This window comes from Bufo gargarizans, chromosome 8 (genome assembly GCF_014858855.1).
Source record: "Bufo gargarizans isolate SCDJY-AF-19 chromosome 8, ASM1485885v1, whole genome shotgun sequence".
In the NCBI taxonomy this organism is placed as follows: domain Eukaryota; kingdom Metazoa; phylum Chordata; class Amphibia; order Anura; family Bufonidae; genus Bufo; species Bufo gargarizans.
Window position 1 is genome coordinate 90,906,817 of NC_058087.1, and position 144,179 is coordinate 91,050,995.

Genomic DNA, 144,179 nt, shown 5'->3' on the forward strand with positions numbered 1-144,179 from the left:
ACCTTTGGGGACCTTCAGATGCGGTTCCTGCATAGCCTGCCCTTACATATACCAAACTAAAAATTTCACGAGTAATACTACCAACAAAACATACAATATTCGGGATTTTGCAAATTGCAAAACTACCGGGGTAGTATAGCTCTGTACCTGTTCATGTCAACTTCAGTATGTCAGTAAGACCAAGCGGGAATTCAGAAGAAGAATTGGAGACCATCTAGGGGACATTAAGCATAAAAGGGATACCACCCTCTCTAGACATGTGCATGATCTCCACGATGGAAACCCCAAATGTCTTAAATTCTGTATTGTTGAGGTGATTCGCCCATCCCCTAGAGGAGGCGACCTCAATAAGAGAATTTTGCAAAAAGAGTCCGAATGGACTTACCGATTAAAAACGGTGAGCCCATTTGGACTCAATGAAATTTTGTCTTTTGGTTGCTTTATCTAAAAATGTGTTCAAATTATCATGGTGCGTTTTCTCATTTGTTTAGTCCTACTTAGCATCGGAGAATGATATACTATCTAATTAAGTTTAACCACTATTCTCACCCCTTTGGATAAATAAATATATTTACCTTTTGAAAACTTATCGTATCTAATCGCGTTGATCATGATTATGGTATATTATTTTTCGGACTATACAAATGAAGATATCAGACCGGAATAGGTCTACATTTCAATATCTATATTTAAATGGTACTCTTATCAGGTGGTAGGACTAAATCATTAGTTCAAGTATTAACAATAGAATGTCCTCCCTTGTTTCCATTTACTGTCCCATACTATTCATTCCAACTCCTAAAATGATCTATATATACACTATTATGATATTTTTACCTCAATGAATTACAACCTCAACTCATGTTTACTGATTATGCCTTTACATGTAATATTCCTTCCATTTTGGGATGTATTATTTAAAATTCTAGCACATATCTATGATCGATTCACTTTGGAACGCATATACCATGCGTTCCAGTGTCCTTTTTACGTCATTTCCGGCGCACTATGCCGACTTCCGGTTTTCCATGCGTTCCATCTCCGGTTTGCGTTCCACCAGCGGCCAATGGTAGCGGTCGGCGCTCATATTATGATGCACTTCCGGTTTCGGCATGGCCGATGGTGGAACGCACGCCGCACATCAATTAAACCATGAGGTATTTATCTAATGTATATTGTTAATTTGAATCAGTATATATAGAGGGGCAGTTGCAGAGAGCACTCTGGACTGCATCATTCAGTTGGACATATCTACAGAGAGCTATTGGGCTGACGGCTATCGTGCCATTTATTCATCTGGTCATCTCTATCTTTATATATTTTTTTCCCCTGATGAATCCGGTAATATATGTATCGGAGGAAACGCGTTGGGAATATAGAACTACTTTATTTTGGCTGTACTGACACTGGGAGATATTTTTTAGGGACAGGACAACAGGGACAGCCGTCGATAAGTGGGGTCGCTCCCTCTGGGGGTGATTCTCCCGCATTTAGGCGGGAGACCTCTCCGCTTTTAGGCAGAGCCTTATCAGTCGGATAGGGATTTCATCTCCCCAGTTATTCATTTGTCCTGTATAAGAAGAGCCGGTGACTATAATACTTTTTTATCAGATTTTGTGGACCTTCCCACTACAAACACGTTTATCCTGCTGCGGTACGATTCATCTCCGTAAAAAGAACAATCATCAAACCGTGAGTGGGACTACTTGGTCCAAATTCGTGCTCTTTATTTTGTACATTTACCCTGTGCCTCATTGTACATAAGTCCACTGTATTTGATATATGCAGCTATCAAAAAAAAATTCTGTGGGCCCTATTTTAAATAATAATGACTAAAAGTTAAGTTTTAAGTAGGATAACTATTCAGTGATATACAGCTTATATTCCTACACTATATATATATAGTTTTTCTACTGTGAGATATCAGTGATGTTAATAGGGAGGCAGCCAGTGGAAAACACCTGTGCTGCCTCCGTACTGTTGAAAGCTGCTTGAGGTGCATTCAAAAGGAACCCTGCCATGTGGTTACATTCACTTACAGGTTTATGTTAATAGGGGGGTAAAGGAATGTTTGTAGTGGATGAAAAGGGTCACCACAAATAAGGCTGCTGAGCCTATCTAATCTAATCTATAACTACAGGACCAGACTTGGGCAAGGTTAATTATTAACTTTATTTACAAATGCCTAAGTAGGCAAAGAAACCTATCTTGGCCAAGGTCAAATTAATACTTCACTTTTATTCGGTATTCATTAAAACCTAACACTGGGTGTGTACATGGAACGCAAATTAATTGGTGTACAAACTATTGAAACAAAAAAGTTACTAGGGGAAGGGACTTTGGGAAGGCACTACAGAGAAATTTCACCGGTTTGTTGCAGCACTTAACACTAATGCCATTGGCATGGCATTCACGTCAGAGATACACGAGAGCACCATTAACTTCCTGGATATGAAATTGGTCCAGGACCTTGATGACCACATCCGGTCAGAAGTTCATCGCAAGCCCACAGCGACGAATAGTTTTTTAGAATGGAGCAGCTTTCACCCAAGGCCCCTCAGGAAGGGCATACCTGTTGGGCAGTATATCAGGGCCCGCAGGAACTGCTCGGATGAAACATCCTTTCAAAAAGAAAGCAAGATTCTATACGATCAGTTTTGAGCTAGGGGCTATCCAAAAAAGGTGTTACATCAAGCCTATGCCAGGGCAAGTAATATCAATAGGACTGAGCTCCTGACCACTCTACCTAAGTATTCTAGCAAACATACAGTCAGGTGCATTGGCACTTATGATGCTCAAAATAATAGGGTATATGGAATCCTTAGGAAGCATTGGCATATCCTGTGAGCAGACAATGACTTGAGGGCAGTGATCACACAGAATCCAAGTGTAACCTACCGCCGTGGTAGAAATTTTAAAGACGCACTAGTTCACAGCTTTTTTCGTCCGGTACCACCTAAAACTAACTGGCTGAAATCAAACCTAGTGGGTACTTACCCGTGCGGAGACTGTGTCTTCTGTCCTCTTGTGAAGAGGTGTCAGTCCTTTGTCAACCCTGTGGATAAAAGACAATATCAGATCAGACAATACATTAATTGTAAGACCACAGGCATTGTATACGCTATTCAATGCCCTTGCAGTAAGATTTACATTGGAAAAACATCCCAACAGTTCAGGAGAAGGATCTGTCAACATATTAGCAGTATAAACACCTCGGCTGACACTTCCATCTCCAGGCATGTGAGAACCTACCATGGGGGTGACTACAGGACACTTAAATTCTGGGGGATCTGCAAGAAAATGTTGGGTGCAAGGAAAGGTGACCTGGATGTGATCCTTCTACAAGAAGAAACCAGGTGGATTTATCGCCTGGACAGTCTTAGCCCAAAGGGGCTTAATGAAGGGTTTGCATTCACCGCCTTCTTATGATTAGGAGGGGTATGGGAATGTTGTATTTGTAGTTATATTCATAATTTCATCCACTCACTTTTCTGTAGTGGGTGGAAGACAAGGGGACATAGTTGTCAGAATACAGACATGGAGACAGATCAGTTTCTCTGTCCTCATTACCGGATTGAATATCTAATGCAATAAATACAATATTTATGTTAAAACAGTACTATAACATAAGTGACTGGTATGAGATATTTTTAGGGCAGATAATACAGCCATCATCATCCTAGAATTGATGCTTTGTAGTATGCACTTTAGGCACGGTTGAAGTAGGAGTAGTTTTATGAAAGATCAGAGGCTCTGACACTGTAATCATATTACTGTCCTGTCCTACTAAAATCACCACTGCTTAGTTAATAAACTGCCAGCAACTGTCTGTAGCTTTATTATATATATATATATATATATATATATATATATATCTATAGCATGTACTCTATTTAGTCAATAAACTGCCAGCAACTGTCTGTAGCTTTATTATATATACAGTATATATATATATCTATAGCATGTACTCTATTTAGTCAATAAACTGCCAGCAACTGTCTGTAGCTTTATTATATATATATATATATATATATATATATAGTATGTACTTTATTTATCAATAACAGATGAATCCATCCTTTTACCATCATTACGTATGTCTGTATCTAATAAGGTCTAGCCCGGGACTGATGTCAGCCAGTACTTATATGTTCCAGGCATGTAATGGATGGGCTTTCCTATATACTAAGCTAACAACCTACTCCCGGGTGCTGCTCTTCACGTCTCATGTATCCCTCGTTTCTAGTCCTGTGTCGCGCAGCTCATGCGCATTTAGATCTAGTCCGGAGGGTTCGGAGTCGGTGCGCAGCCCTGTGCCATGCAGCTCATGCGCAGTTAGGCATGCGCCGCTATGATAGCGCAGCAATGATGATGCACCTAGGAGGCGGAGGCGGTAGTTTCATAGGACATAATGATGTTTATCTCGTCCTCTGATGGTAATTGGCTGGCGCCATCTCCTGCCTTGTGACGGATAGGTTGCAAGTATCTGTCAATCAGCACTATTTCAGTCTCCGGTTTTTGAGGTCATCCATTGCTGCCCATTGCCCCTGAAGAAGCCAGTGTTACTGGCGAAACATGTCGGGGGGCAGTATTAGGTTTTAACATGAGGTCACTATCCCACTGTTTAATAGTTCACCAGTAGTCCGGCTGGATTACGGCTTATTCACTGACATTATAAACAGTTGGCATTTATTGGAGATATAGCTGTGTAGCCTACATCTGTACTGAAAGTCAGCAGACAGTTAGTATCTTTAGTTGTCTGGTGGTTTGACGATTCGAGTCTTACACCACTACACATGCACCAGTCTTGAACAACAAGGCAATTAGACGAAGCCATAGTTAATAACTGCAGACGTGGCAGGGCAATCATTTGCCCCTTCAGTTTTTGGAGTCAGGGATTGTGCACATCCCCTCCAAATTCACCAAGCCAACACTTATTACAGTGGTCTGGTGACTGTCTTTTTAATATCCTAGTAACTTTTCTGTTTCAATAGTTTGTACACCAATTAATTTGCATTCCATGTACACACCCAGTGTTAGGTTTTAATGAATACCGAATAAAAGTGAAGTATTAATTTGACTTTGGCCAAGATAGGTTTCTTTGCCTACTTAGGCATTTGTAAATAAACATCAATTTTTTGTTACCTTGCCTCGCAAAAAACCTAATATAGAGCAATAAAAAATCATATGTCCCCCAAAATAGTACCAATAAAACTGGCACCTTATCCTGTAGTTTCCAAAATCTGGTCACTTTTTTGAGTTTCTACTGTAGGGGTGCATCAGGGAAGCTTCAAATGGGACATGGCATCTAAAAACCAGTTCAGCCAAATTTGCCTTCCTAAAACCCGGTGGCGTTCCTTTCCTTCTGCACCCTGCCGTGTGCCCGTACAGCAGTTTACGATCGCATGTGGGGTGTTTCTGTAAACCGCAGCATCAGGGTAATAAATATTGAGTTTTATTTGGCTGTAAACCCTTGCTTTGCTACTGGAAAAAATTGTTTAACATGTAAAATCTGCCCAAAAAGTGAAATTCTGAAATTTCATCTCCATTTTCCATCAATTCTTGTGGAACACCTAAGATTTCAAGATTTGCTTCCATACTTCTAAGCCTTCTAACGTCCCCAAAAAATAAAATGGCATTTTCAAAATGATCCAAACATGAAGAAGACATATGGGGAATGTAAAGTAATTACTATTTTTGAAGGTATTACTATCTAGTATAAAAGTAGAGAAATTTAAATTTGGAAATTTGCTAATTTTTCAAAATTTTTGTTAAATTTGGGATTTTTTTATGAATAAAAATGTTTGTTTTTTTCTTATTTTTACCACTGTCATGAAGTACAATATGTGACGAGAAAACAATCTCCGAATGGCCTGTATAAGCAAAATCATTTTAAAGTTATCACCACATAAAGTGACATATGTCAGATTTGCAAAAAATGGCTTGGTCAGGAAGGTGAAAACAGGCCTGGGGTTGAAGGGGTTAAAGTCTTTATACACTGACAATTTAAATATCAATACGTTAATTAGTGATATTTATGATGATTATATAGTTTATTAGTGTGATATTTCTGTACAGTATAATTTTATTTTGTTAGTTAGTGATAGTTCTATAGAGTTTAATATTATTTATTTGCTAAGTTAATGGTTTTAATGTAGATGAAAGAGTTATTGTCCAGTGTTTTTTTTATTTTTTTTGTATTGCTATAGTGTATGTTGTCCCCTCATTGTTGGCCCTTTTAATGGTTATGTACATGTTATGGATACATAATCATATTGCTATGTGCACATACAGGTCCTTCTAAAAAAATTAGCATATTGTGATAAAGTTCATTATTTTCTGTAATGTACTGATAAACATTAGACTTTCATATATTTTAGATTCATTACACACAACTGAAGTAGTTCAAGCCTTTTATTGTTTTAATATTGATGATTTTGGCATACAGCTCATGAAAACCCCAAATTCCTATAATAAAAAATTAGCATATTTCATCCGACCAATAAAAGAAAAGTGTTTTTAATACAAAAAAAGTCAACCTTCAAATAATTATGTTCAGTTATGCACTCAATACTTGGTCAGGAATCCTTTTGCAGAAATGACTGCTTCAATGTGGCGTGGCATGGAGGCAATCAGCCTGTGGCACTGCTGAGGTGTTATGGAGGGCCAGGATGCTTCGATAGCGCCCTAAGCTCATCCAGAGTGTTGGGTCTTGCGTCTCTCAACTTTCTCTTCCCAATATCCCACAGATTCTCTATGGGGTTCAGGTCAGGAGAGTTGGCAGGCCAATTGAGCACAGTAATACCATGGTCAGTAAACCATTTACCAGTGGTTTTGGCACTGTGAGCAGGTGCCAGGTCGTGCTGAAAAATGAAATCTTCATCTCCATAAAGCTTTTCAGCAGATGGAAGCATGAAGTGCTCCAAAATCTCCTGATAGCTAGCTGCATTGACCCTGCCCTTGATAAAACACAGTGGACCAACACCAGCAGCTGACATGGCACCCCAGACCATCACTGACTGTGGGTACTTGACACTGGACTTCAGGCATTTTGGCATTTCCCTCTCCCCAGTCTTCCTCCAGACTCTGGCACCTTGATTTCCGAATGACATGCAAAATTTGCTTTCATCCGAAAAAAGTACTTTGGACCACTGAGCAACAATCCAGTGCTGCTTCTCTGTAGCCCAGGTCAGGCGCTTCTGCCCCTGTTTCTGGTTCAAAAGTGGCTTGACCTGGGGAATGCGGCACCTGTAGCCCATTTCCTGCACACGCCTGTACACGGTGGCTCTGGATGTTTCTACTCCAGACTCAGTCCACTGCTTCCGCAGGTCCCCCAAGGTCTGGAATCGGTCCTTCTCCACAATCTTCCTCAGGGTCTGGTCACCTCTTCTCGTTGTGCAGCGTTTTCTGCCACACTTTTTCCTTCCCACAGACTTCCCACTGAGGTGCCTTGATACAGCACTCTGGGAACAGCCTATTCGTTCAGAAATTTCTTTCTGTGTCTTACCCTCTTGCTTGAGGGTGTCAATGATGGCCTTCTGGACAGCAGTCAGGTCGGCAGTCTTACCCATGATTGCGGTTTTGAGTAATGAACCAGGCTGGGAGTTTTTAAAAGCCTCAGGAATCTTTTGCAGGTGTTTAGAGTTAATTAGTTGATTCAGATGATTAGGTTAATAGCTCGTTTAGAGAACCTTTTCATGATATGCTAATTTTTTTAGATAGGAATTTGGGGGTTTTATGAGCTGTATGCCAAAATCATCAATATTAAAACAATAAAAGGCTTGAACTACTTCAGTTGTGTGTAATGAATCTAAAATATATGAAAGTCTAATGTTTATCAGTACATTACAGAAAATAATGAGCTTTATCACAATATGCTAATTTTTTTAGAAGGACCTGTATTTACCCTCCTGGCGGGGGATATTGATCGCCTCCTCTTCCTCCAAGTCCTGAGATGGGGCGGTGCTGGAGGGTCCAGCACTTTCCACCTCCACCTCTTTCACTTCTCCCACATCTGGTGGGGGTGGCTCAATAGGCTGGGAGCGTCCAGCCTCTTCCTCCTCTTCCCCCTCTTCCTCCTCAACCTCCACCACCTTCACGGCCTCCGCCGATCACCTTCTCCAAATGGAGGGAATAGGAACTTCTGTAATCACAGAATGTTCAGATTTTAGATAAACAACTCCGAAATCTTAACAACATTAGATATATAGAAATTCCAATATGGAGGGATCTATATATAATTGCAGTGGCTGTCAGCTTTATGACGCATAACTCAATCAAAAATGAACAGCATGGAAACAGACATCCCCTCCACAGTGTCTTGATGAAACAATAGGGCAAGAGGAGACCCATGGGATGGGATTATCTCCTGAGTGTATCATAGGATGATCTACTTCTAACAATAGAACAAAGGGACAAATAAACTAACACATTATTTGGGAGTCTCAGAGCAGAGTTAACCCTTATTGCCTTAATGGATTCACACCATGCATTTTTAATGGGGAATAGGAAAGATTTGGCCTATAAACTCAACCAAAATATCATCCTTTATAGTTCCCTCTAACCCAAATAGGTCAGAGTGGGGGTCTCCATAGTCCTGGGCCCATAGCCCGTAGGAAGGAGTCTAGCCCTCATGCTTCTACTGCAGACCCAGTGATGGTTCAGTCCGTCATTTGTATGGCACAAAGCCAACACATCACATCACCCAAAGAACACCATCCCCACAATGAAACATGGTGGTGGCAGCATCATGCTGTGGGGATGTTTTTCAGCAGCCGGGAATGGGAAACTGGTCAGAGTTGAGGGAAACATGGACAGAGATATTCTTGAGCAAAACCTGTACCACTCTTTGCGTGATTTGAGGCTAGGACGGACGTTCACCTTCCAGCAGGACAATTCCCCCAAATACAACACTTGAGTGGTTTAAGGGTAAACATATAAATGTGTTGGAATGGCCTAGTAGCAGCCCAGATCTCAATCCAATAGAAAATCTGTGGTCAGACTTAAGGATTTCTGCTCACAAGCGCAAACCATCCAATTGGAAGAAGCTGGATCAGTTTTGCAAGGAGGAATGGGCAAAAATCCCATTGGTAAGATGTGGCAACTGCTCATAGAGACTTAATCAAAGCAACTTGGAGCTGTGATTGCTGCAAAAGGTAGCTCTACAAAGTACTTAATTAGGGGGTGAATAGTTATGCACATTGACCTTTTCAGTTATTTTGTCCTATTTGTTGTATGCTTTACAATTAACAGATTTTAAAAAAGGTCTAAGTTGTGGGCATGTTCTACAAATTTGATGATGCAAATCCTCAAACAATCCATGTTAATTCCAGGATGTGCGACAACAAAAAGAAATAATAAAGAAGTCAAGGGGGGTGAGTACTTTTGCTTAACACTGTATACACTACAGAGTGTTGGCAAAACATACAAAAGTTATTTACGCATCTACCTGGGCATTTTTCGTCACGGATTTATAAACTGAAGGTGTCTGCGCTTTATGTCTGACCATTTTTTAATTATGGCCAGAAGGTGGTGTTTGAGACCCGTTTTGTGCCAGATCTCAAATGCCAGCTCCTGCACAATCCGCTGCTTCTCGGTGTGGCACCAGGTGTGGTCGTATCCCTGCCTCAACATCCACTGCAAGATAAAAATGCAAGCATATAATCCCAATTTTTAACAATAATAGTATTGAAAATAATTTACTCAAGTAAACTGAAAAAAGTGTTTAAGTCTTTAAAGTGGAAATATTCAATTTAGGCCGCCTGCACATGGGCATGTTTTTCTAAACTACAGACCGTACAAACTCATCCTGCAGAGTGGTCGAGGCACGGCGTAATTGGTTGCTATGACGCCGTGCGCTTCCGGACACCACCGCTGTACTGTTATACACTTGTATGATCTATACAAGTATATTACTGTACAGTGGTGGCGGCAAGAAGCGCATGGCGTCATAGCAAGTTAGCAACCAATGACACTGTGCGCCCGTCCACTCTGCAGAACAGCAGCCTGGGTTTTTACGGTCCGTAGTTGTGAAAAAACACGCGTGTGTGCATGCGGCCTTACTATTACGGTTAGAAGATGGGATTGTATTATGACTGTATATGGGTGGGATCTGAGCTATCAGATATTGTCCAGCTAAGCAGAGATGTACCTGTCTAGTGAAGTGATGGTACGGTATGGGGTGTACAGCTGGTTCACCTCCCCGTGGTGCACCCTGGGTAACTCTAAATGAACCAGCAATACTGGCGGTCTGACAAAGAAAGCTTCTCCTGAGTCCTGACCAACAGGACACAAATTATAATCTAAAGACTGTGTGTGTGGTATATAGTGTGTGTGGTATATAGTGTGTGCAGGGTATATAGTGTGCGGCATGACAATGGATGTGCAATGTGCATGTGAAATATATTTCTCTGCTTTCCATACAAAAATGCTACTAACATAGTGGGTGTGATGTCACAGGAATACTTAGTGCAATAGTCACTAATATCTAGTGAGACCTTTAAAATGTGACGTTGAGTGCATATTTGAATCACTGAAGGTCGAACTGGCGATTTTTTAAAATTTATTTTTTTATAACACTCTTTATGCATATAAAGCGATTGTTCAGACATGCAGGTGAAATGTAATCAAATACACTACTTTAATGTAAGATTACTTACAGTCACCAGGAGTTCTTCCTCTTTGTCGCTGAACTTGGTTCCAACCATCGCATCCATTTAATTTCTAGTCGGTGCAAACCAGTTGCTGTAGGCCACGCCTTCCTAGAGCATGTGCTCTTGCGATTAATACTTTGCCGAAATGTTGCATTTAAAAAAAATTATTCTTCTAGATCGCAGATTCGCTTAATACTTCTGGTATGTCAGGGCCAGGGACAGATTTGGAGAAATATAAGTGAAAATTACTATATTTATTCCATAATTTTCAATAGTTTTTGTATAGAGGGTGTCTGCAGTGACTTGTGACATCTGCTCAATACCTTCTGTGTGTCAGGGCCAGAATTTGGAGAAATATAAATGAAAACTACTATATATTTTCCATCAGTTTCAATACTTTTTCTATAGAGGTTGTCTGCAGTGACTTGTAACATCTGTCCAATACCTTCTGTGTGTCAGGGCCAGAGATTGGAGACATATAAGTGAAAATTACTATATTTTATCCAGCATTTCCAAAACTTTTTCTATAGAGGGTGTCTGCAGTGACTTGTGACCTGCTCATTACCTTCTGTCTGTCAGGGCCAGAGATTGGAGTAATATAAGCGAAAATTCATTAATTAATATTTTTTTAATCATTTTCAATACTTTATCTATAGAGGTTGTCTGCAGTGAGTTGTGACATTTGTCCAATATCTACTGTGTGTCAGGGCCACAGATTGGAGAAATATAAGTGAAAATGTTTATATATTTTTTCCATCATTTTCAATACTTTTTCTATAGAGGGTGTCTACGGTGACTTGTGACATGTGCTCAATACCGTCTGTCTCTCAGGGCCACAGATTGGAGAAATATAAGTGAAAAGTAATATTTTTGCCATCATTTTCAATACTTTTTCTATAGAGGTTGTCTGCAGACGACGTGTGACATTTGTCCAATACCTACTGTCTGTTAGGGCCAGAGATTGGAGAAATATAAGTGAAAATTAATATATTTTTTCCATCATTTTCTATAGAGGTTTTCTGCAGTGACTTGTGACATCTGTCCAATACGTCTGTCTGTCAGGGCCAGAGATTGGGGAACTATAAATTAAAATTACAATATTTTTTTCTATTATTTTCAATACTTTTTCGATAGAGGGTGTCTACATTGATTTGTGACATCTGTCCAATACCTTCTGTGTGCCAGGGCTAGAGATTGGAGAAATATAAGTGAAAATGAATATATTTTTTCCATCATTTTCAATACTTTTTCTATAGAGGGTGTCTGCAGTGACTTGTGATGTGCTCAATTCCTCCTGTGTGTCAGAACCAGAGATTGGAGAAATATAAGTGAAAATGTATTATATTTTTTCCATCATTTTCAATACTTTTTTTTTATATACAGTAGGGTGTCTGCAGTGACTTGTGACATCTGTCCAATACCGTCTGTCTCTTAGGGCCAGAGATTGGAGAAATATAAGTAAAAATTATTATAATTTTTCCATCATTTTCAAATCTTTTTCTATAGAGGTTCACGATCATTTGATCGCGTTCGCGAACCATCCCAACAGATGTTCGTCCATCACTACTTGTGATGTCTGTCCAATACCTTCTGTGTGTCAGGGCCAGAGACTGGAGAAATATAAGTGAAAATTAATATATTTTTTCCATCATTTTACCAAAAAATTCTATAGATGTTGTCTGCAGTGACTTGTGACATATGTCCAATACCCTCTAGTGTGTTAGTGCCAGAGATTGGAGAAATATAAGTGAAATCTATTTTCCTTTTTCCATACTTTTCCATACTTTTTCAATATACTGTGCTTGCTGTGAACTGTGACATCCGTGCCACATATTGTGTGTCAAGTGTGCATATAACATTTAATAAGAAGATGGCAAGCAGTAAGGGACAGGGAAGTGGCAGTGATGTTGATGGTTCATGCAGAGGTCGTGGCCCTGGGCGCGTTGAAACTGTGCCTGCTGACAGAGCACAAGAAAAACAATCATCCACGATATGTAGCTTCATGTCCCAGCTTGCAGGGCATCGCAGAATAAACTCTTGAAGTCAGACCAGTGCGACCAAGTGGTTGGTTGGATTGCAGCAGATAATGCTTCCAGTCGGTTAAGCACCACCGTCTTCCACCAAGTCCAGTCTCAGTAGCCAAGAGTTTGGTAAACAGGATACTCGCTCTGATCCTCCTTCACCCACCATGGAGAGTCTGGCCAAACAAGTATTCCCACACTCGGATATTCCGAGGTACTTGATTTGGCCCTCTCGCCAAGCATGCTTGAAGAGGGACATGAGATCTTGTGTCCTGATTCCCAACCTCTTGAGCATCCACAGTCACAAGAACATGACATTGGGATCGGCAATTAGTGTTTAATGAGGTGGATGAAGATGAGACACAGCTGCCAATGAGTCAACTGCAATTACTGTCTCAAAAGGTTGATTAAGAGGATGAGATGCAGTTGTCAATCACTGAGGTTGTGGTTAGGTCAAGAAACCAAGAGGATGATCAGAGTGAGGAAGTGGAAGAGGAGGTGGTGGACAATGAGTTCACTGACCCAACTTGAGAAGGTGGAAAGCCGAGCGAGTACAGCAGTACAGAGGGGGAAGGATCTGCAGCACCGCAACAGGTTGAAAGAGGCAGTTGGGTGGCAAAAAGGAGAAGGCGGGCCACACCAAACAGGCCCACAACTGTTCCACGGAGCACCCCCTTACGTAAATCTCCCTTGCCAAGGGGTAGGTGTTCCGCAGTATGGCGCTTTTCTGATGAAAGTGCGGACAACAAAAGAATAGTAGTTTGTAACCTGTGCCACACCAAAATGAGTCGGGGCTTGAACACTAGCAACCACTCACCACCACCAGCATGATCCACCACATGGCATACAAGCACCGTAATAAGTGGGATGAAAGCCTGGGTCCACAATCTGTGTCTGCGGGTCACACCACAGCCTCGTCTTCCCCTATGGTATGTGCTGGCCAATCGCCTGTCAAAGGCGCAGGCAAGGATGCCTCCTGCCCTGCACCTGGAATTTCCACTTCCCTGTCCCAGAGCAGCATCCAAATGTCATTACCCCAGGCATTTGAACGCAAGCGTCAAGAGTCAACAAAGTGGCAGCAGTCCCTCACCTACAAGTCCAGTCTCAGTAGCCAAGAGTCTGGTCCACACAATCCTCACCATGATGGCACACTGGGTGAACGTTGTGGATGCCAGGAGCAAGTTGGCTGCTGGCACCAGACTTGCCCTCCAATAGATCCTCGTTAACGGAAAGTGTACTTATTCCAATAACAGGGCCTCTTAAGAGTGCTGTATTGTTATTTATCTTCACTACCTCCCCGAGTCAGGAGTGGGTAATTGACGTGCACCTGCTGTTTTCCTTGGATGCTTGTGCTTTAATAACTTTACCCACCCTCTCTGGGTGGTTCACAATTAGGAAAAATAAAAGGGGCAATGTAACAACAGCCAATCAGATTTCAGCCATTGACCTCCCTTAGATGTGGTAGCCGTTTCTGAGGCTTCCGCTCCGGCATCGAACCCTGATTCACCGCTACCCGTGATCACCATGTTTGGCGCAGAAAAGAACATTGAAAGTTGAAACGGCAGACATCCTAATGGATCGTCGCCATCACGGGGACGTGCAATTGCCCAGAGGTTATCTAGATTCACCAATGCGGCAGCAGGCCCTCACCCCTAATGTTTTAGATGGTCAGATCAGCAGGCCCTTGCTTCAAATGTTTTTGAGGGTCACCAGCAGGCCATCAATCATAATTTTTCAAGGGTGTGTATGATGCCCTCCTTTATGTGTAACAAAGGGTGTTTTGCAATGCTAATTCCTTGTAATTTTTGGCAGCCCTTTCACTTAGTGCATAGGCTTTGAGTGTAGGAGTCCCACTACCTGAACTATTGTATAGCAATTTGAATGAGGCACTCCATTAAGTGATATACAGGTTGTATTGGAGTACCTCTTCCTTGTAATTTTTGGCAGCACTTGCACTTTATATTCAAGTAAATATACAGGAAAGAATGTTTCTTAACAATTTTTCCTCTACAATTGATATTTTTTTCGGTTTTGTGCGTATTATTGTCAGTCTGTAAAAGTGGCATACTATTCGGACAACATCGTTCCTAGCAGCGACCTGCGAATACAAGATGCATCCACACATCCTCCCCATGCTGTTCCAGAACCATTTCGGTGGTGTTTCCATCAATTTCTGACATTTTCCTATGAACCAGGCACCCTCCCCTCTTCCGAGCAGGGGGTACCTAGTTTAATGCTCGGGTTCTCCCGTTGACTTCCATTATACTCAGGTGCTCAGTCAAGCACCTGAACATCCCGATGTGTTCTGCCCGAGCACTACAGTGCTCAATCAATACTAGTAATAATATATGTGAAAAGCCATTGGGACAAACAATTTTTCTCCTTACGAAGGTATGTAATGACTTTGTCCATGCTTATACAGGATGAACATTTACTATTGTGTTTAACTGAATAGAATGTTAGGGATAAAAAAGTCATGATTTGTTGTTGTTTGTCTGATTATGTATTTAACCACTTCCCGACCTTTGATGTACTGTTACGTCATGGGAACCACTGACTTCCCGCAATTTGATGTAATAGTACGTCATAGTGATTGCGCGGGCACCGCAGTGTGTGCGACCATTGCAGGGGCCCGGCAGTCCGTGGTAGCTGGGCCCCTGCTGTATCCGCCGGCATCGCTGTAAAAGCTGATGCAGGCGGATAAATCCCTTCTTCTGACCGCGACATAGAAGTGGTTTGTGTCGGGTGAAGGAGAGCATCGAGTCCCTGCGCTGCTGTGGTGGGGACCTGATGCGACACAAGGCAGCCCGATGCCGTGCAGAGGCTGCCCAATGCCTTGCACGGCATCGGGAACTGCCTGCCTTCTACGGGAGCTGAGGAGATCCAGCCTCAGGCTGGGTCTCCTAGGCAACCTGTTAGTGTATGACTCAGTGCCATACACTAGCAGGCAATGCATTACAATACAGATGTATTGTAATGCATTGCAGAGGGGATCAGACCCCAAAAGTGAATGTCATAAATAAACTAAAGTTAAAAAAGTAAAAGAAAAAAGTGTTTTTAATAAAATTAATAAAGTAAAAAAGAAAAAAATGCCCCTTTCCACTTGTTTTATAATAAAAAACTGAAAAAACAAAACAAAACCCACACATATAAGGTATTGCCGTGTCCTTAATGACCGGCTCTTTAAATATATCACATGATCCACCCTGTCTGATAAACACCATAAAAAAATAAAAATAAAAACAGTGTAAAAAAAATCCATTTTTGTCACCTTACATCACAAAAAGTGCAACACCAAGCGATCAAAAAGGCGTATGCCTCCCAAAATATTATCAATAAAACCATCACCTCATCCTGCAAAAAATGAGCCCCTACTGTGCTGTTTCTTTCAAATTTAATTAATGCACTGTATTATTATATCTCCTTTTACTATGTTGTTTCTACGTATTGTTTCTCTGCTGCCATCTGCTGGCCGGAATTTGTATGCTGCACGCCTTGTTCCTTGTCTATAAAGTTTTTCTTTCTGGGCGTGGTTTTAGCAGCCTTGGTCCTGGTCACTTCCTGTAGCCATTTTCAGTGCTGCACTCCTTGTGACTGGAGACACACATCTTGGCTTGGTAAGGCATCAGTTTTTGACCAGCAGTTGCCTCAGCAGTTAGTCTCAGGAAAGACATCCACATGACAGCATCTACACTGCTACTGCATCCCTGTATTGTATAACTGTATGTTGCTGCTCCGGATCAAATAAACCCACGTTTGATTGCATCCTCATGTCTACGTCTGGATCCATCTAACCTGAGCATCTGCCGGTCCGGTCTGCTCCACTGCTTGGATACGAAGGTAGGACAGTCACAAGGTCATTATCAGTTACACCTTCATTCGCCTTCATGTGGGGACAGAACAGTCAAAAACTGCCTTAAAGCCTTATACCCCAGTAAATACCCGTCTCAAAGTCTAATGCCCGGCTACAGGTTCCCTCAGAGCCCAGTGCCACACTCAGGAACCTCCCTTGCAACAGGCCCACTCGCAGCAAATCTGCCCGGCAACAGTGCACGTCTCATAAGCCTAAGGGGAAGCACGGGGTGTCCGCAGTAGATATACTCTTGCCTGGAAGTCCTCCACTACTTGCCAAGCCACTTTCTACATCCTATATTAACCCTTGCTCGCAGGATATAAGAACTGTTCACGCACGCGGGGCCTCCCTCAAACCAAAACCCCGCAATTTACTCAAAACACTTTAGGAACCTTATCGGGGTGCCTCAACTGAGCCGCACGGCAATTTTCAGCCCCCAATTCGAAAGTTCATTTTCTTAAAGAGACAGCGCACCTTAAATCAAAATGGCCGAAAAGGACCTCGTACAGTTCCCCAGTGATGAAACAAAGGAAATTCAACCTGATACTGATCATTATGAAGAGCTGGAGGTAGAATCCACACTTCCAGCAGACCAAGTCACGCGACCAAGGCGCTCTCTCAAACCAACTATAAAGATCACGAAAAATTATCACACCAGGAAAGATGAGCTATGTGACAACCTGGAAGAGCTATGGGAACGAGTTTCCTCCCTCATATCAGGACTTAAGTCCTCCTCAGGCGATGCCACCAGTTTACAAGTTGCCGTCGGGCGGCTGAACTCAGCCCATGAAAGATACAAGAGACTGTCCACAAGGTATATAACCTTTCTAAAAGACTCTAATATCGAAGAAGCCCCATCAGAATTGTGCAAGGCAGAATCAATAGACAGACAAAGAGACGCCATGGTGCTGGACGCTAAAGATAAAGTGGAACTCCGCATCTCTCATTTGCAAGAAACTAGATCACACAGATCGCATTCATCCAAACATTCCTCGCGGTCCTACAGATCATCATGCTCTAGAAGCTCCGCCCTGAGCGACAGATTACTAGAGGCCCGCATAAATGCAGAGCTATCCAAAGTGAGGCGTTCCTTCACCGAAAAAGAAGTCCTTGCGAGAACAGAAGCACAGACGGCGGCGGCCAAGAGGGCAGAAGCAGAGGCTCGAATAAAGATCCTTGAATCAGAGAGGGAAGAGGAAATTGCATTAGCAAAGGTAAGACTACTTGAGCAAGCATTGAGCCAAGGCTTTGATTCAGTCTGCTTACCACCAGAGGAGATAGACGATCCAGTTGATCGCACCAGTGACTATGTTCTGAAACAGTTATCTGCACCGCCCCCAGTGTGCAGTACTGTCCAAGCAAACACTGAAACCTCCAAGTCATCTCTACCTGCAGTGCCAGCGATACCCACAGCACCTGAGCAACCCAATAACAGTTGCCCAGGCGCGCCCTCTCAAGGGCATTTATTACAGCAAGATGGCTACCAGGTGTTTCCTGGCCTACCTCCACAGCTCAAGCGGCAGTCATCAGAATCTACAGAGGCTAGACCACAGCTCAACCCTGCAGCAACATCATTCTACCCGGAAGCATCTCACCCTTTCACGCCACACAGCCTATACGCCCCAGGGGCATCACAAGTTGTCATGGCAACAAGCAGTGAGAGATCAGATATGTCTGAGTTTGCCAGGTTTATGGTGAGCAGAGAGCTAATTAACACCAGTCTCTCAAAATTTGATGACCGTGCGGAGAGCTACAGAGCCTGGAAGGCGACCTTCAAAGCCGCCATTGCCAACCTCAACCTAACCGCAGAGCAGGAGCTCGACCTCTTGATCAACTGGCTGGGCCCAGGCTCCACAAATCGCATCAAGAGCCTTAGAACTGTCTATGTGGGACAAGCAGAAGCAGGTCTCGCTACAGCCTGGCAAAGACTCGAACGCACCTTTGGCAGTGCAGAAGCAATAGAGAAGGCACTATTCAGGAGACTGCAGAACGTTCCCAAGATCAGTCTTAAGGATGTCCACAAGCTTCAGGATTTAAGTGATTTGCTCATGGAACTGGAGCTCGCCAAAAGAGATCCTCGTCTGTCCGGGCTGTGCTACCTGGATACTGCCCATGGGGTGAACCCAATTGTCGTGAAGCTACCATACAGCCTGCAAGAGAAGTGGGCGGCATCAGTCTCAAGGTACAAAAGAGTGCATGACGTCACCTTTCCCCCATTTATTCATTTCTGTAGGTTCATCGATGAACAGTCCCAGATGAGGAATGACCCCAGCCTCGACTTCCTGGAGTTCAATACTACAGCTTCAGTGACACCATCATCAAGGTATGAAAGTATTGTGCATAAACACAGAGACTTTAAGAGCAGCGTGAATGTTAGAAAGACTAACCTACCATCATCTGCAGTACCCACTGGTAAACAGTACACTACCTCATCAGGAGACAAGGCCTTCAATCGTGAATGTCCCATTCATAAAAAACCACACTCACTGAACAAATGCAGAGGATTTAGATCCAAAACCATACAGGAGCGCAAGAAAGTCCTCACCGAGCTTGGGGTATGTTTCAGGTGCTGCGCTTCATTGGAGCACATGGCTAAGGACTGTAAATCCATTATCAAGTGTGAGGAGTGTCATAGTGAAAGACACGCCTCGGCTATGCACCCAACTCCACTCACAAGGGATTCACCGGCTGCTGTCACCACCAGTCCCGCTCCAAGTCATGGCGGGGAGCCCCAAAATAATGCCAACACAGCCACTGCTGTTTCCTGCTCATGCTTGGACGTATGTGGGGAGGGCCAGAGTGAGAAATGTTGTGCCCGCATATGCCTAATCAAGGTCTACCCAGAGGGGCTACCAGAAAAGGCAGTAAAAATGTATGCCATCATTGACGACCAAAGCAACCGCTCCCTAGCAGGACCTAAATTCTTTGAAGCCTTTGGAATAAAGGGGCCGTCAGAACCCTACATCTTAAACACCTGCTCGGGTCGCATAGAGACTAGCGGCAGGAGGGCACAAGGATTCATCGCTTGTTCCGTCAGTTGGAATACAGAAATACCTCTACCGACGCTGATCGAATGTGATCAAATACCCAACCATAAGGGATGAAATTCCTACCCCGGAAGCTGCATTGCACCAACCACACCTAAGGCACCTAGCCAACGTTATCCCACCTATGGACAACAACGCAGAGATTCTACTCCTGCTTGGCAGAGACAATCTAAGGGTACACAAGGTGCGTCAACAGTGTAATGGTCTTAACTATGCACCATACGCCCAGAGACTGGACTTGGGATGGGTAGTCATAGGAAATGTATGTTTGGATCAACCAAGAGTCCACTCTTTCAAAACGTACGTGCGTGGAGATGGACGCACAACTTGCATTAAGCCTTGCCCTCATCACTACGAGGTGAAAGAGAAGCCTCCAGACCTCATACAACCACCCGACGACATTCCTCCCTTCTTTGCCGACAACTTGGGAAGATTAGTCTTTCACACAAGCAAGGACGATGACAAAGTAGCTTTGTCAGTAGAAGACAGAGAATTTATCAAGATAATGGACAATGAGTTCCTTAAAGACGAAACCAATCACTGGGTTTCTCCGTTACCCTTCCGAGCTACCAGGGTGAGACTCCCGAACAATAGAGAACAAGCTCTGTCTAGATTTAACTCTCTTCAGCGTACCATGAACAGTAAGCCTGAGATGAGAGAACACATTGTTGCCTTTATCGACAAAATATTCCGCAACAACCATGCAGAACCAGCTCCACCCTTAGGGAAGAACGACGAGTGCTGGTACTTGCCTTCATTTGGAGTGTATCACCCACGGAAACCTAATCAAATTAGGGTTGTTTTCGACTCAAGCGCCAAACATCAAGGTGTATCTCTTAATGACGTCCTTCTCACAGGTCCTAATCTGACGAATAACCTAGTTGGAGTGCTGATGAGGTTCAGAAAGGAGCTTGTTGCCATCACCGCCGACATTGAACAGATGTTCCACTGTTTCGTAGTCAGAGAGGACCACCGGAATTTCCTCAGGTTTCTGTGGTACAAGAATAATGACACCAATGCAGAGCTGGCAGAGTATCGAATGAGGGTAAACGTATTTGGAAACAGCCCTTCACCTGCCGTGGCAACTTACGGCCTTCGTCGAACTGCATTAGAGGGAGAATCCGAGTACGGTAAAGACGCCAGAGACTTTGTAGAAAAGGACTTCTACGTAGACGATGGACTCAAATCACTACCGACTGAAGAAGCGGCTATTGATCTGCTCAAAAGGACTCAAAGTATGTTGTACCAAGCTAAACTTAGACTACACAAAATTGCTTCGAACAGCTTGGTCGTTATGAGGGCCTTCGAATCAGGTGATCATGCACCAGGATTCAAGGACATTAACTTGGGACTGGACAGTCCACCTGTGCAGAGGAGCTTGGGCCTCAGATGGGATCTCTCTGCTGACTCCTTCGGTTTTCAGATAAGTTGCGCAGACAAGCCATTTACAAAACGAGGCGTCCTATCAGTGGTAAACAGCCTATTTGATCCGCTGGGATTTGTAGCGCCCATCACCATACAAGGTAAATCTCTACTGAGACAGTTTTCTGAAACAGTCAAGGATTGGGATACCCCACTTCCCTCCGAGAAAGAGCAAAAATGGGAAGCCTGGAAGCGATCCTTGTGTGCCTTGGATGAGATCCATATCCCGAGATGCTATGTTAAAACCTCACTTTCCTCTAGCATAAAGAAAGAACTCCACGTGTTCTCGGACGCCTCCACGGAGGCCATCGCAGCGGTTGCCTATCTGAAGGTGACTGAACCCAACAACCAGAATCACGTTGGATTTGTCTTTGGTAAGGCTAAGTTAGCCCCTAAGCCCGATCATACTATTCCCAGACTGGAACTTTGTGGGACTGTGTTGGCAGTGGAGATTGCGGATTTCATACAACAAGAACTGGGTGTCGACATAGCTGAAGTCCAGTATTACACCGACAGTAAGGTCGTTTTGGGTTACATCCACAATCGGACCAAGCGATTTTATGTGTACGTTAGTAACCGCATAGAGAGAATCAGGAGATCCTCCAAACCTGAACAATGGCACTACGTACCATCCGAACTTAATCCAGCAGATATTATTTACAGAAGATCCACTGGACCCAGGAAATCAATATTTATTATCCAATGGTCAAAAAGACCAATAATACCTGTTTTAGGTCAAATTTTAAAATATAACTTTTATTATTATTTATTAGAATAATTTTCCCCACATATAATACAAAACAAAACAAGAAACAACTCTATTGAGAGTATTTTAAAAATATATATGTAAGGGATAGTATCCTTGGGGTGTTTGTGGTACTATATCAATACCTATTTCCGGATAAATATCCTTCCAGGAATGATAGTTATGTCAAGTAAGTGCACCTCAAAGGTTATCTTCACCCTTGATGGTGCCCTGGTGTTATATGCCACCAGGTTGCTCTATCATTCAGCGATGTAAGCGGTCTGCTGTTAGTAACATTCAGTATTTATTAAAGCCATGTGTCTGCTTGTTTCAGCTTGGTATCTATTTTCAAAGCGACTCGCTACATCTACACCCTCATGGTCATAATCCAGAGCATACTGCGTCTGCAGCCCGCAGTGCTGTGAATCTGCTTCCCTAACATATGTTTAAAAGTTATTACGACGAAGCTTCGGGGGAGCTTCGTCGTAATAACTTTTAAACATATGTTAGGGAAGCAGATTCACAGCACTGCGGGCTGCAGACGCAGTATGCTCTGGATTATGACCATGAGGGTGTAGATGTAGCGAGTCGCTTTGAAAATAGATACCAAGCTGAAACAAGCAGACACATGGCTTTAATAAATACTGAATGTTACTAACAGCAGACCGCTTACATCGCTGAATGATAGAGCAACCTGGTGGCATATAACACCAGGGCACCATCAAGGGTGAAGATAACCTTTGAGGTGCACTTACTTGACATAACTATCATTCCTGGAAGGATATTTATCCGGAAATAGGTATTGATATTGTACCACAAACACCCCAAGGATACTATCCCTTACATATATATTTTTAAAATACTCTCAATAGAGTTGTTTCTTGTTTTGTTTTGTATTATATGTGGGGAAAATTATTCTAATAAATAATAATAAAAGTTATATTTTAAAATTTGACCTAAAACAGGTATTATTGGTCTTTTTGACCATTGGATAATAATCCAGCAGATCACGCCACTAGGCCTATGTCTATAGGTTCCTTTACTAACTCTACTTGGCTTACAGGTCCAGAGTTTCTGCTTGGAGAGGCAGACGAATGTGTACAGGAAGCTTTCAGCATCCAGGATCCGGATAATGATCCAGAAATCCGCGCTGAAGTTAGTGCGTTAGTCACTGGAACAAAGCAAACCGCCAGCTTCGGTTGTCAGCGCTTCGAGCGTTTCTCCAGTTGGATGAGACTCGTCAGAACTATTGCAAGGTTAGTGCACATTGCAAGATGTTATCATAATACTCACCAAGATAAAGATTGTCATGGTTGGCATGCCTGCCATAAACTTTTCTCTGCTAAGGACATCTCTCATAGTGAGTACCTCATAATACGTCACGTCCAGCAGGAAAATTTTAACATAGAATGGAAGTGTTTGTACAACAAACAGCAGATTCCTTTAAAAAGTCCTCTCGCCAACTTAAATCCAGTTATCGACAGTTTTGGCTTGCTGAGGGTTGGTGGTCGTTTGAATCAAGCCCACCTGGGAATTGCAGAACAAAATCCTCTCATCATTCCCAGCAAACATCATATCACCATCTTGCTAATCCGACACTACCACGAAAGGGCCGAACACCAAGGCAGGCAAATTACTGAGGGCAAATTACGGTCTGCAGGCCTTTGGATTATAGGTATGAAAAAACGTGTGGCCCAAGTACTGCATCAGTGTGTGCACTGTCGTAAAGCAAGAGGAAAACAACTACACCAACAAATGGCCGACTTGCCTGCAGATAGACTATGTACAGAGCCACCTTTCACCTATGTTGGCCTAGATGTCTTTGGGCCATGGATGGTATCCGCACGCAGGACCCGCGGCGGTCACGCAAATAGTAAGCGTTGGGCCGTACTATTTACTTGCATGAGTGTGCGAGCAGTTCACATAGAGGTGATAGAATCTATGGACACATCCAGCCTTATTAATGCCTTAAGACGGTTCTTCGCAATCAGAGGACCAGTAAAACAATTGAGGTCTGACCAGGGAAGCAACTTCATCGGAGCCTGTAGAGAACTTAACATCGACACCAAGTCCATTCAAGATCAGTTGGCGGAAAAAGGTTGCACCTGGATTTTCAACCCTCCTCACAGTTCCCACATGGGGGGCTCCTGGGAGAGAATGATCGGCATCTCACGCAACATCTTAAATTCTATGTTGATGGATGTAAACTCGTCTAGACTCACACATGAGACTCTAGTTACTCTTCTCGCTGAAGTTTCAGCCATTATCAATTCAAGACCCCTTGTGCCAGTGTCTATGGATCCTGAGACACCAGCCATTCTGACTCCGGCTATTCTACTTACCCAAAAAACTGAGAGTACGCTTATTCCTAGTGGAGAATTCACTCATGCGAACATCTATCAAAAACACTGGAAACGTGTACAATATCTAGCAGATTACTTCTGGAACAGGTGGCGAAAGGAGTACCTCAGTGTTCTTCAAGGAAGAAGAAAATGGCAACACCACAAACCAAACTTGAAGGAAGGAAACCTTGTATTGATGAAAGAGCAACAAACCGAAAGGATTGACTGGCCTGTTGGGCTAATTTCAAAGGTTTTCCCTAGCAAGGATGGTAAGGTCCGGAAGGTGGAGTTGAAGATCTTCAGGAAAGGCGAGCTTAAAACGTTCTCAAGACCAATCAATGAACTCATCTTAATACTACCCATCGAGAACGTCCCTGACGGGTGAACAGGACTGTATTTAGCTTTGCAGATCTTCTCCATTCCAAGTTGAAAACAGGACTATCTATGTTTTGCATTCTAACATGTTCTTTTTACAGGTTGTTTATATTTTATGGACATTCGTCATAGTGAAATCCCCAAAGTGAATTTCAGACGGGGAGTGTGCTGTTTCTTTCAAATTTAATTAATGCACTGTATTATTATATCTCCTTTTACTATGTTGTTTCTACGTATTGTTTCTCTGCTGCCATCTGCTGGCCGGAATTTGTATGCTGCACGCCTTGTTCCTTGTCTATAAAGTTTTTCTTTCTGGGCGTGGTTTTAGCAGCCTTGGTCCTGGTCACTTCCTGTAGCCATTTTCAGTGCTGCACTCCTTGTGACTGGAGACACACATCTTGGCTTGGTAAGGCATCAGTTTTTGACCAGCAGTTGCCTCAGCAGTTAGTCTCAGGAAAGACATCCACATGACAGCATCTACACTGCTACTGCATCCCTGTATTGTATAACTGTATGTTGCTGCTCCGGATCAAATAAACCCACGTTTGATTGCATCCTCATGTCTACGTCTGGATCCATCTAACCTGAGCATCTGCCGGTCCGGTCTGCTCCACTGCTTGGATACGAAGGTAGGACAGTCACAAGGTCATTATCAGTTACACCTTCATTCGCCTTTATGTGGGGACAGAACACCTACCTAAGACAATTGCTTAAAAAATAAAAACACTATAGCTCTCAGAACATGGAGACACTAAAACATCATTTTTTTGTGTCAAAACAGCTATTATTGTGCTAAAGTGAAAAATAAAAAAAAGTATACATATTGGGTATCGCCACGTCCGTAACAAACAGCTCTATAAAAAATATCACATGACCTAACCACTTAGGTGAACACCGTAAAAAATAAAAACTGTGTAAAAAAAAAAGCTATTTTTGTCATATTAAAAAAAAATTGCAACAGCAAGTGATCCCACAAAAAATTAGACCCTACCTGAGAGAATCGATCAAAAAATAAAAAAGCTATGGCTCTCAGACTATGAGACACTAAAATATGTATTTTTTTTCAAAACTCACTAAAGTGAAAAAATATAAAAAAATAAAAAAAAAGTATACATATTAGATATTGCCACGTGGGTAACGATCTGCTCTATAAAAAAGTCACATGACCTAATCCCTCGGTTAAACGCTGTAAAAAAAAAGTTATAAAAAAGGTGCCAAATCATCCATTTGTTTTTTTACCTTGCCTCACAAAAAACTTAATATAGAGCAATAAAAAATCATATGTACCCCAAATAGTACCAACAAAACTGACACCTTATCCCTTAGTTTCCAAAATGTCACATTTTGAGTTTCTACTGTAGGGGTGCATCAGGGGAGCTTCAAATAGCACATGGCATCTAAAAACCAGTTCAGCTAAATTTGCCTTCCAAAAACCTGATGGCGTTCCTTTCCTTCTGCACCCTGCCGCGTGCCCGTACAGCAGTTTACGATCACATGTGGGGTGTTTCTGTAAACCTCAGAATCGGGGTAATAAATATTGAGTTTTATTTGGCTGTTAACCCTTTCTTTGCTACTGGAAAAAATTGATTAACATGTAAAATCTGCCCAAAAAGTGAAATTCTGAAATTCCATCTCCATTTTCCATCAATTCTTGTGGCACACCGAAAGGGTTAAGAAAGTTTGTAAAATCAGTTTTGCATACCTTGATGGGTGTAGTTTCTAATATCTGGTCATTTTTGGGTGGTTTCTATTATGTAAGCCTCACAAAGTGACTTCAGACCTGAACTGGTCCTTAAAAAGTGGGTTTTGGAAATTTTCCGAAAAAATTTAAGATTTGCTTCCATACTTCTAAGCCTTCTAATGTCCCCAAAAAATAAAATTTCATTTTCAAAATGATCCAAACATGAAGTCGACATATGGGAAATTTAAAGTAATTACTATCTTTGAAGGTATTACTATCTATTATAAAAGTAGAGAACTTGAAGCTTGGAAATTTGCAAATTTTTCAAATTTTTTTTATAAATTTGATATTTTATGAATAAAAGTGTGTTTTTTTTGTTTTTTTTGTTTTTTTTTCACTTATTTTTACCACTGTCATGAAGTACAATATGTAACGAGAAAACAATCTCAGAATGGCCTGTATAATTAAAAGTGTTTTAAAGTTATCACCACATAAAGTGACACATGTCAGATTTGAAAAAAATAGCCTAGGCAGAAAGGTGAAAACAGGCCTGGGGTTAAAGGGGTTCTGTTTTGGACAGGTGATAATAAGATGATTACATTAAACCCCAGCAAGTTTTTGTGATCTTTGAAAAAGGTCACTAAGGTTACAGCTACAGCAGAATACATTTTTTTGCGATTCAGTGGTCACAGTTGCATCACACATGTGACTTATGCTGTGTCCCCATTTTATTTCTAAGGGATCACCAGTACATTGACATGACCCTGCAATCCTGGCTGTGACAGCTGTCACACAACCAGTGTCGCCATGTAGCCATACCTTTAACTCCCTATTTAACCTTAAGGACCAGGCCATGTTTTGCAAATCTGACCAGTGTTACTTTAAGTGCTAATAAAAAAATCATTTTTATTTATAAAAAAATGCTAAATTTACCATTTTCTACTTCTATAATACATAGTAATATCTCCAAAAATAGTTATTACTTTACATTCCCCATATGTCTACATTTTGGGAATGATATTTTATTTTTGGGGGATGTTACAAGGCTTAGAAGTTTAGAAGCAAATCTTGAAATTTTTCAGAAATTTTCAAAAACCCAATTCTTAGGGACCAGTTCAGTTCTGAAGTTACTTTGCGAGGCTTACATAATAGAAACTACCCAAAAATGACCCTATTCTATAAACTACACCCCACAAGGTATTCACAACGTTTTTACAAACGTCGTTAACCCATTAGGTGTTCCACAAGAGTTATTGGCATATGGAGATGAAATTTCAGAATTAAAATTTTTGGGTAAATTTTCGTAAACAGCTGTATGGGCACACGGCAGGGCGCAGAAGGAAAGGAATGCCATACGGTTTTTGGAAGGCAGATTTTGCTGGACTGTTTTTTTTGTGACACCATGTGCCATTTGAAGCCCCCCTGATGCACCCCTAGTAGAAACTCCATAAAATACCCCATTTTAGAAAGTATGGGATAGGGTGGCAGTATTGTTGGTACTAGTTTAGGAAACATATGATTTTTGGTTGCTCTATATTACTGTCACGGAATGTATACAGGTAACAAGGCAAAGCAACATGTATAAACGACTCGCTGGATCCAAAAACTAAGGAACCAAGGGAGACCCCTGCAGAAGACCTGGCACTTTCCCTGGCTGCTCAGCCTATGCAAAGATCCGAATGGTGGAGGTTTGCATATCCACGAACCTTGACTATAAAGCCCTGAGCACCCTACAATAGTGAGGGGACACGACCACCGGCTCCCTACACAAGACACGGAGGGAGTCAGGGTCACCTGGGATCCAGCAAACAGATATTAACAGATAAAGGTACACTTAGCTTTGAAGCAAACAGGAGGACAGATCAGCGTGCACACACACTCCAGGAAGAAGTATAAGCCGCCCAGAAAAGCATTCTGGGGAGGCATTTAAAGGGAAGCAATTAACACATGACAGCTGAGAGAGGCTGACAAGAGGAGGAGCTGAATACCACAACACAGAAATTCAAGGAGGAGGTTCTGAAAGGCCTCTGTCAGAGCTTCTCAGCTGTCTGGTTGTGACAGTACCCCTCCCTCTACGAGTGGACTCCGGACACTCAGAACCCACCTTCTCAGGATGGGACCTATGGAAAGCCCTGATGAGACGAGAGGCCTTAATGTCCGTCACTTGGACCCACATCCTCTCCTCAGGACCATACCCCTCCCACTGAACAAGGTACTGAAGAGAGCCGCGGACAAGACAAGAATCCACAATCCTAGATACCTGAAATTCAAGATTCCCATCAACCATAATCGGAGGAGGAGGCAAAGGCGAGGGTACAATGGGTTGAACATAAGGTTTCAATAAGGACTTATGAAAAACATTATGGATCTTCCAAGTCTGAGGAAGATCAAGACGTATGCAACAGGATTGATGACAGACAGGATTTTGTAAGGCCCAATAAACCTAGGACCCAACTTCCAGGAGGGAACCTTCAATTTGATATTCTTGGTAGACAACCACACCAGATCACCAACATTCAGGTCCGGACCAAGCACACGTCTCTTATCAGCCACACGCTTATATCTCTCACTCATGCTCTTTAGATTATCTTGAATCTTTTGCCAAATAGATGACAAAGACGAGGAGAATCTGTCCTCATCAGGTAAACCAGAAGACCCCTCTCCCGAGAAAGTCCCAAACTGTGGATGAAACCCATATGCACCAAAAAATGGTGACTTATCAGAGGACTCCTGACGACGGTTATTTAAAGCAAACTCAGCAAGGGACAAAAAAGAACACCAATCCTCTTGATTCTCCGCCACAAAACAACGCAGATATGTCTCCAGATTCTGATTGACGCGCTCTGTCTGGCCATTCGACTGCGGGTGGAAAGCAGAAGAGAATGACAACCGAACCCCCAAGCGAGAACAGAAAGCCTTCCAGAATCTGGAAACAAACTGCGTGCCCCTATCAGAGACTATGTCTGAAGGAATACCGTGCAATTTGACAATGTGATCAACAAATGCCTGCGCCAGCGTCTTAGCATTGGGCAAACCAGGAAAAGGGATGAAATGCACCATTTTGCTAAAACGGTCCACCACCACCAGAATCACAGTCTTCCCCGAGGAACGAGGCAGGTCCGTGATAAAGTCCATGGACAGATGTGTCCAAGGACGGGAAGGAATGGGTAAGGGAAGGAGAGGACCTGATGGCCGTGAATGAGGGACTTTGGCACGAGCGCAAGTCTCGCAGGCTGCCACAAAACCCTCAACCGACTTACGAAGCGCAGGCCACCAGAATCTCCGAGCGATGAGATCCAGTGTGGCTCTTACCCCCGGGTGCCCAGCAAGGACCGTATCGTGGTGTTCTTTAAAAATCTTGTGTCTTAAAGCGAGAGGCACAAACAACCTCCCAGGAGGACAAAGATCAGGAGCCTCTGACTGGGCTGCCTGCACCTCTGCCTCCAATTCAGGAAAAAGAGCAGAGACCACCACACCTTTAGCCAAAATGGGACCCGGGTCTTCAAAATTCCCGCCTCCCGGAAAACAACGTGACAAGGCATCTGCCTTCACATTCTTAACTCCAGGGCGGAACGTGACAACAAAATTAAACCTAGAAAAGAACAACGACCATCTGGCCTGTCTCGGGTTCAGACGCTTGGCTGACTCCAAGTAGGCCAGATTTTTATGGTCAGTAAATACGGTAATAGGGTGTCTGGCTCCCTCTAGCCAATGGCGCCATTCCTCAAAAGCCAACTTGATGGCCAACAATTCCCTATCTCCCACATCGTAATTTCTCTCTGCGGAGGAGAGTTTTCTTGAGAAAAAGGCACACGGTCGCCAATTGGCAGGAGAGGAACCCTGAGACAAGACCGCCCCCACACCCACCTCAGAAGCATCAACCTCAACTATGAAGGGTAACGAAACATCAGGTTGCACCAAGATGGGAGCGGAAGCAAAACTCTCCTTGATATCAGAAAAAGCCTTACGCGCCTCTACTGACCAAGAAGAAAAATCTACCCCCTTTCTGGTCATATCAGTGAGTGGTTTAACAATAGAAGAATAATTCAAAATGAACTTCCTGTAATAATTGGCAAAGCCCAAAAAACGCATCAGCGCCTTTTGATTCTCAGGAAGCTCCCACTCAAGCACAGCGCGGACCTTCTCGGGGTCCATGCGAAAACCAGAAGCGGAGAGAAGAAACCCCAGAAATTGAATTTCTGGAACCGCAAACACACATTTTTCCAGTTTCGCATATAATTTATTCTCCCGCAGGATGAGCAAGACCTGACGTAAATGTTCCTTATGAGTTTTGAAATCGGGAGAAAAAATCAAAATGTCATCCAAATACACCAATACAAATTTTCCCATCAAATGATAAAAAATGCTGTTCACGAAATGCTGGAAAACGGCTGGGGCATTCATCAAACCAAAAGGCATAACCAAGTTTTCAAAATGGCCCTCAGGGGTATTGAAGGCCGCCTTCCATTCGTCCCCTTCTCTGACCCTGACCAGGTTATATGCCCCTCTTAAATCTAATTTGGAAAAGACTTTAGCCCCAACAACCTGGTTAAATAGGTCCGGGATCAGAGGAAGCGGATAAGGGTCACGAATTGTGATATTGTTCAGCTCCCTGAAATCCAGACAAGGTCTTAAAGAACCATCTTTTTTCTTAACAAAGAAAAAACCAGCGGCAACAGGTGACTTTGAGGGTCGTATGTGTCCCTTTCTCAGACTCTCAGAGATATAAGTACGCATAGCGATCCTCTCAGGTTGGGAAAGATTGTATAAACGAGATTTAGGCAGCTTGGCGTCTGGGATGAGATTAATAGGGCAATCGTACTCCCTGTGCGGGGGCAAATCCTGAACCCCACTCTCAGAGAAGACATCCGAAAATTCAGAGAGAAAAGATGGTACAGTCTTAGTAGCAACCTCAGAAACAGATGTCGTGAGGCAATTCTCTCTGCAAAAGTCACTCCAACCATTTATTTGCCTTGCTTGCCAATCAATGGTGGGGTTATGTTTAGTGAGCCAGGGTAGCCCCAACACTAGAGGAGTCGGCAAACCGCTAAGGACGAAACATGACACATCCTCAACATGAGCATCACTCACAATTAAACGGATATTGTGAACTATGCCCTTTAATGACTTCTGAGAAAGTGGAGCGGAATCGATAGCAAACACAGGAATATCCTTTCTCAAAGCGCACACCTGGAAACCATGAGTTATCGCAAAGTGATTATCAATGAGATTGACCGCTGCTCCACTATCCACAAAAATCTCACAAAAAATGTTCTTGCTCTCTAGCGCCACCCTAGCCGGCAGGACAAAACGGGAACTACAAGCAAATGGAAAATCTTCAATCTCCGGCTCAATCCTGCCAATAGTAACAGACGGAACATTTTTCAAAGATTTTTTCCTCTTTGTTTCTTTATTATACCCAGAGAACTGCCTGAATCTCCTAGAGGGACAAATATTTGCCAAATGATTAATACCTCCACAACAAAAACAAACCCTCCCATGCGGGCTGAATCTTCTATTGTCAGAAGCAATCAACCCCAGCTGCATGGACTCCTGCTCAGAAGGGGCTGACAGCGACTGAGACCCCTGCGCAGAGAATGGGACCACTGCACAGTCCTGGGACCGAGTATGACAGGAAGGAGAGATCTCTCCTCTCTCTCTAAGACGCCTGTCAATACGAACGGCCTGAGACATAGCAGAGTCCAAAGAAATAGGCCTTTCATGAAAGGCAAATGCATCTTTCAATCCCTCTGAAAGACCATGGCAAAATTGACTTCGGAGTGCAGCATCATTCCAACCAGTATCAGCTGCCCAACTCCGAAATTCTGAGCAGTATATTTCTGCGGATTGTTTACCCTGGCATAGGAGACGTAGTCTAGACTCCGCCAGAGCAATACGATCCGGATCATCATATATCTGACCCAGGGCTAAAAAGAATTCATCCACTGAACGGAGGGGCCGTGCCCCCTCCGGCAGCGAAAAGGCCCAGGACTGAGCGTTACCCCTGAGCAGCGATATAATGATCCCCACCCTCCGTTCCTCATCACCAGAAGAATGGGGAAGAAGGCGAAAATGGAGTTTGCAAGCCTCTCTAAAACGCACAAAATTCTCACTACCCCCGGAGAACGTATCCGGGAGCGAGATCTTAGGCTCAGAACAAGCTCCATGAACGCCAGCTGAACCGGTCACTTGAAGCTGAGAAAAAGTCTTACGGAGGTCAGCTACCTCCAATGAAAGACCCTGGAAGCGTTCAGCCAAAAGTGAAACCGGATCCATGCTTAAGACGGTTTTGGCGGCTTATAATGTCACGGAATGTATACAGGTAACAAGGCAAAGCAACATGTATAAACGACTCGCTGGATCCAAAAACTAAGGAACCAAGGGAGACCCCTGCAGAAGACCTGGCACTTTCCCTGGCTGCTCAGCCTATGCAAAGATCCGAATGGTGGAGGTTTGCATATCCACGAACCTTGACTATAAAGCCCTGAGCACCCTACAATAGTGAGGGGACACGACCACCGGCTCCCTACACAAGACACGGAGGGAGTCAGGGTCACCTGGGATCCAGCAAACAGATATTAACAGATAAAGGTACACTTAGCTTTGAAGCAAACAGGAGGACAGATCAGCGTGCACACACACTCCAGGAAGAAGTATAAGCCGCCCAGAAAAGCATTCTGGGGAGGCATTTAAAGGGAAGCAATTAACACATGACAGCTGAGAGAGGCTGACAAGAGGAGGAGCTGAATACCACAACACAGAAATTCAAGGAGGAGGTTCTGAAAGGCCTCTGTCAGAGCTTCTCAGCTGTCTGGTTGTGACAATTACACTTTTTGTGAGCTGTTTGGCACCGTTTTTATATTTTTGTTATTTACAAAATTTATCTGACAGGTTAGATCATGTGATATTTTTATAGACCAGGTTGTCACGGATGCGGCGATACCTATTATGTATACTTTTTTTAATTTATTTATGTAAGTTTTACACAATGATTTCATTTTTGAAGCAAAAAAAATCATGTTTTAGTGTTCTGAGAGCCATAGTTTTTTCAGTTTTTGGGCGATTATGTTAGGTAAGGGTCTCATTTTTTGTGGTATGAGATGACTGTTTTATTGGCACTATTTTGTGGTGCGTGTGACTTTTTGATCACTTGCTATTACACTTTTTGTGATGTAAGGTGGCAAAAAATGGTTTATTTAGCACAGTTTTTATTTATTATTTTTTACGGTGTTCATCTGAGAGGTTAGGTCATGTGAAATTTTTATAGAGCCAGGTGATATGAACGCGGCGATACCAAATATGTATACTTTTTCTTTATGTACGCTTTACACAAAACAGCTTTTGTCAAACAAAAAAAAATATGTTTTAGTGTCTCCATATTCAGAGCCATAGTTTTTATATTTTTTAAGCTATTGTCTTAGGTAGGGGCTCATTTTTTTGTGGGATGAGGTGACGGTTAGATTGGTACTATTTTGGTGGGCAAACGCCTTTTTAATAGCTTGATGTTGTACTTTTTGTGATGTAAGGTGACAAAAAATTGTTTATTTTGCACAGTTTTATTTTTTACGGTGTTCATCTGAGGGGTTAGGTCATGTGATATGTTTATAGGGCTGGATCTCACATGTTCTACACCATAAAGCAGCACAGATGCCTCAGGAAGGCATTGCGCTGCCTTCCATGCCATCTATCGGGTCCCCCCACAGCCCCATGGGGACCCGATGACACTGCTGCCACCCCCGCCCGCACCATAAAAAGCCGCAAACTGCAGGTCTGAATTGACCTGTGGTTTGCGGCTATCGCCAACACGGGGGGGGGGGGCATTTAGCCAAGGTGCCTGCTCAATGATTTGAGCAGGCACCTTGTTCCGATCACCGCCCGCCGGGCGCAGCTGATCGGAACAACACATGACGTAACTGTACGTCACTGATCGGAACAACACATGACGTAACTGTACGGCGGGGGGTCCTGGGTGTCAGACCCGGCTGATCAGAAGCTGATGATCTATCCAGAGGATGAAAGTGCAGAACCCCTTTAAGGACTTGAGAAACATGCCGTAACAGTACGTCATGTGTCCGTAAGGGGTTAATGGTCAGTTTACATGCAACACCATTACAGGTTAAATCAGGCACTACACAGTACACATTTAAACTATTGGATTGTCAATGTAGGAAATGAAAGGTTCTCCAGATAAAAATAATATTGTGTACTTTATAAATTCTTTAAATTTTGGCACAGAGTTCATGAGCCTGAACAGAGGAAAACCTTCTATTAAAGGGCTTCTGTCAGCCCACTAAACCGTTTTTTTTTTTTTTTTTATAATAATCCCTATACTGCGAGCTCTGCATACATAAGCTAAATAATCATTATGGTTCAGTAGAATTTGATAAAAAGCTATTTTTATAATATGTAAATTACCTTGCTACCAGCAAGTAGGGCGGCTACTTGCTGGTAGCAGCCGCATCCTCCGATCCTAATGACGCCCCCTCCGCATTGTGATTGACAGGGCCAGGGAATGGAATCGTTCTCTGCTGGCCCTGTTTGAATTCCAAATCTCGCGCCTGCGGCGTACCTGTCTTTAATCGGTGCAGGCGCACTGAGAGGCGGCCGCTTTCTCGGCCGCTCTATCCTCAATGCGCCTGCGCCGGGTGTAGATGTGACGTCATCGGCGCAGGCGCTCTCAGTGCGCCTGCGCCGATTAAAGACAGGTACGGCGCAGGCGCGAGATTTGGAATTCAAACAGGGCCAGCAGAGAACGATTCCATTCCCTGGCCCTGTCAATCACAATGCGGAGGGTCATTAGGATCGGAGGCTGGTAGCAAGGTAATTTACATATTATAAAAATAGCTTTTTATCAAATTCTACTGAACCAAAATGATTATTTAGCTTATGTATGCAGAGCTCGCAGTATAGGGATTATTATTAACCCAAAAAAAAAAAAAACGGTTTAGTGGGCTGACAGAAGCCCTTTAACCACTTCAGCCCCGCTAGCTAAAACCCCCTTCATGACCAGAGCACTTTTTACACTTCGGCACTACACTACTTTCACCGTTTATCGCTCGGTCATGCAACTTACCACCCAAATGAATTTTACCTCCTTTTCTTCTCACTAATAGAGCTTTCATTTGGTGGTATTTCATTGCTGCTGACATTTTTACTTTTTTCGTTATTAATCGAAATGTAACGATTTTTTTGCAAAAAAATGACATTTTTCACTTTCAGCTGTAAAATTTTGCAAAAAAAATGACATCCATATATAAATTTTTCGCTAAATTTATTGTTCAAAGGGGCATAGATGCCCGTGATGAGAACATAGTCCTACCACTTTACAAATCATTAGTCAGACCACACATGGAGTACTGTGTACAGTTCTGGTCTCCTGTGAACAAGGCAAACATAGCAGAGCTGGAGAGGGTTCAGAGTAGGGCAACTAAAGTAATAACTGGAATGGGGCAACTACAGTACCCTGAAAGATTATCAAAATTAGGGTTATTAACTTTAGAAAAAAGACGACTTAGGGGAGATCTAATTACTATGTATAAATATATCAGGGGTCAGTACAGAGATCTCTCCCATCATCTATTTATCCCCAGGACTGTGACTGTGACGAGGGGACATCTTCTACGTCTGGAGGAAAGAAGGTTTGTGAACAAACATAGAAGAGGATTCTTTACGGTAAGAGCAGTGAGACTATGGAACTCTCTGCCTGAGGAGGTGGTGATGGTGAGTACAATAAAGGAATTCAAGAGGGGCCTGGATGTATTTCTGGAGTGTAATAATATTACAGGCTATAGCTACTAGAGAGGGGTCGTTGATCCAGGGAGTTAGTCTGATTGCCTGATTGGAGTCGGGAAGGAATTTTTTATTCCCCTAAAGTGAGGAAAATTTGCTTCTACCTCACAGGTTTTTTTTGTTTTGTTTTTTGCCTTCCTCTGGATCAACTTGCAGAATGACTTAGCCTTATGTACTATGTTACTATGTTATGTACTATGTTATAGTACAAATAATAAAGGGACAGCACAACATACAGACATAAGAATAGATGTTTCAGAATTGTTATTGCATGGGAAATGCATGAAGCTATTAAAACAGGAATGTCAGGAGAGGTGAAAGGTCCTCTTTAACCCCTTAAGGACTCAGCCCTATTTCACCTTAAGGACTTGGCCATTTTTTGCAAATCTGACCAGTGTCACTTTAAGTGCTCATAACTTTAAAACACTTTGACTTATCCAGGCCATTCTGAGATAGTTTTTTCGTCACATATTGTACTTCATGACACTGGTAAAATGAAGTCAAAAAAAATAATTTTTTTGCATAAAAAAATACCTAATTTACCAAAAATTTGGAAACATTTGCAAATTTCAAAGTTTCACTTTCTCTACTTCTGCAATACATAGTAATACCCCCAAAAATTGTGATGACTTTACATTCCCCATATGTCTACTTCATGTTTAAATATTTTGGGAATTATATTTTTTTTTTTTTGGGGATATTACAAGGCTTAGAAGTTTAGAAGCAAATCTTGAAATTTTTCTGAAATTTACAATTTTTAGGGACCACTAAAGGTTTGAAGTCACTTTGCGAGGCTTACATGATAGAAACTGCCCAAAAATGACCCCATTCTATAAACTACACCCCTAAAGGTATTCAAAACTGATTTTACAAACTTTTTTAACCCTTTAGGTGTTGCACAAGAGTTATTGGCAAATGGGGATGAAATTTGAGAATTTCATTTTTTTGCCTAATTTTCCATTTTAACCCATTTTTTCCACTAACAAAGCAAGGGTTAACAGCCAAACAAGACTGTATCTTTATTGCCCTGACTCTGCCGTTACAGAAACACCTGTAAAAACGACTGTACGGCCACATAGCGGGGCGTAGAGTGAAAGGTGCGCCGTATGGTTTTTGGAAGCCAGATTTTGCTGGACTGTTTTTTTGACACCATGTCCCATTTGAAGCCCCCCTGATGCACCCCTAGAGTGGAAACTCCATAAAAGTGACCCCATCTAAGAAACTACACCACTCAAGGTATTCAAAACTGATATTACAAACTTTGTTAACCCTTTAGGTGTTGCACAAGATTTTATGGAATATAGAGATACAATTTCAAAATTTCACTTTTTTGGCAGATTTTGCATTTTAATATTTTTTTTTCCAGTTACAAAGCAAGGGTTAACAGCCAAACAAAACTCATTATTTATGGCCCTAAATCTGTAGTTTACAGAAACACCCCATATGTGGGCATAAACTGCTGTACGGGCACACGGCAGGGCGCAGAAGGAAAGCAATGCCATACGGTTTTTGGAAGGCAGATTTTGCTGGACTGTTTTTTTTGACACCATGTCCCATTTGAAGCCCCCCTGATGCAACCCTAGAGTAGAAACTCAAAAAAAGTGACCCCATTTTAGAAACTACGGGATAGGGTGGCAGTTATGTTGGTACTAGTTTAGGGTACATATGATTTTCGGTTGCTCTATATTACACTTTAAGTGCGGCAAGGTAACAAGAAATAGCTTTTTTGGCACTTTTCAACATTTACAACATTCATCTGACAGGTTAGATCATGTGGTAATTTTATAGAGCAGGTTGTCACGGACGCGGTGATACCTAATATGTATACAATTTTTTTTATTTATGTAAGTTTTATACAATGACTTAATTTTTAAAGCCAAAAATATGTTTTAGTGTCTCTAAGTAGGGTCTCATTTTTGCGGGATGAGATGACGGTTTGATTGGTACTATTTTGGCGTACATGCGACTTTTTTGATCACTTTTATTACCTTTTTTGGGAAGTAAGGTGGGCAAAATTTAAATTTTGTCATTTTTTTTTTTTTCATGTCGTTCACTGTGCGGGGAAAGTAACATGACCGTTTTATAGATCAGATCTTTACGGACACGGCGATACCTAATATGTGTAGTGTATTTTATTTTTTCATTTTTATTCAGTGATAAATGTGTTGTTGTTTGTCTTAATTTTTTTCACTTTTTTTTTACATTTTTTTGACCCAGACACACTTGGTTCTTGAAGATCCAGTGGGTCTGATGTCTGTATAATACAGTACAGTACACCATATAGTGTTCTGTACTGTATTTTACTTACACTGAACAGACCTATGCTTCCCCGTCTGCCACAACTTCGCAGACGGGGAAGGGTGAGCACGGGGCTGCGGGGGGCTCTCTCCCTCTCCATCAGGGGGCTGCAAAGGCACAGCAGCTCCCTGATGGGAGAGGGAGGGAGCTCCCTGACCGATGACAGTTAACCTTTTCCATACAGCGGTCCGTACGGACCGCGGTATGGAAAGGTTTAAACGGCTCACATCTGCACAGATGTCAGCCGTTTATACCAGGGTGTCAGCAATGTGCTGACACCCTGGTATACCCACTAGACGCCAACGAATTTTCAGGGGGAGGCGGGCGGGGTATCGCGATCCCGCCTGCCGCATCGCCCCGCCTCCCGCAACGCCCGCACCACCTGCGACACCCCCCCTGCACCTCCCACCCACATAAATCATGCAGGGGTCCAGTCGTCATTTTAGGCATTTTAAAGTTTCTTATCTGCGCGGTCAGGGACCGCGGGGATCAGAAACTGCAGAAATCGCAGAAAACCGCAGGTTTTTGGAAGGCAGATTTTGCTGGACTGTTTTTTTTTACACCATGTCCCATTTGAAGCCCCCCTGATGCACCCCTAGAGTAGAAGCTCCATAAAAGTGACAGCATCTAAGAAACTACACCCCTCAAGGTATTCAAAACTGTTTTACAAACGTCGTTAACCCTTTAGGTGTTCCATTAGAGTTATTGGCAAATGGAGATGAAGTTTCAGAATTTAAATTTTTTGCCACATTTTCCATTTTAATCAATTTTTTCCAGTAACAAAGCAAGGGTTAACAACCAAACAAAACTCAATATTTATTGCCCAGATTCTGTAGTTTACAGAAACACCTCATATGTGGTCGTAAACTGCTGTACGGGCAAACGGCAGGGCGCAGAAGGAAAGGAATGCCATACGGTTTTTGGAAGGCAGATTTTGCTGGACAGTTTTTTTTTTTACACCATGTCCCATTTGAAGTCCCCCTGATGCACCCATAGAGTAGAACCCCCCAAAAAGTGACCCCATTTTAGAAACTACGAGATAGGGTGGAAGTTTTTTTGGTACTAGTTTAGGGTACAATGATTTTTGGTTGCTCTAGATTACACTTTTTGTGAGGCAAGATAACAAGAAATAGCTGTTTTGGAACCGTTTTTATTTTTTGTTATTTACAACATTCATCTGACAGGTTAGATCATGTGGTATTTTTATAGACCAGGTTGTCACAGACGCGGTGATACCTAATATGTATACTTTTTTTTATTTATGTAAGTTTTACACAATGATTTCTTTTTTGGAACAAAAACAAAATCATGTTTTAGTGTCATCATAGTCTGAGAGCCATTTTTTTTAAGTTTTTGGGCGATTATCTTAGGTAGGGTCTCATTTTTTGCGGGCTGAGATGACGATTTGATTGGCTCTATTTTGGGGTGCATATAACATTTTGATCGCTTGCTATTACACTTTTTGTGATGTAAGGTGACAAAAGATGGTTTCACACAACAATATCAGTTTTTTAAACAAAAAAAGATGTTTTAGTGTCTGCATATTCTGAGCCATAGTTTTTTTTATTTTTTGTGCGACTGTCTCAGGTAAGGGCTCATTTATTTGCGGGATGAGGTGACGGTTAGATTGGCACTATTTTGGTGGGCAAACGCCTATTTGATCGCTTGCTGTTGTACTTTTTGTGATGTAAGGTGACAAAAAAATGGTTTCTTTAGCACAGTTTTTATTTTTTACGGTGTTCATCTGAGGGGTTAGGTCATGTGATATGTTTATAGAGCCGGTCGATACGAATGTGGCGATACCTAATATGTATACTCCCCCCCTATTTTTTTACCAATTTTTTTTTACTTTATTTGGGGAAAATGACGTTTTTTGCATACTGTGTATTACTCATACAGATTCCGGGGCCTGTGAGATCCAGGGGGCTGGATCTCAGAGGCTCATCACCCCGGAAGGCAGCGCGATGCCTTCCTTAGACATCGCGCTGCCTTCCATGCCATCGGGTCACCCCCACAGCCGCATGGGGACCCGATGGCACCGCCACACGCCACCACCGCAATAGATAGACCTGCAGTTTGAGGCGATCGCTGACATTGGGGGTCACGGGACCCCCCCGGGCATTTAGCCGAAGTGCCTGCTCAATGATTTGAGCAGGCACCGGTTTACGATCACTGCCCGCTGTGCGGCGATGATCAGAAATACACAGGGCGTACAGGTACTCCCTGTGTCCTTAAGTACCAGGACATAAGGGCGTACCTGTACGCCCTATGTCCTGAAGAGGTTAATGTCCCATGTTCTTTGATTTGCTGTGGCCAGATAACATTGCATTTGCTGTCACTTTCCATTATAATAGGAGATACAAAAAAGTTGCAAGCCTACAGCATGCTGGGTCCCTAATTTTGTGCCCTGCACTTGTGTGAAGACATTTTCCCCCTATGTACAGTTTAGCATATATACCACTTATTCAAACTTAAGTTACATGTAGAGTTGAGCGGACACCTGGATGTTCGGGTTCGGCCGAACTTGAAAAACAATTTGGGTTCGGTACCCGAACTTGACCCCGAACCCCATTGAAGTCAATGGGGACCCGAACTTTTGGGCACTAAAATGGCTCTAAAATAGCCCTGGAAAGAGCTAGAGGGCTGCAAAAGCGCAGCAAAATGTGCTTAAGAGCATAACAAATGCTCTGCAAACAAATGTGGTAGGAACATGAATTAAAAAAACATAAAAGACCTTAAAAAAATAAAAATTAGGAATGATGTAGGAGAAAGAGGTTGAGGAGGCAGTGAATGGGTGGATGTGGCCGTGTAGGCTCACGTGGCAGTCTAGGTGGAAGCGGCTGCGAAGGAGGAATAGGTAGCAAACACAGATGTGTGTTATTTTGCATCTTTACATAGGGGTATCCCCCAAAATATTGGGACATATTCCTCTTTTTCTTTTTAATAAGTGCACTTGAGTACAAGGATGGATGGTTGAGGATGTTAGAACTGTCTATTCTGCACAAGGTACAGACAAGTCTTGTGGGATCCAGGCCTGGTTCATTTTAATGAACATGAGCTTGTCCATGTTGACTGTTGACAGTCGGCTGCGTCTGTCTGTAATGACGCCTCCTGCCGTGCTAAATACATGTTTAGAGAGTACACTGGCTGCAGGGCAGGCCAGCACCTCCAAGGCATACAAGGCAAGCTCTGGCCATGTGGACAATTTGGAGACCCAGAAGTTGAATGGGGCAGAGCCATCAGTCAGTATGTGTAGGCGTGTGCACAGGTACTGTTCCACCATGTAGCTCAGATGCTGCCTCCTGCTAACATATCAGCAGTTGGGGCCGGTTGTTGCGGCAGGGTGACAAAGCTTTCCCACATGTCGGTCATGCTAACCCTGACACAGCTGCATTAGCGACCTCTTCCTCCTTCCCTGCCTTCGCTTTGTGCTTCCACTTGTCCCTCGACGTCAGTCGGGAATGCTCTCAGGAGCGCGTCTACCAGCGTGCACCTGTAGTCGCGCATCTTCCGATCACGCTCCAGTGAGGGAATTAAGGACGTCACATTGTCTTTGTAATGGGGATCCAGCAGGGTGGCCACCCAGTAGTTAGCACATGTTAAAATGTGGGCAACTCTGCTGTCGTTGCGCAGGCACTGAAGCATGTATTCGCTCATGTGTGCCAGGCTGCCCAGAGGAAAGGACAAGCTGACCTCTGTAGGATGCGTATCGTTTGCATCCTCTGCATCCCCCAAGCCACGCACCAGTGATGGGCCCGAGCTGCGTTGGGTGCCACCCCGCTGTGAACATGCTTCATCCCCATCCTGCTCCTCCTCATCCTCCAGCTCCTCTTCCTCCAGTAGTGGGCCCTGACTGGCCAAATTTGTACCTGGCCTCTGCTTTTGCAAAAAAACCTCCCTCTGAGTTACTTCTAAAAGACTGGCCTGAAAGCGTTAGAGATGACCCCTTTTCCTCCTCTTCGTCCTGGGCCACATCCTCTTCCATCATCGCCCTAAGTGTTTTCTCAAGGAGACATAGAAGTGGTATTGTAACGCTGATAACGACGTCATCGCCACTGGCCATGTTGGTGGAGTACTCGAAACAGCGCAACAGGGCACATAAGTCTTGCATGTAGGCCCAGTCATTGGTGGTGAAGTGGTGCTGTTCCGCAGTGCGACTCAACCGTGCGTACTGCAGCTGAAACTCCACTATGGCCTGCTCGCACAGTCACTCCAGCATGTGCAAGAAGGAGTTCCACCTGGTGGCGATGACGCATATGAGGAGGTGAGCGGGAAGGCCGAATTCCCGCTGTAGAGCAGACAGCCGAGCGGCGGCAGGACAGACGGACCACACTTTATGCAGCAGCTCTGACATGTCGGGGTAGTTGTGAATGAATTTCTGCACCACCAAATTCAGCACATGCGCCAGGCAAGGGATGTGCGTGCACACTTGATTTTATCCGATACTTGGTTGTGCAGGGAAGGCACGGCTCTCCTGGAGAAGTAGTGGTGGCTGGGAACGACGTACTGTGGGACAGCAAGCGACATGAGCTGTTTGAAGCTGTCCGTCTCCACCAGCCTGAATGACAGCATTTCAAAGGTCAGTAGTTTAGAAATTCTGGCATTCAGGGCCAGGGATCAAGAGTGGCTAGGTGGCAATTTATGCTTTCTCTCCAAGGTTTGTGAGATGGAGAGCTGAACGCTTCCGTGTGACATGGTGGAGATGCTTGGTGACGGAGGTGGTGTTGTTGGTGGCACATCCTCTGTTTGCTGGGCGGCAGGTGCCAACGTTCCCCCAGAGGCGGAGGAAGAGGCCGAGGCAGCAGCAGAAGAGGGAGCAGGAGGGGCCTGAGCCCTTTCTTGGTTTTGAAGGTGCTTACTCCACTGCAGCCCGTGTCTCGCATGTAGATACCTGGTCATACAGATTGTGCTAAGGTTCAGAACGTTAATGCCTCACTTCAGGCTCTGATGGCACAGCGTACAAACCACTTGGGTCTTGTCGTCAGCACATTGTGTGAAGAACTGCCTTGCCAGGGAACTCCTTGAAGCTGCCTTTGGTGTGCTCGGTCCCTGGTGACGGTGGCCAGTAGCAGGTGAACTGTTTTGGCGATGGCTGCTCTGCTTTTGCACCCTGCTCCCTCTTTTGCTACTCTTTTGGCTCAGTCTCACCACTGACTCTTCCTACGAACTCTGAAAGTCAGTGGCACGGCCTTCATTCCATGTGGGGTCTAGGACCTCATCATCCCCTGCATCGTCTTCCACCCAGTCTTCCTCCCTGACCTCCTTTTCGGTGTGCACACTGCAGAAAGACGAAGCAGTTGGCACCTGTGTTTCGTCATCATCAGAGATGTGCTGAGGTGGTATTCCCATGTCCTTATCAGGAAACATAAGTGGTTGTGCATTCTATGTCTTCCACCCCTGGGGAAGGGCTAGGTGGATGCCCTTGGGAAACCCTGCCAGCAGAGTCTTCAAACAGCATAAGAGACTGCTGCATGACTTGAGGCTCAGACAGGTTCCCCGATATGCACGGGGGTGATGTGATAGACTGATGGGTATGGGTTTCAGGCGCCACCTGTGCGCTTTCTGCAGAAGACTGGGTGGAAGATAATGTGCTGGATCCACTGTCGGCCACCCAATTGACTAGAGCCTGTACTTGCTCAGGCCTTACCATCCTTAGAACTACATTAGGCCTGACCAAATATCACTGTAGATTCTGGCGGCTACTGGGACCTGAGGTAGTAGGTTCAGTAGGACATGTAGCTGTGGCAGAACGGCCACGTCCTCTCTCTGCACCAGAGGCTCCACCACGACCATGACCGCGTCCCTTATTAGATGTTTGCCTCATAGTTAGCGTTCACCAAGCAAAGTAAAATGTGGCTAAGTCTGTTGAAAATAATTAACCGCCAATAAAAACCCTAATGTAGGGTATTGCATTCAAATTTTTTTTTTTTTTTACTCTGTATGAGGGTATTATGCACGTCTAATCCCAGATGTGCAGTATATCAGAGGGTTTTTTAACTCTAGTAAGCAAAAATCCTAGATGTGCAGTATATGAAAAAAAGTGTCTCAAAGCAGTATTTCTGGACATGCAGATAGCCTGTGCTGGTAGACTATTGTTGCATAAAATGGCTGCCGATTATGTATTGATATTGACTAACTGAAGGAAAAAAAGTTTGTTTTCAGTAGTATTTGGTAGGCTTAAAACAATTGTGCACTGCAACCACAAAACACATTTGCTGTAGATCGCTGAGTAAAGAAGCAGTTCTTCATAAGATTTCTCCCTGATCTCTCCCTCACAGTAGCTGCAGCCTCTCCTTACACCAGGCATTCTCAAACTGCGGCCCTCCAGCTGTTGTAAAACTACAACTCCCACAATGCCCTTCATTAGGCTGATACCTGTAGGCTGTTCGGGCATGCCAATAGTAGGCATGGGTGTGATGGCCTTTTGGGGCAAGTAGTATGACGCCTGTTGATTGGCTGCCTTGCAGCCTTTCAAAAAGCGCCATAAAAATTGCCGAACCCGAACCCGCACTTTTACGTAAATGTTCGGGTCCGGGTGCCGAAAAACCTAAAGTTCGGTACTAACCCGAACTTTACAGTTTGGGTTCGCTCAACTCTAGTTACATGCACTGTGTATTCTGAGTGCAGCCAAATACCTATTTTTAAATGGTTCAGTATATCCACTCATATAGTTTAAAGCCACTAGTGCAGCCAATTATTAAACATTGCCAATTTCAGGTACTCAGCCAGTGGATGGAGGGTAGCTTGAGGCTGCCCAGTTTGGCAGGTGTAAGAAACATGGACAATTGACTGATTCCCCTCAGTTTATATCTTTTACATCATTGTTGAGACATTTTCTGCACTATGAAATCTTCTGACATTAAGATGTCCTCACAAATGCCTGCACCACACAACAAGAAGTAAAAATGTTGTTTATGCAGATATCTTATGATGGAGCAGTGCAACATAGGGGGCATTCACTGACAATAACATATAAAAATATTTGAGGAAATATATATACCCTGGAGAAGGTGTGTTACTTTGGGGCAGATCTGCCCAATAAAGTCTGTGGAACGTAACAGTAAGATTTATTTAGGTTTTCCGTAGGCAAGACTCCCATAGGTTTCTTTCGATATTCCATATATGAGGAAAGTCCAAAATATTTGCTTGGACATTTAGCTTTCTCTTTATTTTAATTTTTGAAAAATATAAAAATAATATATACATTTCCAAAAATGCAAACAGGTAGAATTTAAAAAAAAAAAAAATATATATATAAAAAACAAAAAGTGAACTATATTCAAATAATGTGGGGTCCTTTGTCCACCTATGCAATTTGTTGGCTATATTTCTCTTGCTTTGATACACATTCCCTGTATATTCTAACTAGAATTAATTGTAAAAGTGTAATACTAACTTTAACTGCTGCTATATCCATACTAATTCGAATAACCCAAGTATCTTGGAGAACAATAATGTCTAGTGAATCTTTAATGGTGGTTCTTGTATCTTATGAAAAGATATGTGGTAAAAGTGTAATAAAGCTTCAAAATAATGTTTTGCCATGTATTCCTTGTGAAATTACACTTGTAGTTTTGTACCTAATCTAATTTTAGGAAAAACTGTAATTTGCTTAACAATAACCATACAAGGGGCACTTAGGGTTTTAGCCAGATTTGTAGCATTGCTCTTTCTGCTGTAATTTTATAATTTTTTTGCTGCTGGAAACCGTGATATTGCTCAGGTTTTAGGTCACCAAACATTGCCCATAGTGTTTCATTAGGTGCAAAATTGATTGAATTATCTGAGAAGTTTACTGTTTCTTATACAGTAGTTTTGAGCTTCAAAATAGTTAAAGAAGATTGGTGTCTGTAGAAAAAATTGCATATGAGTGTTGGATTTTAATTAGGGATAAATATAGGGAAATTTGTGGTGCTACTTAAAGATGTTGAAGTTCTTTATGCAATGTTTTCCATGTAGAAATCAATAGGGGTTTTGATCTTATTTCTTCAGGTATTTTAGGGATATGGAGACCATAAGGCAAAGTGTAGGACAGCGTTAAATGTTGTTCTATCAATGAGATTGCACATCGCAAAGCATTATTTAGCCAGTCAAATATTATTATGTGTAATGTGACTTATAACTAGTGTTGAGCAACTTGAATCCAAACAAATTGATTTAGATCCGAATTTCAGGAATAATTTTATTCTCTGCGGAGCCGTATTTCCTCGCGCTTAATGGTAACAAATCTATTTTCCTGAAATGGCGGTAATAAAAAAACATATTCACCTCATCCATTTGCGCGCAAAGAGATTTTGCACTATGTCTTCAATCAAGATGCACGCAACAGCCTCTACATTAGCAAATGGATAAGGGGAGTATTTATTTATTTATTTTTATCCATATTAACCCCTGAAAGGTCTATATTGTAACCTTTTATATCACGATAAGCGATATGGGTTTCTTTGAAATAGATAAATAGTTTAGTGCTCTCATTAAGAGAAACAAAATAAGAGTATTGCAGGTTTGATACCTTTTAATGGCTAACAAAAATAGAAGTAATGATGTTACATAGCGAGCTTTCAAGACATCCCCAGTCTCTTCATCAGGCGTAAAACAAGAATATATGAAGAAACAGCAATTATATATACAATAAGAACAGAAGTATGGGGGGAATAAATGGACATTTGAAAAAAAAAAAAAAAAAGCAGAACAACATATTAAAGATCTTGAGAATGAGTCCTTAATTATCTTACAGATAAGGGGTGTGAAAGTTGTATGGTCTCTAAATTGATGTTATCTCAGAGACCTGGTGCCCCGACTATGTCTATAGAAGACTTTTTTGATCAGGCACGTCCAATCTGCGGCCCTCCAGCTGTTGCAAAACTACAACTCCCAGCATGCCCTAATAGCTGTAAGTTATCCAGGCATGCTGGGAGTTGTAGTTTTGCAACAGCTGGAGGGCCGCAGTTTGGACATGCCTGCTTTAGATCTTGTAGTGTGTCATAAATTCTGTCCAATATTCAAAGTGTCAAGCAGTGTTATAAATTTGTATTCCCAAATTCTTCTAGCTTTTTGGGATTTGAAGTTACCTTTTAATATGAGAACGTTCATGTGTTCTACATTGTGTCCTGGGTAGGGATGAGCGAACTCGAACTGTATAGTTCGGGTTCGTACCGAATTTTGGGGTGTCCGTGACACGGACCCGAACCCGGACATTTTCGTAAAAGTCCGGGTTCGGGTTCGGTGTTCGTCGCTTTCTTCGCGCTTTTGTGACGCTTTCTTGGCGCTTTTTGAAAGGCTGCAAAGCAGCCAATCAACAAGCGTCATACTACTTGCCCCAAGAGGCCATCACAGCCATGCCTACTATTGGCATGGCTGTGATTGGCCAGAGCACCATGTGACCCAGCCTCTATTTAAGCTGGAGTCACATAGCGCCGCCCGTCACTCTGCTCTGATTAGCGTAGGGAGAGGTTGCGGCTGCGACAGTAGGGCGAGATTAGGCAGATTAACTCCTCCAAAGGACTTGATTAACTGATCGATCTGCAGCTGTGGATCATTGAGCTGCTGATCCTCAATTGCTCACTGTTTTTAGGCTGCACAGACCGTTTGTCAGTCTCATTTTTCTGGGGTGATCGGCGGCCATTTTGTGTCTTGTGGTGCGCCAGCACAAGCTGCGACCAAGTGCATTTAACCCTCAATGGTGTGGTTGTTTTTTGGCTAAAGCCTACATCAGGGTGAAGCTGTCACACCAAGTGCATTTAACCAGCAATAGTCTGTTCATTTTTTGGCCATATACAAAATCAGGGGCAAGCTGCGCCTGTCACCAAGTGCATTTAACCCTCAATGGTGTGGTTGTTTTTTGGCTAAAGCCTACATCAGGGTGAAGCTGTCACACCAAGTGCATTTAACCAGCAATAGTCTGTTCATTTTTTGGCCATATACAAAATCAGGGGCAAGCTGCGCCTGTCACCAAGTGCATTTAACCCTCAATGGTGTGGTTGTTTTTTGGCTAAAGCCTACATCAGGGTGAAGCTGTCACACCAAGTGCATTTAACCAGCAATAGTCTGTTCATTTTTTGGCCATATACAAAATCAGGGGCAAGCTGCGCCTGTCACCAAGTGCATTTAACCCTCAATGGTGTGGTTGTTTTTTGGCTAAAGCCTACATCAGGGTGAAGCTGTCACACCAAGTGCATTTAACCAGCAATAGTCTGTTCATTTTTTGGCCATATCCCAGTCTAATTCTGTCACTAAATCCATACCGGTCACCCAGCGCCTAAATACTAGGCCTCAAATTTATATCCAGCTAAATCTGTCCCTAGTGCTGTAGCTGGGCGAGTTATTTAGTGTCCGTTCAAGCACATTTCTTGTTCTGGGTTGAAATACAATTCCCAATTTAGCAATTTCATAATTTAGTGGTTCCTGCTATATCAGAGCTCTTTGAAATCTATCCCAAAAAGGGTATATAATATTGAAGGTGCACATAGGGTCATTCAGAGTAACTTCACACACACCCGCTACTGTGTATTTCCAAGTCTAATTCTGTCACTAAATCCATACCGGTGACCCAGCGCCTAAATACTAGGCCTCAAATTTAATTCCCTCTAAATCTCTCGTTACCCACCGCTGTACTGTTGTTGCTGGGCAAGATATTTAGTGTCCGTCAAAGCACATTTTTTGTTCTGGGTTGAAGTACAATTCCCAATTTAGCAATTTCATAATTTAGTGGTTTCTGCTATATCAGAGCTATTTGAAATCTATCCCAAAAAGGGTATATAATATTGAAGGTGCACATAGGGTCATTCAGAATAACTTCACACACACCCGCTACTGTGTATTTCCAAGTCTAATTCTGTCACTAAACCCATACCTGTCACCCAGCGCCTAAATACTAGGCCTCAAATTTAAATCCCTCTAAATCTCTCGTTACCGTTGTCCTGTTGTAGCTGGGAAAGTTATTTAGTGCCCGTCAAAGCACATTTTTTGTTCTGGGTTGAAGTACAATTCCCAATTTAGCAATTTCATAATTTAGTGGTTCCTGCTATATCAGAGCTATTTGAAATCTATCCCAAAAAGGGTATATAATATTGAAGGTGCACATAGGGTCATTCAGAATAACTTCACACACACCCGCTACTGTGTATTTCCAAGTCTAATTCTGTCACTAAATCCATACCGGTGACCCAGCGCCTAAATACTAGGCCTCAAATTTAATTCCCTCTAAATCTCTCGTTACCCACCGCTGTACTGTTGTTGCTGGGCAAGATATTTAGTGTCCGTCAAAGCACATTTTTTGTTCTGGGTTGAAGTACAATTCCCAATTTAGCAATTTCATAATTTAGTGGTTTCTGCTATATCAGAGCTATTTGAAATCTATCCCAAAAAGGGTATATAATATTGAAGGTGCACATAGGGTCATTCAGAATAACTTCACACACACCCGCTACTGTGTATTTCCAAGTCTAATTCTGTCACTAAACCCATACCTGTCACCCAGCGCCTAAATACTAGGCCTCAAATTTAAATCCCTCTAAATCTCTCGTTACCGTTGTCCTGTTGTAGCTGGGAAAGTTATTTAGTGCCCGTCAAAGCACATTTTTTGTTCTGGGTTGAAGTACAATTCCCAATTTAGCAATTTCATAATTTAGTGGTTCCTGCTATATCAGAGCTATTTGAAATCTATCCCAAAAAGGGTATATAATATTGAAGGTGCACATAGGGTCATTCAGAATAACTTCACACACACCCGCTACTGTGTATTTCCAAGTCTAATTCTGTCACTAAATCCATACCGGTGACCCAGCGCCTAAATACTAGGCCTCAAATTTAATTCCCTCTAAATCTCTCGTTACCCACCGCTGTACTGTTGTTGCTGGGCAAGATATTTAGTGTCCGTCAAAGCACATTTTTTGTTCTGGGTTGAAGTACAATTCCCAATTTAGCAATTTCATAATTTAGTGGTTCCTGCTATATCAGAGCTATTTGAAATCTATCCCAAAAAGGGTATATAATATTGAAGGTGCACATTGGGTCATTCAGAATAACTTCACACACACCCGCTACTGTGTATTTCCAAGTCTAATTCTGTCACTAAACCCATACCTGTCACCCAGCGCCTAAATACTAGGCCTCAAATTTAAATCCCTCTAAATCTCTCGTTACCCACCGCTGTACTGTTGTTGCTGGGCAAGATATTTAGTGTCCGTCAAAGCACATTTTTTGTTCTGGGTTGAAGTACAATTCCCAATTTAGCAATTTCATAATTTAGTGGTTTCTGCTATATCAGAGCTATTTGAAATCTATCCCTAAAAGGGTATATAATATTGAAGGTGCACATAGGGTCATTCAGAATAACTTCACACACGCTTCTGTGCATTTCCAAGTCTAATTCTGTCACTAAATCCATACCGGTCACCCAGCGCCTAAATACTAGGCCTCAAATTTATATCCCGCTGAATTTGAATACAATACATTGGGCCAAATAATATATTTGTTGTTGTGGTGAACCATAACAATGAGAAAAACATCTAGTAAGGGACGCGGACGTGGACATGGTCGTGGTGGTGTTAGTGGACCCTCTGGTGCTGGGAGAGGACGTGGCCGTTCTGCCACATCCACACGTCCTAGTGTACCAACTACCTCAGGTCCCAGTAGCCGCCAGAATTTACAGCGATATATGGTGGGGCCCAATGCCGTTCTAAGGATGGTAAGGCCTGAGCAGGTACAGGCATTAGTCAATTGGGTGGCCGACAGTGGATCCAGCACGTTCACATTATCTCCCACCCAGTCTTCTGCAGAAAGCGCACAGATGGCGCCTGAAAACCAACCCCATCAGTCTGTCACATCACCCCCATGCATACCAGGGAAACTGTCTCAGCCTCAAGTTATGCAGCAGTCTCTTATGCTGTTTGAAGACTCCGCTGGCAGGGTTTCCCAAGGGCATCCACCTAGCCCTTCCCCAGCGGTGAAAGACATAGAATGCACTGACGCACAACCACTTATGTTTCCTGATGATGAGGACATGGGAATACCACCTCAGCATGTCTCTGATGATGACGAAACACAGGTGCCAACTGCTGCGTCTTTCTGCAGTGTGCAGACTGAACAGGAGGTCAGGGATCAAGACTGGGTGGAAGACGATGCAGGGGACGATGAGGTCCTAGACCCCACATGGAATGAAGGTCGTGCCACTGACTTTCACAGTTCGGAGGAAGAGGCAGTGGTGAGACCGAGCCAACAGCGTAGCAAAAGAGGGAGCAGTGGGCAAAAGCAGAACACCCGCCGCCAAGAGACTCCGCCTGCTACTGACCGCCGCCATCTGGGACCGAGCACCCCAAAGGCAGCTTCAAGGAGTTCCCTGGCATGGCACTTCTTCAAACAATGTGCTGACGACAAGACCCGAGTGGTTTGCACGCTGTGCCATCAGAGCCTGAAGCGAGGCATTAACGTTCTGAACCTGAGCACAACCTGCATGACCAGGCACCTGCATGCAAAGCATGAACTGCAGTGGAGTAAACACCTTAAAACCAAGGAAGTCACTCAGGCTCCCCCTGCTACCTCTTCTGCTGCTGCCGCCTCGGCCTATTCTGCTGCTGCCGCCTCGGCCTCTTCCTCCGCCTCTGGAGGAACGTTGGCACCTGCCGCCCAGCAAACAGGGGATGTACCACCAACACCACCACCACCACCTCCGTCACCAAGCGTCTCAACCATGTCACACGCCAGCGTTCAGCTCTCCATCTCACAAACATTTGATAGAAAGCGTAAATTCCCACCTAGCCACCCTCGATCCCTGGCCCTGAATGCCAGCATTTCTAAACTACTGGCCTATGAAATGCTGTCATTTAGGCTGGTGGACACAGACAGCTTCAAACAGCTCATGTCGCTTGCTGTCCCACAGTATGTTGTTCCCAGCCGGCACTACTTCTCCAAGAGAGCCGTGCCTTCCCTGCACAACCAAGTATCCCATAAAATCAAGTGTGCACTGCGCAACGCCATCTGTAGCAAGGTCCACCTAACCACAGATACGTGGACCAGTAAGCACGGCCAGGGACGCTATATCTCCCTAACTGCACACTGGGTAAATGTAGTGGCAGCTGGGCCCCAGGCGGAGAGCTGTTTGGCGCACGTCCTGCCGCCGCCAAGGATCGCAGGGCAACATTCTTTGCCTCCTGTTGCCACCTCCTCCTTCTCGGCTTCCTCCTCCTCTTCTTCCACCTGCTCATCCAGTCAGCCACACACCTTCACCACCAACTTCAGCACAGCCCGGGGTAAACGTCAGCAGGCCATTCTGAAACTCATATGTTTGGGGGACAGGCCCCACACCGCACAGGAGTTGTGGCGGGGTATTGAACAACAGACCGACGAGTGGTTGCTGCCGGTGAGCCTCAAGCCCGGCCTGGTGGTGTGTGATAATGGGCGAAATCTCGTTGCAGCTCTGGGACTAGCCAATTTGACGCACATCCCTTGCTTGGCGCATGTGCTGAATTTGGTGGTGCAGAAGTTCATTCACAACTACCCCGACATGTCAGAGCTGCTGCATAAAGTGCGGGCCGTCTGTTCGCGCTTCCGGCGTTCACATCCTGCCGCTGCTCGCCTGTCTGCGCTACAGCGTAACTTCGGCCTTCCCGCTCACCGCCTCATATGCGACGTGCCCACCAGGTGGAACTCCACCTTGCACATGCTGGACAGACTGTGCGAGCAGCAGCAGGCCATAGTGGAGTTTCAGCTGCAGCACGCACGGGTCAGTCGCACTACAGAACAGCACCACTTCACCACCAATGACTGGGCCTCCATGCGAGACCTGTGTGCCCTGTTGCGCTGTTTCGAGTACTCCACCAACATGGCCAGTGGCGATGACACCGTTATCAGCGTTACAATACCACTTCTATGTCTCCTTGAGAAAACACTTAGGGCGATGATGGAACAGGAGGTGGCCCAGGAGGAGGAGGAGGAGGATGAGGAAGAGGGGTCATTTTTAGCACTTTCAGGCCAGTCTCTTCGAAGTGACTCAGAGGGAGGTTTTTTGCAACAGCAGAGGCCAGGTACAAATGTGGCCAGCCAGGGCCCACTACTGGAGGACGAGGAGGACGAGGATGAGGAGGAGGTGGAGGAGGATGAGGATGAAGCATGGTCACAGCGGGGTGGCACCCAACGCAGCTCGGGTCCATCACTGGTGCGTGGCTGGGGGGAAAGGCAGGACGATGACGATACGCCTCCCACAGAGGACAGCTTGTCCTTACCCCTGGGCAGCCTGGCACACATGAGCGACTACATGCTGCAGTGCCTGCGCAACGACAGCAGAGTTGCCCACATTTTAACCTGTGCGGACTACTGGGTTGCCACCCTGCTGGATCCACGCTACAAAGACAATGTGCCCACCTTACTTCCTGCACTGGAGCGTGATAGGAAGATGCGCGAGTACAAGCGCACGTTGGTAGACGCGCTACTGAGAGCATTCCCAAATGTCACAGGGGAACAAGTGGAAGCCCAAGGCCAAGGCAGAGGAGGAGCAAGAGGTCGCCAAGGCAGCTGTGTCACGGCCAGCTCCTCTGAGGGCAGGGTTAGCATGGCAGAGATGTGGAAAACTTTTGTCAACACGCCACAGCTAACTGCACCACCACCTGATACGCAACGTGTTAGCAGGAGGCAACATTTCACTAACATGGTGGAACAGTACGTGTGCACACCCCTCCACGTACTGACTGATGGTTCGGCCCCATTCAACTTCTGGGTCTCTAAATTGTCCACGTGGCCAGAGCTAGCCTTTTATGCCTTGGAGGTGCTGGCCTGCCCGGCAGCCAGCGTTTTGTCTGAACGTGTATTCAGCACGGCAGGGGGCGTCATTACAGACAAACGCAGCCGCCTGTCTACAGCCAATGTGGACAAGCTGACGTTCATAAAAATGAACCAGGCATGGATCCCACAGGACCTGTCCGTCCCTTGTCCAGATTAGACATTAACTACCTCCCCATAACCATATATTATTGGACTCCAGGGCACTTCCTCATTCAATCCTATTTTTATTTTCATTTTACCATTATATTGCGATGCTACCCAAAGTTGAATGAACCTCTCCTCTGCCTGTGTGCTAGGCCTAAATATATGCCAATGGACTGTTGCAGTGGTGGCTGACATGAAGCCTGATTCTCTGCTATGACATGCAGACTAATTCTCTGCTGACATGAAGCCAGATTGTCTGTTACGGGACCTCTCTCCTCTGCCTGGGTGCTGGGCCTAAATTTATGACCATGGACTGTTGCAGTGGTGGCTGACGTGAAGCCTGATTCTCTGCTATGACATGCAGACTGATTCTCTGCTGACATGAAGCCAGATCGTCTGTTACGGGACCTCTCTGCTCTGCCTGTGTGCTAGGCCTAAATATATGCCAATGGACTGTTGCAGTGGTGGGTGACGTGAAGCCTCATTCTCTGCTATGACATGCAGACTGATTCTCTGCTGACATGAAGCCAGATTGTCTGTTACGGGACCTCTCTGCTCTGCCTGTGTGCTAGGCCTAAATATATGCCAATGGACTGTTGCAGTGGTGGGTGACGTGAAGCCTCATTCTCTGCTATGACATGCAGACTGATTCTCTGCTGTCATGAAGCCAGATTGTCTGTTACGGGACCTCTCTGCTCTGCCTGTGTGCTAGGCCTAAATATATGCCAATGGACTGTTGCAGTGGTGGGTGACGTGAAGCCTCATTCTCTGCTATGACATGCAGACTGATTCTCTGCTGACATGAAGCCAGATTGTCTGTTACGGGACCTCTCTGCTCTGCCTGTGTGCTAGGCCTAAATATATGCCAATGGACTGTTGCAGTGGTGGGTGACGTGAAGCCTCATTCTCTGCTATGACATGCAGACTGATTCTCTGCTGTCATGAAGCCAGATTGTCTGTTACGGGACCTCTCTGCTCTGCCTGTGTGCTAGGCCTAAATATATGCCAATGGACTGTTGCAGTGGTGGGTGACGTGAAGCCTCATTCTCTGCTATGACATGCAGACTGATTCTCTGCTGACATGAAGCCAGATTGTCTGTTACGGGACCTCTCTGCTCTGCCTGTGTGCTAGGCCTAAATATATGCCAATGGACTGTTGCAGTGGTGGGTGACGTGAAGCCTCATTCTCTGCTATGACATGCAGACTGATTCTCTGCTGACATGAAGCCAGATCCTCTGTTACGGGAGCTCTCTCCTCTGCCTGGGTGCTGGGCCTAAATTTATGACAATTGACTGTTGCAGTGGTGGGTGACGTGAAGCCTGATTCTCTGCTATGATATGAAGACTGATTCTCTGCTGACATGAAGCCAGATTGTCTGTTACGGGACCTTTCTCCTCTGCCTGGGTTCTGGGCCTAAATTTATGAAAATTGACTCTTACAGTGGTGGGTGACGTGAAGCCTGATTCTAGGCTATGATATGAAGACTGATTCTCTGCTGACATGAAGCCAGATTGTCTGTTACGGGACCTTTCTCCTCTGCCTGGGTTCTGGGCCTAAATTTATGAAAATTGACTCTTACAGTGGTGGGTGACGTGAAGCCTGATTCTCTGCTATGATATGAAGACTGATTCTCTGCTGACATGAAGCCAGATTCTCTGTTACGGGACCTCTCTCCTCTGCCTGGGTGCTGGGCCTAAATTTATGACAATGGACTGTTGCAGTGGTGGCTGACGTGAAGCCTGATTCTCTGCTATGACATGCAGACTGATTCTCTGCTGTCATGAAGCCAGATTGTCTGTTACGGGACCTCTCTGCTCTGCCTGTGTGCTAGGCCTAAATATATGCCAATGGACTGTTGCAGTGGTGGCTGACGTGAAGCCTCATTCTCTGCTATGACATGCAGACTAATTCTCTGCTGACATGAAGCCAGATTGTCTGTTACGGGACCTCTCTCCTCTGCCTGGGTGCTGGGCCTAAATTTATGACAATGGACTGTTGCAGTGGTGGCTGACGTGAAGCCTGATTCTCTGCTATGACATGCAGACTAATTCTCTGCTGACATGAAGCCAGATTGTCTGTTACGGGACCTCTCTCCTCTGCCTGGGTGCTGGGCCTAAATATATGCCAATGGACTGTTGCAGTGGTGGCTGACGTGAAGCCTCATTCTCTGCTATGACATGCAGACTAATTCTCTGCTGTCATGAAGCCAGATTGTCTGTTACGGGACCTCTCTGCTCTGCCTGTGTGCTAGGCCTAAATATATGCCAATGGACTGTTGCAGTGGTGGGTGACGTGAAGCCTCATTCTCTGCTATGACATGCAGACTGATTCTCTGCTGACATGAAGCCAGATTGTCTGTTACGGGACCTCTCTGCTCTGCCTGTGTGCTAGGCCTAAATATATGCCAATGGACTGTTGCAGTGGTGGGTGACGTGAAGCCTCATTCTCTGCTATGACATGCAGACTGATTCTCTGCTGACATGAAGCCAGATTCTCTGTTACGGGACCTCTCTCCTCTGCCTGTGTGTGTGCTGGGCCTAAATATATGCCAATGGACTGTTGCAGTGGTGGCTGACGTGAAGCCTCATTCTCTGCTATGACATGCAGACTAATTCTCTGCTGACATGAAGACAGATTCTCTGTTACGGGACCTCCCTCCTCTGCCTGGGTGCTGGGCCTAAATATATGCCAATGGACTGTTGCAGTGGTGGCTGACGTGAAGCCTCATTCTCTGCTATGACATGCAGACTGATTCTCTGCTGACATGAAGCCAGATTCTCTGTTACGGGACCTCTCTCCTCTGCCTGTGTGTGTGCTGGGCCTAAATATATGCCAATGGACTGTTGCAGTGGTGGCTGACGTGAAGCCTCATTCTCTGCTATGACATGCAGACTGATTCTCTGCTGACATGAAGCCAGATTCTCTGTTACGGGACCTCTCTCCTCTGCCTGTGTGTGTGCTGGGCCTAAATATATGCCAATGGACTGTTGCAGTGGTGGCTGACGTGAAGCCTCATTCTCTGCTATGACATGCAGACTGATTCTCTGCTGACATGAAGCCAGATTCTCTGTTACGGGACCTCTCTCCTCTGCCTGTGTGTGTGCTGGGCCTAAATATATGCCAATGGACTGTTGCAGTGGTGGCTGACGTGAAGCCTCATTCTCTGCTATGACATGCAGACTAATTCTCTGCTGACATGAAGACAGATTCTCTGTTACGGGACCTCCCTCCTCTGCCTGGGTGCTGGGCCTAAATATATGCCAATGGACTGTTGCAGTGGTGGCTGACGTGAAGCCTCATTCTCTGCTATGACATGCAGACTGATTCTCTGCTGACATGAAGCCAGATTCTCTGTTACGGGACCTCTCTCCTCTGCCTGTGTGTGTGCTGGGCCTAAATATATGCCAATGGACTGTTGCAGTGGTGGCTGACGTGAAGCCTCATTCTCTGCTATGACATGCAGACTGATTCTCTGCTGACATGAAGCCAGATTCTCTGTTACGGGACCTCTCTCCTCTGCCTGTGTGTGTGCTGGGCCTAAATATATGCCAATGGACTGTTGCAGTGGTGGCTGACGTGAAGCCTCATTCTCTGCTATGACATGCAGACTAATTCTCTGCTGTCATGAAGCCAGATTGTCTGTTACGGGACCTCTCTGCTCTGCCTGTGTGCTAGGCCTAAATATATGCCAATGGACTGTTGCAGTGGTGGGTGACGTGAAGCCTCATTCTCTGCTATGACATGCAGACTGATTCTCTGCTGACATGAAGCCAGATTGTCTGTTACGGGACCTCTCTGCTCTGCCTGTGTGCTAGGCCTAAATATATGCCAATGGACTGTTGCAGTGGTGGGTGACGTGAAGCCTCATTCTCTGCTATGACATGCAGACTGATTCTCTGCTGACATGAAGCCAGATTCTCTGTTACGGGACCTCTCTCCTCTGCCTGTGTGTGTGCTGGGCCTAAATATATGCCAATGGACTGTTGCAGTGGTGGCTGACGTGAAGCCTCATTCTCTGCTATGACATGCAGACTAATTCTCTGCTGACATGAAGACAGATTCTCTGTTACGGGACCTCCCTCCTCTGCCTGGGTGCTGGGCCTAAATATATGCCAATGGACTGTTGCAGTGGTGGCTGACGTGAAGCCTCATTCTCTGCTATGACATGCAGACTGATTCTCTGCTGACATGAAGCCAGATTCTCTGTTACGGGACCTCTCTCCTCTGCCTGTGTGTGTGCTGGGCCTAAATATATGCCAATGGACTGTTGCAGTGGTGGCTGACGTGAAGCCTCATTCTCTGCTATGACATGCAGACTGATTCTCTGCTGACATGAAGCCAGATTCTCTGTTACGGGACCTCTCTCCTCTGCCTGTGTGTGTGCTGGGCCTAAATATATGCCAATGGACTGTTGCAGTGGTGGCTGACGTGAAGCCTCATTCTCTGCTATGACATGCAGACTAATTCTCTGCTGACATGAAGACAGATTCTCTGTTACGGGACCTCCCTCCTCTGCCTGGGTGCTGGGCCTAAATATATGCCAATGGACTGTTGCAGTGGTGGCTGACGTGAAGCCTCATTCTCTGCTATGACATGCAGACTAATTCTCTGCTGACATGAAGACAGATTCTCTGTTACGGGACCTCTCTCCTCTGCCTGGGTGCCGGGGCCTAAATATCTGAGAATGGACTGTTCCAGTGGTGGGTGACGGGAAGCCAGATTCTCTGCTATGGAACCTCTCTCCAATTGATTTTGGTTAATTTTTATTTATTTAATTTTTATTTTAATTCATTTCCCTATCCACATTTGTTTGCAGGGGATTTACCTACATGTTGCTGCCTTTTGCAGCCCTCTAGCTCTTTCCTGGGCTGTTTTACAGCCTTTTTAGTGCCGAAAAGTTCGGGTCCCCATTGACTTCAATGGGGTTCGGGTTCGGGACGAAGTTCGGATCGGGTTCGGATCCCGAACCCGAACATTTCCGGGATGTTCGGCCGAACTTCTCGAACCCGAACATCCAGGTGTTCGCTCAACTCTAGTCCTGGGCTACAGAAATGCTTAGCCACAGGAAAGTGTAGCTTCTTCTCCTTAATTGTGTGGTGGTGGGACCTCATCCTTGCATTGAGTCTCTGTCTTGATTCTCCAACGTAGAGTCCTCTAACAGGACATTTAGTGCAGAGAATCAGATAAACAACATTAGATGTAGAACATGTGAATGTCCCAGGGATCCTATAGTCCTGCTGTGTGTTTGGTATCCGGATCTTATCTGTTGTCATTATATGGGAACAGGTTTTGCATCTTCTTATATTATAGGGATGGGTTCCTTTTTCTGTGGTACATGGCCTTGAACTTGATCTGATCAGAATGTTCCTTAGATTTGGAGGTTGTCGGTGAGCTAGTAAGGAGAGGGGTCTGGGAAGATTGTTTTTAGTCGTTCATCCTTACGTAGGACATGATGTAATTTTTGTGCAGTTTTCCTCAGTACCTCTAGTTGTGGGTTGTAGGTCACAACCAGAGGTATGCGCTGGTTCTGTTTCTTTTCATTGTATTGAAGAAGTTGACTTCTGGGGATCTTGGTGGCTCTTGTGATCTGATCTTCAATCGAAGCAGGATGATAGCCCTGGTGTAAAAATGTCCTTTTCAGATTTTGTAAATGCTCATCCCTGTCTAATGGGCTGGAGCAGATTCGGTTATAGCTGACGGCTTGTCTATTTCTTTTAAATAGATATGCGCTGTCTGGGGGGTACTTTTCATAATTATGGAGAGCATCTCGTATGCGTAATACGTGTATGGAGTATTGTAGACCAGGAAATACCCCCCTGGATTTTTATGAAAGATATTCATACTAGCTTTCCTAAGACTATCTGATGCCAACAGAGGTAAGATGTGCTAGTTTTCATACATTTTCCCAGAAATCCAGAAGAACGTTAGTTAGCCTACAATAGTGATCACATATATTAAAATCTAAAGACCTACAGGGATAGGTTAAAACTATCAGGAATGAGAGTGGGTGACGGTTCCTCACTTGCAATTGGTGCAGCCTCACACTTTATGGACCATTTGGTTATTTTATGGGCGCAGAGCCTGTCACAGAACCTAGGATAGCTAGACTAGAGCGGCTCCAAACTCCTGATGAAGCCGCATCATGGCGAAAAATGTCGGGTGGAGGAGTGTTAGGCGCTGCATTTTAGGCAGGAATGAAGGTTGAATATGACCCGTTTACAGTATGTGTGTGACCACCATTGTTTGTACAGGGGCAGATATCTTAGGCCTGTGATTCACATTACAGAGATATAGCTTTTAGGGACAGGAATTAAGTTTTGTGTGTTGGTACTGAGCCACAGTACCTATACAACAGAACTGATTGGTACCCTTGGTCTGAATGCTAATTGATCAAATGTGAGTTGCACGAATCAAACAATTCCATTACCATTGGCAATAATTGCTACGAGTTTCTGGAAGACTGCAAGATAACATTCAATGGTAGCAACTTAGATTGCACCTAATTGTTTATTAATGAACTCTCAGTCTCACACAGCAGTACCACATATGTAAACTACACCTGATCCTTAATGTAGTCTAGCTATCCTCAGTTCTGTGACAGGCTCTGCGCCCATAAAATAACCAAATGGTCCATAAAGTGTGAGGTGGTACCAATTGCAAGTGAGGAACCGTCACCCCACTCTCATTCCTGATAGTTTTACCTATCCCGGTAGGTCTTTAGACTTCTGATATATCTAACAATACAGTTATTTTGTTTAGGACCCCTACAGGGATTTTTGTCGGTCCACTGACTGAATTGAGTACTCGTGAAATTACCCTGAGGGCCCTAAAATTGGTCATTTTTTGTTTTTCACATATATTAAAGCACCTCTGTCACCAGGATCAACCCTATTGAACCAGAAATACTGGCTGGTAGGTCTTATCATGCTATTTAAAGCAATACCTTACTTTTGTCTGTATGCTAAACAGCTACAGAGATATCTAAGTTTTTATTCATATACAAATAAGATCGATCACCAGGAGGCAGGGCTGAATCCTTTGAGCACTGGTTTGCAACACCCACTGTTTTCTGTATACTCACCCCTCCCCTTGATTGACAGGGCTAGACATGCTGAGGGCAGAGCTTTGTCCTAACATCTACATATCATGTACTCTATGTACTTTAGCTTCACCACACTGAGATCTGCTCAGAACGCTAATCTTCAGATTACTGCTTTATTCACAAGCACTATATATGATTATAAAGACATCAGTAATATGTGTTAGCTTATAAGCTTAGAAAAAACATGTATCTCTATGTGGTAGTGCAATAGCTTCGTGATAAGTGCATCGTTTTGCATGTAGAGATCCCAGATTTGAATCCTGGGAGAGACTTACATGAACTTTTTTTTGTTGTTATTTTTTTCTCTCTCTCATTTAACCCATAATAACTACAACTTGTATGATCAGTGCAGGAAGGAGGCGCACAATTTTGGAGAGGAAAACAGCCATCTCCATGCTGAAAGGTCCTAAGCTACAGTGAACGGAGATGAAAACTCTGATTGGAAGCTAAAGGACCTTTGATGAGTGGGGAGGGTCAGAACCAAGAAGAGAATACAGTGGTGTAAGTGTGGAGAAATGAAGAATCTTTTAATAAAGATAATAGTGTGTGTGTGTGTGTGTGAGGTGTGTGTGACAGAGAGAAAGATAGATGTATATGTAGCAGAGCTGTATTTGTTAGGTGTGTATAGAAATGTTGTGGGTATTGTGGGGTTTCGCTCTGGTAGACAGGCTAGTGGCAATCACAAAGTCTTTAACTTAAACAGTTCGGTGTTTATTCACATATAAGGAAACACAAAAATGACCATTCACAGTCTTGGTGTTTGTTCACACCATGCAATGTCCATATACCAAAATCTTCACCTGGTTAGCAGACTTTGCCCCAGCCGTCCACAGCAGGTTTTAGGTACCTGTTTTCCAGCATGCGGCTTTCAAGCCTTTAGCACGGCACCAATTCACAGAACCCAAAACAGAGTCTCCACAGTTCCCCTGTCAGATGGAGGTTCATCCACACCCAGCTGAGACTGCTGGCTGGGTTTTATATAGGCCAATAAAGACCCGGCCTGGAGCGTGGGGAGGAGCCACCCACCCAGCACTTTGGCTACTCCCAGTAAAAGCCAGCCCGGATTGGATTTACAGCCATACTAACAACAAACAGTGTCAATCAGCACTAGCTGCCACTGACACTTAAAACTACCGTCTCTTACCTCACCAAGGCCAGGAGTGGTGACACCAAGGACCGAGGTGGTGACACATACCTTCCATCAATGACAGCCTCTTGCGCCTTCCTACAGTATATATCAACTATGTAGTAAAGCTGTGTTTGTCATGGAATGTTTGCATCTCTGCTGTACTGTGTATGTCAGCTGTGTAGAAGACTTTGTTTGTCAGGTGTGTATGCAGTACTGCTGTGTGTGCAAGTTAATGACCTTGACCCCTTCATTTCATTAAACCACCAGGGAAGATTTACTAAGTAGAAAATATATTTTTTAAATTTTATGTTGTAACGTGTCTTACAGCCAAGTGTGTCTGAAAAATACGGAATATATGTGGGCCAATAGAGGGGGACTTAACATCTAATTTTTTATACTGTATAGGACACTTTAACTCGCCAGCTGGGAGGTGGGGGTTGAGAGAAAGTGATGCTGTGCAACCCACACTCCAGCAGCTTCTGCAACACTCAGTGTCCACGTCAATGCCCTGTACAGCAATGTATAGCATAATATGTAGAGATGAGTGAATTTTTCAAACATTCGATTTGCTGGTTTGCCAAATTCTTTAGGAAAATTTTGGTTTGATCGGAATAAATTTTTGTTGAATTTAGTTAAAAAACAGCTATTTCCTGGCTGTAGAGATCCTTTATAGTGGTGTAGAACGCTGTGCCTTGCAGTAACACGCATAGATTCTGCTTTGGTAGGGAAATAATACTGTGAGTCCGTATGACAGGCATCGCACTTAAAATCACTGCATGCTTCACATATTTGGGCAGTCACAGGGCCAAAACTGACCACATAACTCGCGTATGAACTCCACCTTCAATGTTAGCGCCAAGAAGAAGCGCACTCCTTTTACACCGTCATCAGCTGATTCCACATAGATGTCTACAGACCCTGTTCTATTGAACACTTATACAAGTAGAGCCCACCGACAGAGTGGAGAGGGTGTCAGCAGTAAGTTTGTGTCGACTTCACTGATTATTTTGCCCTTCCTTCGAAATAGTTGCATACCTTCTGTGTTTTCTACCCACTTCTGCATTTGGCTACCAAATCATAAGACAATTCTGATGGGACCATAAAAGCCTTACAGACTGGATCAGTTGTGCGTCTCATTTTATCTTCCTTCCTACAGATCAGAAGAAGGGTCAAAAAAATGATGATGTCAGCCAAGCTAAAAAGGTTAAATAATGGCCTAGTCATGAAGTGGGGAGGGTGGGAACAGCATGAGAAGTGCACAGAGTGGCCCTATGACATAGTGGTGAGGTGGAAGCAGAGTCTGGAGTTGGCGGCAGAATCAGGAGTCCATAGAGTGGCACAATGACAGGAGGTGGCGGCATCAGTAGCATCAGGAGGAGGCCACAGAGTGGCTCAATGACAGAGTGTGGAGATGGAAGCAGCATGAGAAGGCCACAGAGTGGCACGGTGACATAGTGTACAGGTGGGTGGCAATACCAGTACCCGATGAAGATGGTGAAAGAAGTAGCACTTGGCATCAGATGTGTGGCATCAGGTGGGTGGCAGCATCAGAATAATAGCAGAAGCAACCGGTCTCTTGTCAAAGTGTTGGTGTGGCACCATAGATGATCTAATCTGATGTATCAGGCATTGGTGGGTGGAAACCCTGGCTGATCCACGCCTGATTCATCTTGACAAAGGTCAGTCTCTCCACATTTTGGGGGAACAGGTGAACTCTTCTTGGGGTAACTATGGCCCCCGCCACATTAAACACCCGCTTTGATGCCACTCTACTGGCTGGGCAGGACAGCTTTTCCAGGGCAAACTCTACTAGTTGCGGCCACAAATCCAGTTTGGCTGCCCAGTAATCCAGCGGATCTTCAATGTGGGTTGGCAGGGTGCTGTCCAAGTATGCTACCACCTGCTGGTTTAGGTCCTGCTCTATGTCTAGCTGCTGGTTAATAGTTTCTTCACTATGCGGGTGAAGGAAGCTGCTCATAAGTTACTCTAGACTGCTCCTGCCACCCAACCTCTCCCCAGCAGCCATGGCAGTGGAATGTGAGTGCAGAGGGCCCACCCGGTCACACCTACGAGAGGACACATGGCGCAGATAGGCAGCAGCCAACTGAGTACAAAGGATGTCTCTATAGTAGTTCAGTTTGTCCTCCCTCTCAGCGGAAGTTAAAAAAGGCCCCCATTTTGGACTAGTAGCATGGGTCCAGCAAGGTGGAGAGCCAGAATTAATCCATCTTCCGAATGGTGACAATTCGGCTGTCACTACCCAAGCAAGCGAGCATGCAGCGGGGCATTTGCGCAAGTGACTCTTGAGTGACTCCCTCCCTCCATCTCCACTGCATACTGCCATGGTGTGCCTGGGTCATCTATCTCATCATTCTCATTTCCCTCTTGCTCCTCTGGCTGCTCCTCCTCTCTTGTCACCTGTGTAGAAAAACCATCCATTTCGCTACACATTGCTTGTGCTCCAATCTCCTCCTCCTCCTCCTGTTCAGCCCCCATAGGGCTCATGTGGCCGTATAATCTAGGCACCACATCTCCAGTCCCCTGACCAGCCATATTTAGCAGCATTGGTTCCAGGACATGAAGCAGTGAAATGATGTTGTTCATCCCGGGTTCCTGGCGACTGACAAATAACGTGGCATCCTCAAAGGGCCTGAGAAAATAGCAGGTGTCACGCATGAGCTGCCACTGTCTGACATCGAAGTTACACAGGGGAGTACTCCTGTCTTCTTGGATCATCAGGAAATCGTTGATGGCATTTCTCTGTACATACAGTCGGTCCAACATATGGAGGGTGGAAACATCGCATATTAGCCTATATTGGGGGATGCCGATCTACTTCTGCAGCTCAAGGAGGGTGTGCTTTGTGGTTTACGAGTGGCTGAAATGCATGCAAAGTTCCTGACCAGTTTTATATCTTGCAGATGGGTGGAAGACTTCAGGAAGTGCTTGACAACCATATTGAATGTGTGCCATGCAGGGCGCATGGCTTAGCCCCCCTTGACGCAGAGCACCGAACAATGTTCTTACCATTGTCGGTCACCATGGTTCCAATTTTGAGTTGTTGAGGAGAAAGCCATGATTCGATTTCTTGCTGAAGGACACAGAGCAGTTCCTCACCTATGTGACTGTTTGCCAAGGCAAACGAGGTGCAGAACAGTGTGACACCGCCGTTCCCTGCACATGTGGTATGCTGGAGGGGCACTGTGAATTGTCACTGCAGTGGAGGCTGAGGACACTGTGGAGGACGAGGAGGCAGAGTCGGACATTATCGCAGGACCAACGGCTTGGCAATGTGGAGGCGGAAGTGGTGTCACCTGGCCAAGTTGCTGGTGTGGCTGTGAAGGAACCACATTCACTCAGTGGGCCGTAAAGGACATATACTGTCCCTGACCGTAGTTACAGCTCTACACGTCGGTGCTGCCATGCACTTTGGCAGATATCGACAGGCTCAAGGACTGACCCACCTTCAGTACTACATATTTTTGCAGGGCTGGTACTGCTTTTTTGGTAAAGAAATAACTGCTTGGGACTCTCCACCTCGGCTCGACACAGGCCATCAGTTCTCTGAAAGGTGCAGAGTCCACTTGGAAAGGGAGGGATTGCAGCACCAGCAACTTGGACACGAGCACATTCAGCTACTGTGCAGTTGAATGAGTGCAATCATACTGTTGTCTCTTGACAATCGCTGTGGTAATTGATTGCTGACGGAATACGTGATGAGGAGAAGGAGGAGGAGGAACAGGAGCATCCAGACCAGGAGATGATGGGAATGACATCTCCCTTCGGCTGAGGTTGTGGAGCCTTGACTAGCTGAAACCGGGTGTGTGCCACTGGGTGATGCAACGGTTGCTGCAGAAGGCTGGACCACCACATCGTAGCCACGATTCTCCCTGGCCACTGCCTGGCAACACTGCATATGTTGACGCAGGGCCATAGTGCCAACATTGGCACCCTGACCAAGCTTGACCTTCTGCCCACAGATTCTACATATAGCCACGTTCAACTCCTCCGCCAGCTTAAGAAAAAACTGCCACACCGCCGAGGAGGTGATTTTACCACCAACACTATGCACTGACTGAATGCTACCTCTGCTGCCTCCTTGAAACCCTTCACCGCTACTTCCTGGGCAGGTAGACTCCTGCAAAGCAGGTGGTCTACCCCTGACGCTTTTGGCTCCCGATCTCCCACTGCTGCCACCCTGCTGACTCCCAGCCACACTAATGACTTGCTGCCTCATGGGCAAGCTGCCACCCTCTTCTCCAAATGATGATGAAGCCCCTTTGTCACCCGGCTCCCAAGTGCGATCAGCTACATCATCATTATCGAGTGCTGTCTGGATGTCACTGATGTCCTCCTGTGGTATGTGAACTATGTAAATATCTAACTATAGACTCCATCTTGTAATGGAGTCTTCACTAACAGCAGAAAAGCATATATGATGCAGCAAGGAGGCATGTTCTCCTCGGTAGGATGGAACCTGCACGAAGGTTCCTGGAGAAGATAAGGTGGTGTCTAAGAGCTGGAGTATGTGGGAGCTTCTTAGCTGATTCAAAGAATAAAGTCCACATCTCTATCAGTCCCTTCTTGGACCTCATTATTTCCCTAATAAAGCCTAGCACATCTGTCCCATTGCTCTTCACCAGCTTCCATGACAACCTATATTAGTTTATAGTCTCCCATGACACTGGACTTGGCAAGGGGAAGTCAGATGTCTATCCCTCTGCCCGATGATCTCCAGGTGGCGTCGTAAGCAGGGGGGGACTAACAGAACTAAGTGGACTTTGTCTCCAATCCTCATGGAATTCTCTCGTGATCATCTCGGGTGTAGCCTTAGCTATGGCTTTAAGCAAATGCCTCCTAATGCCTCCTAATGCAGGGGATGACACAACAAACAATTACTGCAAGGATCAATAATACAATGACTATAGTCTATAGCCATTCCAATTTGCAACAAGGTCTGTTTCCATTTAATTTTTCCATGGACTATCCACCCCAGAATTTCTCTTTAATTCTTCTGAGTTAGAACTAACTCCCTTCAGGGCATTCATGACCTGACCATTTGGTCCTAAGTTATCAGGAATTACAGTACAGCAGGTTTCACCAATTATTCTGCACATACTACCTTTTTCTGCTAGTAGCATGTCCAGGGCCATTCTACTTTAGAATGCCATAACACAAGTAGCAGCAAGTATAGCTTGCTGCTTTTCCAAGGCTGCTATTTCAAGTGCTGCTTGTTATAAGTGCATTGGAGATATTCAGTAGATACTCAGGAGGTAATCTGGAGGTGGATACAATCTAAACAAGTAAGATTTGTTTGTTTAAAATCTTTCCCCTCTTTACAATGGCAGACCTGGTTCTGTGCAGGAATTGTTGTGATTTTATTTCAGGTTCCACTCTTCAGAGGTTTGGATACTGTCTGATCTGCAGACAGCTCTCCATAATGCAGCAGGAAATTACCTTTTTGAAATATGAGATTTTTAAATTAACCACTAAACAAACTCAGGCTGAGAACATTGCAATGCCACTGCCACAGAGGCCCCCTAGAAATGGAAGATGGGTTACTGTAGGTTCAGGTAGACTGAGAGTTGGGGATAGAAGGCATGTCCCACAGTCTGTGGCTCTCCATAATTCATTTGCAGCACTTTCAGAGTGCAAGAGCAACATGGAGGATGGCTCAAGCACAGTGGGCGAGAAACAATCATCTCCCATGCCTAAAGTATATAAGACTGCAGCCAAAGACAAAAAGGAGAAGGTGAGGATTGATAGTAAGCAGCTGTTGGTGGGCGATTCCATCATAAGAGGTGTGAAGTTTGAGGAGAATGGTATTGTTAGATGTCTCCCTGGTGCTACCGCAAGCAGGGATAGACGATGGATCCTAAATATTGTTAGGCAAGCAAAGCAGGAAAGGTAAGTGAATGTTATTCTCCATCTTGGGACAAATGATCTGGCTTGCAATGAGGTTTCAAAGGTGAAAGAAGCTTTTCATACGCTTGGAAAGGATATACAGGAGGTTGCATCAACTGTTTCATTCTCTGCAGTTTTGCCTGTGCAGAACCTTCAGCATGACAGGAAGATGCGCATTAAGGAATTCAATGTATGGCTTGGTGAATGGTGTCTGAACCAAGGGTTTGGCTTTGTGTCTCATGTTAGCTCTTGTTGGAATGGAAAAGAACTGTACAAGAAAGATGGTTTGCATCTTTCTCTCAAGGGAACGAATGTCCTCGGTGAACAGTTCCAAGTATTTGCTAAGAAGCATTTAAACTAGGAAAGGGGGGCAAAAGAGTGATAATCCAGCAGTCCAACTGCCCCCCGGAACAATGTCAGAAGAGGCCAGTAGCACAAAGGTTAAGAAATGGCAAGCTCAGAGTCTTGTCTACAAATGCTCGCAGTCTAGGGAATAGGATCAATGAACTTGAGGCTATAATGGCATCTGAGAATATAGATTTGTGAATACTAAAATGGCCTCCTTCCGGGTTGGCTCCTCCACTACTTGCTGTAGAGATAATCCCAGTAGGGAATTTAGAATATCTGTACTCCCGGCAGAACTAGCTATTTTGGTTTTCCAGTTTACATCTGGAAGATTGAAGTCTCCCATAATGATAACTTCCCCCTTCAATGTCATTTTAGCTATTTCCTCAACTAGTAGATCATCTAATTCTTTGACTTGGCTAGGTGGTCTATATATCACACCTACACGAGTTAGGCCTCTTTCACACTTGCGTTGTCCGGATCCGGCGTGTACTCCACTTGCCGGAATTACACGCCGGATCCGGAAAAACGCAAGTGTACTGAAAGCATTTGAAGACGGATCCGTCTTCAAAATGCTTTCAGTGTTACTATGGCAGCCAGGACGCTATTAAAGTCCTGGTTGCCATAGTAGTAGTGGGGAGCGGACGAGCGGTATACTTACAGTCCGCGCGGCTCCCGGGGCGCTCCAGAATGATGTCAGAGCGCCCCATGCGCATGGATCTTGTGATCCATGCGATCACGTCATCCATGCGCCTGGGGCGCCCTGACGTCACTCTGGAGCGCCCCGGGAGCCGCACGGATGGTAAGTATGCTGCTCCCCGCTCCCCACTACACTTTACCATGGCTGCCAGTACTTTAGCGTCCCGGCAGCCATGGTAACCATTGAGAAAAAGCTAAACGTCGCATCCGGCAATGCGCCGAAACAACGTTTAGCTTAAGGCCGGATCCGGATCAATGCCTTTCAATGGGCATTCATTCCGGATCCGGCCTTGCGGCAAGTGTTCCGGATTTTTGGCCGGAGCAAAAAGCGCAGCATGCTGCGCTATTTGTTGCGGCCAAAAAACGTTCCGTTCCGGAACTGAAGACATCCTGATGCATCCTGAAGGGCGGACTGTCCGTTCAGAATGCATTAGGATAATCCTGATCAGTATTCTTCCGGCATAGAGCCCCGACGACGGAACTCTATGCCGGAAGACAATAACGCAGATGTGAAAGAGCCCTTACCTTATGATTATCAAGCTGAAAGGTAACCCAAACTGACTCTAAATTGTTCTCGCTAAATTGTATCAAATTAGATTTTATGCTATCTTTGACATACAGGGCCACCCTGTATTATCTTTCACATACAGGGCCACCCATACATTACTGAAACGTGGTTCAAGGGGAGTAATGACTGGGATATATCAATACCAGGGTTCTCTCTATACAGGAAGGACAGAGAAGGCAAGAAGGGGGGAGGGGTGTCCCTGTATGTGAAAGATAGCATAAAATCTAATTTGATACAAGTTAGCGAGAGTCACACCACACATAAACAAAAGTTTTAGATTTTAGAAAAACTGACTTTTCTAAAATTAGATTAGTGGTATACGAGTCCCTATCAGACTGGAACAGTTTCATTGGAGTCCAGGAGAAATGGGACTACTTAAAAGTGGCACTATTGAAGGCAACAGAAAATTGCATTAGGCTTGTCAGTAAAAGCAAAAAAAGGAAGAGACCACTGTGGTACTCAGCAGAAGTGGCCAAAATCATTAAAAACAAAAAGATAGCATTTAGGAATTATAAAAAAAAAAAAAAAAACGAGGATGACAGACAAATTTATAAGATTAAGCAGAGAGAGGCCAAACAAGTTATAAGAGCTTCTAAAGCACAGGCAGAAGAGAAATTAGCTCAGTCAGGGAAAAAAGGCGATAAGGCATTCTTCAGATACATAAATGAAAAAAGGAAACTAAAACAAGGAATTACCAAATTAAAAACAAAAGAAGGAAGGTATATGGAAGAAGATAAAGAACTAGCTGACTGCCTCAATGAATACTTCTGTTCAGTTTTTACAAAGGAAAATGAAGGAGAAGAGCCTCAGTTAGGAAAGAAGACTAATGAATCTTTTGACGCATGTGTCTTTACAGAGGAAGATGTTCTAAGTCAACTGTCTAAAATTAATACACAGGGGCCTGATGGGATACACCCAAAGCTATTAAAAGAGCTCAGCGGTGAACTAGCAAAACCATTAACAGATTTATTTAACCAATCACTGGCAACAGGAGTCGTCCCAGAAGATTGGAAATTAGCAAATGTTGTGCCCATTCACAAGAAAGGTAGTAGGGATGAATTGGGCAACTAAAGGCCAGTAAGCCTGACATCAATAGTGGGGAAATTAATGGAAACCATACTTAAGGAGAGGATTGTGTACCATCTAAAATCCCATGGATTGAAAGATGAAAAACAGCATGGGTTTACTTTAGGGAGATCATGTCAAACTAATCTTATTGATTTTTTTGATTGGGTGACTAAATAATAGATGGAGGAGGTGCAGTAGACATCGCTTATCTAGACTTTAGTAAGGCTTTTGATACTGTCCCACATAGAATGCTTATCAATAAAATGCAGTCATTGGGCTTGGACTCCCATATTGTTGAATGGATTAGGCAGTGGCTGAGGGACAGGCAACAGAGGGTTGTAGTCAATGGAGTATATTCAGACCAAGGTCTTTTTACCAGTGGGGTACCTCAGGGATCTGTTCTGGGACCCATATTGTTTAATATCTTTATCGGCGAAATTGCAGAAGGCCTCAATGGTAAGGTGTGTCTTTTTGCTGATGACACAAAGATTTGTAACAGGGTTGATGTTCCTGGAGGAATACACCAAATGGAAAAGGACATAGGAAAACTAGAGGAATGGTCAAAAATCTGGCAACTAAAATTTAATGTTGATAAGTGCAAGATAATGCACCTGGGACATAAAAACCCAAGAGCAAAATATTAAATCAGTGATGCATTCCTAACCTCAGTATCTGAGGAAAGGGATTTAGGGATCATTATTTCAAAAGACTTAAAGGTAGGCAGACAATGTCACAGAGCAGCAGGAAATGCTAGCAGAATGCTTGGGTGTATAGAAAGAGGAATTACCAGTAGAAAGAGGGAGGTGCTCATGCCGCTCTACAGAGCACTAGTAAGACCTCATTTGGAGTATTGTGCTCAGTACTGGAGACCATATCTCCAGGATATTGATACTTTGGAGAGAGTTCAGACAAGAGCTACTAAACTGGTACATGGATTGCAGGATAAAACTTACCAGGAAAGATTAAAGGACCTTAATATGTATAGCTTGGAAGAAAGCCGAGACAGAGGGGATATGATATAAACTTTTAAATACATAAAGGGAATCAACAACGTAAAAGAGAAAATAATATTTAAAAGAAGAAATACTGCTACAAGAGGACATAGTTTTAAATTAGAGGGGCAAAGGTTTAAAAGTAATATCAGGAAGTATTACTTTACTGAGAGAGTAGTGGATGCATGGAATAGCCTTCCTGCAGAAGTGGTAGCTGCAAATACAGTGGAGGAGTTTAAGCATGCGTGGGATAGGCATAAGGCCATCCTTCATATAAGATAGGGCCAGGGGCTAGCCATAGTATTTAGTATATTGGGCAGACTAGATGGGCCAAATGGTTCTTATCTGCCGACACATTCTATGTTTCTATGTAAGTGGGCCCTAGATGCTCCACTATACCATTTAATGCATCTCTGGTGTAATTCACAAATCTCTGATTATAGTAGATATAGTTGATCCAATCCACATTTGTGTTTATAGTCACTATAGGGATTAAAGATTCAAACCCTGCTGACACTTGATTTCTGGCTTTGAATTCATCTGGGACCCCCCTGGGCACTCCTATATCATCTATATACAAGTGGGAATTGAGGCTGCCTCCTGGGTTAAAGCACATTGCACATGCCAGGCAATTGTCAACTTTGTCCTAAGTTTCATATCTGCACAGAACCAGATCATATCCCCTAATGCTTCAGTCTGATTCATCAAATGACTTTGATAGGGTTCACCAGTGGTATTCATCAAAGTTCCACAATATCCTTCTGGAAACCTGCCCATGTTTTTCCCTTTGTCCCCTCTATCTCAAAATATGCGTAATTCCCCTTGTATATGGTTATCCCTCCCCCAGGTTCAGGGGTTCCTCTTAAGATTGGGAACTTCTCCTCCCTTGCATTCAGTCATATCGGCAGTTTGATTCACATATATGCTTGTAAAACATGAATATTGACTAGGAATTAGGTGAACGGGCACAGTTCCTAAGTGTGGTCTGGCTGTGGCACAGGTGATACACCCAGATCTGTTTACCTGTGATGCCATGTACTTCATCCATTCCAACCAAAAATTACGGTCCGAAAAACCTGTTTCCACTGCCAATGTCTCCTCTACAGTAAAGAGGAGTTTAGCTACTTTACCGGCAACAAGGGGTTGGGCTCTTTTATTGGCAGTGAACTAGGGGTTGGAATTGGGACAGGCCTGTCTCCGATGTTCTTGAGGTGGAACTGTCCCCAGGGCCTATATTTATCAGATGGATATCTCCTCAGAACATAGATTCTCAAGTCCGTTGGCTGGGGGGATTTAATAGTTAGTATTAAGGGATGGCAATCTTCCCCTTGAGTTTCACAGATGTGGGAGTAGTTAGTAGAACATGGAATGGGCAATCAAATCTGGGTTCAAGAGTCTTTCTGACATGCCTTTTCACCACAACCCACTCTCCTGGCTGAAGGGTATGACTTCCAGGAATCTGGCTGGGATCTGGAAGTGAAAAATATACTCGAAAATGTAGATCAGTCAGATGTTTACACAGAGCAGATAGATAGGCAGACAAGCAATCATATTGCAAAGCAAGTTCTTGGGGAAAGTACTGTCCTAACATGGGGGCACTCCCAAATGGGTACAGCTATTCCTTCCCCCTAGGGGTGTGCCTGACACTGAATAGGGCAATTGGAAGAGTGTCTGGCCATGGTTTACCAGTCTCTTGAGCCATTTTCAGCATTTTTAGTTTCAATGTGCCGCTCAGTCTTTCGACTTTGCCGCTGCTTTGTGGTCTGTATGGGGTATGGAATGCAAGGTAAGTCCCAAGTGCAGCCCATATCTCCTGGGCTACTTCAGCTGTGAAGGCAGTTCCTTGATCACTCTCTATCACTTCAGGTACCCCAAATGTGCAGACAATCTCATTTAACAGCTTCTTTACTGTTGTCTTCGCCTTCTGATTCTTCACGGGATAGGCTTCAGGTCATCCAGAGAATATGTCTATGAGCACTTGAGCATACTGGAATCCCTGTGCAGGGGGCATCTGCATGTGGTCAATCTGGATCCTTTGAAAGGGGTAGAGAGGTTTTGGTGAACACTTGACAGTTAATTTTTCCATTTACCCTGGGTTGCATCTGGCACAGACCATGTAGCTATTTAAATATCGGGCAGTGTACATGGAGATGGCTGGAGCCAAGAAGATGGAGGATATGAGGTTATGCATGGCTTCCTTCCAGAGAGGAGACTGGTCCCGCTCCCTTAGTAATGAAATTGCGGCTCCTCCGGATGGGGCCAAAATCATGAGCTACTCCAAAAGCGTATCTCTAATTCGTATATATGAAGGCAGTCTTCCCCTCAGCCATCTTGCAGGCCTCAGTGAGGGCTATCAGTTCAGCCTCCTGGGCAGACTTGTCAGGAAAAAGAGGGTAGGCTTGTAGTACATCAAGTAAGGAGGTAACATCATATCCAGTATGATATCTGCCTTGATCATCTGCATATCGAGATCCATCCACAAACAGATTGAGATCAGGATTGTCCAGTATTGTTTCAGTTACGTTCGGAAGAGGCTCAGTCTCTTGCTTAATCAACTCCAGGCAATCATGGCAATCTCCAGATTAAAAAGCATCATCAGAATAAACATCTCCCTCCTCAACAATATCCCCTTGAGGAGATAGAAGGAGGGAAGCAGGGTTGAGGACATGACACCTAGAGATAGTCACAGTGTGTGGAAGAAGAAGAGAACACTGCATATGATGTCTAGCAGCTGAGAGATGTTTTGGTTGAGTTTGCTGTAGAATTGCAGAAATGTCATGGAGGGCCAAAATCTGCAGAGGGTGACCCAGGACAATATTAGAAGTCTTGTCCAGAAGAAGATGGCTGGCGTGAATAGCACTCATGGATTAGTGAAGGCAAAAAGCTATTGGCATTCGGGTGTAAAGGTACAGAGAAAAAGGCATTCGCTAGATCAATGACTGTAAAGGCCACTGCATCCGGTGGTACTGCAGAGAGCAGAGTGTGGGGGTTTGGTACAATCACAGTTTCCAAGACTGTTGCTTCATTTACAGCCCGAAGATCATGAACCATCCTGTAGGTGTCAGGTTGTCCTTTTTTACCTTTCTTCCTCACTGGGAAAGTGTTGTGTTACATGGAGAGGTGGTGGGAATTATGGCACCAGCTTTTAAGAAAGCCCGTACCTGTTGAGTGAGAGCGTCCATCTGCGCTATAGCCAGGGGATACTGCGGTTTGCGAGGGAGAACTGCACCTGATTTCAGGTGTACCATTTCAGGCTGCACCCGAAGCCTACCTACAGTACAGACCAAAAGTTTGGACACACCTTCTCATTCAAAGAGTTTTCTTTATTTTCATAACTATAAAAATTGTGGATTCACACTGAAGGCATCAAAACTATGAATTAACACATGTGGAATTATATACATAACAAAAAAGTGTGAAACAACTGAAAATATGCTCTGATTACTGCTTTGCACACTCTTGCTATTCTCTTGATGAGCTTCAAGAGGTAGTCACCTGAAATGGTTTTCACTTCACAGGTGTGCCCTGTCAGGTTTAATAAGTGGAATTTCTTGCCTTATAAATGGGGTTGGGACCATCAGTTGCGTTGTGGAGAAGTCAGGTGGATAAACAGCTGATAGTCCTACTGAATAGACTGTTAGAAATTGTATTATGGCAAGAAAAAAGCAGCCAAGTAAAGAAAAACGAGTGGCCATCATTACTTTAAGAAATGAAGGTCAGTCAGTCTGAAAAATTGGGAAAACTTTGAAAGTGTCCCCAAGTGCAGTCACAAAAACCATCAAGCACTACAAAGAAACTGACTCACATGAGGACCGCCCCAGGAAAGGAAGACCAAGAGTCACTTCTGCTGCGGAGGATAAGTTCATCCGAGTCACCAGCCTCAGAAATCGCAGGTTAACAGCAGCTCAGATTAGAGACCAGGTCAATGCCACACAGAGTTCTAGCAGCAGACACATCTCTAGAACAACTGTTAAGAGGAGACTGTGTGAATCAGGCCTTCATGGTAGAATATCTGCTAGGAAACCACTGCTAAGGACAGGCAACAAGCAGAAGAGACTTGTTTGGGCTAAAGAACACAAGGAATGGACATTAGACCAGTGGAAATCTGTGCTTTGGTCTGATGAGTCCAAATTTGAGATCTTTGGTTCCAACAACCGTTTCTTTGTGCGACGCAGAAAAGGTGAACGGATGGACTCTACATGCCTGGTTCCCACCGTGAAGCATGGAGGAGGAGGTGTGATGGTGTGGGGGTGCTTTGCTGGTGACACTGTTGGGGATTTATTCAAAATTGAAGGCATACTGAACCAGCATGGCTACCACAGCATCTTGCAGGGGCATGCTATTCCATCCAGTTTGCGTTTAGTTGGACCATCATAAATTTTTCAACAGGACAATGACCCCAAACACACCTCCAGACTGTGTAAGGGCTATTTGACCATGAAGGAGAGTGATGGGGTGCTGCGCCAGAAGACCTGGCCTCCACAGTCACCGGACCTGAACCCAATCAAGATGTTTTGGGGTGAGCTGGACCACAGAGTGAAGGCAAAAGGGCCAACAAGTGCTAAGCATCCCTGGGAACTCCTTCAAGACTGTTGGAAGACCATTTCAGGTGACCACCTCTTGAAGCTCATCAAGAGAATGCCAAGAGTGTGCAAAGCAGTAATCAAAGCAAAAGGTGGCTACTTTGAAGAACCTAGAATGACATATTTTCAGTTGCTTCACACTTTTTTGTTATGTATATAATTCCACATGTGTTAATTAATAGTTTTGATGCCTTCAGTGTGAATCTACAATTTTCATAGTCATGAAAATAAAGAAAACTCTTTGAATGAGAAGGTGTGTCCAAACTTTTGGTCTGTACTGTATATCCTGTGGTCCTTTTTCCCACAGCGTCTCAGGTATGACGGATAAAAAGCAGCTGAGAGTGGACCTTCGTGCAGACAGTCTTCTTGGGACATAAGAGCGGCCAACATGACTGTCTCCTCTGGCTAAAGGGGAGTGGAAAGGGTGACTGTACCATCGGGCTGAAACTGTATGTTGTCTTTCATTTTGTATAGCAGATCTGCACCCAAAAGGTTAAGTGGACACGTGGAGGAGACTACAAACTGTGAAAGCACTTCATTGGATGGCTGTGGTCCAAAAGAAACACTGAGCGGTTTTGTTAAGGGAGAGGATCGATCATGTCCATCAATGCCGATGCACTGTCCAGGAAGGAGGGTTTGGGGATCTCATCACGTCCAATTATGCTTCTGGCTGCACCAGTATCCACAAGAAAAGTGTGCATGTCTCCCCCTATCTGCAGCTGCACTGTAGGTGCAGGTCCACAGTGGGGAGGGAGGAGGGCCATGGTGGGGTTGGCTACTCTGATGTGTGGATCTGGCTTGCCCCTGTCCTAGAGGGTGTGGTACCCCTCCCTGTTGTGGTGGAGGAGGAGGAGGGGGAGCCCATGTAGACACACCGGACGGCCCCCTTCTTCCTTGCTGAGGGGGGTTATGCAGGCGCTCTCTTCTGAAATGTCAGAGCCGGCCACGACCTCAGCAGGTCTGGTATCTCACCCTGGACGGGGGGATATGCTTTGGCTGAGAGCATTACGCTGGCCCAGGGAGCTGCCTCTATTCCTTTATCCACCAAGGTTAACGTGTCAAGAGGAACAGAATGATACTTTGGGCGAGCAGTTTTTTGGATGTGAGGTTTTAATCAATCGGCAAAAGCACTAGACAGCATTCTAGTTTGTACTGGGTCCTGTTTAGAGAACCCCAGGTCCTTAAAAATTTGCTCCATTCGGTTTGCAAATTTTTACCACTGACTTTGCCTTATCTTGTTTCATATGCTGAATTTGGATCACCTGATCGGCCAGTCTGGTCCTAGCCCAAGTCTCCAATAATTCACAAAAATGCACTCCAGTTTGATAGTTTTTTTGGTATTCTTCCTCCCCATGGTTCAGGGATGCCAGTTTCTTAGCAATGGTTGACCAAAAAGATTCCCCTGCGTTAATTTGAGTAAGTCCAGACAGATCTCTTCATGTGGCAGAATGTGTTTTTATGATTTCGGGCTGGGGGGAGAGTTCACCAGATTGGTGGCCTGTGTGGGGTTAAGTCATGTTTCTCCCCTGATGGTTCATTTCAGGGGAAGGCTTAGGGGTCTGGCTTGTCTGGTTAGGACCTCTGTTTGTCCTGCTAATCTGGCCACCTCCAGGTCTCTTTCTCTCTCTCTCTCTCTCTCTCTATCTCTCCTTCCTTTCTGCACTCCACATCTCCTCTGTTTGTTTTCCCCCCTGCTGCTCCTGGCAGGTTCATGAAGGAAGGGGGACTGACAGGAGCTCTAAATGCTGGGTCTTGAGGAGGTTTCGTCTCTTCCTCCTCCTACTGCTCTTTCTGTTCTTTCTGTCCCCGTGTCTCCACTCCCATCATGATGGGCACATTCAAAGGATTCGGGGGGTACAGTAGGATGGGTAACCTGACCCCCTGGTACGTAATATGTGCCGTGTGGATTTAACACGGAATACAGGGGGGTTATGAGCTTCTGCATTGTCCCTGCAGTCTCACTGACTGAGTTTTCACAGGGCTGCACTGTCTCTTCAAATGTTATCAACGGAGGATCGGGGCAACTCGGAGTGGACTGTCTGTCACCCTGCGGTGGGGGCTGGACAGGGCAGAGGACCGTCTGAACTGGCGAAGTTGTGTCTACGGATCGGAGCTGGGTCATCAGAGGCCCTCCCACTTCTGGAAGGGTGGGGCCAGGGGGCACCACAAGCAAGACACGTATCTCGGGCATCAGGATTCTGCTGCCCACAATGTGCGCCTGTCCTTCCTGCTGGTTCCTCACTGTCATCCCACTCGATGGGCGGAGCCCCTCAGAGTGCAAATCACCAGATACTGCTACACCAGCGCCATTATAGGGCGGCGGTGTTCCACTCTGTGGCATATAGACATATGCTTACAGACCTTCATCCCATCTCTCTGATCCTCCGTTAGGAACCAGGCGGTCTGCTGTTCACTGCCAAGCCTGCGCAGCACCCAGTAAGCCTTCATCGCACAATTTTCCATGGCACTGTGCCAGCACTTTCCTCCACATTGCAGAGTTTAACTCTCCATTCTCATGACCACCAGCTATCTTCATCAACTTTTTGTAATGTTTCACATGCTTGCTACCCTCTTCCCAGGCCACCAGCTGATGGGCTTTATATTCGCCCTCAGGCAGAGAGTGCAAGAGTCCCAAGGATTTATTCACTTACAACCAAGACAGAAGCAGGCACCTTCTCCTTCACGCTCCCAAGCAGGGCTCACTCCTGTGCAGGATATTAACTGTTTCTTACCTGGCTACCACATCTGGTCCGCCAGTGCAGGACTAACCCTCCGTCACTCCAGGCAGATAATTTACAGTCCTCCCTCTACTCCCTCTGTCTGGCCAGGACACATAATTTAGTAGCCCCTAATGCCCCCCTGCCAGGGGAAATCTCTTGCTCTGCTTAACCGTTAACTGTGAAGGTGCCTGACACAAACCACACAGACAAAACACAACCACAGAAGAGCAATCCTTCTAGGATTCCAGGAACTCAGGATTCTACATCAACTGAAGTTGCTACTACGTAACATCAATAGCATAACAGATTACCACAGCACAGTGGAGCAGCAAGAGGCAGATGAGAGAACCAAATTTTCTCACCTGGTCTGAATGAGGCTGCAGTCCTCTAGTCCTCAAGCATGGTTCACCATTCCCTTAGGAACCCCAAACTTTGGCTAGCGACGTTACTGAGCCCCATGTATTGGGTGCCAGCTGTTGAAGTTGCCCTTAATCAGGGCTGATTACGTTTGGTCTACTGCTCCGAATTAATAGCAATTCACGGAAGAAAACAACTGTGACACACACACAGGGGTCAAAGCAAATTCTCTTTTATTACAGGAAGTACAGCAGTTTATAAAGTCATCAGAGGGGCATTCCCCCTGAAGCATGTGGCATTGTTACATTGGCTAGTATATGAAAATATGAAAAGAGAACACTTGGCATCTGCGCATTGTGCATTGTTTTACTAACTGTGGTATGCGAACTATGTAAATATCTAACTACAGGCGTCATCTTGTAATGGTGTCTTCACTAACAGCAAAAAAGTATATATGACGTAGCTAGGAGGCATGTTCTCCTTGGTAGGATGGAACCTTCGTGCTCTGGAGAAGATAAGGTGTTGTCTGAGAGCTGGAGCATGGATGTAGCAGGGTTAACACACATGCTATATGAGAGATGTTATCTAAACTAAATGCAACTAAATGTGTTAAGCAATTGCTTTTTAATGGCTTTTGTTTCAAGATAACGCTATGAGTTAAGAAATTTGAGTTAAAAGTGTGTGTGTGTGTTACCCCTGCTACATCTGTATGTTGGATCTTTCTTAGCTGATTCAAAGAATGAAGTCCACATCTCTATCAACTGTCTCTGGATCAGGAGCCTGACTGCTCGCAACACCAGATACCATGCCACTCTCCTCATCACTACTTGCCCACCTAGCAGAGGAAGCGGCGGATGTCTCCTCCAGATCTTGGCTGGGCAGTAGCTGCTGACTGTCCTCTAGCACCTCGTCCTTTCTGTATAGTGGAGCTGAGCCCACAGGATACAATACTTCTGTGGATCTGGGAACTGAAAATGACAGAGGCAGGTTGAGGACAAGTGAAGGTGAAGGGTCTGCTTCAGGCTGGGTTCAGACCTGAGCGTTTTGGATATGCACATTTTATGCACGACAAAACGCATGGTTTTTGTTGCGCATTTTTGTCCACAGTCAACGCACGTAGAACGCGCGTTTGTGTGATTGACAGCAGTGTTGTCCAATGAAAATACAGGCCTGTCTATATGAAAGGTGTCTAATGAGAGAGAAATGGAGGTGATACATTTAATGTGTGTTGAGAGAGTGGATTGTAGTGGATTGTTTGCGACCATGGAATACTCCCAAAGGCGACCAATTGTGGCAATTGTGTCAGCAATCATTCTCCGACGTTTGAGGCGTAGGAGAGAGAGCAGGCGACGCTTCTGGGTCCATCCTGTCATTGCCAACCGACAGGAAAGGGGACAGTTCTGGGCACTGTACGAGACCCTCCGGGCCCATGAAGACAAATTTTTTTCATACACGCGGATGTCCATCACCAGGTTTGTACAAATACAATAGTTCTAGGAGTGGGGTTCCAATTGTGTTCCAATTGTGAAGGTACCAGTTGTAGTTTTTTGGTATTGTTAACCCTCACCATTTTCGTTTGCAACAGCTTTGATGAGCTCCTGGGGTTGTTGGGCACCCGTTTACAACGTCAGGACACATTCATGCGGGACAGTATCCCACCAGCGGAAAGACTGATCATTACTTTGCGGTAAGTAGACTTTAATTGTGGCCTAATAAAGCATTTGCATTGTGTGTTGACTGTATATTAGTGTGGCCTTTGTTATTTTCTACTGGTGGTTGTGACGTTTCAAGTGTTTTTGAGGGGGGTATTGTATGTGTATGCTTTTTACATTTGGCATATAGATACCATACATAGTTTACCCACATTTATCCATACCAAACACTCTCTTCGAAATAAGAGTCCCAAAAAGTTTGCAAATGTTTTTATATTTTGGAAAAGTAATAACATCTTACAGTTCCTCCAAAAATGCGCAAGCTGTGTTTAACACAATCAACATAGGTTTTGTAATTGTTAACTTAAAATTATTCGGTAATTTTCCGATATTAACAATGAAGGAAGAACACCCCTGATGCACCAAATTAAGTATGCTACTTCTCAAAGGTTTTGGTATTGTGGCTCGTTATCCCGCATGGCCTCTCTCATTCCGCCTAATTGCTGGGCAGGTTGCATTTGAGTGGTGGTGGAGGTGTTGGTGCCCATGCTGGTGGAGGCATAGCTGTATGATGATTGTGGTTGTGTGTGCCATGTGTCGTGAGGGTGTGGTATGTTAGTTTGTGGGTATGTTTGTAATGTGTATGTGTGAGTGGGTGGTGGATGTTGTGGTGGATATTGTGGTGGATGTGGTGGATGTGGTGATGGATGTGGTGGTGGATGTTGTGGAGCATTGTTGGGCTGTGTGATGTCATAATGTGTAATGTAGCTGTCTAGAGTCCTTGTTAAGGCGTCCCTCGCTTCAGTTATGCGACTTCAGTGAACTAGCAGCATTTTTTCCTCCAAACTCAGTAAGAAAAGTGCATCACTAGTGAGTTTGGGTTCTGGGTGGGCAAGTGCATCCAGGCATGCAATTAGCCGGTCCTCCTGGCGATCGGTTCTTTTCCGTTTTGAACGGTGAGTCCGAATGTTTTCGGGTTCCACGACAGGTGGGGCAGGCTGTGAGGGTGTTTGGAATGTAGGGGTGGGATCGGGTGGTGGAGGACTTAGTGGGCCCGTAGACGCACAGGCCTCACTGTCCCTGGTGACCTCCTCCTCTTCCTCCTCCTGCTGTTGTCTTTTCAACCAGCTACTATCGGAGCTGTGAACATGAAAATATACATAAGTATGTGCAAGATATGAAAGTGAATGCATGTCATACCACACCCTCTCCTGCATGTGTATGCCCTGGACTCACCTACGCATTTCAGTGCATGGGATTAGAAAGGCCATTTCCTCCGCATGGACATAGCTGGACCGTGCACTTGGCGAAGCTCCACTCCTCTGTTCCTTCTCTTTGCGTCGATGACGAATGAAGGCATCTTTGAGGCTCTTCCACTTGCTTTTTAGGAAGTTTACTATAATAAAAATAAAATAACATCCATGAATTGTTGTTTTTCACACCTTTTTTTCAGCTATTTAGCTACAGGCCAATCGTTGACCAGTCTGCACTGCACCTTCCAGATCGGGAAATCCACAGCCAGTGTGATTGTGAAGGAAACCTGCAGCGCCATTTGGCAGGTCCTTCATGCTGTTGTGATGGGCCAACCAAACAAGGAGGAGTGGCTGAAAATTGCAGATACTTTTCTAAATACCTGCAATTTCCCGAACTGTGTCGGAGCAATTGACGGAAAACACATCCGCGTTCTGAAGCCAATGAGGAGTGGCAGTCAGTTTTTTAATTATAAAAAATACTTTTCGTTTGTTCTTTTTGCGGTATGTGATGCAAACTATTGTTTCCGTTATATCGATGTGGGGTCCTATGGCAGCAGCTCTGACCCTGCTGTTTTTGGGCATTCTGACTTTGGTCAAATGCTCAGTAGAAATGCCCTTGACCTTCCCGGAAACACCACACTGCCTGGCACCACTTATCCATCTATGCCTTTTTGTTTTTGTTGGTGACGAGGCATTTGGTCTAGATGAGCACCTTATGAGGCCATACTCTACCTGTAATTTATCCATTGCGCGGCGTGTTTTTAACTATCGCCTGACCAGAGCACGCAAGGTGGTGGAATGCGCATTTGGCATATTAGCCAACAAATGGCGAGTTCTGCACTCTCCATGGAGAGTCAGAATCGCAGCGGTGTGAGTGGGACCACACATGGTGCCGCCATTCGGGACCACTTTGCGGCTTATTTTATGTCACCACAGGGGGAGTTACCGTGGCAAATGCAAGCCATATAATTTTATATTATTTAGTCTTTTGCAGCTGCAAAAATTGTTTCTTTAACTTGTAATATTCCATTTTCTTTGTTTATTGTAATGGGTGAATTAAAAGATTTGAAGAGTGAATTTGTGCAATGCCGTTTTTTCACCTATATCGTGCCCCTTGTAGAAGCCCCAATAGTGCCCACCAATACTCGTCCTTTAACAAGGGAAAACAATGTGGGCGGAATTACAGATCCCATTTATGTGCCCAATACTGGTACTATATAGACATACAATCACCTATCATGTGCCAGTGTTGCAATAGCCCACAAGCACAATAATGTTTCAACGTTGACAATATCCATATCAACTTTATAACCCAAATCCGCACCACTAATGTACATTTGAATTTAAAATACATTGCCAGTTTGGAACAAGTGCAAATTGAGCATACTGGCCGACTACATTGTGCAAGAATGTGGGTGATGGGGAACTATTGACTGACCATATACTAGAACAGGGATGGTGAAGCTGCGGCCCTCCAGCTGTACCAAAACTCCAAAACTCCATGCATGCTTAAACAGGCTACAGCAAGTAAAATGCAGCACAGCATATTGGGAGTTGTAATTGGACAACAGCTGGAGGGCCGCAGGTAGAGCTGGGCTGGACTATTACATCGAGATTTTACACCAGTGCACACAAGGAGTTTGTTTTTTTTTACACTCAGAACACACATGTAAATACCTTTGCCTTCTTTCACAGTTTTTGAGAATGTCTTCCACTGTGGCCAGATGCTTGCTCCAATGTCCTCCCATGCCTGCTGCCTGCTTCTCCTGTTCTTGTACTTGACATCTTGGATGTCATATAGGTAGCGTTTTGCCTGCACAAGCCTGATCAGTGTCTCACTATCACAGCCTGCTTCCTCCATCTTGGTCAGGCTAGACACTTACTGATCACTAGGGTGTGGCCTTTTATGACTGTTGCTATGTGCCAAACGCGCGTTCGGACGCGCGTTTTTCTGGTCCAAAATGCGCAAAATAACATATTTGCGCGTTCCTATGCAATCCTATGGCCGCAAACGCGTGACAAAACTCCCCAAAGAAGCTCAAGAACTTTTTTGAGCGTAGGGCGTTTTTCAGCGCGTTCAAACGCGCTGTAAAACGCTCAAGTGTGAACCAGGGCCATAGGGAAGCGTTGGTTTTCATGTGTTGAGCGTTTTACAGCGCGTTTGAACTCGCTGTAAAACGCTTAGGTGTGAACCCAGGGTCAAGGCCATGCCAACTAAGGGTGGTGTCTGACAAACCCACTGACTCTTGGCTTAGATCAGATAGATAAAAAGTTAATTAAAACACCCCAAAAAAGCCTTTACCACAGATTGCACCGCTGAGCGGCAAATATATTTTTTCTTTTTATGCTAAAACATCCCGCCAAAGCCTTTACTACAGATAACTGCACCGCTGAGCCGCAAATATATTTTTTCTTTTTGTGCTAATACACATGACAAAAGGCTATAAAGAAATAACTGCACAGCAGAGCAGGAAATTGTACTTTTTCCTTTCGTGCTAATACACGTCACAAAAGGCATTACAAGAAATAACTACACTGTTGAACAGCAAATATATATTTTCTTTTTCCGCTAAAACACCACACAAAAAACGCCTTTACTACAGATTACTGCACCGCAGAGCGGCAAATGTATTTTTTCTTTTTCCGGTAAAACACTACACAAAATCCTTTACTACAGATACGTGCACAGCAGAGCGGTAAATATATATTTTTTCTTTTTGCCCTAAAACACCCAACCAAAGCCTTTACTACAGATTACTACACCGCAAAGCGGCAAATGTACTTTTTCTTTTTGCGCTAAAACACCCCACCAAAGCCTTTACTACAGATAAGTGCACCGCAGAGCGTTAAATGTATTTTTTATTTTTGCGCTAATAAATGGCACAAAAGGATTTACAAGAAATAACTGCATCGAAAAATGGCAAATGTATTCTTTCTTTTTGCGCTAGAACAATCCGACCAAAGCCTTTTACTAATACACTTTTTACGCTAATACACGTCACAAAAGGCTTTACAAGAAATAACTGCACCGCAGAAAGGCAAATGTATTTTTTCTTTTTTCCGGTAAAATACCTCACCAAATCCTTTACTACAGATATGTGCACAGCAGAGTGGTAAATGTATTTTTTTTTTGCCCTAAAACACCCCACCAAAGCCTTTACTACAGATAAGTGCATAGCAGAGCGGTAAATGTACTTTTTCTTTTTGCGCTAATGCACTTCACAAAAGGCTTTACAAGAAATAACTGCACTGCAGAGCGGCAAATGTATTTTTTCTTTTTGCCCTACAACACCCCACCAAAGCCTTTACTACAGATAAGTGCACCGCAGAGCGGTAAATGTATTTTTACTTTTTACACTAATACACGTCACAAAAGGCTTTACAAGAAATAACTGCACTGCAGAAAGGCAAATATATTTTTTGTTTTTCTGCTAAAACACCCGACAAAGCCTTTACTACAGATAAGTGCACCGCAAAAGAGCAAATAAGAAATATAAATATTTCCTAATAACCTGTTAATGCCTGTATCAAACTTAACTTGCACCCTATAAGAACGGTTTGCTGGAATTGCAGAGCTGTGTAATGGCAATTTGGGTGCCCAGTCAGTGGTGCAAGGTCTAATAGGAATGTTCCTATTACCCAAGCTGTAACCTCCCTGACTGAACCCTGTTCAACAGAAATGCATTCCTCTCTATCCTTTCCCTACACCTTGAATAATCTTTCCCTGCGCTTGTAAATCATTTTTTTTTTATTATTATATATGTTTATAGGACTGTGAAATCACAGGGCTGGCTGGCTGCTGATTGGCTGCATGCATGTCAGCATGGGTGACCCCGCCTTCCCAGACTATCTTTCTCCATGTCCTCACACATGCAGCAGAGATTTTAGGAAAATGTGATTCGTTACTACGAAGCGCAAGGAAATTTGCATTCAGTGCAAATCGAATTTTTCCTGAAATTCGTAACGAATTCCACTTTGTCAGCTTTCATTTGCTAATTTCTAATAATATGGACGGTAAAAATTGGTGGGAGGGGAGTCAGCTGTCTCATCTAAACTCACTCCACTGTACCTGTACCCTTCACTCAGCATTGTAGTGGACAGCAACTCTTTCTACACTAACTTGCGCGTTTGTTTTAGATGCTACTGCTTCACCAACCTGTGGTGCCCTAGTGGTTTCTCCTGCCCTGTCTAGAAAAGTAAGCCACTGGGGCAACATACAAAGGGGCCTCCACGTTGGTTTGTCCTGGGTATTTTGTGTATTAAAAATAGGTGATGCCTATTATTCCTTATTGTAGTTCATAGCCAGATAACATAGTTTTCATGTCTTTCAGCTAATATTTATAAATTCCAAAGCAAATGATATGAACAACACAATATAATTTGTATTTGTTTGAAAGTTTTAATTTGTTGTTTTTTCAATATCACATGTTAATTCATTAATGATACAATAATTATGTTTAAAACAATTCCTGAACTCTCCTAAAAGAACCAACTCTAGGGGTTACAGCTCCCCACTCGCTGTATCTCCTGTACTCTCCTGGTCTCAGGTAATACTGGCGTCCCCTGTAGTTTGGTTGCTCATAGAAAATCCATTGTCCTTCAAGGACATTACAGGAGTGGATGTCATGATAATTGAACTCCTCATGGACTTGAGGGCAGTCTTCAGTGAACTCCATCATCTGTCCCCTGAATTCTTCCCTCTCATAGATTCTCAATCTAAAGGATCCACGGTGCTGTAGGGAAAAATAAATAGTTAAAGGATAATTTCTAGGTGAAGAAAATAATAGCGTACTACCAATGTATATTGATCTTATGTTCATTTTTCCCTGTACTGCAAAGTAATCATGCAGCTTAAACAGTTTCTTGATTTTAGGAAACAAGTACTGTAAATGGATCCCTGTTAATCAAACTATTATGGCTTATCCATAGGCAATCAATGTGTAAATCTCAGAGAACCCTTTTGACTGTTATCTACATTATATTACATCTACTTTTATAAGTTTGTATTGTATACCTCCATACTTGACCCATCACTTCAATCTTGTGAAATCAACAGTAAATCCAGCTGTATGAGAACTCCTATTTATATGTGGCATTTACTGCAGATTATGATCAACGTTTTACATATTATAATGGGATAGATAAAGTCTGAGACAATCTAGAACTAATATGCAGCATAAAGATATTTTGATACCTCCAGTAAAATCTTGAAGCCACACAGAGTAAAAAAAAGTTTTGTGCTACTAAACCGTTACAGCAATTTTGGCTTCTTTTGGATCAACATTGTAGGGTAATAGGCTGAAACAGATGTATTGTGTCTTTCTTGAGACTTACAGACTTTGTTATCATTGTGAATAGAAATGTTTATGTTAGTGCCACTATTGCATTTAGTAACCAATTTGATAATTTTTAAGACATAAAGTCTGAGTGTTTTTTATAAGCAACATTTAAAAAACTTTAACTGTGAGGACCCATGACTTTATTTTTTTTAGTAAAAAGACAGCATTACTACCTGAGGAATAATACGGCAAGATCTTATGGAATCGTTTATTCCCATCCACTGCTGGAAGTCAGGATATTCTCCTTTCCTCAGGAAGTACTGATGCCCAGTATAGTTGGGACGTTCATACAGCATCCAATTTCCATTCTCTACACGGATGGAGTTACAACGACTGAAATATGAGTTCAGGTCAGAACAGTCAGAGCTGCACTCATAAGAGCGTCCCTGAAAGTTTCTGTCCTCATAGAAGATGATCTAGAATGAGAAAAAAATAAATCTAAATGTACTAATTGAAGCAAAAATAAACTTGCAGACTAGAGGAATAAAAGGAAAAATATGATAATTAAATGACTAAATCAATGCAACGCTAAATACAAGAACAAATAGTAAATTACTTCTTTTGGATCTTGTTTTGCTTTATATACAAAACCAAAATTTAGTTCTAGGCACACTTTCATAACATATGTGCTATAATGTTGAATACAATTTCGTTTTTTCAGCTACTGTAATACTCAAGTTCGTACAATCAGTACCTGTTATTTAATATTATACAGTTTACTTCAATTGGTAGAATAAATAATACATTAACATATTTGTTGTACTGATTGCCTTTATAAAGATTCATGTTTAAGGTTAAAAAGCATTGGTCCTTGAAGATTGCAAAATATACCAATGTAAAAAAAAAAATACAAATTTGTTTTATGTGAAAATGAACAATAACTTTACCTTGCCCATTTTGCCTAGAGAATCTCTGAGTCCTTGGTGATGTGGAATGACACACAGCTGCCCTTATATACCATGTCCATTGCTGTATCTGCATTACTAACACAATACCCATCTCGCTTAGTACAAACAATGTATAGTATTTCTCTTTTCATTCTATGTTAAAGCCGAGAATGTTCAGTCTTTGTATACCGCCCTTGTCAGCTTTTAATTATCACGGGTTGACGTTCATTTGCTACTGTCAGTAAATAAAGAATCAGCACATTAGGGGCACATGCTAATGCTCATTTCGATGATAGCTCAGCATAGGAAATATAATTCAAAATTAGTTATATGTGTTTACATTAAGGATGAATTACAAGCCAATTGTTTAATTAATGTATACCTGTAGATGTGAATTTGTTTCATAGACATAATTTAACACAATATTGTAGACTGTGCAGTTAAGTTTTTATTAAAATTGCATTCTATTATTTCTACTACTGCTTAAATAATGTAACATGGCAATTTCCTTTGTTAAGATATGACATGAGATGTGTTATCTGTGGGATTTCCACCCCTGGGACCCCCAACAATCAGCAGAATGAATAGCATGAGCTGCTGTGCCAGACACAACCTAGGGATGAGCCACTGTGCTAGGAAAAACTAAAAGAGGGCAGGGGAATTTTGTGGATCACTGCAGTAGTCAGACCCCCAATGATCCCAAGTTGATAGCCAATCTTAGGGATAGATCATCATTGTGTTTTCCCTGAAAGTCATGGAAAGATCCATTAACAAATTTCAAACCTGTTAGGCCCCTTTCAAGCAAGCAAGTTTTTGCTGGTGCAATGCATGAAGTGAACATATAGCACCAGCGCGGAATCCTGACCCATTCATTTCAATGGATCTGTGCACATGAGCGTTGTTTTTCACGCATCATTTCTGCGTTGCATGAGAATCCGAGCATGTTCTATATTCTGCGCTTTTCACCCAGCGCTCGCCGCATAGAAGTGAATGGGGCTTCAGTAAAAAACGCTTTGCATCCGGGTGTAACCTGGATGCAGTCCTGATGCAATGCGTTTTTTTACTGATGGTTGCTAGGAGATGTTATTTGTAAGTCTTCATTTTTTTTTTTCACACGTTTGAAAAACGCATTACAACTGATTGCACCTGTGTGGAAAAAACTGAAACACTGAATGTAGTTGCAGAAAAAACTGACTGAACTTGCTTGCAAAATGGTGTGAGATTCACTGAAAGCACTCTGAACACATCCTGACACAATCCGTATCGCTCATGTGAAAGAAACCTTTAGGGCACATTCACACATGGCAAATTTAGTTTTATTTCTGCAAATGAAAATTGTTTCCAGTCATCTAATTAGCTTTGCTTGGCTGCAAACACATGATTGAGTTAAATGGAACTGATTTTAATTGTAGGAAATGTCTACAAAAAAATCTGCTACGTGTGAAGGCACCCTTAACCATCTAGTAGATACATGACTCCCCATCTGTTGCAAAGAGAAAATGTTCACATTATAGATGTGCCAGTTGAGAATCGTTTTGGATCCGGATTGACCAATTTTTATTTGGGGCAATCCATGGTTGCTCGAATTGCCCCAAAAGTTGGTATACAACCTCCTCCAGCCTCCCAGGGGTCAGAATGTTTAGGAAACCTTGGTATATCTTTTCATTTATTTTTTATGAATCCCCCCCCTCTACTTCCTAAATTCTGGAATGACTGCAATGGTAAATTATGTCTGAGTGACACTGAGATACATAGCTATGGGTAAATGCACGCTTGACTGTTTTAACATTTAGTGTGTATAAAAACACACCACATAGGCACATGCATTTTCATATTCCAAAGCTTCCATAAATTAGATGATGATGATGTTTAAACACACATGGATAGAAAAAAAACATATTAAGAAAGTGGCTTGGGGGGAACAAACGTTCAAAAATTATGCCTTGACATGGTTGGAATGCCTGCCTGTACGGCATGCAAAAGTGTTGAATGTAAAAAGAAAAAGTGGCTCCTTGTGAACGAGCCTAAAAATATATATATCCCTTTTAAGTGGGAATAACAGCAGTGCAGTGTGGATAAGGAAAGTGTACGGTATGGATATAGTGGCAATTCTTCCAAGGCAGCAGTATAGCATGAAACATACAAGGCTGTCTATGGGTAGTAGTAGTAATAGTAAGGATAGTAGCAGCCGACAGATGTGTACCTCCCATAGAGGCAGACCAGCTCCAGCTGCTATGGGGACCCTGGGGAAGGGAAGCCCGCAGTGGAGTATAGGCCCCGCCCCCCTAATTACCTAAATACTGGCTTTCGTCCAGCTTCAGTCAGGAATTTCTATCATCAGGGGAGAAGGCTAAAGGACCTTTGGTGTCCCAGGTCCTGTAAAGGAACTGCACAGAGTATAGTGTAGTTCCCAGGTTAAAACAGTGCATCTGCCAGGACCTATTATGATATCATCTTCAGCATCACAGGTCCTGCAGGATCAAGAAAAGGAACTACACCAAGAATGGTTAGAAAGGTGCATCTTCCAGGTAGAGATGGCCTGGTTCGCCTGGCGGTCGTTTTGTGGCGAACTTTGCTCTTTCGCGGTTCGCTAAACAGGCGAACATATGGCGATGTCCGCCCGGCGCCATATTCTTTGCATTGTGCAGAACTTTGACCCATGACACACCCATCAGGTGGGACAAGACAGCCAATTGAGACGTTTAAGCACATGGACACACAACCTACCCTAAAAATAAACCTGATCTGGCAGCCATTTTACATTCTGTTTTCTGCCAGTCTAGGGAGAGGTTGCTGTGTGGAGCAGGGACAGAATGTTAGTGACACCAAACGCTTGCCAATAGGGCTTCAAAAGTCCTTTTAAGGACTGGTATAGTTGTGCTATTGATAGATGCGACAGAGGGGTGTGATATACAGTACAGACCAAAAGTTTGGACACACCTTCTCATTCAAAGAGTTTTCTTTATTTTCATGACTATGAAAATTGTAGATTCACACTGAAGGCATCAAAACTATGAATTAACACATGTGGAATTATATACATAACAAACAAGTGTGAAACAACTGAAAATATGTCATATTCTAGGTTTTTCAAAGTAGCCACCTTTTGCTTTGATTACTGCTTTGCACACTCTTGGCATTCTCTTGATGAGCTTCAAGAGGTAGTCACCTGAAATGGTTTTCACTTCACAGGTGTGCCCTGTCAGGTTTAATAAGTGGGATTTCTTGCCTTATAAATGGGGTTAGGACCATCAGTTGCGTTGAGGAGAAGTCAGGTGGATACACAGCTGATAGTCCTACTGAATAGACTGTTAGAATTTGTATTATGGCAAGAAAAAAAGCAGCTAAGTAAAGAAAAATTAGTGGCCATCATTACTTTAAGAAATGAAGGTCAGTCAGTCAGCCGAAAAATTGGGAAAACTTTGAAAGTAAGGGCTATTTGACCATGAAGGAGAGTGATGTGGTGCTGAGCCAGATGACCTGGCCTCCGCAGTCACCGGACCTGAACCCAATCGAGATGGTTTGGGGTGAGCTGGACCGCAGAGTGAAGGCAAAAGGGCCAACAAGTGTAAGCATCTCTGGGAACTCCTTCAAGACTGTTGGAAGACCATTTCCGGTGACTACCTCTTGAAGATAGTCAAGAGAATGCCAAGAGTGTGCAAAGCAGTAATCAAAGCAAAAGGTGGCTACTTTGAAGAACCTAGAATATGACATATTTTCAGTTGTTTCACACTTTTGTTATGTATATAATTCCACATGTGTTAATTCATAGTTTTGATGCCTTCATAGTCATGAAAATAAAGAAAACTCTTTGAATGAGAAGGTGTGTCCAAACTTTTGGTCTGTACTGTACTTATAATATACTTTCTAACACAGAAAGTATATTGTAGTGCATTTGTATTGTGCAGCAGTTTTGTGCGGGCAAAAAAATTTAATTGCAGCCTAGTGTGGGTCAGGGCGTATGAGATACACTCTTTATATACTGGGTTTATATTCTTCTATAAATAAAACACCCTTTTTTGGGCAAAATACACAACTTTTCTGGCCTTGCACCATCAGCACGTGTGAAATTCAAGGGTTATATATTGCTGTCATATTCAGTTATTAAACAAACACCTGTTTTGGGCAAAAAAATATATTTTGCAGCCTTTGCTGCATATGTCATTGTGAGATACACCCTTTACTTACTGTGGTTCTATTCAGTTATTTGAAATACAGGCATTTTGGGCAAAAAACATGAATTGCGGCCTTGTCTGGGACAGGGCGCGTGAGATACACCCTTTAGATACTGTGGTTCTATTCAGTTATTTGAAAAACACCCATTTTTGGCCAAAAACTTTAATTGCGGCATAGTGTGGATCAGGGCATGTGAGATGCACCCTTTAGATACTGTGGTTCTATTCAGTTATTTGAAAAACACCCATTTTGGGCACAAATCTTTAATTGTGGCCTAGTATGGATCAGGGTGTGTGAGAAACACCCTTTAGATACTGGTTCTATTCAGTTATTTGAAAAACACCCATTTTTGGCCAAAAACTTTAATTGCGGCCTAGTCTGGATCAGGGCGTGTGAGAAACACCCTTTAGATACTGTGGTTCTATTCAGTTATTAAACAAACACCCATTTTGGGCAAAAAACTTTAATTGCCGACTAGTCTGCATCTGTACGTGTGAGCTCCAACCTTTACATTCTGTCGTTCTATTCTGCTATTAATTAAACTCCCATTTAGGGCAAAATCCTAAATTTGAGATACATGAGGAGAGCGTCAAATAAGGGAAGTGGCCCAGGTCGTGGTGCTGCTGGTTGAGCTCCTGTTGCAGGGAGAGAACGTGGTCGATCTGTGCCAGCTACATGCACAAGTGAACCCCCTTCTTCATGTGCGAGTAGGCAACAGAACCTGCAGCGGTATTTGATTGTGCCTAATGCAGCTCTACGAAAGGTGAGGCCTGAACAAGTACAGGCGTTAGTAGATTGGGTTGCTGACAGTGCCTCCAGTTCCTTCACATTGTCTCCCACCCAGTCTCTTGCTGAAAGATCAGAGTTGGCACCTGCAGCCGATGTCAATCAGTCTTTCACCTCACCCCCTTGCAAATCAGCCTAGCAGTCTGAGCCCCAAGTCATGCAGCAGTATCTTCTGCTTTTTGATGACTCTGTTAGCAGGGTTTCCCAGGGCCATCAACCTATCCCTGCCCCAGAAGTGAAAGAGATTGAGTGCACCGATGCCCAACCACTTATGTTTCAAGATGAGTACATGGAAGGACCATCGCAGCACGTCTCGGATGATGACAAAACACAGATGCCAACTGCTGGGGCTTTTGAAAGTGTGCAGACTGACAAGAAGGACAAGGTTGAAGACTGGGTGGAAGATGATGTGGAGGACGATGAGATCCTCGACCCCACATGGAATCAAAGTCATGCGAGTGCCCTATGTAGTTTGGAGGAAGAGGTGGTGGTCGCACAGAGCCACCAGCACAGCAGAAGAGGGAGCATGGTGCAAAAGCGGAGCGGCCATCCTCTAGACAGTACGCCTGCTACTGCACACCGCAGCAAGGGACCGAGCACATTAAAGCCAGCTCCAAGGAGTTCCCTGGCGTTGCAGTTTTTCAGACAATGTGCTGATGACAAGAAACGAGTGGTTTGCATGCTGTGCAATCAGAGCCTGAAGTGAGGCGTAAACGTTCTCAACCTGAGCACAACCTGCATGACCAGGCATTTAAGTGCTAAGCACGAGCTGCAGTGGAGTAGACACCTCAAAAACCAAGAAAGGTCTCTGGCTCCTCCTGCTTCTTCTTCTCCTGCAGTCTCTGCCTCTTCATCCACCTCTGGAGTGACAGTGCCACCCCGCAAACAGAGGATCTTCCAGCAACACCACCATCTGGGTCACCAAGCATCTCCACAATGTCCCACGAAAGCGTTAAGCTCTCCATCTCCCAAACAATGGAGAGGAAGAGGAAGTACCCTCTACCCACCCGCGATCCCTGGCCCTGAATACCAGCATTTCAAAATTACTGGCCTTTGAAATGCTGTCATTCCGTCTGGTGGAGATGGAGAGTTTTAAAGGCCTTATGGCGGTGGCTGTCCCACAGTACGTCGTGCCCAGCCACCACTACTTTTCCAGGAGAGCCATCCCTTCCCTGCATAACCAAGTAGGGCACAAAATCAGGTGTGCACTGCGCAATGCCATTTGTGGCAAGGTGCACCTCACTACGGATATGTGGACCAGTAAGCACGGTCAGAGACATTATATCTCAATAACAGCACACTAGGTAAATGCAGTTGCGGCTAGGCATGAGGCGGATAGACGTTTGGCGCATGTCCTTTCACCACCAAGGATTGCAGGGCACTTCAGTTTGCCTCCTGTTGCTTCCTCCTCCTACTCCTCTTCCTCATCCTCATTTAGGTCAGCGTAACACCTTCACCACCAACTTCAGCACAGCCAGGGGTAAACGACAGCAGGCAGTTTTAAAACTTATCTGTTTGGGGGACAAACCCCACACCGCGCAGGAGCTGTGGACGGGCCTTGAACAACAGACCGATAAGTGGTTTGTGCCAGTGAGCCTCAAGTCCAGCCTGGTGGTGTGCGATAATGGGCGAAATCTCGTAGCAGCTCTGGGACTAGCCGGTTTGACGCACATCCCTTGCCTGGCGCATGTGCTGAATTTGGTGGTGCAGAGATTCCTTAAAAATTACCACGATTTGTCAGAGCTGCTACATAAAGTGCAGGCCTTCTGTTCGCGCTTTCGGTATTCTCACCCTGCTGCTGCTCGCCTGTCAGTGCTGCAGCGTAACTTAAGCCTTCCTCGCTCACTGACTCATATGCGATGTGCCCACAAGGTGGAACTCCACCTTGCATATGCTGGGCAGACTGTGCGAGCAGCAGCAGGCGATAGTGGAGTTTTAGCTGCAGCATGCACGGGTGAGTCGCTCTGTGGAAAAGCACCACTTCACCACCAATGACTGGGCCTCCATGTGACACATGTGTTCTGTGTTGCCCTGTTTTGAGTACTCCACCAACATGGCCAGTGCCGATAACGCTGTTCTCAGCGTTGCTATCCCACTTCTATGACTCCTTATAAAACTACTGCTGGTGATGATGGAAGAGGATGTGGCACAGGAGGAGGAGGAGGAGGAAGAGGGATCATTTCATAGGGTTTCCAGCCAGTCATTCACAAGTGGCTCAGAGGGTGGGTTCCTGCTCACAGGAACGCCAGGTACACAATTGTCCAGCCAGGGCACAGTTCTGGAGGATGACGAGGTGGAGGAACCATGTTCATAGCAGGGTGGCACCCAGACCAGTTCATGGCCATCACTAGCTGGGGGGATACAGAGGACACAGACGATAACCTCCCACAGAGGACAGCTTTTTGTTGCCTCTGGGCAGCCTGGCACACATGAGGGATTACATGCTGCAGTGTCTCCGCAATGACCGCCGAGTTGCCCACACTCTAACTTGCACGGATTACTGGGTGGCCACACTGCTGGATCCCCATTACAAGGACAATGTACCTTCCTTAATTCCCTCACTGGAGCGTGATCGTAAGATGCGCGAGTACAAGCGCATGCTGGTAGACGCGCTGCTGGTAGCCTTCCCACCTGACAGCTGGGACACAGTGAAAGCACAAGGCGAAGGCAGAGGAGGAGGAAGAGGTCGACAACGCAGCTGGGGCACGGCCAGCACCTCAGAAGGCAGGGTTAGCATGGCCAAAATGTGGAAAAGCTTTGTCAGCATGCCACAACAACCAGCACCACCAGCTGATATGGAACGTCTTAGCAGGAGGCAGCATTCCAGCAACATGGTGGAGCAGTATGTCTGCACATGCCTACACGTACTGAATGACGGGTGTGCCCTCGTCAACTTCTGGGTCTCCAAATTGGGCACATGGCCTCAGCTTGCCCTTTACGCCTTGGAGGTGCTGGCCTGCCCTGCAGCCAGTGTATTATCTGAAAGTGTGTTTAGCACGGCAGGTGGCGTTATCACAGACAAGCGCAGCCACCTGTCCACAGCCAATGTGGACAAGCTCACATTCATTAAAATGAACCAGGCATGGATCCTGTAGGACTTGTTCGTACCTTATGCAGAATACACATGTATACCAGCCTTAACCAGCCATTGTTATACTACAGCGCAATTGCTCATTCTTGTATTTTGGATTTTTCACTCTTTTGGAGAGTACCCCAATAAAAAATAAAAAAAATTTAAAACAAAAACCAGTGTTGGCTACCTCGTCCTCCTCCACCGCCACTTCCACCTACACTGCTACGCCCACTGCATCCTCAAACTCCTACTCCATATGGACCGCAACCTCATAAATTAAATATTTTTTTTTTGTACGTATTATATTTTATGTCATTTCACTAACTTGTCTGTTACATTTTCTGGGGAAATTCACCAATTTTTGGGTGTGATATACCACTGCTATACCTAGTAGACAGTTAAAAAAATGGCACTAAATTGTCTGTTACATTTTCGGGTGAAATTCACCAATTTTGGGTGTGATATACCACTACTATACCTAGTAGACAGGTAAAAAACAAATCACTAATTTGTCTGTTGCATTCTTGGGTGACATTTGACCATTTTTTCCTTGATTAAACTCCTGCTCTGAATAGGTGATAGGGACTAGGGTTGAGCGAACCTGAACAGTAAAGTTCGGGTTCCTACCGAACTTTAGGATTTTTGGATAGAGTTGAGCGAACACCTGGATGTTCGGGTTCGAGAAATTCGGCCGAACTTCCCGGAAATGTTCGGGTTCGGGGTCCGAACCCGACCAGAACTTCGTCCCAAACCCGAACCCCATTGAAGTCAATAGGGACCCAAACTTTTCGGCACTAAAAAGGCTGTAAAACAGCCTAGGAAAGGGCTAGAGGGATGCAAAAGGCATCAACATGTAGGTAAATCCCCTGCAAACAAATGTGGATAGGGAAATGAATAAAAATAAAAATAAAATAAATAAAAATTAACCAATATCAATTGGAGAGAGGTCCCATAGCAGAGAATCTGGCTTCACGTCACCCACCACTGTAACAGTCCATTGTCATATATTTAGGCCCCGGCACCCAGGCAGAGAGGTCCCATAACAGAGAATCTGGCTTCATGTCAGCAGATAATCAGTCTTCTTGTCATAGCAGAGAATCATGCTTCACGTCACCCAACACTGGAACAGTCCATTGTCATATATTTAGGCCCAGGCACCCAGGCAGAGGAGAGAGGTCCAGTAACAGAGAATCTGGCTTCATGTCAGCAGAGAATCAGTCTTCATGTCATAGCAGAGAATTGAATGATTTTCCTAAAATATGACGTAAAGTCATGATTTTATGAAAGACACAGAGGCGAGTATTGCTTAACCCTTTCTTTACTGACACACAATAGCAGCAAAGAATTCAACAAAAAAATCAGCCAATGGGCACACGGCCCTCCCCCTTTAGTCCTAGTATAAAGGGAACACCCCTACAGTCTGTCTTCCTCTTTCTTTGACTCGACGACTCCATCCACCGAACACACTGGAACAACCGGCACCAGGAAACTCCAACGAAACGAACACCACATCCTCGAACAACGAACCAGGAAGGTATGGCGTCAAAACCGGAACCTAAAGAATGATACGCACAGCAGTCCAACCGACTCAATGCGGTCCACCTTAAAGAGAAAACAAATAAAAGAATAACAGCAAAACGTCAAAGACGCGTACATTATACCTACGGCCGGAATCAACCGACATGTCAATATGGCAATAATAAATTAACATTAATCCAATAAATAACAAAACACAAACAACGTGAACAACACCCCAACAGAGTACATACGAAAAACCCCCAGGGAGGGAAAAACTAACGGGCGGGGCAATACTCGCCTCCGTGTCTTTCATAAAATCATGACTTTACGTCATATTTTAGGAAAATCATTCAATTTTATATCAAGACACGGAGGCTCCTATTGCTAGTTTAAAGCCTACCAACAATAGAGGCGAAAGGATGCGGACCTGGACGGAAGTAAAATTCCCTAAACGTGGAGACCCGCGACCAATCCGCCAACCTCATGACGTCCTCCAGGCGTGCACCGGAAAGAGTCAAGGAGGTTGCAGCCGCCCCCCGAACTGAATGCGCCGTGAAAATGGAGGTGTCAATACCAGAGAGAGACAAGATCCACTTCACCCAACGTGAGAGAGTAACAGCAGCTACCGGGGCAAAGGGCCTCCGGAAGGAAACAAATAATTGAGGAGCCGAAGAGGACCGCAAGGAAAGAGTCCTAGACTCATACTCCCTCAGACAGGCGACCGGACAGAGCGCCACCGACGAAGGAAAGGCGGGGTAAGAAACCGACGTAATGTTAGTCTTAGTACGCCGAGAAATGTTGAATGTGACGCCCTCCGGAGTGAATGACCGGGCGTCGTGATCCAAACCCCGAACATCAGACACCCTTTTACAAGAGACCAGGCAAAAAAGGGTAACCAACTTTGCCGACAGCTGGCGAAGGGACAAATCCTCATTGGAGTGCCAGGCAGAAAGGAAAGATAAAACGGAAGAAACGTCCTAAGAACTAGAAAAACGAGGTCTAGGAGGTCTCGCAAAGCGAGAACCCCTAAGCAAACGGCACACCAGAGGATGACGACCCGCAGGACAACCGTCAAAACCCATATGTCCAGATGAAATAGCCGACCGAAACACGTTTATAGTACGATAGGCTTTCCCGTCCTCAAAAAGGGAACTAAGAAACTGAACTATTTCGCCTACAGAGGCCGTAGTGGGATCCACGTGCCGAAGGAGGCACCAACCAGCCCAAGATCTCCAAGCTGCCCTGTAGACTCTTCTGGTACCCGGGGCCCACGCACTTTCCAACAGGAAAACAGCCGTCTCCGAAAGTCCCTCGGCCCGCCACGATAGCCCGACACTCTGCAGGCCAGCAGCCGAAGGGACCCGTCCAGTATCAGCGGATGAGGTATGTTCCGAGGGTCCAGCAGCAGCGACATACGGGACGGAAGTAGAAGGGGAATCTCCACCAGAAGGTCCAACAGCTGCGGGAACTACGACTGAGTGCCCCAGAAAGGAAGGATCAACACCATCTCCGAGGCTTGCAGACAGATCTTGGCCAAAATCCGGGGAATCAGCGAAAATGGTGGGAAAGCATACAACACCCCCTCCGACCACGGTTGAAGAAGAGCATCCACCACCTCCGCGGCCGGGTCCGGTCTCCAGCTGAAGTATCTGGGGAGTTGGGCGTTCCAGCGTGAAGCGAAAAGGTCTATCGAAAACGGGCCCCAAAGAGATTCGATGGAAGAGAAAACCACCACATCCAACCTCCAGTCGCTCGAATCCGAGATGTAGCGCGAGTTCCAATCGGCCAGCGTGTTGTGCAATCCCGGAAGATACTCCGCCACAACCGACACGTCGCGGGACAGACAATAATCCCAAAAGTCCCTGGCCAGGTGCGTCAACATCCTCGAGCGGGTACCCCCCCATGGAATTGATGTAACGGACAGCCGAGATGTTGTCCATACGGAGGTGAATACACGCCCTGGCCCTCCCGCAGGTGAAGCTGCGAATCGCGAAAGAACCTGCCAGGAGCTCCAGGGCATTGATGTGCAAGTGGGACTCCGCAGTGGACCAAGGACCTCCCGTGGATACACCCTCGCAATGGGCGCCCCAACCGTGAAGGCTGGCGTCCGACTCTATCACAACATCCGGCTGCGGGCCAAACAGGGCCCTGCCATTCCAGGCAGAAAGATTGGCAATCCACCATTCCAGCTCGTCTCTGGTCTCCGGATCCAAAGAGACCAGATCCGCATAAGAAGCACCAGCCTGCAGATGAGCAATCTTGAGACGCTGGAGGGCCCGATAGTGAAGAGGGGCCGGAAAGATAGCCTGAATGGAAGATGATAGGAGACCTATCACCCTGGCCAAATGACGCAGGGAAACCTGCGACAGAGATAGGGTGTGACGCAGCTCCTTGCGAATTGAACGAACCTTCGCCGGAGGTAGACTGAGAGCCAAGGACAGGGAGTCCACCCGGAACCCTAGAAACTCCATGGACTGAGCAGGAACCAGACAAGACTTCTCCCGGTTGATTATGAACCCCAGGGCGGAGAGAAGGTGAACCGACATCCGAAGGTGGGACAGCAAGGAGGCACGGTCCTCGGCCATAATCAAAATATCGTCCAGATATATTATCAGTCTCACCCCTCGACAACGAAGCCACGCCACCACCGGACGCAACAGCTTGGTGAAGCACCAGGGGGCGGACGAAAGTCCGAAGGGGAGACAAGTGAAGCGCCATATCGCCCCTTGCCAGCGGAAGCGAAGAAGATCCCTGGAAGAACGCGCTATAGGAACCATCAAGTAGGCATCCTTGAGGTCCAGTTTGGCCATCCAGTCCCCGGGCAGTAGCATGTCCCTGAGGAGATGGATGCCCTCCATTTTGAAATGCCTGTACCTGACGAAGGTATTGAGGGCCTTGAGGTTGATGACGGGACGGAACTGACCGCCCTTCTTCTCCACCAGGAAGATACTGCTGACCAGCCCGCCCTGATCGCGAGGGGGGGCCAGCTCCACAGCACCCTTGAGGTGCAACGTCCGTAATTCGGCGTCTACGAGGTTCTGAGACAACCGAGACCGAAAAGAGGGGGGGAGAGGGGGCGGGACCACTGGGCGATCTACCAGTTCTATATGAAACCCCTTGACCGTGGACAACACCCAGGGATCGCTGGTAATGAACATCCACGCATGCAAAAAATGTCAGAGTCTGCCCCCTACATAACTTTCCGAAAAAGGGAGAAGTGAAGGTAGACTTACCAAATGGGCGTCTGAGATTTTGGTTTCCTCTGTAAGATCTTCCACGTCCGGAAGCACCACGGGAAGGGAAGAAGGACGGTTGGTGTCGCTGCTCATGGGTGGGCTGGCGGTAGGACGTGAAGGAGCCTCGGCCCGAACCACGGGTCTGGAATGAGGAGCGGCCGGACAGACGGCCCCTAATACTGCCGGCCCTAGCGGAAACCCTACTACTAAACACCCTACGCATCGATGCCTGGGCTTTATCCAGGGCGGTAAATGTCCCAACAAACTTCCCCAGCTCCTTAATGAAGGGATCCCCAAAGAGGAACCCTTGGGCCTCCTTACCCGACTCTGACAGAGCCATATTAGTCAGTTTCGGCTCTATTTTTAGCAAAATGGCTTTGCGTCTTTCAATGCTTAAAGAGGTGTTTGCATTACCTGCCATGCAAATGGCTCTCTGCGCCCAACCACGGAGCTCCTCCGGGTAGACCATTTGACCCTCCGCCTTGGCAGACTCTGCCAGATCAAAGATTTTTGTAAGGGGCCCCATAATGTCCAACAGCTTGTCCTGGCAAGCCTTGAGAGCCGAGTCCAGGCCTCTCTTTGGACTAAACCCTGTCTTGGACAGAAACTGGACCATCTTTGGGTCCACGACCGGAGTCTCGCAAACCTTATTAGGTATCGCCGGGCGGGGGCACTCTGCCCGTAGTTTATTCCGTGTTTCCTTGCTAAGGGGTTTACGGACCATGGACTCCAGATAATCAGACACGTGAGGGGCGGGGAGCCACTCCGCGGACCTGGGGTGATGCAGGGAATCTGGGTCAAATAACGGGACCCCCGTCGGATCCACAAGGGAGACGGAAGGGTCAGGAATCGCCGGATCGACCTCCGCCGGTCGCCGGGGTAACGAAGAAAAAGAGACGGACGTCCCCTGGATGCGGGTCCCATCAATGTCCAAATCCTCTATATCATCATAGGATTCGAGCAAAGCCTCCTCATCAGATTCCCTATTGGAATCAGAATCCAGCTCGGGTTGAGACCGGGCAGACTTCCAATGCCGTGCTCGTTCTGCCTGGCGCGGACAGGCTCTTTTGCGCGGCCGAAAAGCGCCGTCATTGGATGGAACAAGGCCATCATTCACATTATTTCTGGAGGCATCAGGGGCGGGAATAGGAGCGTTGTTAGGGGATACCGTGGTTGAGGTATTGGCGCTAAGTGCTAAAGAAATAGAGTGCGTCAGGACAGAGGACAAGGACCCCATAGCCGAGGCAATGGCCTCAGAAATCGATTTTTGCAGGGACAAAGCCTGAGCATCCTGCGGAGCAGGAGTAGTGCTCCCTGAATGTGGGATGATCCCCAAATTCTGAGGGGATAGGAGAGAGTCCCCAAGGGAAGGGGTCCCCTGGGCTGAGCGGGCGGCATTATGTAGAGACATTGTGTATAATATGTCCCACTGTCAATGGTAGCCGACCTAATCTGACCCTGATTAAGTAAGTAAAAGATAATAAAGCAAAAACCTAGCGCTCTACAGAGAGTAAGTCACCCTGTGTAGAGACGCTGCTGCCGCCGGAGAGAACTGACACCAATAGCGGTGCGTCACTCAAGATGGCGGCCGAAATCTAGCGCGGATTCGCGAGATTTCGCGCGCAAGGAGCGCAAGCGGCGGGAAGCGGTAGCCAGCGACGGGAAGAAAAAAGCACCCGAGATCTCGCGAGAAGCGATACCTCGGGTACCCGGCGCGCAGAGAAAGGACGCAGACGCGAACAATAGAACCCCTGAACTCCGGCCAAGGAGCGGAACATGTTGAAGAGGGAAGGGGAACGGGGGAGGACAGAAACCACCAGAGGCAAGAGGGGTAGAGGCAGATGCGGTAACCGGACCGCAAGGGAAAACGGAACAACCAACAGAGGGGTTGACGTGTGCACCGTTCACCACAATAAGAAAAATATTATTTGGCCCAATGTATTGAATTCAAATTCAGGCCTTTTTTTACAGACACCTAACACTATCTGGCTATCTATTTAGGTAACGTATTACACTAATAAAGGCACAGCAGTAGCGTCAGATTTAGCTGAATATAAATTTGAGGCCTAGTATTTAGGCGCTGGATGACAGGTATACGTTTACGGACAGAATTAGACTTGGAAATGCACGGTAGTGTGTGAAGTTATTGTGGATGACCCTATCAGCACCTTGAATCTAATATACCCTTTTAGGGATAGATTTAAAGTAGGCCTGATACAGCAGAAAACACTAATTTAAGAAATTGCTAAATTGGGAATTGTATTTCAACCCAGAACAAAAACTGTGCTTTGACGGACACTAAATAACTTGACCAGCTACAGCAATAATGACAGATTTGGATGAATATAAATTTGAGGCCTATTTTTTAGGCGCTGGGTGACAGGTATACGTTTACACACAGAATTAGACTTGGAATTGCACCGTAGCGTGTGTGTGAAGTTATTGAGAATAACCCTATCTGCACCTTGAATCTTATATACCCTTTTAGGGATAGATTTAAAGTAGGCCTGATACGAATGTACAAATAGAAGGGTGGGATAATATTTTTGGGAATCTATCTTCACTATCCCAGAACTTTAACCATGTCCTGATACAATTTTATATCTGCCACAGATTATATATTACTCCATTGTGGATGAACAAATGTGGGTTAAGAGACACGTCCAACTGTCCCAAATGTGACACTGTAGGAGCAGACTTTCTCCATATGATATGGACCTGTCCAGAACTTATAAACTACTGGAACGGTATCAATAACTATATTATGTGTAAACTAAAAATTCGAATTCCTTTTGAACCACAAGTATTTATTCTCAATGATCTCTCCAAATTAAAAAATCATAAGTATCAAAAGATTCTTTTGAGTAGAGTATTGATGTTGGCTAGAGTTTTGATCAGCCGCACCTGGTTTGCCCGATCTACTCCAAACAAAAACACATGGATAAATTTAATTGATAAGGTAATGAACTACGAAAAATTTTTATACAGACGGAGGGAAAATGAATATCAATGGACCAGGATATGGGGTGGTTGGAGGTCTGGTTAGCTGAGATCAAGTGGTTTTATATATAAGGGTCCTACTTTGACGCACCACAAACTGGGAGGGAGGGAGGGGAGGGTTTTCTAAATATTTTGAAAAGATGAGTGGAATATACGCACATATAATCACTTGGGTTACTAAGAATTGAGAGACTGTAATAAATTTTTTATTGTAAATGTTTTGTAGTTTTCCCAATAAAATTTTTAAAAAAAAAAAAAAAAAAAAAAAAGTAGGCCTGATACAGCAGAAACCACTAAATTAGGAAATTGCTAAATTGGGAATTGTATTTCAACCCAGAACAAAAACTGTGCTTTGATGGACACTATATAACTTGACCAGCCACAGCAATAACCACAGATTTAGATGAATGTAAATTTGAGGCCTAGTATTTAGGCGCTGGGTGAAAGGTATACGTTTACAGACAGAATTAGAATTGGAAATGCACAGTAGCGTGTGTGTGAAGTTATTGAGAATGACCCTATCTGCACCTTGAATTTTATATACCCTTTTAATGAATAGATTTAAAGTAGCCCTGATACAGCAGAAACCACTAATTTAGGAAATTGCTAAGTTGGGAATTGTATTTCAACCCTGAACAAAAATATATCCTTTGCCAGACAGCAGACAGTATTACAATTGGCTGGCCACAGCAGAAACACCAGATTTAGGGTACTGCTATTTTGGCAATTGTATTTCACCCCTCAATAAAATAGCAAGCACAGCCAAGCCCCTGATGTAGGATATAGCCCAAAAAATAACCACACTATTGATGGTTAAATGCACTTGGTGTGACAGCTTGACCCTGATGTAGGATATAGCCAAAAAACAACCACAGTATTGAGGGTTAACTGCACTTGGTGACAGGCTCAGCTTGCCCCTGATGTAGTATATGGCCCAAAAATAACCACACTATTGATGGTTAAATGCACTTGGTGTGACAGCTTGACCCTGATGTGGGATATAGCCAAAAAACAAACACACTATTGAGGGTTAAATGCACTTGGTGACAGCTTGACCCTGATGTAGGATATAGCCAAAGAACAACCACAGTATTGATGGTTAAATGCACTTGGTGACAGGCTCAGCTTGCCCCTGATGTAGTATATGGCCAAAAAATAACCACACTATTGATGGTTAAATGCACTTGGTGTGACAGCTTGACCCTGATGTAGGATATAGCCAAAAAACAATCACACTATTGAGGGTTAAATGCACTTGGTGACAGGCTCAGCTTGCCCCTGATGTAGTATATGGCCAAAAAATAACCACACTATTGATGGTTAAATGCACTTGGTGTGACAGCTTGACCCTGATGTAGGATATAGCCAAAAAACATCCACACTATTGAGGGTTAAATGCACTTGGTGACAGGCTCAGCTTGCCCCGATGTAGTATATGGCCAAAAAATAACCACACTATTGATGGTTAAATGCACTTGGTGTGACAGCTTGACCCTGATGTAGGATATAGCCAAAAAACAACCACACTATTGAGGGTTAAATGCACTTGGTGACAGGCTCAGCTTGCCCTGAAGTAGTATGACGCTTGTTGATTGGCTGCTTTGCAGCCTTTCAAAAAGCGCCAAGAAAGCGACGAACACCGAACCCGAACCCAGACTTTTACTAAAATGTTCGGGTTCGGGTCCATGTCACGGACACCCCAAAATTCGGTACGAACCCGAACTACACAGTTCGGGTTCACTCATCCCTATTTTTGGACCCCGGACCCCAACCTGAAAATTTGTGTGAAAGTTCGTGTTCGGAGATTTCTTGGCGCTTTTTGAAAGGCTGCAGAGCAGCCAATCAACAAGTGTTTAACTATGTGACCTTAGAGGCCATCACAGCCATGCCTACTAATGGTATAGCTGTGATTGGCCAGTGCAGCATGTGACCCAGCCTCTATATAAGCTGGAGTCATGTAGTGCTGCACGTCACTCTGCTTTGCTTAGTGTAGGGAGAGGATGATGCTGCTGCTGTGAGGTAGAGAATATGACAGGATCTGTTATCAGAACTCCAATTCTACTCAGCGATCTACATAGATTTAGTTGTGTGGGTGCAGTGCACAATCTTTTTACCCTGCCCTGAGCCCAGTGACAGAGAAAAATAACTTTTATCCGTCTGTTAGTTAGGTGGGCGGCGGCGACGGCCATTTTATGTAAGCTCAGTGCACCAGCAAGGCATATGTGCTTTTGTGACATTCAAATCCAAGATTGAAATACTGCAATAATAATCTTTTTTTTTTTTAAACACGCTTTTTGGCAAAATACACAATTTTACAGCCCTTGTTGCATCTGCACGTGTGAAATTCAAGCGTTATATACTGTCATATTCTGTTATTAAAAAAAATACAGATTTTGGACAAAAAACTTAATTTTGCAGCCTTTGCTGCATATGTCATTGTGAGATACACCCTTCAAATACTGTGGTTCTATTCTGCTCTCAATAAAACATCTATTTTGGGCAAAAAACTTAAATTGTAGTCTGGATCTCTACGTGTGAGATACACCCTTTACATACTGTGGTACTATTCTGTTATTTGAAAAACAGCCTCTTTGGTCAAAAAAATGTAATTGTGGCCTAGTCTGGATCTGTACGTGTGAAATACACCCTTTACACAGAGCTCCAGATGGCGACCAAAATGGTCGCCAATGCGACTTAGAATTTACAAATTGCGACAAGACTTTTTCGTCTTGTCGCCATTTGCGACTATACCCGCCGCCGCAGCTCTGCCGTTGAATACAGCGTCGGGCACAGGATATGATAGTTCTCAGCAGCGCAGCGGAATAGTCTCCCTCCCCCTGTGCTGCTGCCACCGCCTCCGCCAATAAGAGAGACGGGAGGAGGAGGGGAGGGGCTGGGGCCACTGCGCCACCAATGAAGATAACTGACCTGTTAAATACAAATACAGGAGGGGGTGCCGGAATCAAATAGCCGGGACCCGACCTCTATGACAGGGAACTGCGATCAGCGGCAGTTGAGTTAACCCTTCAGGTGCGGTACCTGAGGGGTTAACTGCCGCTGATCGCAGCTCCCTGTCAGAGGTCGGGTCCCGGCTATTTGATTCTGGCACCCGCCTCCTGTATTTGTATTAACAGGTCAGTTATCTTCATTGGTGGCGCAGTGCGCCCCCCCGTATAATAAACATTGGTGGCGCAGTGCGCCCCCCCAGTATAAGAAACGTTGGTGGCGCAGTGCGTCCCCCCAGTATAACAAACATTGGTGGCACAGTGCGTCCCCCCCAGTATAAGAAACGTTGGTGGCACAGTGCACCCCCCAGTATAAGAAATATTCGTAGCACAGTGCGCCCCCCCCAGTATAAGAAACGTTGGTGGCACAGTGCGCCCCCCCAGTATAAGAAACATTGGTGGCACAGTTGGGAAGTGCCAATGAGGGTTAAAAATAAAAATAAATAAAAATTAACTCACCTCCTCCAATTGATCGCGTAGCTGCCGGTCTCCTGTTCTTTCTTCAGGATCTGTGGTGACGTCACTGAGCTCATCACATGGTCCATTACCATAGTGATGGATCATGTGATGAGCACAGTGATGTCACCACAGGTCCTTTGACAAGTCCTGAAGAAAGAACAGGAGACGATCAATTGGAGGAGGTGAGTTAATAATTTTTTTATTTTTTAACCCTCATTGGCACTGCCCACTGCGCCACCAATGTTTATTATACTGGGGTGTTGGGGGGGCGCACTGCGCCACCAATGTTTATTATACTAGGGTGTATATAATGTTTATTATATTGACCTTCCACTATGCATTCTGTATTAAAGAATGCTATTATATTCCCTTATAACCATGTTATAAGGGAAAATAATACAGTGAATAGACTTTCATCCTAGCAACCAAAATTACCCAGATATGTCAGAGCTGCTGCATAAAGTGCAGGCCGTCTGTGCGCGCTTTCGGCATTCTCACCCTGCTGCTACTTGCCTGTTAGTGCTGCAGCGTAACTTAAGCCTTCCGCGCTCACCAACTCATATGCGATGTGCCCACAATGTGGAACTCCACCTTGCATATGCTGGGCAGACTGTACGAGCAGCAGCAGGCAATAGTGGAGTTTTAGCTGCAGCACGCACGGGTGAGTCGCTCTGCGGAACAGCACCACTTCAACACCAATGACTGGGCCTCCATGCGAGACCCTAGTTCCTTGTTGCGCTGTTTCGAGTACTCCACCAATATGGCCAGTGCCGATAACGCTGTTCTCAGTGTTACTATCTCACTTCTTTACCTCCTTGAAAAAACGCTGCTGGCGATGATGAAAGAGGATGTGGCACAGGAGGAGGAAGAGGGATAATTTTGTAGGGTTTCCAGCCAGTCACTCACAAGTGGCTCCGGGGGTGGGTTCCTGCACCCACAAACGCCAGGTACACAATTGTCCAGCCAGGGCACAGTTCTGGAGGATGACGAGGTGGAGTATAAGGAGGAGGAACTTTGTTCACAGCAGGTTGGCACCCAGACCAGCTCATGGCCATCACTGGTACGTGGCTGGGGGGATACAGAGGACACCGACAATAAACCTTCCACAGAGGACAGCTTTTCGTTGCAGTGTCTCCGCAACACCGCCGAGTTGCCCACATTCTAACTTGTGCTGATTACTGGGTGGCCACGCTTCTGGATCCCCGTTACAAGGACAACGTCTTTACTGTCCTTAATTCCGTCACTGGTTCATGATCATAAGATGCGTGAGTACAAGCTCACGCTGGTAGACGCACTGCTGGTTGCATTCCCACCTGACAGCGGGGGCACAGTGGAAGCACAAGGCGAAGGCAGAGGAGGAGATAGAGGTCGCCAACGCAGCTGGGGCACCGCCAGCACCTCAGAAGGCAGGGCTAGCATGGCCAAAATGTGGAAAAGCTTTGTAAGCACGCCACAACAACCAGTTGATATGGAACGTCTTAGCAGGAGGCAGCATTTCAGCAACATGGTGGTACAGTATGTGTGCACATGCCTACAAGTACTGAATGACTGGTCTGCCCCCTTCAACTTCTGGGTCTCCAAATTGGGCACTTGGGCACATGGCCTGAGCTTGCACTCTACGCCTTGGAGGTGCTGGCCTGCCCTGCAGCCAGTGTATTATCTGAACGTGTGTTTAGCACGGCAGTGGGCGTTATCACAGACAAGCGCAGCCGCCTGTCCACAGCCAATGTGGACAGGCTCACGTTTATTAAAATGAACCAGGCATGGATCCCACAGGACTTGTCCGTACCTTGTGCAGAATAGACATGTATACCGGCTTTACCCAGCCATTGTTATACTACACCGCAATTGCTCATTGTTTTTTTTTTCTCGTCCTCCTGCACCGCTGCTTCCACCTACACCGCTATGTCCACCGCCTCCACAGACCCCTACTCCATATGGACCACCACCTCATAAATTAAGTATTTTTTTTATTTGTAGATATTTTATGTCAATGACATTGTCATTTTCACCAATTTTGGAGTGTGATATACCACTGCTCTACCTAGTAGACAGGTTAAAAAAATTCACTAATTTGTATGTTACATTTTCAGGTAAAATTCACCAATTTTTGGGTTTGATATACCACTGCTATACCTAGTAGACAGGTTACAAAAGTTCACTAATCTGTCTGTTACCTTTTTTAGGTGAAATTAACTAGTTTTTGGCTTTGCTATACCCCTGCTCTACCTACAGTAGTTGACAGCTTAATAAATTTCACTAATTTTAGTTTAGTATAGAGGTTAATAAATTTCGCAAATTTTTCAGTTACATTCTTGGGTTGACATTTTACAATTTTTGATTTGAATAAACCTCTGCTCTGCATAGGTGACAGGACCGAATTAAAAAAAAAATAATCTGTTCCATTGGTGGGTGACATTAACCCATTGTTGGCAATGAAAAATCCCTACTCTGCATATGTGATAGGGACTTACATTTCTAAAATTCATCTTTAATTGGCCCTTTCCTTCGATCCATCTGCTTTAATAACTTTTCCCACTTTTCCGCTCAATCAAAATTTTATTTCATCCATTTATCTCCTTTGGATGTGGTCTCTCTTTCTCACACTCCATCTCCGGCGTGGAACCCTGATTCGCCGCTAACCGCGATCAACATTGTAGGCGCAGAAGAGAACATCAAAAGTTAATAGACAAGATATCCAAATGGATGGTGGACGTCACGAGGGCACCTCTGCATAGGTGACAGGAACATACATTTCAAAAAATTGTCTGTTACATTGTCAGGTGACATTTTACCAATATTGCCGGATAGAAACCCTGCTCTTCATAGGTGACAGGGAATAAAATTTCAGAAATTCTGCTTTAATTGATGCGCGCCACCTCCTTTCATTCAATGCTTAAACTTTAACAAGTTGTCCTACATTTGCATTTCAATAATTTGTCCCACATTTGCGCTTCAATAATTTGTCCCACATTTCCACTCTATCATATTTAATTTGAAACAATTAGAGCCTCCCTTGGAAGTGGTCTCTCTTTCTCACGCTCCCTCTCCGGCGTGGAACCCTGATTCGGCCGATAACCGTGATCAACATGGTAGACTCAGATAAGAACATCGAAAGTTGATAGAGAAGATATCCAAATGGATGGTGGACGTCATAGGGACGTGCGATCAGGCAGAAGTTATCTAGAGTCAACATGCGGCAGCAGGGCCTCTCCTGGCTAACGTTTCCAAATCCAAAATACAATTTTTTAAATTAATAATTCAAATAATAGGGCATCTTAAGAGTCGTGTATTGTTATTTATCGTCACTACCGCCGCGAGTCGGGAGTGGGTATTTGGCGTGCGCCCCCTCCTTTCCTTCAATTCTTCTGTTTTAATAGCTTCACCCACATTTCCGCTCGATCACAATAAAATTTCATCCATTCACCTGCCTTGGATGTGGTCTCTCTTTCTTACGCTCCCTCTCCGGTGTGGAACCCTGATTCACCGCTAACCATGATCAACATGGTAGGCGCAGAAAAGAACATCGAAAGTTGATAGAGCAGATATCCAATTTGATCGTGAACATCACGGGGACGTGCAACACAAACTGACTGATGGTTCTGCCCCCTGCAACTTCTGGGTCTCCAAATTGTGCACATGGCCTGAGCTTGCCCTTTACACCTTGGATGTGCTGGCCTGCCCTGCTGCCAGTGTATTGTGTGAACGTGTGTGTAGCATAACTGGAGGGGGTATATCAACCTCCTACTCCATATGGACCTCGTCCTCCTAGATCAAGATTATTATTTTTTATTTTTGTGTATTTTTTGCTATTGAAAGTCATTTCCCTATCCACACTTGTTTGCAGAGCACTTGCCATGATGCCATTTGCAGCCCTCTAGCCCTTTCCATGACATTTTTACAGCCATTTTAGTGCTCAAAAGTTCGGGTTCCCATTGACTTCGGGGTCAAGTTTGGGTCCCGAACTCCAACTTTTTTGTGAAGTTTGGCCGAACCCGTCGAACCTGAACATCCAGGTGTCCGTTCAACTCTATTACATACTCCAAGACACTTTTATGCAGAGTGGTTTGCTGTTCACATGCCTCTTTGGCCACGTCCAACAGACCACGAGGATGTCTGCCAAAAAGCAATTTGAAGGGCGAGGACCTCGCACAGCGAACATGAGTGCAAAAGAAGATCTCAATACTTCCCATCTTTAGACACCACCCTTTTTAACATGGTTTTTATAGTTTTGTTAAACCTTTCCACCAGACCATCCGTTTGCGGATGGTACACAGATGTCTGCAACTGTCTCATATGCAGCAACTTACAGAGTTCCCTCAAGACCGTTGGACATAAAAGGGGTCCCCTGGTCAGTCAGAACCTCTCTAGGTAGCCCCACTCGGGAGAACAACTCCATTAGCTCCTTAGCTATAAGCTTCGCTGATGTATGTCGCAGTGGCACTGCCTACATGTACCGAGTGGCGTAGTCCAGTACGACCAAGATGTGTTTGTGTCCTCTAGTGGACTTCGGTACTGGGCCTACAAGGTACATAGCGATTCGCTCAAATGGCACCTCGATGATCGGGAGATGTACCAAGGGACTGCGAAAAAGGTGTTGGGGGCTAGTTGCCTGGCAGGTCGGGCAAAATTTACAGAATTCTTCCACCTCCCTAAACACACCGTTGTAGTATCCGGTCCTGTGTCTTCTGCATTCCCAGATGACACCCGAGAACATGTTGGTGGGCTAACTCTAACACGAGTTTGCGATAAGCCTGGGGCACCACCAACTATTCAATGGATTCACCTCGCAGCTAGTTTACCCATTACAACATACCCTGATGAACCACAAAACGGGGGGACACTGACTCTGCCCCTGGTTGTTGTGGTTCACAATCTACTATTAATACATTTTCCCAGGCTCAGGATAGGGTTGGGTCCCGGTGTTGGGCGGTACCAAAATTATCCCCGGAGACATTGAGGTCTGCCAGCTCAGGACCCGGCGGCAAGTCCTCCATGTCTCCCACCATCACAGTTAGCGGGGTTGTCTCCCCCTCTTCCACCGAAGTGGCGGTCACCCCTACTGCTGGCACTTGAGACTCAGGTTTCCAGGGTTCTGGTTGCCCCCCTGAGTCAGGCCACTCTGCTACGGTTACCCCTGTCTCATGGGTATCTGTCACTCTCTTAGCAGGCCACAGTGCCGGGAAGCCCGGGAAGCCTCTCCCTTTTAGAAGTTCGTAGTGTAGATTGGTGGCGACAGCCACCTCGTGGGTCCACCTGCCGGCAACCGTGGATAGAGACACCATAGCAGTGGGGTAAGTCTTTTAAGTCTCCATGAATACACATGACCCACACTTTCTGGCCAGTATACTCAGTGGTCCGTACAAGGGGAGCCCTTACCAGGGTCACCAGACTCCCTGAGTCCAACAGAGCCTCCGCTGGAGAGTCTCCCACCTCCACCTGGCAGAGGTGATTCAGAGTCTCTGGGGCACCCTCTGCACACAGCTTGCTAGCATATAATGACTGAGAGAAGCAATAGTTCATGTCCATGGGTTCCACCTGATGTGGACAGTCAGCTCGTACATGGCCAGGCTACAGACACCGCCAGCAGACTATAGAAGCTGGGTCCATAGAGGGCACATCCTGGGTGGCTTTGGTGGGCTCAAATCGCCGGGTCTGGGGTAGAGAGTTAAGGGTTTTGACTACCCCCTCCCAAAAAAAAACCCCTGTAGATTCCGGGTAGCCTCATAGCGTTCCACCAGGTCAAACATCTCAAGATCATTACCTGGAGAGACCTGGCAGATCCATTGCTGGGGAGGGGGTGGAAAATCCCTCCAGAACATATCTGCCACCAGACGGTCCAGCATAGCAGTGGGGCTCAGCACGTCAGGCTGTAGCCACTTTTGCAAGAGATTAAGCAAGTTATAATACTGGGGTCTCACAGGCTCAGCCGGCTTAAGCCCCCTTGAGAAAACACTTAGGGTGATGATGGAAGACGAGGTGGCCCAGGAGGAGGAGGAGGAAGAGGGGTCATTTTTAGCACTTTCAGGCCAGTCTCTTAGAAGTGACTCAGAGGGAGGTTTTTTGCAACAGCAGAGGCCAGGTACAAATGTGGCCAGCCAGGGCCCACTACTGGAGGACGAGCAGGACGAGGATGAGGTGGAGGAGGATGAGGATGAAGCATGATCACAGCGGGGTGGCACCCAACGCAGCTCGGGCCCATCACTGGTGCATGGCTGGAGGGAAACGCAGGACGATGACGATAAGCCTCCCACAGAGGACAGCTTGTCCTTACCTATGGGCAGCCTGGCACACATGAGGGACTACATGCTGCAGTGCCTGCGCAATGACAGCAGAGTTGCCCACATTTTAACGTGTGTGGACTACTGGGTTGCCACCCTACTGGATCCACGCTACAAAGACAATGTGCCCACCTTACTTCCTGCACTGGAGCGTGATAGGAAGATGCGCGAGTACAAGCGCACGTTGGTAGACGCGCTACTGAGAGCATTCCCAAATGTCACAGGGGAACAAGTGGAAGCCCAAGGCCAAGGCAGAGGAGGAGCAAGAGGTCGCCAAGGCAGCTGTGTAACGGCCAGCTCCTCTGAGGGCAGGGTTAGCATGGCAGAGATGTGGAAAAGTTTTGTCAACACGCCACAGCTAACTGCACCACCACCTGATACGCAACGTGTTAGCAGGAGGCAACATTTCTCTAACATGCTGGAACAGTACGTGTGCACACCACTCCACGTACTGACTGATGATTCGGCCCCATTCAACTTCTGGGTCTCTAAATTGTCCACGTGGCCAGAGCTAGCCTTTTATGCCTTGGAGGTGCTGGCCTGCCTGGCGGCCAGCGTTTTGTCTGAACGTGTATTCAGCATGGCAGGGGGCGTCATTACAGACAAACGCAGCCGCCTGTATACAGCCACTGTGGACAAGCTGACGTTCATAAAAATGAACCAGGCATGGATCCAACAGGACCTGTCCATCCCTTGTGCAGATTAGATATTAACTACCTCCCCTTAACCATATATTATTGTACTCCAGGGCACTTCCTCATTCAATCCTATTTTTATTTTCATTTTACCCTTGTATTGCGGGGCAACCCAAAGTTGAATGAACCTCTTCTCTGTCTGGGTGCCGGGGCCTAAATATCTGACAATGGACTATTACAGTGGTGGGTGACGTGAAGCCTGATTCTCTGCTATGACATGAAGACTGATTCTCTGCTGACATGAAGCCAAATTCTCTGTTACGGGACCTCTCTCCTCCGCCTGGGTGCCTGGGCCTAAATATCTGACAATGGACTGTACCAGTGTTGGGTGACATGAAGCATGATTTTCTGCTATGACATGAAGACTGATTCTCTGCTGACATGAAGCCAGATTCTCTGTTACGGGACCTCTCTCCTCTGCCTGGGTGACGGGGCCTAAATTTATGACAATGGACCGTTACAGTAGTGGGTGAGATGAAGCCTGATTCTCCGCTATGACAAGCAGACTGATTCTCTGCTGACATGAAGCCAGATTCTCTGTTAAGGGGCCTCTCTCCTCTGCCAGAGTTCCTGGGCCTAAATATCTAACAATGGACTGTTCCAGTGTTGGGTGACGTGAAGCATGTTTCTCTGCTATGACATGAAGACTGAATCTCTGCTGAAATGAAGCAAGATTCTCTGTTACGGGACCATTCTTCTCTGCCTGGGTGCCGGGGCCTAAATATATGACAATGGACTGTTACAGTGGTGGCTGACGTGAAGCATGATTCTCTGCTATGATATGAAGACTGATTCTCTGCTGACATGAAGCCAGATTCTCTGTTACGGGACCTTTCTCCTCTGCCTGGGTGCCGGGGCCTAAATTTATGACAATGGACTGTTACAGTGGTGGCTGACGTGAAGCATGATTCTCTGCTATGACATGCAGACTGATTCTCTGCTGACATGAAGCCAGATTCTCTGTTACGGGACCTCTCTCCTCTGCCTGGGTGCCTGGGCCTAAATATCTGACAATGGACTGTTCCAGTGTTGGGTGACGTAAAGCATGATTCTCTGCTATGACATGAAGACTGATTCTCTGCTGACATGAAGCCAGATTCTCTGTTACGGGACCTCTCTCCTCTGCCTGGGCCTAAATATCTGACAATGGACTGTTCCAGTGTTGGGTGACGTAAAGCATGATTCTCTGCTATGACATGAAGACTGATTCTCTGCTGACATGAAGCCAGATTCTATGTTACGGGACCTCTCTCCTCTGCCTGGGTGCCGGGGCCTAAATATATGACAATGGACTGTTCCAGTGTTGGGTGATGTAAAGCATGATTCTCTGCTATGACATGAAGACTGATTCTCTGCTGACATGAAGCCAGATTCTCTGTTACGGGACCTCTCTCCTCTGACTGGGTGCCGGGGCCTAAATATATGACAATGGACTGTTATAGTGGTGGCTGACGTGAAGCATGATTCTCTGCTATGATATGCAGACTGATTCTCTGCTGACATGAAGCTAGATTCTCTGTTACGGGACCTCTCATCTCTGCCGGGGTGCCGGGCCCTAAATTTATGACAATGGACTGTTACAGTGGTGGGTGACGTAAAGCATGATTCTCTGCTATGACATGCAGACTGATTCTCTGCTGACATGAAGCCAGATTCTCTGTTACGGGACCTCTTTCCTCGGCATGGGTGCCTGGGCCTAAATATCTGACAATGGACTGTTCCAGTGTTGGGTGACGTAAAGCATGATTCTCTGCTATGACATGAGGAGTGATTCTCTGCTGACATGAAGCCAGATTCTCTGTTACGGGACCTCTTTCCTCGGCAAGGGTGCCTGGGCCTAAATATCTGACAATGGACTGTTCCAGTGTTGGGTGACGTAAAGCATGATTCTCTGCTATGATATGAAGACTGATTCTCTGCTGACATGAAGTCAGATTTTCTGTAACGGGACCTCTCTCCTCTGCCTGGGTTCCGGGGCCTAAATATATGACGATGGACTGTTACAGTGGTGGCTGACGTGAAGCATGATTCTCTGCTATGACATGCAGACTGATTCTCTGCTGACATGAAGCCAGATTCTCTGTTAAGGGACCTCTCTCCTCTGCCTGGGTGCCTGGGCCTAAATATCTGACAATGTACTGTTCCAGTGTTGGGTGACGTCAAGCATGATTCTCTGCTATGACATGAAGACTGATTCTCTGCTGACATGAAGCCAGATTCTATGTTACGGGACCTCTCTCCTCTGCCTGGGTGCCGGGGTCTAAATATATGACAATGGACTGTTCCAGTGTTGGGTGATGTAAAGCATAATTCTCTGCTATGACATGAAGACTGATTCTCTGCTGACATGAAGCCAGATTCTCTGTTACGGGACATCTCTCCTCTGCCTCTGTGCCTGGGCCTAAATATCTGACAATGGACTGTTCCAGTGTTGGGTGACGTAAAGCATGATTCTCTGCTATGACATGAAGAGTGATTCTCTGCTGACATGAAGCCAGATTCTCTGTTACGGGACCTCTTTCCTCGGCATGGGTGCATGGGCCTAAATATCTGACAATGGACTGTTCCAGTGTTGGGTGACGTAAAGCATGATTCTCTGCTATGACATGAAGAGTGATTCTCTGCTGACATGAAGCCAGATTCTCTGTTACGGGACCTCTCTCCTCTGCCTGGGTGCCGGGGCCTAAATTTATGACAATGGACTGTTACAGTGGTGGGTGACGTGAAGCCTGATTCTCTGCTATGACATGCAGACTGATTCTCTGCTGACATGAAGCCAGATTCTCTGTTACGGGACCTCTCTCCTCTGCCTGGGTGCCTGGGCCTAAATATCTGACAATGGACTGTTACAGTGTTGGGTGACGTAAAGCATGATTCTCTGCTATGACATGCAGACTGATTCTCTGCTGACATGAAGCCAGATTCTCTGTTACGGAACCTCTTTCCTCTGCCTGGGTGCCGAGTCCTAAATTTATGACAATGGACTGTTACAGTGGTGGCTGAACTGAAGCATGATTCTCTGCTATGATATGAAGACTGATTCTCTGCTGACATGAAGCCAGATTTTATGTTACGGGACCTCTCTCCTCTGCCTGGGTGCCGGGGCCTAAATTTATGACAATGGACTGTTACAGTGGTGGGTTACGTGAAGCCTGATTCTCTGCTATGACATGCAGACTGAATCTCTGCTGACATGAAGCCAGATTCTCTGTTACGGGACCTCTCTCCTCGGCATGGGTGCCTGGCCTAAATATCTGACAATGGACTGTTCCAGTGTTGGGTGACGTAAAGCATGATTCTCTGCTATGACATAAAGACTGATTCTCTGCTGACATGAAGCCAGATTCTCTGTTACGGGACCTCTCTCCTCTGCCTGGGTGCCGGGGCCTAAATTTATGACAATGGACTGTTACAGTGGTGGGTGACGTGAAGCCTGATTCTCTGCTATGACATGCAGTCTGATTCTCTGCTGACATGAAGCCAGATTCTCTGTTACGGGACCTCTCTCCTCTGCCTGGGTGCCGGGGCCTAAATTTATGACAATGGACTGTTACAGTGGTGGGTGACGTAAAGCATGATTCTCTGCTATGAAATGAAATGAAGACTGATTCTCTGCTGACATGAAGCCAGATTCTCTGTTACGGGACCTCTCTCCTCTGCCTGGGTGCCGGGGCCTAAATTTATGACAATGGACTGTTACAGTGGTGGGTGATGTGAAGCATAATTCTCTGCTATGACATGCAGACTGATTCTCTGCTGACATGAAGCCAGATTCTCTGTTACGGGACCTCTCTCCTCTGCCTGGGTGCCGGGGCCTAAATTTATGACAATGGATTGTTACAGTGGTGGGTGACGTGAAGCCTGATTCTCTGCTATGACATGCAGACTGATCTCTGCTGACATGAAGCCAGATTCTCTGTTATGGGACCTCTCTCCTCTGCCTGGGTGCCGGGGCCTAAATTTATGACAATGGACTGTTACAGTGGTGGGTTACGTGATGCCTGATTCTCTGCTATGACATGCAGACTGAGTCTCTGCTGACATGAAGCCAGATTCTCTGTTACGGGACCTCTCTTCTCGGCATGGGTGCCTGGGCCTAAATATCTGACAATGGTCTGTTCCAGTGTTGGGTGACGTAAAGCATGATTCTCTACTTTGACATAAAGACTGATTCTCTGCTGACATGAAGCCAGATTCTCTGTTACGGGTCCTCTCTCCTCTGCCTGTGTGCCGGGGCCTAAATTTATGACAATGGACTGTTACAGTGGTGGGTGACGTGAAGCCTGATTCTCTGCTATGACATGCAGACTGATTCTCTGCTGACATGAAGCCAGATTCTCTGTTACGGGACCTCTCTCCTCTGCCTGGGTGCCGGGGTGCCGGGGCCAAAATTTATGACAATGGACTGTTACAGTGGTGGGTGACGTGAAGCCTGATTCTCTGCTATGACATGCAGACTGATTCTCTGCTGACATGAAGCCAGATTCTCTGTTACGGGACCTCTCTCCTCTGCCTGGGTGCCTGGGCCTAAATATCTGACAATGGACTGTTCCAGTGTTGGGTGACGTAAAGCATGATTCTCTGCTATGACATGAAGACTGATTCTCTGCTGACATGAAGCCAGATTCTCTGTTACGGGACCTCTTTCTTCTGCCTGGGTGCCGAGTCCTAAATTTATGACAATGGACTGTTACAGTGGTGGCTGAACTGAAGCATGATTCTCTGCTATGATATGAAGACTGATTCTCTGCTGACATGATGCCAGATTTTATGTTACGGGACCTCTCTCCTCTGCCTGGGTGCCGGGGCCTAAATTTATGACAATGGACTGTTACAGTGGTGGGTTACGTGAAGCCTGATTCTCTGCTATGACATGCAGACTGAGTCTCTGCTGACATGAAGCCAGATTCTCTGTTACGGGACCTCTCTCCTCGGCATGGGTGCCTGGGCCTAAATACCTGACAATGGACTGTTCCAGTGTTGGGTGACGTAAAGCATGATTCTCTGCTATGACATAAAGACTGATTCTCTGCTGACATGAAGCCAGATTCTCTGTTACGGGACCTCTCTCCTCTGCCTGGGTGCCGGGGCCTAAATTTATGACAATGGACTGTTACAGTGGTGGGTGACGTGAAGCCTGATTCTCTGCTATGACATGCAGTCTGATTCTCTGCTGACATGAAGCCAGATTCTCTGTTACGGGACCTCTCTCCTCTGCCTGGGTGCCGGGGCCTAAATTTATGACAATGGACTGTTACAGTGGTGGGTGACGTAAAGCATGATTCTCTGCTATGAAATGAAATGAAGACTGATTCTCTGCTGACATGAAGCCAGATTCTCTGTTACGGGACCTCTTTCCTCTGCCTGGGTGCCGAGTCCTAAATTTATGACAATGGACTGTTACAGTGGTGGCTGAACTGAAGCATGATTCTCTGCTATGATATGAAGACTGATTCTCTGCTGACATGAAGCCAGATTTTATGTTACGGGACCTCTCTCCTCTGCCTGGGTGCCGGGGCCTAAATTTATGACAATGGACTGTTACAGTGGTGGGTTACGTGAAGCCTGATTCTCTGCTATGACATGCAGACTGAATCTCTGCTGACATGAAGCCAGATTCTCTGTTACGGGACCTCTCTCCTCGGCATGGGTGCCTGGGCCTAAATATCTGACAATGGACTGTTCCAGTGGTGGGTTACGTGATGCCTGATTCTCTGCTATGACATGCAGACTGAGTCTCTGCTGACATGAAGCCAGATTCTCTGTTACGGGACCTCTCTCCTCGGCATGGGTGCCTGGGCCTAAATATCTGACAATGGACTGTTCCAGTGTTGGGTGACGTAAAGCATGATTCTCTACTATGACAAAAAGACTGATTCTCTGCTGACATAAAGCCAGATTCTCTGTTACGGGACCTCTCTCCTCTGCCTGGGTGCCGGGGCCTAAATTTATGACAATGGACTGTTACAGTGGTGGGTGACGTGAAGCCTGATTCTCTGCTATGACATGCAGACTGATTCTCTGCTGACATGAAGCCAGATTCTCTGTTACGGGACCTCTCTCCTCTGCCTGGGTGCCGGGGCCTAAATTTATGACAATGGACTGTTACAATGGTGGGTGACGTGAAGCCTGATTCTCTGCTATGACATGCAGACTGATTCTCTGCTGACATGAAGCCAGATTCTCTGTTACGGGACCTCTCTCCTCTGCCTGGGTGCCTGGGCCTAAATATCTGACAATGGACTGTTCCAGTGTTGGGTGACGTAAAGCATGATTCTCTGCTATGACATGAAGACTGATTCTCTGCTGACATGAAGCCAGATTCTCTGTTACGGGACCTCTTTCCTCTGCCTGGGTGCCGAGTCCTAAATTTATGACAATGGACTGTTACAGTGGTGGCTGAACTGAAGCATGATTCTCTGCTATGATATAAAGACTGATTCTCTGCTGACATGAAGCCAGATTTTATGTTACGGGACCTCTCTCCTCTGCCTGGGTGCCGGGGCCTAAATTTATGACAATGGACTGTGTCATGGAACCATGAACCAGACGTACAACAGAGATAGGTGGAATAAGAAGGCTTTATTGAAAATCAAGCCGTAGCTAAAGTCCAAACGGATGGCTAAACTGAAGCAGGGTCTTGCGTAGACGGAGGTCAGGAACCAGGAGGGTAGTCAGACGTAGCCAGGATCAGGAACCAACGGGGTAGTCAGACGAAGCCAGGATCGTAAACCAACGGGGTAGTCAGACGAGGCCAGGATCAGGAACCAGAAGCAGCAGCAGTCTTTGAAGCATGTGCACACAGGAGGACCAAGCAAGGAACTGAAGCCACAGACCTTCTATATATATGAGCTAGGCATCCAGCTCCTCCCAGTGGGAAGGAGGAGCCGCAGGGTGGGAGGCTACAAGAAACCCAGAAACCAAGATGGCCGCCAGCACATGTCAAACGAAGGAGAACAGTGAGAAGGTAAGACCATGACAGTACCTCCCCCTCAAGGGCCCCTCCTCCGCGGAGTAAGGAACGGTTTCAGAGGGAAGCGTGCGTGGAAGGCTCGGAGCAACGCAGGAGCATGGACATCTGTGGAGGGAACCCAGGAACGCTCCTCTGGACCATAACCACGCCAATGGACCAAAAACTGCAACCGACCGCGGACCAGGCGTGAGTCCAGGATATTGCTCACCTCATATTCCTCACGATTGCCCACTTGGACCGGACGGGGCCGAGGAACCGAGGAAGTGAAACGATTACACACCAATGGCTTCAACAGGGAGACATGAAACACGTTGGAGATCCGCATGCCAGGAGGAAGCGCAAGGGCATAGGCTACCGGGTTTACCCTGTGAAGCACTCGGAAGGGACCAACAAAGCGAGGCGCCAGCTTGGGAGTGGGCACTCGAAGGTTGAGGTTGCGGGTGGACAACCATACACGGTCTCCGACCTGGTAGGAAGGAGCGGGCGCTCGTCTGCGATTAGCCTGGAGTCTCTGGCGCTTGCGCAGAGACCTCAAGGGACCTCTGGATCTGTACCCAAGAAGTACGTAGGACGGAAAGGTGATCCTCCACAGCCGGAGTATCCTGGGGAGAGAATACCTCCGGTAACACGGCAGGTTGGAACCCATAATTGGCCATGAAGGGAGACGTCCCAGAGGAAGAGTTCACCGCCGTGTTCCTGGCAAACTCAGCCCAAGGACAGGAGGTCAACCCAATTGTCTTGGTGATCGGAGACATAGCAACGAAGGAATTGCTCCAAGGCCTGATTGGATCGTTCTGCGGCCCCATTGGACTGAGGGTGGTAGGCCGAGGAGAAAGAGAGATGAATCCCCAACTGGGAGCAAAAGGCGCGCCAGAACCTGGACACAAACTGACTCCCCCGATCCGACACAATCTCCTTGGGCAAACCGTGCAACCGGAAGACCTCCCTGGCTAAAAATCGAGGCCAACTCTTGTGCAGAGGGTAACTTCTTGAGAGGAACACAGTGGCACATTTTGGAAAACCGATCCACAATCATGAGAATGACCGTATGGCCTCGGGATGCAGGGAGGTCCACAATGAAATCCATCCCCAGGTGTGACCATGGACGCTCCCCGGTGGCTATGGGTTGCAAAAGGCCCAACGGAAGGTGCCGAGGGGACTTACTCTGGGCACAAACGGAGCATGCCGCTACATATGCGGCGATGTCGGAACGTAGAGAAGGCCACCAGAACAGACAGTGAAACCGCCCAGGACAGCTGATTCTTTCCAGGGATGCCCCGCGGCCTTGGAGTTATGGTAGGTTCGCAACAACCGAGTGCGCAACTCCTCAGGCACAAAACATCTGCCGTTGGGTCTCCCAGAGGGAGCACCAGATTGAGCCGCCAAAATCTGCTCACCCAGAGGAGAGGTCAGGCTGGTGCGAATAGCAGGCCAGGATCTGATTCGGGGGTATGACCGTAGTCGGAATCGACTCCTCCCCGGACAGCTCGGAGTACTGCCGTGATAAGGCATCCGCTCTGATGTTCTTGGAGCCGGGTAGGTAGGAGACCACGTAATTAAAACGTGACAAGAACAGAGCCCATCTGGCCTGACGTGGTGTCAATCTCTTGGCCTCAGAGAGGTAGGTCAGATTCTTGTGGTCCGTCAGGATGAGAACCGGAACCACCGAGCCCTCGAGCAAGTGCCTCCATTCTTTAAGGGCCTGCACGATGGCCAATAACTCCCTGTCACCAATCTGATAGTTGCACTCCGCGGAAGACAGTTTCCGGGAGTAAAACCCACAAGGAAGCAGAGGACCCTCTGGTGTTCTACGCTGAGACAGGAGGGCGCCTACTCCCGTCTCAGACGCGTCCACCTCGAGGACAAAAGGCAACCCAGGGTTGGGATGCGACAGAATCGGAGCCGACACAAAGGCGGACTTTAGAGCCTCAAAAGCTCGGATGGCCTCGAGCGGCCAGACCTGAGGATTACTGCCCTTCCTGGTCAGATCCGTGAGAGGCTTGGCTAGCATGGAAAAGTCCCTGATGAACTTCCGATAATAATTGGCGAAGCCCAAAAAGCGCTGCAGGGCACGAAGCCCACTGGGCTGGGGCCACTGTAAGACAGCCGAAACCTTCTCAGGATCCATGGAGAACCCCTCAGCGGAAATGATGTAACCTAAGAAGGTTACCTGGGATCGGTGAAATTCGCATTTCTCAAGCTTACCGAACAGCTTGTTCTCTCGTAAGCGTTGCAACACTCGTCTGACATCCAGAATGTGGGCCTCCATGGATGCAGAATATACCAAGATGTCATCCAAATAGACCACCACACACTGCTGCAACAGGTCACGGAAAACATCGTTGATGAATTCCTGGAAGACTGCGGGCGCATTGCACAACCCAAAGGGCATAACCAAGGATTCATAATGACCGGTCCTGGTGTTAAACGCGGTCTTCCACTCATCGCCCGCCTTGATCCTTACCAGGTTATATGCCGCCCTCAGGTCGAGTTTGGTAAAGACCGTGGCCCCTTTGAGGCGATCGAACAGCTCGGAAATCAAGGGTATCGGGTAAGCGTTCTTGATCGTGATGCGATTGAGACCCCTGTAGTCGATGCAAGGCCTCAACTCACCGCCCTTCTTTTTCACAAAGAAAAATCCAGCCCCTGCCGGGGACGAGGATTTGCGAATGTGTCCGCGTGAAAGCGCCTCCCTCACGTACTCCTCCATGGCCTCATTCTCCGCTACCGACAGTGGATAGACTTTGCCACGAGGAGGAACGGCACCAGATTGTAACTCTATGGCACAATCGTATGGGCGGTGCGGAGGTAGGGCAACCGCACGCACCTTATCGAATACATCCCGGTACTCCTCGTATTCAGGAGGCAACAGAGAGTCCGAGGAAGTACACAGCAACTTGACAGGCCCATGGATGCAACTAGCCCCACACTGCGGTGACCACGAGAGGATCTCGGCCGATCTCCAATCGAAAGTCGGATTATGCTTCTGGAGCCAGGGGTACCCCAAGACCACCGAGTAGTGTGGAGACGAAATAACCTGGAGACAGACCGACTCTCTGTGAACGGCACCAATGGCCATCCCCACTGGAAGGGTCTCCTGAGTCACGTGTGGCGGCAGAAGGGGTCTGCCGTCTATCGCCTCAAGAGCCAGTGGGGAACCTCGAGGCTGCAGAGGAATGGAATTGGCGGCAGGCGAACACACTATCAATGAACAAACCACCAGCACCAGAGTCCACCAACGCCTGGGTCGTCACCGAGCCCCCGACCCAGGAGAGGACAACAGTAATCAGTGGTTTGTCAACACGGGAAACCGGGGACGAGGAGACTCCACCCAAGATCTGCCCCCGACAGGATCTCAGGTGCGAGCGTTTCCCGGACGGTTCGGGCATGCCAACCGAAAATGCCCACCGAGACCACAGTACATGCATCGGCCCTCGCGTCTCCGGAGTACCCTCTCCCCCTCGGACAGGCGAGCAAACCCCAGCTGCATGGGTTCACCCCCAGACAAGTCATCCCCAGGAGGCGTGGGAGGAGAGGGAGGCACGGGTGGGACAGCAAACGTAGGCGCCAATCTGTTAGAAGGCCTCCGCAGGCTCTCCTTAAAGGAAGGTCTCTCCCTGAGTCTGGTGTCAATCAAAATCAGGAAAGAAATAAGAGACTCGAGCTCCACTGGTAGGTCCTTAGCTGCAACCTCATCCTTCAAGGCATCCGAGAGACCATGAGAGAAAGCAGCGACCAGAGCCTCATTATTCCAGCCCACCTCTGCTGCCAGGGTACGAAACTCAATGGCGTATTCAGCTACGGATCGTGAACCCTGTCTGATAGACATAAGGAGCTTCGCAGCAGAGGCAGCACGAGCCGGCACATCGAATACCTTCCGAAGAGAAGCAACAAAACCGGAAAACTCGGCAACCACCGGATTGTTGTTCTCCCATAAAGGGCTGGCCCAGGCCAAGGCCTTGTCCGAGAGCAGCGAGATCAAGAAGCCCACCTTTGATCTCTCAGTAGGAAAGGCATGTGGCAGCAACTCGAAATAAATGCCCACCTGGTTAAGGAAACCTCGGCACTGAGTTGGCTCTCCCCCAAAGCGCTGTGGAAGGGGGGCAGAACCGGTCATACCCCCGAAACACCGCAGGCGCAGCAACAGGTGTCGGGGTAGACTCTGGCGCAACAACCGGAGCGGCAGTAGGAGCGGGCCCAGGAGCGACAACCGACCCATCGGCAACGGAAGCTAAATGAGCCGTGCGTTCAAGCAGGGTTTGTAACGCCACAGCGAACCGACCCAACAGGTGATCCTGCTGATCAAGTCTGGCAACCAGCGTAGGTAGCGAGGATGGCCCTGTACCGTCAGAATTCATGGCTTGGTCCTAATGTCATGGAACCATGAACCAGACGTACAACAGAGATAGGTGGAATAAGAAGGCTTTATTGAAAATCAAGCCGTAGCTAAAGTCCAAACGGATGGCTAAACTGAAGCAGGGTCTTGCGTAGACGGAGGTCAGGAACCAGGAGGGTAGTCAGACGTAGCCAGGATCAGGAACCAACGGGGTAGTCAGACGAAGCCAGGATCGTAAACCAACGGGGTAGTCAGACGAGGCCAGGATCAGGAACCAGAAGCAGCAGCAGTCTTTGAAGCATGTGCACACAGGAGGACCAAGCAAGAAACTGAAGCCACAGACCTTCTATATATATGAGCTAGGCATCCAGCTCCTCCCAGTGGGAAGGAGGAGCCGCAGGGTGGGAGGCTACAAGAAACCCAGAAACCAAGATGGCCGCCAGCACATGTCAAACGAAGGAGAACAGTGAGAAGGTAAGACCATGACAGACTGTTACAGTGGTGGGTTACGAGAAGCCTGATTCTCTGCTATGACATGCAGACTGAGTCTCTGCTGACATGAAGCCAGATTCTCTGATACGGGACCTCTCTCCTCGGCATGGGTGCCTGGGCCTAAATATCTGACAATGGACTGTTCCAGTGTTGGGTGACGTAAAGCATGATTCTCTGCTATGACATAAAGACTGATTCTCTGCTGACATGAAGCCAGATTCTCTGTTACGGGACCTCTCTCCTCTGCCTGGGTGCTGGGGCCTAAATTTATGACAATGGACTGTTACAGTGGTGGGTGACGTGAAGCCTGATTCTCTGCTATGACATGCAGTCTGATTCTCTGCTGACATGAAGCCAGATTCTCTGTTACGGGACCTCTCTCCTCTGCCTGGGTGTCGGGGCCTATATTTATGACAATGAACTGTTACAGTGGTGGGTTACGTGATGCCTGATTCTCTGCTATGACATGCAGACTGAGTCTCTGCTGACATGAAGCCAGATTCTCTGTTACGGGACCTCTCTCCTCTGCCTGGGTGCCGGGACCTAAATTTATGACAATAGACTATTACAGTGGTGGGTGATGTGAAGCATGATTCTCTGCTATGACATGCAGACTGATTCTCTGCTGACATGAAGCCAGATTCTCTGTTACGGGACCTCTCTCCTCTGCCTGGGTGCCGGGGCCTAAATTTATGACAATGGATTGTTACAGTGGTGGGTGACGTGAAGCCTGATTCTCTGCTATGACATGCAGACTGATCTCTGCTGACATGAAGCCAGATTCTCTGTTATGGGACCTCTCTCCTCTGCCTGGGTGCCGGGGCCTAAATTTATGACAATGGACTGTTACAGTGGTGGGTTACGTGATGCCTGATTCTCTGCTATGACATGCAGACTGAGTCTCTGCTGACATGAAGCCAGATTCTCTGTTACGGGACCTCTCTCCTCGGCATGGGTGCCGGGGCCTAAATTTATGACAATGGACTGTTACACTGGTGCATGACGTGAAGCCTGATTCTCTGCTATGACATGCAGACTGAGTCTCTGCTGACATGAAGCCAGATTCTCTGTTACGGGACCTCTCTCCTCTGCCTGGGTGCCGGGGCCTAAATTTATGACAATGGAATGTTACAGTGGTGGCTGACGTGAAGCATGATTCTCTGCTATGACATGCAGACTGATTCTCTGCTGACATGAAGCCAGATTCTCTGTTACGGGACCTCTCTCCTCGGCATGGGTGCCTGGGCCTAAATATCTGACAATGGACTGTTCCAGTGTTGGGTTACGTAAAGCATGATTCTCTGCTATGACATGAAGAGTGATTCTTTGCTGACATGAAGCCATATTCTCTGTTACGGGACCTCTCTCCTCTGCCTGGGTGCCGGGGCCTAAATTATGACAATGGACTGTTACAGTGGTGGCATGACGTGAAGCCTGATTCTCTGCTATGACATGCAGACTGATTCTCTGCTGACATGAAGCCAGATTCTCTGTTACGGGACCTCTCTCCTCTGCCTGGGTGCCTGGGCCTAAATATCTGACAATGGACTGTTCCAGTGTTGGGTGACGTGAAGCATGATTCTCTGCTATGACATGAAGACTGATTCTCTGCTGACATGAAGCCAGATTCTCTGTTACGGGACCTCTCTCCTCTGCCTGGGTGCCTGAGTCCTAAATATTATGACAATGGACTGTTACAGTGGTGGCTGACGTGAAGCATGATTCTCTGCTATGACTATGAAGACTGATTCTCTGCTGACATGAAGCCAGATTCTCTGTTACGGGACCTCTCTCCTCTGCCTGGGTGCCGGGGCCTAAATATTATGACAATGGACTGTTACAGTGGTGGGTGACGTGAAGCCTGATTCTCTGCTATGACATGCAGACTGATTCTCTGCTGACATGAAGCCAGATTCTCTGTTACGGGACCTCTCTCCTCTGCATGGGTGCCTGGGCCTAAATATCTGACAATGGACTGTTCCAGTGTTGGGTGACGTAAAGCATGATTCTCTGCTATGACATAAGACTGATTCTCTGCTGACATGAAGCCAGAATCTCTGTTACGGGACCTCTCTCCTCTGCCTGGGTGCCTGGGCCTAAATTATATGACAATGGACTGTTACAGTGGTGGGTGACGTGAAGCCTGATTCTCTGCTATGACATGCAGTCTGATTCTCTGCTGACATGAAGCCAGATTCTCTGTTACGGGACCTCTCTCCTCTGCATGGGTGCCGGGGCCTAAATTATGACAATGGACTGTTACACTGGTGGCATGACGTGAAGCCTGATTCTCTGCTATGACATGCAGACTGAGTCTCTGCTGACATGAAGCCAGATTCTCTGTTACGGGACCTCTCTCCTCTGCCTGGGTGCCGGGGCCTAAATTATGACAATGGACTGTTACAGTGGTGGCTGACGTGAAGCATGATTCTCTGCTATGACATGCAGACTGATTCTCTGCTGACATGAAGCCAGATTCTCTGTTACGGGACCTCTCTCCTCGGCATGGGTGCCTGGGCCTAAATATCTGACAATGGACTGTTCCAGTGTTGGGTTACGTAAAGCATGATTCTCTGCTATGACATGAAGAGTGATTCTTTGCTGACATGAAGCCATATTCTCTGTTACGGGACCTCTCTCCTCTGCCTGGGTGCCGGGGCCTAAATTTATGACAATGGACTGTTACACTGGTGCATGACGTGAAGCCTGATTCTCTGCTATGACATGCAGACTGATTCTCTGCTGACATGAAGCCAGATTCTCTGTTACGGGACGTCTCTCCTCTGCCTGGGTGCCTGGGCCTAAATATCTGACAATGAACTGTTCCAGTGTTGGGTGACGTAAAGCATGATTCTCTGCTATGACATGAAGACTGATTCTCTGCTGACATGAAGCCAGATTCTCTGTTACGGGACCTCTTTCCTCTGCCTGGGTGCCGAGTCCAAAATTTATGACAATGGACTGTTACAGTGGTGGCTGAACTGAAGCATGATTCTCTGCTATGATATGAAGACTGATTCTCTGCTGACATGAAGCCAGATTTGATGTTACGGGACCTCTCTCCTCTGCCTGGGTGCCGGGGCCTAAATTTATGACAATGTACTGTTACAGTGGTGGGTTACGTGAAGCCTGATTCTCTGCTATGACATGCAGACTGAGTCTCTGCTGACATGAAGCCAGATTCTCTGTTACGGGACCTCTCTCCTCGGCATGGGTGCCTGGGCCTAAATATCTGACAATGGACTGTTCCAGTGTTGGGTGACGTAAAGCATGATTCTCTGCTATGACATAAAGACTGATTCTCTGCTGACATGAAGCCAGAATCTCTGTTACGGGACCTCTCTCCTCTGCCTGGGTGCCGGGGCCTAAATTATGACAATGGACTGTTACAGTGGTGGGTGACGTGAAGCCTGATTCTCTGCTATGACATGCAGTCTGATTCTCTGCTGACATGAAGCCAGATTCTCTGTTACGGGACCTCTATCCTCTGCCTGGGTGCCGGGGCCTAAATTTATGACAATGGACTATTACAGTGGTGGGTAACGTAAGCATGATTCTCTGCTATGAAATGAAGACTGATTCTCTGCTGACATGAAGCCAGATTCTCTGTTACGGGACCTCTCTCCTCTGCCTGGGTGCCGGGGCCTAAATTTATGACAATGGACTGTTACAGTGGTGGGTGATGTGAAGCCTGATTCTCTGCTATGACATGCAGACTGATTCTCTGCTGACATGAAGCCAGATTCTCTGTTACGGGACCTCTCTCCTCTGCCTGGGTGCCGGGGCCTAAATTTATGACAATGGACTGTTACAGTGGTGGGTGACGTGAAGCCTGATTCTCTGCTATGACATGCAGACTGATCTCTGCTGACATGAAGCCAGATTCTCTGTTATGGGACCTCTCTCCTCTGCCTGGGTGCCGGGGCCTAAATTATGACAATGGACTGTTACAGTGGTGGGTTACGTGAAGCCTGATTCTCTGCTATGACATGCAGACTGATTCTCTGCTGACATGAAGCCAGATTCTCTGTTACGGGACCTCTCTCCTCTGCCTGGGTGCCGGGCCTAAATATATGACAATGGACTGTTACAGTGGTGGGTGACGTGAAGCATGATTCTCTGCTATGACATGCAGACTGATTCTCTGCTGACATGAAGCCAGATTCTCTGTTACGGGACCTCTCTCCTCTGCCTGGGTGCCTGGGCCTAAATATATGACAATGGACTGTTACAGTGGTGGGTGACGTGAAGCCTGATTCTCTGCTATGACATGCAGACTGATTCTCTGCTGACATGAAGCCAGATTCTCTGTTATGGGACCTCTCTCCTCTGCCTGGGTGCCTGGGCCTAAATTATGACAATGGACTGTTACAGTGGTGGGTGACGTGAAGCCTGATTCTCTGCTATGACATGCAGACTGATTCTCTGCTGACATGAAGCCAGATTCTCTGTTACGGGACCTCTCTCCTCTGCCTGGGTGCCTGGGCCTAAATATCTGACAATGGACTGTTCCAGTGTTGGGTGACGTGAAGCATGATTCTCTGCTATGACATGAAGACTGATTCTCTGCTGACATGAAGCCAGATTCTCTGTTACGGGACCTCTCTCCTCTGCCTGGGTGCCAGGGCCTAAATATATGACAATGGACTGTTACAGTGGTGGGTGACGTGAAGCCTGATTCTCTGCTATGACATGCAGACTGATTCTCTGCTGACATGAAGCCAGATTCTCTGTTACGGGACCTCTCTCCTCTGCTCGGGTGCCTGGGCCTAAATATATGACAATGGACTGTTACAGTGGTGGGTGACGTGAAGCATGATTCTCTGCTATGACATGAAGACTGATTCTCTGCTGACATGAAGCCAGATTCTCTGTTACGGGACCTCTCTCCTCTGCCTGGGTGCCGGGGCCTAAATATATGACAATGGACTGTTACAGTGGTGGGTGACGTGAAGCATGATTCTCTGCTATGACTATGAAGACTGATTCTCTGCTGACATGAAGCCAGATTCTCTGTTACGGGACCTCTCTCCTCTGCCTGGGTGCCGGGGCCTAAATATATGACAATGGACTGTTACAGTGGTGGCTGACGTGAAGCATGATTCTCTGCTATGACATGAAGACTGATTCTCTGCTGACATGAAGCCAGATTCTCTGTTACGGGACCTCTCTCCTCTGCCTGGGTGCCGGGGCCTAAATATATGACAATGGACTGTTACAGTGGTGGCTGACGTGAAGCATGATTCTCTGCTATGACATGCAGACTGATTCTCTGCTGACATGAAGCCAGATTCTCTGTTACGGGACCTCTCTCCTCTGCCTGGGTGCCTGGGCCTAAATATCTGACAATGGACTGTTCCAGTGTTGGGTGACGTGAAGCATGATTCTCTGCTATGACATGAAGACTGATTCTCTGCTGACATGAAGCCAGATTCTCTGTTACGGGACCTCTCTCCTCTGCCTGGGTGCCGGGGCCTAAATATATGACAATGGACTGTTACAGTGGTGGCTGACGTGAAGCCTGATTCTCTGCTATGACATGCAGACTGATTCTCTGCTGACATGAAGCCAGATTCTCTGTTACGGGACCTCTCTCCTCTGCCTGGGTGCCTGGGCCTAAATATCTGACAATGGACTGTTCCAGTGTTGGGTGACGTGAAGCATGATTCTCTGCTATGACATGCAGACTGATTCTCTGCTGACATGAAGCCAGATTCTCTGTTACGGGACCTCTCTCCTCTGCCTGGGTGCCTGGGCCTAAATATATGACAATGGACTGTTACAGTGGTGGCTGACGTGAAGCATGATTCTCTGCTATGACATGAAGACTGATTCTCTGCTGACATGAAGCCAGATTCTCTGTTACGGGACCTCTCTCCTCTGCCTGGGTGCCTGGGCCTAAATATATGACAATGGACTGTTACAGTGGTGGGTGACGTGAAGCCTGATTCTCTGCTATGACATGCAGACTGATTCTCTGCTGACATGAAGCCAGATTCTCTGTTACGGGACCTCTCTCCACGGCATGGGTGCCTGGGCCTAAATATCTGACAATGGACTGTTCCAGTGTTGGGTGACGTAAAGCATGATTCTCTGCTATGACATAAAGACTGATTCTCTGCTGACATGAAGCCAGAATCTCTGTTACGGGACCTCTCTCCTCTGCCTGGGTGCCGGGGCCTAAATTTATGACAATGAACTGTTACAGTGGTGGGTGACGTGAAGTCTGATTCTCTGCTATGACATGCAGTCTGATTCTCTGCTGACATGAAGCCAGATTCTCTGTTACGGGACCTCTCTCCTCTGCCTGGGTGCCGGGGCCTAAATTTATGACAATGGACTATTACAGTGGTGGGTGACGTAAGCATGATTCTCTGCTATGAAATGAAGACTGATTCTCTGCTGACATGAAGCCAGATTCTCTGTTACGGGACCTCTCTCCTCTGCCTGGGTGCCGGGGCCTAAATTTATGACAATGGACTGTTACAGTGGTGGGTGATGTGAAGCATAATTCTCTGCTATGACATGCAGACTGATTCTCTGCTGACATGAAGCCAGATTCTCTGTTACGGGACCTTTCTCCTCTGCCTGGGTGCCGGGGCCTAAATTTATGTCATTGGACTGTTACAGTGGTGGGTGACGTGAAGCCTGATTCTCTGCTATGACATGCAGACTGATTCTCTGCTGACATGAAGCCAGATTCTCTGTTACAGGACCTCTCTCCTCTGCCTGGGTGCCTTGGCCTAAATATCTGACAATGGACTGTTCCAGTGTTGGGTGACGTAAAGCATGATTCTCTGCTATGACATGAAGACTGATTCTCTGCTGACATGAAGCCAGATTCTCTGTAACGGGACCTCTCTCCTCTGCCTGGGTGCCGGGGCCTAAATATATGACAATGGACTGTTACAGTGGTGGATGACGTGAAGCATGATTCTCTGCTATGACATGCAGACTGATTCTCTGCTGACATGAAGCCAGAATCTCTGTTACGGGACCTCTCTCCTCTGCCTGGGTGCCTGGGCCTAAATATCTGACAATGGACTGTTCCAGTGTTGGGTGACGTAAAGCATGATTCTCTGCTATGACATAAAGACTGATTCTCTGCTGACATGAAGCCAGATTCTCTGTAACGGGACTGTCATGGTCTTACCTTCTCACTGTTCTCCTTCGTTTGACATGTGCTGGCGGCCATCTTGGTTTCTGGGTTTCTTGTAGCCTCCCACCCTGCGGCTCCTCCTTCCCACTGGGAGGAGCTGGATGCCTAGCTCATATATATAGAAGGTCTGTGGCTTCAGTTCCTTGCTTGGTCCTCCTGTGTGCACATGCTTCAAAGACTGCTGCTGCTTCTGGTTCCTGATCCTGGCCTCGTCTGACTACCCCGTTGGTTCCCGATCCTGGCTTCGTCTGACTACCCCGTTGGTTCCTGATCCTGGCTACGTCTGACTACCCTCCTGGTTCCTGACCTCCGTCTACGCAAGACCCTGCTTCGGTTTAGCCATCCGTTTGGACTTTAGCTACGGCTTGATTTTCAATAAAGCCTTCTTATTCCACCTATCTCTGTTGTACGTCTGGTTCATGGTTCCATGACATTAGGACCAAGCCATGAATTCTGACGGTACAGGGCCATCCTCGCTACCTACGCTGGTTGCCAGACTTGATCAGCAGGATCACCTGTTGGGTCGGTTCGCTGTGGCGTTACAAACCCTGCTTGAACGCACGGCTCATTTAGCTTCCGTTGCCGATGGGTCGGTTGTCGCTCCTGGGCCCGCTCCTACTGCCGCTCCGGTTGTTGCGCCAGAGTCTACCCCGACACCTGTTGCTGCACCTGCGGTGTTTCGGGGTATGACCGGTTCTGCCCCCCTTCCACAGCGCTTTGGGGGAGAGCCAACTCAGTGCCGAGGTTTCCTTAACCAGGTGGCCATTTATTTCGAGTTGCTGCCACATGCCTTTCCTACTGAGAGATCAAAGGTGGGCTTCTTGATCTCGCTGCTCTCGGACAAGGCCTTGGCCTGGGCCAGCCCTTTATGGGAGAACAACAATCCGGTGGTTGCCGAGTTTTCCGGTTTTGTTGCTTCTCTTCGGAAGGTATTCGATGTGCCGGCTCGTGCTGCCTCTGCTGCGAAGCTCCTTATGTCCATCAGACAGGGTTCACGATCCGTAGCTGAATACGCCATTGAGTTTCGTACCCTGGCAGCAGAGGTGGGCTGGAATAATGAGGCTCTGGTCGCTGCTTTCTCTCATGGTCTCTCGGATGCCTTGAAGGATGAGATTGCAGCCAAGGACCTACCAGTGGAGCTCGAGTCCCTTATTTCTTTCCTGATTTTGATTGACACCAGACTCAGGGAGAGACCTTCCTTTAAGGAGAGCCTGCGGAGGCCTTCTAACAGATTGGCGCCTACGTTTGCTGTCCCACCCGTGCCTCCCTCTCCTCCCACGCCTCCTGGGGATGACTGGTCTGGGGGTCAACCCATGCAGCTGGGGTTTGCTCGCCTGTCCGAGGGGGAGAGGGTACTCCGGAGACGCGAGGGCCGATGCATGTACTGTGGTCTCGGTGGGCATTTTCGGTTGGCATGTCCGAACCGTCCGGGAAACGCTCGCACCTGAGATCCTGTCGGGGGCAGATCTTGGGTGGAGTCTCCTCGTCCCCGGTTTCCCGTGTTGACAAACCACTGATTACTGTTGTCCTCTCCTGGGTCGGGGGCTCGGTGACGACCCAGGCGTTGGTGGACTCTGGTGCTGGTGGCTTGTTCATTGATAGTGTGTTCGCCTGCCGCCAATTCCATTCCTCTGCAGCCTCGAGGTTCCCCACTGGCTCTTGAGGCGATAGACGGCAGACCCCTTCTGCCGCCACACGTGACTCATGAGACCCTTCCAGTGGGGATGGCCATTGGTGCCGTTCACAGAGAGTCGGTCTGTCTCCAGGTTATTTCGTCTCCACACTACTCGGTGGTCTTGGGGTACCCCTGGCTCCAGAAGCATAATCCGACTTTCGATTGGAGATCGGCCGAGATCCTCTCGTGGTCACCGCAGTGTGGGGCTAGTTGCATCCATGGGCCTGTCAAGTTGCTGTGTACTTCCTCGGACTCTCTGTTGCCTCCTGAATACGAGGAGTACCGGGATGTATTCGATAAGGTGCGCTGCGGTTGCCCTACCTCCGCACCGCCCATACGATTGTGCCATAGAGTTACAATCTGGTGCCGTTCCTCCTCGTGGCAAAGTCTATCCACTGTCGGTAGCGGAGAATGAGGCCATGGAGGAGTACGTGAGGGAGGCGCTTTCACGCGGACACATTCGCAAATCCTCGTCCCCGGCAGGGGCTGGATTTTTCTTTGTGAAAAAGAAGGGCGGTGAGTTGAGGCCTTGCATCGACTACAGGGGTCTCAATCGCATCACGATCAAGAACGCTTACCCGATACCCTTGATTTCCGAGCTGTTCGATCGCCTCAAAGGGGCCACGGTCTTTACCAAACTCGACCTGAGGGCGGCATATAACCTGGTAAGGATCAAGGCGGGCGATGAGTGGAAGACCGCGTTTAACACCAGGACCGGTCATTATGAATCCTTGGTTATGCCCTTTGGGTTGTGCAATGCGCCCGCAGTCTTCCAGGAATTCATCAACGATGTTTTCCGTGACCTGTTGCAGCAGTGTGTGGTGGTCTATTTGGATGACATCTTGGTATATTCTGCATCCATGGAGGCCCACATTCTGGATGTCAGACGAGTGTTGCAACGCTTACGAGAGAACAAGCTGTTCGGTAAGCTTGAGAAATGCGAATTTCACCGATCCCAGGTAACCTTCTTAGGTTACATCATTTCCGCTGAGGGGTTCTCCATGGATCCTGAGAAGGTTTCGGCTGTCTTACAGTGGCCCCAGCCCAGTGGGCTTCGTGCCCTGCAGCGCTTTTTGGGCTTCGCCAATTATTATCGGAAGTTCATCAGGGACTTTTCCATGCTAGCCAAGCCTCTCACGGATCTGACCAGGAAGGGCAGTAATCCTCAGGTCTGGCCGCTCGAGGCCATCCGAGCTTTTGAGGCTCTAAAGTCCGCCTTTGTGTCGGCTCCGATTCTGTCGCATCCCAACCCTGGGTTGCCTTTTGTCCTCGAGGTGGACGCGTCTGAGACGGGAGTAGGCGCCCTCCTGTCTCAGCGTAGAACACCAGAGGGTCCTCTGCTTCCTTGTGGGTTTTACTCCCGGAAACTGTCTTCCGCGGAGTGCAACTATCAGATTGGTGACAGGGAGTTATTGGCCATCGTGCAGGCCCTTAAAGAATGGAGGCACTTGCTCGAGGGCTCGGTGGTTCCGGTTCTCATCCTGACGGACCACAAGAATCTGACCTACCTCTCTGAGGCCAAGAGATTGACACCACGTCAGGCCAGATGGGCTCTGTTCTTGTCACGTTTTAATTACGTGGTCTCCTACCTACCCGGCTCCAAGAACATCAGAGCGGATGCCTTATCACGGCAGTACTCCGAGCTGTCCGGGGAGGAGTCGATTCCGACTACGGTCATACCCCCGAATCAGATCCTGGCCTGCTATTCGCACCAGCCTGACCTCTCCTCTGGGTGAGCAGATTTTGGCGGCTCAATCTGGTGCTCCCTCTGGGAGACCCAACGGCAGATGTTTTGTGCCTGAGGAGTTGCGCACTCGGTTGTTGCGAACCTACCATAACTCCAAGGCCGCGGGGCACCCTGGAAAGAATCAGCTGTCCTGGGCGGTTTCACGTCTGTTCTGGTGGCCTTCTCTACGTTCCGACATCGCCGCATATGTAGCGGCATGCTCCGTTTGTGCCCAGAGTAAGTCCCCTCGGCACCTTCCGTTGGGCCTTTTGCAACCCATAGCCACCGGGGAGCGTCCATGGTCACACCTGGGGATGGATTTCATTGTGGACCTCCCTGCATCCCGAGGCCATACGGTCATTCTCATGATTGTGGATCGGTTTTCCAAAATGTGCCACTGTGTTCCTCTCAAGAAGTTACCCTCTGCACAAGAGTTGGCCTCGATTTTTGCCAGGGAGGTCTTCCGGTTGCACGGTTTGCCCAAGGAGATTGTGTCGGATCGGGGGAGTCAGTTTGTGTCCAGGTTCTGGCGCGCCTTTTGCTCCCAGTTGGGGATTCATCTCTCTTTCTCCTCGGCCTACCACCCTCAGTCCAATGGGGCCGCAGAACGATCCAATCAGGCCTTGGAGCAATTCCTTCGTTGCTATGTCTCCGATCACCAAGACAATTGGGTTGACCTCCTGCCTTGGGCTGAGTTTGCCAGGAACACGGCGGTGAACTCTTCCTCTGGGACGTCTCCCTTCATGGCCAATTATGGGTTCCAACCTGCCGTGTTACCGGAGGTATTCTCTCCCCAGGATACTCCGGCTGTGGAGGATCACCTTTCCGTCCTACGTACTTCTTGGGTACAGATCCAGAGGTCCCTTGAGGTCTCTGCGCAGCGCCAGAGACTCCAGGCTGATCGCAGACGAGCGCCCGCTCCTTCCTACCAGGTCGGAGACCGTGTATGGTTGTCCACCCGCAACCTCAACCTTCGAGTGCCCACTCCCAAGCTGGCGCCTCGCTTTGTTGGTCCCTTCCGAGTGCTTCACAGGGTAAACCCGGTAGCCTATGCCCTTGCGCTTCCTCCTGGCATGCGGATCTCCAACGTGTTTCATGTCTCCCTGTTGAAGCCATTGGTGTGTAATCGTTTCACTTCCTCGGTTCCTCGGCCCCGTCCGGTCCAAGTGGGCAATCGTGAGGAATATGAGGTGAGCAATATCCTGGACTCACGCCTGGTCCGCGGTCGGTTGCAGTTTTTGGTCCATTGGCGTGGTTATGGTCCAGAGGAGCGTTCCTGGGTTCCCTCCAGCAGATGTCCATGCTCCTGCGTTGCTCCGAGCCTTCCACGCACGCTTCCCTCTGAAACCGTTCCTTACTCCGCGGAGGAGGGGCCCTTGAGGGGGAGGTACTGTCATGGTCTTACCTTCTCACTGTTCTCCTTCGTTTGACATGTGCTGGCGGCCATCTTGGTTTCTGGGTTTCTTGTAGCCTCCCACCCTGCGGCTCCTCCTTCCCACTGGGAGGAGCTGGATGCCTAGCTCATATATATAGAAGGTCTGTGGCTTCAGTTCCTTGCTTGGTCCTCCTGTGTGCACATGCTTCAAAGACTGCTGCTGCTTCTGGTTCCTGATCCTGGCCTCGTCTGACTACCCCGTTGGTTCCCGATCCTGGCTTCGTCTGACTACCCCGTTGGTTCCTGATCCTGGCTACGTCTGACTACCCTCCTGGTTCCTGACCTCCGTCTACGCAAGACCCTGCTTCGGTTTAGCCATCCGTTTGGACTTTAGCTACGGCTTGATTTTCAATAAAGCCTTCTTATTCCACCTATCTCTGTTGTACGTCTGGTTCATGGTTCCATGACAGGGACCTCTCTCCTCTGCCTGGGTGCCGGGGCCTAAATATATGACAATGGACTGTTACAGTGGTGGCTGACGTGAAGCATGATTCTCTGCTATGACATGCAGACTGATTCTCTGCTGACATGAAGCCAGATTCTCTGTTACGGGACCTCTCTCCTCTGCCTGGGTGCCGGGGCCTAAATATCTGACAATAGACTGTTCCAGTGTTGGGTGACGTAAAGCATGATTCTCTGCTATGACATGAAGACTGATTCTCTGCTGACATGAAGCCAGATTCTCTGTTACGGGACCTCTTTCCTCTGCCTGGGTGCCGAGTCCTAAATTTATGACAATGGACTGTTACAGTTGTGGCTGAACTGAAGCATGATTCTCTGCTATGATATGAAAACTAATTCTCTGCTGACATGAAGCCAGATTTTATGTTACGGGACCTCTCTCCTCTGCCTGGGTGCCTGGGCCTAAATTTATGACAATGGACTGTTACAGTGGTGGGTGACGTGAAGCCTGATTCTCTGCTAAGACATGCTGACTGATTCTCTGCTGACATGAAGCCAGATTCTCTGTTACGGGACCTCTCTCCTCTGCCTGGGTCCCGGGCCTAAATATCTGACAATGGACTGTTCCAGTGTTGGGTGACGTGAAGCATGATTCTCTGCTAATACATGAAGACTGATTCTCTGCTGACATGAAGCCAGATTCTCTGTTACGGGACCTCTCTCCTCTGCCTGGTTGCCGGGGCCTAAATTTATGACAATGGACTGTTACAGTGGTGGGTGATGTGAAGCATGATTCTCTGCTATGACATGCAGACTGATTCTCTGCTGACATGAAGCCAGATTCTCTGTTACGGGACCTCTCTCCTCTGCATGGGTGCCTGGGCCTAAATTTATGACAATGGACTGTTACAGTGGTGGGTGACGTAAAGCATGATTCTCTGCTATGACATGAAGACTGATTCTCTGCTGACATGAAGCTATATTCTCTGTTACGGGACCTCTCTCCTCTGCCTGTGTGCCGGGGCCTAAATATCTGACAATGGACTGTTCCAGTGTTGGGTGACGTGAAGCATGATTCTCTGCTATGACATGCAGACTGATTCTCTGCTGACATGTAGCCAGATTATCTATTACGGGACCTCTCTCCTCTGCCTGGGTGCCGGGGCCTAAATTTATGACAATGGACTGTTACAGTGGTGGCTGACGTGAAGCCTGATTCTCTGCTATGACATGCAGACTGATTCTCTGCTGACATGAAGCCAGATTCTCTGTTACGGGACCTCTCTCCTCTGCCTGGGTGCTGGGCCTAAATATATGACAATGGACTGTTACAGTGGTGGGTGACGTGAAGCCTGATTCTCTGCTATGACATGAAGACTGATTCTCTGCTGACATGAAGCCAGATTCTCTGTTACGGGACCTCTCTCCTCTGCCTGGGTGCTGGGCCTAAATATATGACAATGGACTGTTACAGTGGTGGCTGACGTGAAGCCTGATTCTCTGCTATGACATGCAGACTGATTCTCTGCTGACATGAAGCCAGATTCTCTGTTACGGGACCTCTCTCCTCTGCCTGGGTGCTGGGCCTAAATATATGACAATGGACTGTTACAGTGGTGGCTGACGTGAAGCCTGATTCTCTGCTATGACATGCAGACTGATTCTCTGCTGATATGAAGCCAGAATCTCTGTTATGGGACCTCTCTCCTCTGCCTGGGTACCGGGGCCTAAATTTATGACAATGGACTGTTACAGTGGTGGCTGAACTGAAGCATGATTCTCTGCTATGATATGAAGACTGATTCTCTGCTGACATGAAGCCAGATTCTCTATTACGGGACCTCTCTCCTCTGCCTGTGTGCCGGGGCCTAAATTTATGAAAATGGACTGTTACAGTGGTGGGTGACGTAAAGCATGATTCTCTGCTATGACATGAAGACTGATTCTCTGCTGACATGAAGCCAGATTCTCTGTTACGGGACCTCTCTCCTCTGCCTGGGTGCCGGGGCCTAAATTTATGAAAATGGACTGTTACAGTGGTGGGTGACGTAAAGCATGATTCTCTGCTATGACATGAAGACTGATTCTCTGCTGACATGAAGCCAGATTCTCTGTTACGGGACCTCTCTCCTCTGCCTGGGTGCCGGGGCCTAAATATATGACAATGGATTGTTACAGTGGTGGGTGACGTGAAGCATTATTCTCTGCTTTGACATGCAGACTGATTCTCTGCTGATATGAAGCCAGAATCTCTGTTATGGGACCTCTCTCCTCTGCCTGGGTACCGGGGCCTAAATTTATGACAATGGACTGTTACAGTGGTGGGTGACGTAAAGCATGATTCTCTGCTATGACATGCAGACTGATTCTCTGCTGACATGAAGCCAGATTCTCTGTTACGGGACCTCTCTCCTCTGCCTGGGTGCCGAGGCCTAAATATATGACAATGGACTGTTACAGTGGTGGCTGACGTGAAGCATGATTCTCTGCTATGACATGCAGACTGATTCTCTGCTGACATGAAGCCAGATTCTATGTTACGGGACCTCTCTCTTCTGCCTGGTTGCCTGGGCCTAAATATCTGACAATGTACTGTTCCAGTGTTGGGTGACGTAAAGCATGATTCTCTGCTATGACATGGAGACTGATTCTCTGCTGACATGAAGCCAGATTCTATGTTACGGGACCTCTCTCCTCTGCCTGGGTGCCGGGGCCTAAATATATGACAATGGACTGTTCCAGTGTTGGGTGATGTAAAGCATGATTCTCTGCTATGACATGAAGACTGATACTCTGCTGACATGAAGCCAGATTCTCTGTTACGGGACCTCTATCCTCTGCCTCTGTGCCTGGGCCTAAATATCTGACAATGGACTGTCCCAGTGTTGGGTGACGTAAAGCATGATTCTCTGCTATGACATGCAGACTGATTCTCTGCTGACATGAAGCCAGATTCTGTTACGGGACCTATCTCCTCTGCCTGGGTGCTGGGGCCTAAATTTATGACAATGGACTGTTACAGTGGTGGCTGACGTGAAGCATGATTCTCTGCTATGACATGAAGACTGATTCTCTGCTGACATGAAGCCAGAATCTCTGTTACGGGACCTCTCTCCTCTGCCTGGGTGCCGGGGCCTAAATTTATGACAATGGACTGTTACAGTGGTGGGTGACGTAAAGCCTGATTCTCTGCTATGACATGCAGACTGATTCTCTGCTGACATGAAGCCAGATTCTCTGTTAAGGGACCTCTCTCCTCTGCCTGGGTGCCTGGGCCTAAATATCTGACAATGGACTGTTCCAGTGTTGGGTGACGTGAAGCATGATTCTCTGCTATGACATGAAGACTAATTCTATGCCTACATGAAGCCAGATTCTCTGTTACGGGACCTCTCTCCTCTGCCTGGGTGCCGGGGCCTAAATATATGACAATGGACTGTTACAGTGGTGGCTGACGTGAAGCATGATTCTTTGCTATGACATGCAGACTGATTCTCTGCTGACATGAAGCCAGATTCTCTGTTACGGGACCTCTCTCCTCTGCCTGGGTGCAGGGGCCTAAATATATGACAATGGTCTGTTACAGTGGTGGCTGAAGTGAAGCATGATTCTCTGCTATGACATGCAGACTGATTCTCTGCTGACATGAAGCCAGATTCTCTGTTACGGGACCTCTCTCCTCTGCCTGGGTCCCGGGGCCTAAATATATGACAATGGACTGTTACAGTGGTGGGTGACGTGAAGCCTTATTCTCTGCTATGACATGCAGACTGATTCTCTGCTGACATGAAGCCAGATTCTCTGTTATGGGACCTCTCTCCTCTGCCTGGGTGCCGGGGCCTAAATATATGACAATGGACTGTTACAGTGGTGGGTGACTGCTATGGGACCTCTCTCCAATTGATATTGGTTAATTTTTATTTATTTTCTTTTTATTTTTATTTATTTCCCTATCCACATTTGTTTGCAGTGGATTTACCTACATGTTGCTTCCTTTTGCAGCCCTCTAGCCCTTTCCTGGGCTGTTTTACAGCCTTTTTAGTGCCGAAAAGTTCGGGTCCCCATTGACTTCAATGGGGTTCGGGTTCGGGACGAAGTTCGGGTCGGGTTCGGATCCCGAACATTTCCGGGAAGTTCGGCCTAACTTCTCGAACCCGAACATCCAGTTCGCTCAACTCTTTAACTGACGTAACGCAGCAAAATCGCAAACAAATGCTGCACTACTCAAATGCACTATATAGAAAGTATATAATTGGTACCGTATATAACAATCCTGCTTCAATCTGATTTTTTGGGGAGGCAACTGATATATCACACCAGTAGAAATTATTTGTTCCAAAAGCTTTTGTCACTCTGTGTAGCTGCAGTAACACAGAAAATTGGCAAACAAATGTTGCACTACCTAAATGCACTATATAGAAAGTATATTATTGATATATTACACCTCTACTTCAATATAAAAAAAATTGGGGGGCAACTGGTATATCACACCATCATCTACTATTAATGTATATGCCTCCTGGAATGCAGGACCGAGGATAAACCCAATGGCTTGAAATGCACTAATGTTAGCCATGGCACTTGTCCGTTCTGATAGCGAGGTGACATCAGCGACATATGATCGAACAACTGCTACATTTCCTGATCCAAAACCAACTAATGCTCGAGAAATGAGTATGTAATACTTGTTGTGTGAGGCAGGTACATGCACATAGGAATAAAACCAGCTGGCTGCTACCAGTATAGATATGGACACCACAAGGGTTTTTTATTTTCTTGGCCTGTGGTTAGACCACACACAAAACAAGGGTGAAGCAACCATCCGTCCCAAACTGCAGTAAGTTAAGAAATCTTGTATCAGTGCTTGGGTCGATTATTTGAAGATATGGGCAAATATCTGGTATATCACACCAGTAGAAATTATTTGTTCCAAAAGCGTTTGGCACTCTGTGAAGCTGTGTTAACACAGCAAAACCGCAAACAAATGCTGCACTACGTAAATGCACT

At 46.1% G+C, this 144,179-nt stretch overlaps 2 protein-coding genes across 3 annotated transcripts; one reads left to right on the forward strand and one right to left on the reverse strand.

Moving 5' to 3' along the window:
- The first annotated feature begins 20,867 nt into the window (after window positions 1-20,867).
- Window positions 20,868-76,914, forward strand: LOC122945403. The gene is made up of 3 exons (XM_044304475.1): window positions 20,868-21,647; window positions 22,749-22,996; window positions 76,845-76,914. Exons 1-3 carry the CDS (start codon window positions 20,868-20,870, stop codon window positions 76,912-76,914), a joined length of 1,098 nt encoding a protein of 365 aa, XP_044160410.1.
- Window positions 76,915-86,963: 10,049 nt separating this feature from the next.
- On the reverse strand, window positions 86,964-88,754 carry LOC122944519 (gamma-crystallin 1). 2 transcript variants are annotated; one of them, XM_044302894.1, is made up of 3 exons: window positions 88,746-88,754; window positions 88,032-88,274; window positions 86,964-87,252 (listed from the first exon to the last, which is right to left on the reverse strand). In XM_044302894.1, the coding sequence occupies exons 1-3, from the start codon at window positions 88,752-88,754 to the stop codon at window positions 86,977-86,979; spliced, it is 528 nt and encodes a 175-aa protein (XP_044158829.1). In that variant the 3' UTR covers window positions 86,964-86,976. The 2 variants fall into 2 exon arrangements, with proteins under 2 accessions (XP_044158829.1, XP_044158828.1); XM_044302893.1 differs by having other exon boundaries at window positions 86,977-87,252; window positions 88,029-88,274.
- Between the last annotated feature and the right edge of the window lie 55,425 nt (window positions 88,755-144,179).

Excerpts from the sequence above, each read along its gene's own strand:
- LOC122945403 (XM_044304475.1), top strand. The coding sequence starts at position 20,868 with ATGAGGGCCTTCGAATCAGGTGATCATGCACCAGGATTCAAGGACATT. Across the intron at positions 21,648-22,748 it reads CCGAACTTAATCCAGCAGAT|CACGCCACTAGGCCTATGTC; the intron begins ATTATTTACAGA and ends AATCCAGCAGAT. Across the intron at positions 22,997-76,844 it reads CTCGTCAGAACTATTGCAAG|CGTCTCAGGTATGACGGATA; the intron begins GTTAGTGCACAT and ends TTTTTCCCACAG.
- LOC122944519 (XM_044302893.1), bottom strand. Across the intron at positions 87,253-88,028 it reads GCCGTATTATTCCTCAGGTA|CACCGTGGATCCTTTAGATT; the intron begins GTAATGCTGTCT and ends TTTTCCCTACAG.